The following is a 108,408-nucleotide window of genomic DNA, read 5'->3' as shown; positions in this document are numbered from 1 at the left end:
TTGGCCAAAAGCATTGGTTTGTGTGTGGAGAAGTTTGAATAAAAAGAAATGGCAGTATTGCATAACTGAGTCATGTTATGGTCTAAACTAATTCTTCCTTTGTGGGAGTAGAATATTTGTTTCAAAGTTTTTTTAGATTGTTATGTTAAGCAAAGTGCATCCAAACAAATGTGTTTAACAGCTTGCTAGAGAGTGGAAAAAGACGGTATTGGATTGACATCTGTATCAGCAGATGCTCAAGGTCGCTATATAGGTATCGGACATGAAAAAGTGTTAGCAAGCCATCCCTACTGAAAACACACAAACATGTCCCGCTGGTAGACAAATCTGGTTACTATCATAGATCGATTCAAGCATGATGTTACTGGGAGAAGAAATACGTACTCATGAATATGCTTAGCAGTTTTGCAGTGTTCATTTGTCAAATCTTTGCTATTGAAGTAAATGGATTCAATTTTAAATACGCCAAAGAGTAAGTGAAAACATGATGCCTTGAACATAAAATTACTGACTTGGTGAAATTAATAAAAAAATCTGAATTACTCAATAAACCTTCCAAGTGGAAATGTCTTTTGTTATTCCATCTTTGGACATTTTTAATAGTAAAATTATTTTTCTTTAACGCAGGGCGGGTTTCTGTTTCCCGTTACGCTGATTATGTTTGCGGTGCTGAAAAGATAAAAATGAATTTAGATGTTAATGCGTGTAATAAAAGAAACATGTTAGTCACTGGGCTGGAGAAGTGGACCGTTTGCATGGCCCGCAGCTTGACTACGAGGATGTTTGTTATTTGCCATTTTGCAAACATAACAGAACACAGCTGATCAGCTCCGTTTACAGCCGCAGTGAAACCGCTATTTCATTTGGAAGGAAATACAAAGGGAAATAGCATTGGGGTCGAGATGGAGGGGTGAACAGCGGTGACAGAGGAAGAAGACAACTTATTTTGTATGTTTACAGATCTGATTCGGCCATCTGGTCAAATTAGATTATCTGAGCAATGGAGAACAGAGAAACTGAACCAGCATCAGTTTATTTAGAGGCATTTCATTTCACTGGATACACCTTCACAGGACATAACAACACTCCTTGTGAGGCCATTTCCATCAGGACTTCAGTGACTGTATTTAAGAGTGCAGCCTGCCAAGTGCAAATCTTATTGTGATGTGTTGGAGCATGTAGTGGGAATGTGAGAGGGGACTGCCCATATTAGTTTTTGTTTACAGTGACGACAGGACGTGGCTTGAAAACTATGCTATGTTTGTTTAAATATCATAGTGAGTTACATATTATAAAGCCTACATGACTGTGTCAAAAAGGTCACTCTCACACTGCCGGGATTTTGCTCCCGCGCGATTTACAAAAATCTCCATTGGGCCAACAGTTCTGGTGTCAAGGTATAAATTATAAAGTGGAATCCGGGTTGTGGGCAGAAGTAGACACAAGTAGGTACTTCTCTTGTAAAACTATCAGTGTAATGTATGCAAAGGATTTCACTTTTTAAGAGCATTTGCCAGGAAAATATAGATAGTAAATGTCATTAGAATATAGGTCGTAATATCAAAAACATAAACTTTTAATCCCACTGTTTTGTATTTCCAGGCAGCAGGGCTGAACAAAAAAAACTAGAATTTTTGAAAGAAACAGACAATAAAAGCCACGAGCATTGGTGGCCAATGGTGGGCTACCACCGTGCTGATCTGTTGCTTGGTAATAGGTTTCCCATCTGAAATTCTACTTTTACAGTATCATGTGTTTATGATTGTATTTATTAATGAGGCTTTTCTTCTGATTACATGGCTTGTAATGAGCGTAAATCACAGGCTATCAAGTAATTCCTGTTACTGTAGGTTTAATTAGCAGACCACATCAGACTGTGGAGGTCAGACAGACGCGGTCCGTTAATGTTTTCCCAAAGCCTGTGTCGTAATTAATTTCAGATTTGCGTTTAAAGACATGTGTGTTACCGATACAAGTAGCTTTTGACATGTAGAATAGAGTTATTGTAGCAAAGTGGTCTGCTTTAGTTTGGGATGTGGGCCCTGTAAATGAAACTGAACCTTTTTATTTATGAAGGCCCAAACCCTAATATAGCCTCTTTTTAGGCCTGCTGTATATTACCACACACACACACACACACACACACACACACACACACACACACACACACACACACACACACACACACACACACACACACACATTGTGTGAGACAGCCTGTCGCCTATGGAGCGCTGCCAGCCAGAGGAGTCATGAGGTCTTGTGCAGATTAATGGGGAGGCACAAACTAAACATGTTTCTCATTGACTTTGTGGACGAACAGCATGTCTTTGCTTCTGCTGGTTACTCGGCAACACCGAGGCTGAAATATCTTGTTACTAATAGAAGAGCAATTACAGCGCTATTAGAGATGTACAAATTTGGCTTTTTCCACTTTTGTTGAGTAATGTTGGCATTAAGTTGCATATGTTAATGGACAAAAGTCCAACGGTGCAGTTTCCTGTATCCACAGGCTGAACATTCGAACAGTTAAGTTATTGTTAAAACTGAAATACTTTCTTTCACTTGGGAAACTTCAGTTGAACATTTAAGTTTGTTGCTTTTGTCAAACTATACCAGACCAAAAATACTTTCAGTCTGCATTCTGATGGCTCATCATCACTGGTAGCCTGATGCCTGAGCGACCTATTATTGTTCACCATTGATTGTTTGGCCAAATCCTCAATTGGTGTAAAACCCCAGCAGTGGTATAGTCCAACTACAGCCCATGTAGTTGAATGGACATGGTCTAGATTTAAATGTATGACAATTAGGCTGGGAAAGTCATTTTATACCAACTTCAAAAGCAGCTGGAGAATATTATTCATATTATATTAGGTTTTATTACAAAAGCGTAGAACATAAAGTGGTAAAACCCGCTCCTGTTTAAAGATGATTGTTTTTAGGAAATACCTGGTTTTCATTTGTTCAGTTATATTCCAAACATATGAAACACCTGCATGGACCCACATTAAGTGCAATCCATTTTAATAACCTGCACACAGTGCAGCACTACAATGCACCTGTGTTTGGCTTGTTGGTACTTCCAGGATTTTCTTTAGAGAAGGTCGCATGATAAAAGTGAGGTCAAGAATGCTTTCATTTTTTTCTGCTGGGGCCGCCTGTAGCTCATTGACTTGGTGCCTTGTTATGTTGGTATTCCTTAGCCTTTATCCGAGTGATATAAATCAACTAAAGAAATTCTTAGTCCACTAACACTCATACGATTTTGACAACTAATTGATCATATGATTTAATCGACAAACCTGTAAAACTGAGTTTCTCCTCAAAGAATCATGCAAAAGCACCACTTTAAATATTGTGTTCATCAGAGATGTGCTCATACATTTCTTGGAAATAAATCTTTTAGATTAAAAAAAAAGGATTTTAAGAAAAAAAACAATCGAATCAAGAAATCTTAGCAGACTAAAACGACCAATTAGTCGACTAATAGAGTAAGAGCGGGAAGACTTACAGAAATCTCTTCTTTGTGGAGAGACGCTGAAAAGCTGTTTTCACCAGTTTTATCCCCAGTAACTGTCAGAACATACAGTATGCCCAGACAGGCACAAAGATAATAAACTTTGCAAAACCACTTAAGTCTTCGTTTTGGAGCTTGTGCAGGGGAAAGCGCCCTGCTGACACGGTCTCCATTACCTGTTTGAGTGGAGGCAGCTGTATAAGAGGCTGTTAAGGATATGACTCCGCTCATCAATCTGCTTTGCACTTCTGGGATGAGGATGGAGGAGAAAGCCGGTGTTACCATTACCTCGAGGGTAATCTGACGAGAACTACCGCTCAGGTGTCCATATGATTTAAGATTCTCTTTTTTTTCTTGCAACCTATAGGCTATATGAGCATGTATGAGCACAGAAACACACCCGCACAGCTGAACACACACACCAGATGCTTTAAACACCACACAGCCATCCTGCTTTATCGTCAGTCCTCATGTTTCCCTGAGGGTTTATATAGCAGTAGGTAAAGCATCAGGGCCTATAACTCGATGTAAATGGAGAAGGTGTTTACAGCTACAGAGAGACAAAATAAAGGAGCTAGAGGAAACCTAAGCTGCACTGCTGGCAGCATTACACAGATTCTTTAAACAAAGGAATACGTTTTATTGTACAGTTTGTGTGTGTGATTGTCTTCCTGTGCGTCACATGATGCGGGTACAGACAATTTCTTTTTTTTTAGAATGAAAGCTGTTAAAGGACAATATTGTATTGATGTAATGTCATGGATCAAACTTAAATCAATACTATATATAACTTTTGCGGAGTAGTCGTACAACTCTGACTCCCAGAAAGTACATTTATATACTAATGAACTGACAACATGCAGCCTGTGTCCCACATGTGGTTAGGTTTGGGCCACAAAAAAACTTCTTAAGATTAGGAAAGCATTGTTTTTTTTGTCTGGTGAGTGATGCAAATCTACTATCCACTCGCACATTGTGCCAGCATACGGCTGGTAAATGGTGCCAATTTTGTGTCCTGACTGTGTGTAGTTCATTCTTGTGAACTTGGCTTGTTTGTTTCCAGAGTAATACGTTTTACATAATGTGCTGATTCAAAGGATGTGTAAATGATAATCTCACACTGTCTCTGTCTCTCTTCCTCTCTCACACAGTCTCAACCCCCCCCCCCCCCTCCCCACACACACACACACACACACACACACACACACACACACACACACACACACACACACACACACACCTACCCTCTGTCACGGAAACACACACTCTACTGTAATATAATGCTGTAGTTTGATCCAGACCTCCCATTCATTTGTTTAGCGAAAGGTTTATGAAGTTGATATGTGTTTACATATTTGTTCACCCCTACACTCTTTTCCAGTAACTATGGCCGCTGGCTTGGTGTGTGTGCGTGTGCGTGGCGTGTGCGTGTGCGTGTGCGTGTGCGTGTGCGTGTGCGTGTGTGTGTGAGTGTGTGCGCTATTGCTGAATTACACAACTCTTTCCACCCTGGGGCCTGAGAACTGGTCTTAGGTGACCTGATGATTTTATTGCAGCAACAGTCTCTCTCCGTCTCTCTCTCTCCCTCTCTCTCTCTCACATGCACACACTCACACACACTTACTTTCCCTGTCTATGTCTGTCTCTCACTTCCCCCTCTCAAATTTTTTTCTTCCTCCACATCTGTTAATCTGCTCTGGGAATAGCAGCAGACGCAGTTTTCCAAACCTCTGTGCATTTACGTGTCATGCAATTCATCATTGGTAAGTCTTGGAAGAGCACAAGTTCTGAGAAAGTCAGACTCCAACCCAGAAACGGACCCTGAACTCCAATCAGATTATGGCTGGCTCCTCCAGTAACCGGGAGCTGGAAATAGGTTTATTGGAGGTTTGGGGTTGAGGTGGTCAGCTTACACCCAGAAGGAGCAAACAATGTCCTTATCTGCATCTTCAAACCATCCTTGAGTGTCCTTCTGCTATGAATGAAAGCCCAGACTTAGCAGAAAGATTGATGCAATTGACAAAGAGAGGCAAGAGGGAAATAAAGTACTTGCTGACGTTCCTCCATTAACGTGGTGCAATTTTTAAGAATAATTGAACGACCACTCTTTTTTTGTCATGTTGCTCAGTTTGCCACCTTGATAGAACCAGATACTGAAGACAACCACTTTGTCTCCTATGTGATGAACAAGTCCCGTCACTGCAGCATAAGCTTTCCTGTCTGTCTCTCACTGTGAGCGTTTCACTGCCTGTGTGGTGTTTTGCTGAACAATGTGGCTAGCCGCTACTTGAGCCAAAATGACTCCTTGCACGAATAGAAAGCCATTGCTAACCCCTCAGCCTGCTATCATTACACTAACATGGGAAAAAATAGAATCCACTATGTTATTTTACTCTTACTGGGAGTCCACACAGTGAAACACAGTTTTGGTTGTGTTTACTGACTTGAAGAAGTAAACAGTGAAATGAAGTTGCAGAGCAGTTATGTGATACTAAACTTGAAAGAGCATTCCTGGATTTTTATTACTGAATATTTCTGGACTTAAATGTAAGTAAGTGCCATGACTTCTGCTTGCTTTTGCTGAAGGTTAAAAGTCAATCATGCATGAGGTTGCTCTTTACCAGTAATGTGTTTGTTAGTACAGGGCTGTCTGCAAAGCCATTAAAGCCCCGACCCCTGTTTTTAGACCTCGTCATGCCCTCTGGTCTTTGTGTTTTCATCATGGTTCATCTCTGATTGATTGTGACAGGGAACAATAACGGGCACACAGAGAAAGGGAATTCTGTCTGCCTACGTGTCAGTCCATATTAGATCAAACCAGCCCCCCCCCCCCTCCCCCTCCAATCTGTGTAACGGATTGCCAGTCCAGTAGAGAAGACTGACGTGAAAATGTGTGCTGCCAGTCACCCTTAATAAAGGCTTTATAAAGCTTTATAATGGTTAATAAAACATTTAGTAATGCTATATAGTAAGTAATAATAAAAACAACTTTTGGGTTAGAGTTAGGCAGGGCCAGACCGTTTTCCCCTTTCATTAATAAAGGTTAATGCATCGAACATACAAAGTTACAAATGTGAATTAAATCAGAAAGATTCATGAGTTTCTCACTCTTTGAAATAGATGAAAGTCTGCGTTATGTTAGTAATTTATGTTAGTATTTAATAAGTAAAACAAAATGCATGAATTTGGTCTGCAGCTCTTTTACAAAGGTCAAAGGGTTCATTGGAGTGGTGGCTTTCTGATTAATTAAAGGGTGTCATCAATATGGTACCAAATGTAAAATACGTTTGTCAGGTTTATGTTCGATTTATACTACTAACCATTTTATGAACAATAAGGAAAGCAAGAGATGTCTGCACATTAATATGCACTAAAAAATAAGAGTAATTGCTTTTGCCTGGGAAAGCAGTTAAGTAACAATCCCAGAGAAAGAGAAGTTGAAATTTATTGCCCTAGTAGAAAAAAGTCTCTGCATGCGCCTGCAGGAAACAGGTGGGACTGGTGAGATTCAAGTAGGAAGAATTATGTTTGTATGGAACCAGCACATTATGAGAAAATAGCATTTGAAATGGAATTTCAACATGGCAGACAGGACCAGTGGGTAAATTCATCATTTCCTAATTTGGAGTTAAATGTTTTTACAGATCTATTACATTTGATTATTTAATAAATGCAATTCAAAGCTAGACTTATTCCTGAGATTTAAAAAGTGCTCATACAGGTTTTGCATGTTGTGTTTTTAATAACAATCACGATCAACAAGTCAATCAATCAATATTACTGCCAAAAACGTCACCTATATGTCATCTAAAGCAAGATGACTCTTCCTGGGCGAATGACAAACAGTACAGGGATTCAGAATCGTTCTCCTGACTCTGAGAAAAATGAAGTCTAACTGTACATTCAGCCACTTTCATGTAATGACTTTTTCCCCTCCCTCTTCATTTTTTTGTTCCATTAGGGCTTTACACTGTAAAAGAGCACCAAAACAAACAGAGCCGGAGCAGAGGGAATGAAAGACTGCAGTGTTGCTGGTCCTGAGTACACATGCGATTCCTTGTCGGCTGACTGGAGTGACGGGTGACAGGTGAGTTGATAGTGTAGTATGATTTTAAAAGAAATAAACAGCTGCATGACATTTCCTATTATTGCTGGAGAGAAAAGAACGCCAATTTAACTCCTTAGGGATAGTCACCATTTGATACGATAAGACTTTAGTGGGACGTATACTGGATCACATACAACAGGTCAAACTAACTTGCACATGGACAAAAGTTGCATATTTCTTAATTACATGGAAATGTAACAGTACCCTTTGTTTAATATAAAAATGTTTCCACCAATGGAGATGCACGTCAATTTTTGTCCCAGTTAGTGAAACAATCACTATATGACAAGTTGCATAACAGACCAAAATCTGCTAATAATGTAAAATAAATCTCATAAAAACCTGTTGCGTAACGTGTTTTCCAGTATATTCTTTGATGTCCCATAAATAATTTGAACCTTTTTAGAGATGAGAACTTCCAGTGAATGGCAGTGTGCTCATGGCTTGATTCCATCCCAGTTCTTCTCTTCCATACAGGTCTCCTCTTCCTCCCCTTCTTCTTCTTCTTCTTCTTCTTCTTCTTCTTCTTCTTCTTCTTCTTCTTCTTCTTCTTCTTCTTCTTCTTCTTCTTCTTCCATCCATTCTAATAGATGCACCGCAAAAAAAAAAAAAAAAGGCCATTGCTGCTGGCTGGCCAAAAAAAGAAAAGCTTGGCTCAACTTCTTTGTTCATTCACTTTCCATTGCAAATCCAGCAGGCATTCTCTCAGCTCTCTTTTCCCTGACCACAGCTATGGCTTTGGATACAGCAGCAAGTCTGTCCTTTATCCTTTTGTGTTTGAAGGTAATGTCCACTGTTTGAAGGGAAGGGAACTTAAGGCAAAGTCAAGGTAGAATCCAGCCTGAAAGGACGTCTTCGACTGTTCAGTAGAGCACAATCTATATTTGTTAGTGTTAAAAATATCTTCCCAAGGCTAGAGACAGGAAAGCTGCTCTACTGACAATGTAGAAACTATAACTTTGTGCAATATTTAGAACTCTAAAGCAGAAAATATACCACAAAATAAGTCTCTTTCGTTCATTGTCCATGAAGCTGCTCCCACTTTGTCACAGATAGATTTGTACAGGGCTGGAGTTTTAGGAGTGTGTTGTTAATCTCGAATATTTTCATTTAGATAAATGTCTGTTAAGTCACTATCTATCGCCGAATGAGGTAACAGAATGGTGATGAAAGCTCTTGCATTTGCAGTATTACGAACTGGGTGTCTTTGGCAACATTCCCGGGAAAAATCACAAGTCGCAATTTTTGGGAAGTGAGTTTAAAAACATTAGCGCTTATCGCCATAGGTGCCGCCAAAGAGAAAGTAAAGAAGATCTTCGAGATTTTAACTTTAAAGATCATACTTTGATTGCAAGTTGACGTTTGGTTCAGACTTTTTAAGATGGAAATACCTACTTTCCACCCCCCCCCCCCAAAAAAACAAGAAAAAAAATGATGACCTCAAGTTTTTAAGAAAATCTGCATCCTTAAAAAAAATGTGTGACCTCCAGAGTGGTGTTCAGCTCTAAGCCATGAGGCCACAGGGTCAGTTTAAGCATTTGTCACAGCTAAGAGTCCAAAAGTCAACGAGCATGGGTTTTCGTCAGTACCTAGTAAAATCCTGCCGTACTACTTCGCCTTTCATTTCTTCTCAGCTACACTTGCAAGACTTGACGATCATGTTGGAGAGCTGCTCCACTTTAGGGGTCCGTCCGGAGTAGTAGAGTATAGTGAGGGGTTCCAGGTCTTGAGGGACACAGCAAGGGGAGGCTGATGCCTCTGGATTCAGAGTGTTGTACAGGCTCAGCAGCTATTGGAAAGCACACAGGAGAAATCGTATTATATTCAGTATCTGATAAGTGATGGAGTCTTAATAATATGCTGGCCAGTATAACTAGAGACGCATCTCTAAAAGATTCATCATGTAGACTTATTAATTCATTCTTATATTCTTAATTCTACTGCGGTACTATTTCATCAGTAGAAGGTAGTTCCCTAGTTTTGAAAAGTTTTGGTCCCGTGCAGACCTTCTATGTGGAGGCAGAACTGGGCAAATAAAACTAGAACTATTTGCAAGGCTATTTACCCCTATGATGTAAATAAATAAATTTCACTGTGGGAAGATTCTTGCTCTCACAAACTGTTCCGTATCCCTGATTGGTGCTTCTTACCGAGCTGTGTGTTGTATCTGAGCTCCTCAGGTAAGGACAGGGCCCGGAGCAATAGTTAGCATCGTAACCACTCGGCTCATGGATCCACTTCCAGTCCAAGTCACGCCGGAAATCGATGTAGAGCCGGCGAACACAGCAGCTCTCCTCCGTGTTCCTGTGATGAGGATGCACAACAACAGTGTAATTTGCTGTAATGGCGCTCCTAATATTCAACATCTTCTTGGCCAAATACAGCATATATTACAATACGTGTATAAATTGATGCATGTGATCTACCAAGTGTGACATCAATAAGCTCAAAAAAAACATTAGCACAAGCTTTTCACAATTTCACAATTAGGAAATGTGAAGGATTTGATGAACTGAACCAAAGACTAAGAATGCACACTGTTGCTAACAATAATGTATGTATCCCTTACGAGAAACAGTAGTTTGTGTCCAGCGCTCTCTTGCGTCGGCGTGTGGATTGAGTGTTCAGGCGGTGGGGTGGGATCATCATGAGGATAAGGTGAGGCAGGTACTGGTCCTTTTTCTTCTTCAGGTGATCCAGATCCCAGCGACTGTGCTCATCATCTCCATCCACGCCTTAATTATAGATATGATGCACTTAAAACAACTATGTACAGTAGTGGCTTTTTTTCTTTCGTAATTTCCCTCAATCTGAGTATATAATTTGCTAAATTATTGACTATAAAGCTGTCATTCTTTTACACAATGCAGACATTTAAACACTAAGAAAAAACTGCTGTTTTTAAAATATTTTCATGCAAGTTTATTCTTAGTCCTCTGAGGAGCAAGTTGAATCAGGCAACAATATAAAGACAATCATCAACATTACTACTAATTAAACCATATCGTACCAACATCCCCAAAGTGAGATTATTGACCAGAAAAAGGGTTTTTCTTTTTAAATAATAAAATCATAAATCTTGTAAATTGTAGGACTAAGGACCACATAACAATGCAACACTATCCATTGCTTGGTAAGGGATGGTAAGAGGGTAAGAAAGATGGCAAGAAGACCTTAACATGTGCAGACATTAGATCAAAAGAGAAACTAACACCTAGTATAAATAACTATATGACAAAATGTTGTATAAACTCACCTTTAAACTTCACCTCCAGCACCTCGTTTTCATTGTCAATGATGTCACCATTTGGGTTGAAGGTGTGGCAGGGACAGTGCACACTGATTTCCAAACCCAGATTACTTCCTGTTGGCACGAGGGAAAAGAGGATTTCTAAAAAAAGAAGTCTCCCTCTTTAAAACTCAACGCTTATAAGAGAATGTTAATCACATTTCAAAACATGGGATAACCATTAGGATTACTGATAGCTTTTAACATTCTCACCTCTGTTCGTCAACCATTCCCGCACTGTTTCTGTCACGTCGAAGGAGACCCACTCTGGACTACCTTTGGTCAGCACATTCTTCGCTGCAATGTAGCGTTGTTTCCTAATGTGTTCGTTCGGCCTCACAATCTGCAAAGCAATAATAATAACTCACTCTGAAAAGTTTTCTCTTGATACTGAATCAGCTTAAAGATGTAGAAAACAGGACATGACAACTGTACAAGACAAAAGCTGTCTTTTGTCAAACTCATGATTGTTGCTGTAATTATTACACATTTTGATCACTTGTAATAAATCATGCCATGTGCTGGGAGTGTAACGGCCGATTAGATGATGACTATTCAATATGATCGATGCAAAGAAAGTTATTTTAAGTTCTCATGAAACTTCTGTTTCACCAAGTTATCAAGTTATCAAGTTATCTCTTTCCTAAACATTATAACATGTTTAAACTTTAAAATTAGTGGCTTTATAGTGAACAACAGGAGGTGATTTGAACAAGACAAAGGTTTACAGCCATGCTAGCCACTTTGTGACTCTGTACTAGGGCAGTGCTTTGAGGTAAATGCTAATGCCAAAATAATGCTAACCACCTGAGAGACGTGCAGAGCCTTTAAATCTGCAGGTTTTATTTCCTCTTTTTTTCCTCTGGCTTTTGGACTAACGCCACAGCAAGCTGACAAGCAGCCTGACAAACATGTTAGCATGTTAGGAAACTACTGTCTATGTACACATCCAGCAGACATGGAGTGACATTAGCATTAAATTGGAGTCATGTTTGTGTCCACCTTATAAATGTAAGTCCAATATTCACTCTTCTTTTTTGCTCTGTTTTTCTCTCCTGAGAGACATATTTGGCTATTTAGCTTGGTAGCTACTTTCTTTACCAGCTAGCTAACTAGTTGCTAGCCATGCCTAGTGTCCTTAGTTTATCAAAGCTTGTTTGCTAAAAAAGTCGCTACAGTATTATTCAATTATACAGTAAATTGTTGTGCTGTAAGCAATATCTATATCTATCTATATAATATATACAATAATCTAAAAGAGATGCAGAGTTGGATGTACATTTTTTGTGGGTTTGAGACTGCAAACAATCCTGTTCACATTATAAACAATATCACATATTATGATGTGTCCAGTTTATAGCTTTTGGTTCAAAAGAAACGTGGTGGTTGTTCTGTGTTCAGTGGGAGCTCCTAACATATGAAAGTAGCGTTAAAGCTAACTTACAAGTCGAGCCCCCGACCTCTCGTGTCATTCTTGGTCTATAGATTAAAATGGTGTACATTTATGATTCCCATTTCCATTCAAATATGCAAATATGAATTTTCTTTTTCAGGACATCTCTTAAATCTGACCATTGTCGACTCTGTCCTGTATTATCCTCTGTGTTTGAAACCAGCAGTAAACATGTTGGGCATTGGTTGAATTAGAGCATTGACTCTGCACTGGCCACCAGAAGCCTGTTTGCAAATACAGTCTTGCTAGCTATTAACCAACCTTTAATGAAATGTGGTTTAGTTGTGTGCTTGGTCCAAATGTGGCTGTGAAGTTGAAGGTAATATTGCCTATAGTTTTATTCTGTGTTTGGTAATATTGTCCTTTTGGTTTAGTCATGACAGCCCCCCTGACCTGAGTATCAGTATGTGGTGGTATTTTCATTTCAGTAATTATCTTTGAATTGGATCCTTAATGCCAAGAACATTACAACCAAAGAACAGGGACCTGATGACGTTGACTATGTTTTACTGTAGAAGTGTGTTGCATCATTTCATCCCTCGGCAGACCTAAGCCCCTTTTTAACAGGTTAATAAACTTTGCATACTGTTTTGAGGACTAAATGTTAAAGACCTCTACCTAACCAAAATGAGGACTGTATTATATCTGGGCTGCAGCGATGCTCTGACATTACCCCTGTCCTGGTTCTACTAACATTCTGCAGGCTTGTTGAGCTTTTTGGCTTTTGGTCTGGCTGTTTCCCAATGCCTCGTTATCGTTGGCTCTCTTTCTTAATTAGGGCATGAAATCATGTGGTGGAGAACAACTAACCATCTTATGTAATATGTTCTTGACAGACTCAAATTCAACTATCTAGTAACAGAAAAAGACACTTTGAAGCTCCTTGTTGCCTCGACTGCGAGCTTGGCCTTGGCCTTGATCTTGGTAGAAGGACAAGAAAACGGTACCTTTACGCACCTGGTAGAGCTCAATCCGCTGTTCGTTCCTCTTGGAACTTGAGTTTGGCACCCGTAGAGCTCGAAACTCTGCTCTGAAGAGGTTGGTTGCGTTCCTTTCCATGGCAGAGACGTTGAAGCGGAAACCCTTAGAGGTGATGCCTTTTGGGCAGTAGAGCAGATCGTCTGAACAAAGAGAATAAAATAAAAGGTTTGAGAGAGAACAGGCTTGGACATTTTCATCAAGGCCTGATGCAATACAAACCGTTTATGTCCGAACAAAGACATCAAATGCAACACGACCTCTGGACAACATAATCCCAGATACTTGCATAATGAGTGTGATAGTTTAAATGAAAAGTTCTCAGATAGACCTTAATCAGAGTAGACATGTTGACTTGTACAGATGTTACTAATACTGTAACGATGGCTCTGTACTATTTAATTGTCCCAGTAAGGTGTGACAGTGAGCCAGCATGCCCCATACCAGGCCAATGTCAGCCATGTGTTTTACATGCATGTGTATGTTCTCCTTTGGTAACAAGCAATACAAAAATAACTTCTCCTTAGGAACAAAGTGTTGCCACCATAAGACAAACTAAATTATACCTCTACATTCATGTCTGCAGTTGATATTAGACAACATTTACAAAGTTAATAATAAAGCTGCGGCTCTGCCAATTATTTTCTTTATTAATCGACTAATCATTTTGTCTATTAATTGTCATTTCCTAAAGCCCAAGATGATTTCATCATTTGCTTGTTTTGTCTGACCAACACTCAGAAACCAAAGCATATTAATTTGACTAATTAAGAAGACACAGGAAATCAGCAAATCCTTACAATTTAGAAGCTGAAATTTAAAACGATCATTTGCTTATCGAAATAGCTGCCAATTTGTTTTAAACTGTCTCTATTCACAACACACATTTGTGGCTGAGTGAGGGCGGTGTGGGTTGGGGGAGGTGTTTCTTTGGATCAAACTTTTATCCGCTTGAAGCCAGCGTACTTCAGTTGTGCTCCAGAGAGGTACAGTACTTTGTTAACAGAGTTATATTATATGCACATGTAATAATTTCAAACTGTAGATGGCAATACAATAGGTGCTTTTTCTCATTTTTGACATCATCTTGCATCAGAAATAAAGTGATGCTATGAAAATAATCACATGGATTTACAGTAAATGTTATTTTTTTGATATGCTTGAAGACTTATAAAACCCATTCACACCTATAATATGAACCCGGGCCTCATGCTTCTTTAATGGCTGGCACTAACTTTATCAGCCCACAGTGAATGATTAGTGTGGTTGCCTGCCTTATCTAAATTCCTTCTCTAACACATGTTGTCTATATTTGGGGTAAATGAAAATGTTCTAATTACAATAGCAATATTATTGAGCTTAGTATGACTTCAGCTCCCTGGTATCTGCGTATCTAAAACTCCTGCTATCCTCGGTCACACTGACAACTTTTTGGCCCCAAACCCCTTGATGACTTCTCCACAACCCAACCTCAGTCATTGACATATGCCAGATTCTGTATGCGTACCATGCTATAAAAGGAAATTTCCGATGATTGCAGTCCAGCTTCTCAATGTAGTAATTTGCCAGTCTTCCAACAGCTTTCTGCTTCATTTGCACCTGTCATGGATTTGTGTTGGTTCACAGAGCTGCCTCAGATCCACCAAAGGTCAACAGTTTACTATGAAAAACCATCAAAAAGTGAGCATTTGCCCACATTAACCGAGGGAAAGAGACTGTTGTCACTGGCTAAATGTCAAACTGTATTCAGGTCCTGTTATACCACAAGGGACAACACAGAGTCTTCATAACACCCACAGTCAAATGTTTCAACCTGACCTTAAAGGAATAGTTCAACACTTCAAGATATGCACTTATTCACTTTCTTGCAGAGTTGGATGACAACATTTATCAGTCATGTCTATATGATAAATATAAAGCATTCATACAGCCATCAGCCGAGTACAAAGAAACAGTGATCAAATCAGCTGTGATTGTAAAAGTTTGGAAGACAAAATGTGTCGTCCTAGCGATCGGGGCGTCGAATCAGAAAATCCTCTGTGACGAATTGTATTTTGTCATTTGGAGGACTTGTTCTTCTGAAGAATACTATAGAGGGACTTCAGAAATTATATTTGAAGTGCACTAATTGTGGCGGAGCTGTTAATAAGTATAAGAGGACTGACGGCAGCACAAGAGACACTTCGACGTAAAAGAATATTTTCGGGGTTTTTGTGCCTTTTTTTAATGATGGCACAGTTTGAGATTAGGAAAATGGGAAAGAGAGGGGATGACATGCAGCAATGGGCCACAAATACACACCACTTTAAGTAAAACTCGTAAATGTTTTGAGTTTTGATCGGAAAGGTTAAACTTTTAGAACCTTAATTACTTCCTATGAAATTGCAAACGTGGTAAAGATGCAGAATATTTAGAAAGTCGTATGCTTTCTGTGTTGTGTCCTTACTATGTTGTGTTGATCTGCTGGTCACAGATGAAGTAAATCACCCCTACTAGAGTAGAAGAAGAGTTCAGCACAATAAATCTATACAATTGCTCCAGCATATGAACGTGACAGAGAGCAGGCTCAGAGAGCAGGCTCAGTGTATACATGTAGATATACAGGGTATTGACAAAATGCATATTTCCAAGTATGAGATCATATTGGACACATAAAAAAACACGCCAATACCACAGTTTAAGTATTGAGTAAGAATTGGAGAATATTATTAGCTGGTGGACATTTTAAGTATCTGAAAAATAGAGATGTTGACCAGAGCGGTTATATTGACTATATATTTGCCTTTTTTTCCATTTGTTTTTCTGCAAATCACATCCAACTCAGGGCATGAAGAACATACTCATTATGGGAAAAGCAACTATGATCTTCACCCAACTGTTAGGAAAAAGTAGATGTACGTATGTAAATATGTCTTGCACTATTAAGCCTATCTGGGGCTCTGAGTTCAGCAATGAAACCACCACATCAACTCAGGGCACCTACTGTCTGCCGTCTTTTTGTCAAAACAATTTTTGCGAGATTCAAAACAGAACATTGCTGAAGGAAAATAGTTCTTTTGAGAAACACCTGTTGATTTCAAAGGGACTGTGATGCAATGGTCTTGGCTTTGCTCTGGACCATGAGGCCTTCTTTGGCTTTTACACACGCACAGAATTTATTCTATTCTACTTTCTCCGTAATCCAAACTCAGTCGGTCCACATGCTGCATGAATCTCCTGCAAGTGCTGACACATGTCCCCCTCAGCACAGTTTTTTCCACTTCCAGTTCATGGCTTTTATTTCTATAGGAGGAAATAGTTGCGCCAAATAAAGTTTAGCACAAATCACAACAATGTGAGCTAAACATGCCTTTACTGATAATCTTAACAAATAGTAAACAAACAAAATAAATCTCATTAACCAAGCAGTGAAATCTAGCCTAGAGGCAATAAAATGACTGCACGGAATCGTTCAGGTTCGTAGGGGATGGATGCGGGCTTAGGTTCACACTCAATTTAGCAAAGTTAAACGTGAGCAATGCAGTAAGTGAACTTATGCTCATGGGCCACCCGTGTGGGTAATTCACTGGCCAAGACAGGAAGTGGGTTCACTTCAATCTCCATGTAAATGGGGAGGTGGGTGGTAGTGATGTGTCAGTGTATATGACCCCTCTCCTCCTGTACAGAGAGGGATGCCTCTCTCCAGACTAATGGGGAGGTCCTTCCATCATCTAATTTTTCCTGTCCACCTCTGTTAACTTTTCCTACTCCTTCTCCTAAAGGCATCCCCAATCCGCCTGGGCAAATGTCCCTCTCATATTTGGGCCTGACTGGAAAGGAAGTGGGAACATCTGGGGAGAAGGACAGAATCCATGGAGGGGGAAAAAACAAGAGGAGGAAGAGTGGAGTCAGGAGTAGGAGGAGAGCGACTTTCCAAAGACAGGGAGGAGTTAAAACAGGTTGGTGAGCACTGAAATAACAAAGCACATCCTCCTGGTGCACAGCATGTTCACCTTTTCAGTTTTAAAGTGAAAGTTAGTTTTACAAATATTCATATTAAACCCCTCTTTGCTCAGAAATATAGGTATATGTATGTGTATATATATATATATATATATATATATGTTTGAGCTTCACTGTGCAGAATGATGCATGTACAGAGTTTGACATGAAAAGACTTTTCACATTCATCAAGTCAGAGTTTACCTACAAGATGATTGTGTGACATCACAACTAGCCTGGGAAGGTCCAGTATGCCACTCAAATGAGTGTGAAGTGGACACTTGAAGCCCCAATGGACTTCACATTGAAGTAGGAAACATCTTGTGTCCAGCACATAAACTTTTGTTAAGACTATATGCACTTTATAGATTCTGGATTTTCTTTTCATATTATGTTTTTTTCTTTTCTTTTTTTATAAATAACTGAACTTTGTTGTGGAGAAACCATATCGGACACAAACAGTTGTTCAGATCAGTGTTGTCTGTGTCCTAATGAAGGGGTCTTTAATGTGCAGCAGACTAAATACTCAGTAATTTTAAAAAGAGTTCCCGAACAACAAGCTACAAATAGTACAGATATTTATGAATGACATAGGAACCTAGCTGAAGTTTTGAGATTGGTGCGTCTGGCTGGCACGAGCTTTCTTCGTGTGGTGCGTAATTACGCACTACGGACCCGTTAATTGTTGGCATTTAAACAAGAAAGCTACCTAAAGAATTGTAACACTTACTGCTTTCCGGCGGTCCGTAGATCATGTTGAATTTGTATATCTCTTTGGCATAGTACTCTGTCTCTGTGTTGTCCTGACCGCAACTTTGCTGCCGATCCCTCCTGAGCTCCTCCAGTAACTCCTTGGTGCTGTTATACAATGCTTGGATTTGATAAGGGATTTCACTCGGTCCGAGGGAGTTTGGAGGACTTGTCAGTCGGAGTTTGCTCAAAATCTGACCTCGTATCGCCTCGACCCTCTTCCTTTTCACATGGTCGATATCCACGGTGGCACAAGTTGACAGAGACGAGCTCAAAGTCGCGCAGTTGAGGAGGAGGACAAACAATAAAGCCTTACCCAAATGCATCTTTCTCTCTGCATTTGGTTCGCGCAGTAGTTGAAATGTGCAGATTCACAGGACTGCCCAGGTCAGTGTCAATTAGCCGTCAAGTCAAACTGATGAGCCCTGCTGATGTTTCTGTTAACTTTCTTGGGGACTAAGGATGAAAAACTCCTCACTTAAGTCGTTTTCTTGTGGCAGTCCCTTTTGTTATAAGCAGAAATCCAAGTGTGTGTTCGCCCATTAGACATTAGTCAATTCAAAGTCCCGAACAACAGAAACTATCCCGCATATATGAAATGTATCCGGCACAAATATATCTGTAGAAACAAACAGACTTTTCTTTTGCATTATTGTGCTCAATCCAGTCGATCTAAGTCGTCCCACACCTTGGCATATGTCTCCTCTTTTCTGTCTCATTAAAATCTAGAGCCGCTTTATTGTCTGTGCGGTGGAAGACCGCAGGCTGTCAGGTTAACGAGGTATATGCGACTTTGAGAGCTCTGTATGTGGCCTCACGTGTTTTATACCGCTAGTTTCTGACGTTTGATGGAGGAGGGACCGCAGGCAGCCGGGAGAGCCCACATCATAACAGCGCCCACTGCGATGCACCACACTTCTACTGTGACATAATAAACATGTGAAAAAGTTTTTCTGACCACGTCGTTCATCTGAGCAGTTATATGAAGTTACAAGGATTTGGCTCTAATATTCGCGACAGTTATTTCTTTATGAAGGCATCTGAAGTGGAGTAAATAGATGTGTCTTATTTGGCGTTTTTTTGTCTTTGTTTTATATCAATAAGGATCGATAGTAATCTTACAGAAATCTCACCTCAGTTGATGTTTCTTCTGGTTACTGCAGCCTGGGTTGTGCGCCCTCTAGTGGCAAAGTGTACTACTAGCAGTTGACTACTTTTTCTGACACTATCTGAGTTGAAGAAAATCTCCTTTTCCACTATTAAGTTCCTCTTAGTGTCTTATAATATTACATATTTATACATTTCAAACAATATTATGGTAACATATTTGTTGTTAAACATTAAAGTTCTATTTTTGCTTTTGATTTCCCTCCAACAGGATGATTCAAGGACAATTGTTTAAATTCAACTCGCTATACACAACAGTCAAATCTAAGTGGTTTTTTTTTTTATCTCAAAATTGTGAGTTAATCTGTTTTTTCTGTGGTGGCAAATATGAACATGACAAGAACTGTGTTTTACACATAAACATTCAATAAAGATCATTTCTGATAATCCAAAGTTGGGTCCTCTTTTTGTTTGTTCTTCTTTTGCTGGAGTCCTTACAAAGGCCCGAACAATATAGAACACACTCTCACATTTCAGAAATCCTTTTAGACACATTCTGGCATTACCATTCAAAAGAACAGTAAATCTGTCAGTGCAGATTTTCCCATGCCCTCTGCAAACCACACAGAATTCATTCGTATGCTCTGATGTTTGAAGGTTTATTTGAAGGCCCTTAAATTATTTTAGCTTTTTGATTTTTCCCCTCTCCCCAGTCTGTTTTATCTCTATTCATAGAGCATATCCACATTCTCAGACCTATGTTAGGTCAAAGCTCACTCAACCACTGGAGGCCCCGTACCCAAACATGGGGTCTGGTATTTCACTATGTTTCTCTTGCCCACCAGTTCGCATAGCGAGAATGATTTTGTACAATGTCCAAACTTGGCAAATATTTGGCTTTGAATCATATGCCCAGGTGCCGGTGTGTATTATGCAAACTTTCTTGATTTAGTTTTGCTTTTTTGCTGCCGGTTGAGATGAATATGGGGTTTATATTTACAATCCTTCATGCATTCTCATGCACCAAGTTATTTTCCTCTTCTTATAGTTGGATTTTATTGTGGAAAAGTGTGATGGGATTTATTTTAACTTGATTCAGCTCATTTTTTACCCCACATATTGTAAATATTAGTTGCATTGAAGCTCCATTGTGCTGTTTGAGCAGGCGGATCGTAAAAGCTGTAAGTTAATGATTGAGCTCCTCAGTATCTGTTGTCTTTAATACTGTAATACTTGGAACCGGTAACGTCGCTCCAAGCTCTGGCTGAAACGTCCTCATTCATAACTTTGGTAATATTTGTGTTTGGGCTTTTTACATGATTCTAGAATGAGCAGGGAATAAAATGCCTTCTTAGCCATTGTGAAAGTATTTTAAGGCAAGTACCCTGGTCTCCCTCAACCACTTTCCCACAGTCCTCCATGCCAACCTTGTTGCATTACGGTATATCTTATCTCGAAGTTAAGGAAAACTGTGATCCAACAGTCATTTAGGATTTCTTTTTCTCCTACCAAGTGTTTTGTCACTTCCATCTTTTGTTTTTGAGGATGGTCTTCTTTTAGCAAATAACTTCCCGGTGTGTGTGACACACCTCTGTAAATATACCTTTTACTTCATGTGTCTTGTTTAAGTTTATATTCCACTGTAACCTGAACATTTGGTTGTTCTGATGTCATTAAAGATGTTCCTTGTTCTGTATTTATGTTGTTGCCGCTTTCGTCTCATCCTTTGGCAATAACTGTAATGTTGGCAGTTCTCCATTATGCCAGCAGGTGATGCTGCATAACAAACAATGTCTGCCTGTCTGTGTCTGTATAGAGACACAAGAGCAGAGAAACTCAACATTTTATACATTTTTATGTTAAATAGGAATGTACTCTCAGTGGCCACATTGTAAGAGACACATGTGCAATCCAATACAACAGCTCAACCATACATTCTACCTTTACAAAGATACCTGTTCAGTGTTGATTGACACTGTTAGAGAGGTATTCATTCAACTGATATTGCAGTTGCAGCTTGCAGTAGTGTTGAACTGGATTGAAAGGTGTACCTATATATTTAATGCTCAATGAAAGTTTCCAGAAATTATACTACAACATTTGTAAGTGAACTACATTTGTTTGTGTAAAATGTCACATTTAGTTGAAATATTATTTCTCAAAAATTAATGAATGAAATTTCTGGGTTTAGCATCTATTTCCGTTTGCGTGGAGATCTTCTGTGATGGGTTGTCTTCACCAGGAGGCCGTACACACACCATCACATGGACTGGACTGGTGCACAGAAACTATGTCATCACACACACACACACACACACACACACACACACACACACACACACACACACACACACACACACACACACACACACACACACACACACACTGCACTATTCCACACTGTCTGGGGATTCCTAGACATGATCCTAGCCATCACCATCAAAGTTCACTTTTACTCCAAGCGTTTCTCAGTGATTACCTCACTGCTGGGTCAGGTTTTAGTGAGTCATTCTCCGGCAATCTCTCCGTCTCGCACAACACACCGGAAAGGAATGCAGCTACAGACCAGAGGATGAAAACAAAAACACATGCTGGTAGCAATACGGCGAGATATATCCTCTTTTTCCTGTAATGTGGGTTACATTCCTGCTGGCTTTACTTGTCAGAGTAGTAACTGCAACTGTAGTGCTTCACCTCTTCTAGCAGTGCAGCGATCGGGCGACTTGTGTTTACAAAACATAAAAGTTTAAAAGATTGTATTGTGGCTCTGTAGACAGAGTTCACCATCTGACCACATACACACACAGTCAGACTGCTTAAGTCCGGCTAGACGAGTGAGACAAACCCCAAATACTAAGCAACATCCTGCCAGAGTTCCCTACTACAGCACACTGACAAGCCAGCACAGTAAAGTCTGCTTCGTCTGGGGGTAACAAGCCTATGAGTCATACTTGGGGAGTCAGTTGGATAGGAATGCCAACAGGAGACCCCTTAAACCCACACCAGCGGAGACAATGATGTGTATATGTCATAGCTATACAACTCAAATGACTCATTTGATTCGTCCACCATCTGTTAGTCATCGGTTTTCTTAATACATGTACATAGGAAAGGAATACCACACCGGCTAGACGATGACTTAAGGTGAGATCACGTGGAGTCAGCGAAAGCTTGTCTGTTGTTGTTGTGCCTGAGGTTTATATCTTTATCTCGTTGCGGTCTTCCATTTAATACGTACCATGCTTAAATTAATTACAGGGCCGTCACCATTGACCGTTCACTACTCTGGCTCCTTGGTGCAGCAAGAATCTGGTGCTAGCACATAGGACCTCAAAGTTAACCTCAAACCCGACACTCCGGCATGACCATTGTGCTCCTCTGCCTCTGGACATTTTGCTGTCCCTTCAGTTTATGCACTAATCTTGTTCGTTGCTGGTCTCAGTCAAGGCTCCTCCTTTTTGCCGATCTTCTGCTGCTCAGGCACGTCAAACACTAAAGTAAGACTATGCATCTATTGAAAGAAGACATGACACAAATGTAAAGTTTCAATCAAAATCAATAAAACACACCACTACTCACGTCTTAACCAGCTTTACTTGGTCTTGTACGACCAGTAGCAAATGTTGGCAAACTTTAGCTTGATGTTGCTCTTTAACAAATATGGCTGAGCTATATGTTGACAGCATGGACCATTATCCTGTACTTGTGTAGCCACATTTCAACAAAAGTTACATATCTCACTTTAAGTCATCGCAATGCAGCACAGAAGCTCTCAAAAGATTTTATTATTATTCCTGAAGAAGTTTAATGCTTTGTAAGTCAATCTTGACAAAACCACCTGCCAAATGAACGTAATATAATTGCATTTACTTTACATAAATTACCAATTTTTTTTGACAAATCAATTTCAACGTTGTTTTTTAGCCACAAGGGGGCAGAAGTCCTTCATACCAGCCGAGAGAGGAACCTCCCTGACGGCTAACGTGTTAGCAAACAGGTGGCTCGCCTGCAGGAGACATGAAGGGACATCGACATCCAATCGGAGTCGAGTTACTGGCTACCCGATGAATGTAAGTCCAAAATTCACTTTTTATTTACATTTCTTTTGGTTTCCACCGACAGGGGAAATATCAAGGTCTAAGCATGCTAGTTGTTTGTTTACCTGTCTGCTGTTTGATGCTGCTTAATCAGAGGTTGTTTTGCTGGAAAAAAGCAAAAAAAAAGTAGGAAAAGGACAACAATAAACACCAAATGTGTTGGCTGTATAACAAAAATAATATGCTTTAATAAAGCTGTGTAGAGCTACAAGATAATTACCATCATCACATGAGACCCCTTCACTTTGTCATCAGTCATTTGATTATTATAAAATGATTAATAGAGTTTTAAAGAAAAATGCTGAAAACACATTTCGCCCCAAATACTTCCATTTAGTTGTTGCTGTTTCCTCCTAACAAAAGAAATCACACCTTTTGTCATTTGTTCTTCTTGGCTTTTTGGCTGCCGTGGTCATAGCCGGGGACTTTGGCAGGCGTCTGTGACGGCTTGCTCCCATAAGACGGCATGTTGTGGCGGCCTGATGTCACAGAGGTGAAGACTGTTCACTTTACATCTGGGTCTACAGGGGTGGTGATCTGCTGAGTTAAGGCCTTTTTAGAAAGCAGAGGACAAGGTGTCATTGGGCCTCTGCATGAATATGAAATAGCGACGCTCATGATGTTGATTCACACTCCAGACAAATACTGTCAAAGCTAAGGCTAAACACACTTAGCATTTTTTGATTAGCACTCAGTGTGAGTAAGAAGGCAGAAAGTTGCTGTGCTCAGTGGTGTTTGTTGTGATTACTAATGGCAGGGTTTGTGCAAATGATGGACGGCAAGAGGCTGTCAGCGATTCCGCCTATGATTCAGCTCAGTTTAATCGGGTTACAAAAGCGTGTGGGATTCTTTTTCAGTGACTTCACTTTTTTCCTCTTCAGTGTTGTGTATATGCTGTTTGGACTAAAGCATACAGCTTTCACTACCATATTTACTGTTGTTAAGCTGATCTGCTGTATTCATGAAGGACAGAATAAGGAAGGAAAATGAGAGCCTTTCGGTCCTTCTCATCCTTGCTCTTTGTATGGAATTTCAGAGGAAAACACATCAGGCCTTTTTCCATTTCTCTCCAACTTTAACCCTCCACACCCCCACCTTTCTTTTCCCGTAAGTGCTGCGAAGTTGGATAATGAGTAAATTGACTTTTGGAATCGCGGCAGCATTGGCACACATGGCAGAGAAAGTGTCAAAGTAGCAGAAAAACAAAAAGGAGCTTTACTGGAAACTCTCCAATTTTAAAAACAAGCATTGGACAGTAGATGTGGAAGGCCAGAGGTTAATGTTTGTTTTCTGGTTTGGACGAGTACAATGATGGTGTGCTACTACTCTCTCTCTAAGACATAATGTAGGTTTGTGCTTACACATAAATGAGTAGCGTGCACACAAACACAATGGTAATGTGCATGTATGCACTCACATATATACACACTCACACATATACACACTCACAGCACTGGCCAGGTTAGCGCTGGCCTCCTCATGCAGAGTCTAGACAGGAAGCTGATCCATGCCAGATTAGGGATTTTCTCCCTCACACCATTACACACACACACACACACACACACACACACACACACACACACACACACACACACACACACACACACACACACACACACGGTTAAACTGCTTACAGTCATCTTCTTTCAATATGTCTGTGTGTATTGTGTGCTTGGATGTGTGTCGGAGGGAAAAAAGAGGCAAAAAACAGAGACTTGGTGACAGAGCCCTGTGTGTATGTAGATGTGTGTGTTATGTGCTTGTCTGTCTTTGTTTGAAAAAGTCTCACACAAAATAAAAAACATCTCGGCCAGAAAGAAACAGATTCCGTGTCAAAAAGCTTCTTTTTTTTGCTCTTATTACTCATTTTTCCTCGACTTTCCACCCATTGAAATGATGAGTCTGAGGCGCAGTGTGAAAAGTTCAACTTGTCCTTCCCAGGTACAGGGGCGCCCTGCATCCTGTAGTGCTTAGCTAAATTAAACCGAGCCCCTACTGTTCTCATCTGCTCACCTGTAGTCCCTGCCAGGCCCGGCCGTGACCTTTGAACCCACACAGATGGGTCTGCATAATAAGACACGGGCACACACGGCTAAGTGCCATCTTGGACATGTTTGATGGGTAGCTATATAGAACCAGGAAAGTGTGAATACTGTACGTATTGGAATGCTAATGTATTGACCTTTCTGAACAGGTGAGGGCGTGCGTGTGTGTGTGTGTGTGTGTGTGCATGTGTGTGTTTGTGCGTGTGTGTTGTTCTGTATTTCTCTGTGTGGGTTTGACTGAGCTTTTATGTGTAAATACAGATACTAATAGAAGTGAGTGCTTACTATATGCAGTCTTTGTCTCTCTGTGCGTGGTTGGCCTGAGGCCAATGGCCCCTGTGCCCTGTGTATGGCAGGCTGGGCTGTACTTTTCACTCTGACTGTATGAATATGCATAGCCTCCTGGCTTGTTACACGCAGTATAGACATGGATTATAAAGAACTTTCTTAAAAATCTTACTTATGGTTTAGAGAGTTAGTTTTGAGAAAAATCTCCCTGGCCTCCACAATGTTTAAATTTGCCATCGTCACAGGAAGTAAACAATATTTGTCTTTTTTTTAAGGAACAGTTCAGTTTGGGGTGAATTTGACAGTTTTTGATAGAAATATTTTTATGAACTTGTTGAATTGTTTTTAAGAAGAGTTTGTGTTTCAACCCATAGACTTCTATGAATTCATATGAGCAAATTTACAAAGACATGGAAAAAGTTTCTGAAAGTTTGTTTGGTGTCAAAGAAACAAAACCGTAAAAAAAATCTACATTTTTCCAAAAAATAAAACCGCTTCTGTCTTTTATTCAGAAGATCCCTGCTGTGAAAAATGCTTAATATACTGTAATATATATATATATATATATATAGGATATATATTGCTGTATGTTTTTAATCCACCTTCATTCCACCTCAGTACATGAAATAATTTATGTTCACACAAAACAATCTAAATGCTTTTTTTCATTATTTAAGGTTCAAAGTGCTATTTTTAGAAGGTAGTCATCTCCAAGTCCTTCTGTTGGACACCACCTGAATATATGAGCATATTTACACCTTGTCTTAGAGAATATATGACATATGTGCACTGGCCACTGCTGCATTAACAGTATATTTCATCTCCTTCTTGGTTCCGTCTGTGAAATGGTCCTCTTCATTTCCCACATGAGTGGTTTTCTTATCATCCAGGCTCCCTCTCACCTGCCCCAAGGGCTGAGTTAAAGTCGATAAAACACCCAAATATTCTGTTAAACATGGGTGGCCTCTGCCATGTGGCCGCTACTTGCAATGCCTCCTGGGTAATTATGGTAATAACTCAGCCGTCGGAGGCGAGGCCAGAGGCCCTGGGATGACGAGGTCAGACCGGAGAGCCTGAGACGAGAGGAGTGGCGGCGGCGGAAGCGGGGCGGCGGGGTCAAGGTGAAATGTGCGGGGCACTCGCGCTGCTATCCCATAAACCCTTGCTGTCACATCAGAGGCCGCTGGATGTATGTGGACATTCCCTCTAATATGTCCTCCTCAACAATCAAGATACTGATGAGGGATGATGACAAGTGTTTGAGTAGCTCGGTTATTTGTGCGGCCTTGACTGACAGACGCCTGGTCGGGTGGTCGGTATAGGAAGGTCACAGTGCGCCTCTGTTTGGGTTGTTGAAATTGGAGATTACTAATTGTTGTGAGCCATTTTTACTTCAATGACAAATATTGATGTGGTTTTGAAAAGCAGTTTGGGCAGTCCACCATATTATTATGTATTTATTTTTTCTTTATTTGAAGACGGTCAGAAAATTGAGAAAGGCACAGGACAAAATGTTCTGGCAGAATCTGATCCATTATGGGTACATGTGCTCCCAGAGACGGAGGTGTACCATCACTTTCATAAATTACAATCGACTTCTTTGTATTCTCTGTATTGTCTGACCGCTCGCAGGCTGACGACAGTCTCTCGCATGATGAATAACTGAGAACGAAACGGAACGACTCGACTTTTGGACATTTTTTGCAGAAGATGGATTTGTGTCAATGGATTCATCTGTTCATGGTTTTTTATACACATATCTACATTTAATCTTTCAGAGTAATTTATATTTCATATACCTTTTATAGTTTATATACGGACACTGAACTCTTCACATCATTGAAGTGAAGGTGAATACTAAAGTAATGCAGTGTACTACTAAGTTGGTATTTCTCATACTTTTCTTTCTTGTCATTCAATTTGAACATCGATTACCAGCTAAATACTACTGCAATGGTTATTTCACCTCCATAATTATGCATTTTAAGAGCATTTCAAATGTATTAGAAATATCTGAAATTTTTGAAAGGTGGAAGGGTTAGAAATAGAAACATTATTACAAAGCAAAGACACACAGTGACTCACTCACTGTGTTTTGTGTGTGTTTCTGTGAATGTACGCCCGAGCCTCTCTTGCGTGACCTATATTTAGACTCAAAGTTATGCTCGACGAACAATGACAGAAACACAATATTCCCCACATATTCTGTCCAAACTCTGGTCGGGGAGACCACAGGAAAATGTTACCTTTCAAATCACCATTTTGGCTTCTTCAGCGTTTCTTCATTTCCTTGAACCTTAAAATGTTCCCTCCTTGTGCTACTCCTTCATCACCCAAGCCAAGGCTTTGTCTAGGTCATTCCAGTCTCTTTGCATAGAAATATCCTTTCTAAAGTATAAATTTGATAGGAAGTGGAGTGAAGTGACAAGTGTAATAATTTCCAGTGACACACATCTCCATTCAGACCGAGGTTTAATGTAAAAGTGATCAGCGCCAGGGCTATTATCACAGGCATCCAGATGTCAGGGAAAATGAGAAAGCTGCATTCAGGGAAAGTGTGAGTAAAAACCTAACACCACATTGCAATGAATAACCCCATAACGCACCAGGGAGCTCTCCACTTAAGTTATTTTGAAGCATAACTAGTATTAGTATTGATGGATATGGGCTCAGCCTTAATTTTGCTTCATAGATTATAATTCTTCTGTTTTAAGTATGAGCAAGTGCCAAGCCATAAATATCTCCCTTCAGTTTATTCCTGCCCTGCTGTATTGAGCCCTTATTCCTGCTTACATAGTTACATATTGTAGTTTATTCACTGCCATCCACCCTGCGGTTCATTGAGACCCCTGACCTGCAAACAACTATAAATATTTATTTGCGTCGGCTTGTCTAAAAATAACTGTATTACAATAGAGTGTCCTGGAAGAGGTCCAGGAGAGTTGTGCAGCGAGCAGTAGTCAGCATTCAGAGTCCGGCCTCCGTGTCCAGAGAGAGATAGGGCAGTGTCTAGAGGCAGACATATTGATAGCTTTGTGGTCAACAGGAAAAAAGTCACTTAGCGAGGGATCCTTTGGGTCCAAGGATGTATTTCTGGACCACGCAGACGGAAACAAGGAGCAGTTTGGAGTGATGCACAGTGGTTCTCCAGTGACATCTATAAACACTATCCCCATCCTTTTACAACATCACAGTGCTGCATTTTAAATGACATCAGCGATTCCAAGGTTGGAAATATTATACACTGAAACGGTACAAATGTGGACAAAATAGACTCGAGACATCCCTAAATTAATTAGAGCTGCAACGATTAGTCATCGACATGTTATCTACAGCTATTTTGATGATCGATTCATTGTTTGAGTAATCTTTCAGGCAAAAATGGCAGAAAATGCTGAAGCAGGATACAAGCTGATGGGAATTAATACTTTGTGGATATCGTTTCTGCACCAGCTTTATTGCCAAGAACACAATAATAAATATTAAATTGGATAAATACAAACAGGCCTAATTTATCAAGCTTCACTGTGAAGAAACTCTGAGCTCAGCTCCATTGTTTGCCTTTCAGATCAAAATAAAACAGGATGTCTAATCTTTGATTAATCCTTCTTCAGATGTCTTGTATTAACAGATATTGTAGGATCCAAAACTTGGTAGCAAGTGTGAACCTTGACATGGGTGTCAGCTCACAAAAAGGACACTTGTAGATGAAAGCAATCCATTGTATCTCATTACAAAAGTAAACTTGATAAAAAGAAAATATATATACCTAAAACAAATGTTGTCCCACTTTATACCTCTAAAAGTGATTGTTTAATGTTGAAAAATTGCCTCAAAGGGACATGCTTCATTTCTAAGTGCATTAACACACACAAGTAAACTATAATTATTATTCTTTAAATTGTTTTCATTATGATATATGGAGAATGGAAACAAATGTGGTGAAAATGTCAACATATGATACTAACCCTAACTATAAAAGATGAATTTGGCTCCTTCAGATTTAATGTCCAGTGAGTTGGAGGGTGCAGCTCAGGTCAGCTTGGACTTATGAGAAACAAAGCTGGAAACATTAACATGTGAAGAGCTTTCTGATCCCAGAGCAGCAGCTCAGACTGAAGCTCGGCTCAGAGACAAACGGATTCAAACTCTGCTCCCTGGCGGATAATTCTACTGTCTTTGTATTGTCTTCATACTTTGGGCCAACGCTGTATGCCAGTCAATATCAAACTGTCTGCCAGTCTGGCTCAGTATGAGACACAAGTCTCACTCCGCAACTTGTGCCTCCCCAATCCCTCCTTCACCCCCAGAATGCAATAAATGTCCGGCCATCATTTATTTTAATTCACTCCCCTCTTGCACAGATGAAATGGATTTGTAACCTTGTAGGACAAGGACGTGCATGCCGTCTGCCATCAGTTGCTGAGTTATTCTCTATTCTTCTAGCATAGAGAGAGAGAGAGAGAGAGAGAGAGAGAGAGAGGCGGAATGAGAGAGAGCGAGAAAGAGGCCCAATGATGAAGAGAAATAGTCTGGCATGCAAATTGCCGGCTGCCATGTCCAATGAGGAGTCCTGCCGGAGATTGTCACCGTAGAAACTCAGGACAGGGTTAACGAGGCTGAGGGAGAGACGGAGCTTACAAAGACAGCAGCGGTGGCGGAGCAAGGGAGGGACAATAGTCTGAAAAAACTCACTGTGATTTATTTGCCAAATCAAGGCACGATGAGTGGATTATGGCTAGCCTAATGGCAAAGAGTGTTTAGGAGAAAGCTAATTGGACGTGACCAAGGAGGAGAATGCTAAGAGCAGGCCATGGGGATTAGGTGGCGTGTGTCATTCAGCTGATGGTAGTTTAACTCGGTGTGGAAGTAAAACAGTGAGCAGTGGGAGAGCAGAAGAGTACAGCTGTGTAGGTGCATCCAATAAATATGTTCATTTTCGATTTAATCTGGGGATTTTATTTTTCCATTAATTGAAGAAGTCTATGAAAGGCTTAAAAGTAAAAAATAAAATAAATACCAGAGGCCACGGTAATGTTTTCAATTTCCTTGTTTTGACTTGTTGGATTCTGGGATTGTTTGGCATTTTGCCTTTTTAAAATGACTGAAACAATTATTCGATTATCAAAATAGTTGCCGAATAATTTTGTGCCGATCGACTAATAGATTAATCGACTCATTTTGGCAGCTCTGTAGATGTGTTGCAGGTCAGACCTGACGACAATGTCCTTTTGTATGGCGTGTATACATCTTTGAATAAACAGCTGATCAGCATCATTTGCTTGTGCGCGCGGACTATTGAGTGCATTCAGATTAGAGACCGACTCATACACCTCATAAAGCAATGATCTAATTTCTCTTTGTTCTGAATCATTTTATCTGGGATTAAGTTAAGAAGGAAGTCAAGAACAGAACTGTCTTCTCTCAGGTCATACAATGCAGCCTCTGCTTCCCCCGAGTTGGGTCATGACAAGACATCTAGCAACGTTGCAACACCCACTAGAGGGTAGTATTTAACTACAGGCAGCATTTAATATTTATTCATGCTTGTGCTATGCAAGCTGTTTCCATTGCTTGCAATTATATCTTTATGGTTTTGTTTGGTTTTATTTTGTGTCTCCGCAACTCACTTAAAGCGCTCACACCTGGATTTAAAGACGCATGATTTGTTTGAATAATTTGATAAAGAGAAGAACCTCAACTTATTTTCTTTATTTTCACGTCTAGTGTTTTGAGCGCAGTGGCATCTCAATGATGTGCCGTACACAAGGGGGGAGCAGAACGTATTTCTTGTGTTCCTCAAACCAGCACCTTCAGAGGGATGCGGATGTTTTCCTGTCATGAATGTGAGGATTCTTGTTTTTCTTCAGACCATGTTAATACATTAAAATCACAAAGTCATGTTTTCTTTTGGTAAACTCTCATACAGAAACTTGGAAGCTGTAAAATCTTGTGCTCATAAGTTTTAATAGATTGCTGCCATTTCAAATTAACTTGCTTGGATTTAGATAAATCTATTTAATTAGGAAGAGCAATTTATTTAAAGTATTTTAAGAAGCATGATACAACAATTAGTGTCACCACCTGCTGCTGTTACAGTTTAATTTTAAGATTTTTGGACATGATGTGGAATTATCTTTTAGAAAGATCCCACATTCTTGTTTCTTTTGTTAGTATTCTGTATGAAATCATACTTTGATCGATTTATTAGACTTTATTTCTGTCTTCTTACACCTAAATTAATCAAGCCTTTTTTTGAATTGTATTCAACATTTTATTCCCACATATATAGTTTATTAAATCAACCCCTCATTGCTCAACATTTAAAAGCACCCGTTTCTGTTCTATCGTTGAATGCAGATCCTCTTAGTGATGACATTTCCTTTGTGTGTCCACTGAAGTCCTTGGAAATGTTTGTGTTGCATCCATTTGATCGCCGCAGCATCTCTCTCATTTCATGAGTGCAGCGCCATGCACATTTGAAATGAGTTAGGACACAAATGGGATTAATGCTTCCAAGACATCTCCTGAAGCTTTTCCACCTGTAATGTTGTTTGCAGATGCACTAAATGAGATGTCTCAGCGCGAGCGAACGTCTCTTTACAGAGCTAACGGAGGGAGGCCTGCACCAGACTCCACTGTGACCCTCCTGATGCAGCTCCTACTTTCTGACTCCAATTTCCACAGGTCGTAGCATATAGGGAAAGAGACAACATGGGAAATGTGATTACACGGTTGCCTAATGTAAGGGAATCTCATTTGTTTTGTTGGCCGTTTCATTGTTCCTTTCTTCGCCGGCAAATTCAGGAAAATACAACACAGATATAGATGAGGGCGAGCAGTCACTGTTACCACCCAATCTGAGCAAGAGTGTTTTGACTTTGAAAATCTCGAAACTTATGTTGCCGTCAGACATGGGGGAGGAAAAACGATTTTAAATAACACTTTCGTAGATTTATACAGGATCTTTCTTGACAAGTACAAACGCACACATTTGTTTTTGTACAGTGCAAAAATACACCATTACGCTCTGAACATAACTAAAAATAAAAAACTGGTCTAAGAGAGCGCCGACTGTGGTCACAATGCAGGATTATGACGTAAGATGTCTATTAAAGGAAAAGACTTTCCTAACCAAGATGAATGAGTGATATCGAGCTCTGGCATGACAAACGATGGCTGAAGTGTCGCAAGTGTTTTATGACAGTCCCCGGGGTCCTTACCTCTCATAACCCCTCACCCCTCGACCTTTTAAACCACAAGGGTGATTACAAGTGGGCGCGCCAATGAAATGACTACTACACTACTGTTTCACACAACCTCTCACTGTGGTGGAGCCAGTAACTACTTCATGCCGAACGGTAGTTTAATTTGTTTTTTTTAAATCAACCGGATAAAAAAAATAAAATAGCAGAAAACAAACTAGTGCATCAAATCAATCCATTACGTAGATGAACAGTTTGGAGATAATGAAAAGACAAACTTGGTCATTATCCGCAGTCGCAATCCGCATTTTCCAACATAACAAGACATCATTTGTAATACCGGTGAGCCTGAGGTGTTTCTGCAGTAGAAGTAGCATGCATGTACTGTCTGCTGCCGTCTTAACCGGTCAGCAGAGTGATGAGCAGAGATCCCACTCGCTGCTCATCCGTCGCACCTGTCATGTCACAGACTATGATATCTGTTCCCCATGAGACGCATAACTGTGTGACTCTGGCATTTTTCACCACAGGCTCTGACGGCAACAGCAGCACTGACCATTAAAACCCCGGGGCTGGTAGCAGTTTATCGAACATTTATCGAACACCATTGAGGTGAAACAGCAGCTGAGGAAAGTAGAGCAGAGTTGAGTCCAGCCTCTTTATAATAAAAGAGTTGTGCACAGGTGGTAAAAGTGCAACCAGGTGTGACCTCATTGTAAAGGAGATGAATAAGTTGAGTTGACTTATGCCCTGCTGCAGAATTTGATTAGTTTGTTTACTGACAGGATGAATTTCGGGCGAGGACAGGTAATTGATGTACACATGTGCTCCCGCGGATGCGAGTGTGACTGGCTACTGGAGATGTACATCATTTTCCGTAACATTGCAGTCTGAGATTAGTGCGGGGTCCCAGGGGTCTCGCTCGTCACTCCATTTCCTAAATTGACAGCTGGAGAAACTCTATTCCACCGGACGTGATAAACGACACGGGGCGTCGGAGGAGTGCGTCGCAGAAGAGAGAAAGGAGTGATAAATGGGGGAGGTTGGGAGGAATCAGGGCAGATGAAAGTTGTTGGGCACTGAGAAATGACTGACAGCTCATTATGAAAATCCGAGGAAGGAGTCTAACTTGTTCAGCCGCACCGTCTGTATTTTCTTTTCTTTTTACCAATCTCGAATACACTGAATAGACACAACTGCCCACTAATATTGAGGCCTTTAATTGTCTGTGGGTGTGGGTTTTTTAGCTGTTGAGAGTAAGAGAATTGTTAATGCTAGAATTAAAAATAGAGCAGATTCAAGACAATAATAAAGAAAAGAAATGCAAATGATTATAAATAGACAGCAAATACTTGCTGATACTAAATACAGGGAGTCCGTTGAAGCTGTTTTCCCCATTTACTGCATGCACTGTATACTTGGTTTTCTGTATCATCTGCTTTTTATAAAAGCAACAGCACATTTGTTCCATATATCACTAAAGACTCTTTGGCTGAATTACTGATTTTCCATTTTATGGACATCTCACATTTTCTTAATTTTAGTAGGACACATAGAGCAGATAAGTTTCACAATTATTGTACATGGCACAGCTTTGTAATTGTATCTGTAATAGCTGTAGTTTGGTTTTGGGTTTGTGGGTTGTGTTTCAATGCCAGGAGCAACTTCAGGTTGCCGACTTCTTTCAAAAGATTTTCACTTCTAGCTTTGACCACAGGCACCTTTGCACTGGACATAGTTAATATTTTGGCATGGACACCTCCATTTCTGTTCTTTTTTTTGTTCTCTCCAGTATAACCTTTGTCATTTACATTTATAGCGTATACAAAGCTATAAGTCACCCATCAGGACATTAGAAAGCTCAAGGAAACCCTTGAGATTGCCAGTTGGCATTGCTTTATTGGGTATTTTCCCTCAGTAGTCTTACTAGCTTCTTGCAACCTCACTCAATTTAGTTGTTTTAGCCCCATATGGCCGTGTTGCTGATTTTGAATAAGTGCTCAGGGCACGAGGGGTCAGCTGCAATTTCAGCCGTAGCTAAACTGGTCTATTCTAATGTGAGATCTGAGGTGACTTTGACTTTTGATTAATGACAGTTCTCCAAAGGACATATCACCAGGAAAACTTTCCACAGCATAAAAATCACTTCCAGTAAAAGAAGAAAACATCTATATCTTTATGCATACAGAATTCGGCACCGACTGACTGCATTTAATGTGAAATAATACCCAGGTGTCGTTACAGGAGGCAAACACTGAAAGTGTTTGTTATTAAAATATTTGTACTTCTTGGGCCCCAAAGGCCCACTATGCCTTTTCTCACTTATGCATATTTCCATTATAGTGACATCAAGCAAACAGAGAAATGCTGCTGCTGCCTCTCTCCTGTTCTCTCTCCTTCTCTCTCGAGTGCTTCTCTCACAGGCTGTGAAAACAGCAGCCCCAGGGAGTATTCATATCCCATGAGCCCTTGGGGCAGAAGGCCCGAGGACATGCTATGGGGATGTATTGAGGGGTGTTGTGGGGTAGAGGAGAGCTGCACATCTCAATATGAATACTATTGATAAATGTAAAGCAGATCACAGTCGAAAAGAATTGGCCCATTTGGGACTTTAGCAAAGATTTTGAGATAATGAGAAAAAAAAAGAGCTAGTATAAATACACAAACACATGAGCTACTGTGAGAGTTTGACTAATGCAGACACATTTGAAAATGCTGTTTAAATGTTGTTTATCCACACTGAAAACAGCGTCAAAAAATAAAATGACTCTGGTTCTCAAACCACACGACTCCCACCATTATTTGCAAATCAGCAGAGTTGAATAGACTGTTTTACACATTACATGTTTGCTATGTGTCATATTCACCAGCAGTTTTCAACATATAACTGGCAAAACGTCATATGACGCAAGTTTTGTTGGTCACTAAAAATCAAAGGATAAACTGAAAAGGATTACATTTTGTTCTGCACGTATATTGTATACAGTACGAGGAGTGTTATCCATATATTCACATCAGTCAATGGCTTTTAAAAAGGATTTATAAAATCAAATGTATTGAGGGATGGGTCATGATTTTCACATTTTACGAATGGTCAATAAAAACAAATACTAAAAAAACTAATTTATCCAACTATCATCTCGTGTTAAAAAATATATATTTCCCCTTTTTTAAGCGGGACGGTAAAACGTGTGTAGCACGTTCAGTTCGGCTCTTTCTCTTCACCAAAACCTTCTTGGTTAGTCTTTGCACTGCTCAAACTATTTGTTTTGATATAAACCTGTGATTCACAGAGTTAAATGTGAAAGTGCGTCTGCTTTAAGTGCTGTGTTTCACCACTGTCTCTCTCTCGCTCCAAAGAGCTGCCTGCAGAGCAGCATGGACAGGTGGGCGATCTTCAAAGAATGATCGAATAGTTCCCAGTGATTATCGAATAGTATTTTTGCTTGAAAAGCCCATCCTAATGAATATACACATATTGTGTTTGCTGCAACGACAACAAATCATGAAAAATTAAGAGAAGGCAGCTTGGACATGAAACATGAAATTTAATATTCGTGAAATATATTGTAATTGTCAGGTTTTACCATATTTTGCTATTTCAAAAGAAAAACACTTAATCTCAAGGAAGTATCATATAAAATATGATGCAGCTTCACCAGAAGTAAGACTGTTGGATTGTGGGACAAAGGTCTCTGTGTCTGTACTCTCCTGTATGATCTTATTATCTGTCAGCCAATTTAACAGAGAGGCCTTTGGGGAGTGACAATGAGGATGTAGGGGAGGAGGAGGGGACATCCTCATATACACACACACACACACACACACACACACACACACACACACACACACACACACACACACACACACACACACACACCTCTGCTCTAATTCACACTGACCTCTGCGGCCTTTCCACAATGCCTGTTTTCGTATTTGATAGAAAAATCGATAGCCTTGCTGGCAGAGAACAACCTCCATGAAGAATTAAAACAAGGAAAGTGTTGGTAGCGGTCAATCATTTTTCTGTCCACTAACACTACACTTACTGATGCGACGATGAATAAATGCCGTCTGCCTTTCAGAAACTTGCTGTCATCGTGAAGCGTGACGAGAGATGAAACTCAAATGTACAGATGATGATGCAGGAAACATTTGGTTTATTGCTGAGATTCACTGCAAAAAAACAGTATTATTATACATTCTTTGTAAAGACCTTTGGCAGCAGAATGAAATCATTTTGGTTGTGGAATATGTTGTCATTTATTTTTTAAACTCTTCGTATTTGAAGCCTTACATTATCATTGTCAAACCTGGAAAAATGTGCTAAAATTAGATAAAGAAATACTTAGTTTCTCTGTTTTCAGAGTCATGTTGTTTCATATTACTACAGCATACGATTACAATAACATTACTTGTTATGCAGATGATGATCACCTGTACTCTCTGACATTGATGCTGGATGCCCCTCAGAAAGTAATACTTCTTCCTAAATGGAGATTTGGTTCTGATTTGGGCTTTAGTGCACGGTAGTTGAGACAGAAACACATCAAAAATGGAGTTGATGTCGACTAGATCTGGAAAAGGATGTCCATGCCTTAATCCCATAACTTTACTCAGTGATCAGTTGGCAAATTCTCTAAATTTGTCTTGTCCAGTTTAATGTACTTTGCATTTTTAACACTTTGAATTATCGCCCATCTGATGCAGGATTTATGAGGCCAATAGTGATGTATCGTTATTGGATTATTTTAATTCACAAATATGTAATTTCAGCTCATACACTTCACACTGCTCTGCTTTCTGGTCGATTAACTATGTTAGGGAGTCAGTTCTTCAATTAGTTTTAACTCTGTTTGGCATTTCTGTAGTTTCTCGTTACATATCAGCCAACACAACAATAAACACTGACGTAGTATATTTGCAATAAACTGATATCAGCCGATATGTCTGGCAGATTAATCGGAAAGGAAAAAAAATCATGTTTGTCAGATAGCAGTAACTACTGTAACATTTATTTTTCCAAATGTTGCCGTTGATCCAAGGTCAAGCAGTGTAGGCCGGTCTCTCTCATGCCAGTCTTGAGGCCATTCTGAACAGATGTTGGCACAGCCAGCTGGACATGGCGACCTTGAGTAAATCTCAAAGGGGTCTTCTTTGGCAGCATGGGCACCCAACTCTCCCCCCTGGCAATGGAGACCCAGTGCAGCAGCGTATAAGCAAGCGATATCTGTGTCTGCGTGTGTGTGTGTGTGTGTGTGTGTGTTTGTGTGTGTGTGTGCGAGCGTCTACAAACCAGCATTGTGTGTCATTCAAGCTTCAGTGAAAAGGTACCAGTGAATCAATCACATGCCCTGTGTAACACCGCACTAAATGAAATTCAATGGACTGATTGAGTGAGTGATGGATGATTCACATACATACAGCCAGAATTAAGTGATGGAGAAACACTCAGAAGGAGGGTGGAGGAGGTGAGGGTTGGTTAGACCTCTGAGAACTGTGTGTGTATTTGTGTGTGTGTGTGTGTGTGTGTGTGTGTGAGAGGGTAGAATAAAACTGTAGACGTAGAGTGTATAGACTCTGAAGGCTGAGCGCCCTGAGGAGAGGCTGTGTTCGTACCCCACATCTGCCATCCCAGGATGCAGCAGAATGTGTGTATGTATTTACTTGTGTGTGTTCAAGAGTGTGTGTGGTTACCATCTGGGCAGAACATCAGGGGCACGCCTGGACTGCACGGTGAGCCACTCCACTTTTAATCTGCCCAGCGCCCTCTCCCCACCAAGGAAGGTCAACGCCTCGGCAAGGACAGCACTGTCACCCCCGTAACACCAACAGTGGGGGTCGGCACTGGCTATCCATAATAGATGGCAGCTGGCTTTAGTGTACGTCTTCACTTTGCCTGGGGCAGCGGTGTTAGCCCATCTTTCATTCCCACTACTCCGCAGAGCTAATGTGCTGTGTTAATGCTTCTGTGAGTCAGGAGGAGTGCTCAGTCGTGTGTCTCCCCTGTAGCTACCGAGCGCTCATGTCATTGCCAAAATAGGACAGAAGGTGCTTCAACAAAGGAAACATTCATCTGGAGGTATCACAGCACGACAACAAAATCAACCTTCATACATTAAGAGTTCACAACACTAGTTAGTAAGAGAAATGGGATGCGATGAACTTTTACGGGACAACATGCAGGTTGAGTTTACAGAACTTTGAATTATTCTTTGTGCTAATTTGATGCTGTAATGATCTGAAAGTGTAGCATGTGCTTCATATGGAGAGACTTTGCTACAGGTTTACTAACGGAGATTAGAGTGGCACCTCGTGCACTTAAAAATATAATATACAAGATTTTATGCTTCAATATTGTTTTGTTGGAGAAAAGTTAAATGGAAGGAAAAACATTTCCTTGATTGTACATGGTATGATTTGCATCCGTCCTTAAATGAGATACACATACTAAAGAGAAACTACAAGTATCTCTTATGTAGAACGTTTTGGACTACGACATTTCACACAAAATGCATCACCCCCAATTTCACAGGCTTTTATGTTGAGTGGCTGTTCAGTCCGACTCGCCCATCAAGCATGATTTCCAAGAGCGTTTTTTTTTTTGCCAGAGAGACCAAAACCATTTTAAATGCAAATGACCTAAATAAGATTAGCGAGGTAGGCAGTCCGCTCCCTGTTAATTATCACACGCAGTAGTCAATTAACAACGCTAACGATGGGACACTTAGTGAGCGTTAACCCAATTTACCACAGCTAAGAGCCGGGTGGACACAGTTGCAAGGGGTAACTTAAGGTGGGATCTGGAGGAGGGGGGGGGGGGGGGGGGGGGTCACATCTTTATTGAGCTCCAACCCCGTTACAGAAGTGCAGAGTTTAGAGACGTCGACTAGAGCTCAGGAGGAGAGTTCAACACTGTAATATGACATTGACGAGAAATAATAACTGTTCAGTGATAGTGTGTGTGGTCCTGTCTTATTCTCCCACCATGATTCGGAGTTGGGCACCATGTGGGCAGAAGGAGAAGCGGGACTCATTCGGGGGTAATTAGACTTACCCAGGATGTGTTTGCCGAGATGCTGCTCTACAGTTAACAGCATTAGCCATGGCAGGGATGAAGGCGTACTCTGATTTAACAGTTGTCACTAGACCTTGGCTGTGAGAGGCATGGGTGACTGACAGGTCGAAACGAGGACCACATTTGTGTGTCTGTGTGTGTGTGTGTGTGCACATGTGATACGTGTTCACCTTTCGTGTATGTGCACAGGAATGTGCGTTGGGTGCACTGATCTGAGAAAAGGATAGTAAGTGTTGTTGGGAAATGTCCCTGCTGCTTCTGTCATTCTGTTACTTTAAGCTTGTAAAGCAGGAAACAAAGTGTTTTGTTGTAAGAGACAACATGTGACATACACTTGAATTGGTGTCATGCACTTGCTGTAGCGACACAATTAAAATCACTGCTGCAAAACATAGCTGAATTTCTTTTTTCTTTTTTTTTTATTGCAGAGCAGAAAAGTCACTCAGCGGCTTTAATGATATTCATAAAATGAAAGCGGAATGACAATTTGTTTTTGGAGCACAAGTTTGTTTTTAGCCACCGATGATCCTGTGAAACGTGTATGCTTATGGCTCATGACAACAAAAATGGATCAAGTTAAAAGGCAACTTATTTGAATCCACATCTATTTTTAAGAAGATAATTTGATATGGGTACTCAGTGAGTCTTAATTGCCTTTTGTTTGCGTTTGACAGATAATAATAAGACTCCTCAAGAGAAATATTGCTTGGTTTAGTTCAATTTCATCTTAAATCTTGTCCATTACAGCCACATGTTCACTTCTTTGACTCTTCAGTGGAGACATTCTATAACACAAGTTGTTTGGAATCTATAATGATAAAATATCGTCCTTGTTACTGCAGGGAAATGATCTATTGCCTTTTTCTTGGTTGCCCAGCCAGCTACTTTGATATTGATTTTGATCTTCTTTTTTTGTCATCTTCCCCTTTCAGTTACTGCATCCTCTTCACTGAGTGGGGTTTCTGTATAGAAGACATTTTGGCCTGCAAATAACTTAATTATGAAACATTTCATTGCCATTACGTGAGATGGACCAAACTAAGCCTTTAAAAATGTCTTCTTCTTCCTCTTTGTCAGATATTCAACTGGTGCCCAACTCTACACTAAAGTGATGAATTGTGTTGGATTTTGGATGACAAATGTCCAATATTTCATCTTTAAAGTAAACATTACTTTTACTTATGCGTCTGCACTGGAGTCTCTAAATGTTTTTTCCCCTTGTTCCTAACTGTTTACTTCTTTATAAAGAGTTTATTCCACATGCTGGAAGTCACGATTTGTACCAGTAGGTTTTATCATCTCCTGCAGACCGACACCCGTCCGTTGGTATGAACATTAAAAATACTCACTCACTGTCCAGGCGGTGACATTCAGGCATCTCTACCAGACAGTCTCTCTCCAAAATGAAACATCTGCCCCGCTCGCATAAATCATCATCACACTCTGGCCCCGCCCACCCATTTTCATCTGTGTAACCAGAGCTGAGCGTCAGCAGGAAGTGTATTGGTGAGAGCGGCCTATTGATCATTGATCTGGCGCCATCGATCCAAACCATGCCTCTTTCCCTCCCACCCTATCTCTCTCTCTCTCTCTCTCTCTCTCTCTCTCTCTCTCTCTCTCTCTCTCTCTCTCTCTCTCTCTCTCTCTCTCTCTCTCTCTCTCTCTCTCTCTCTCTTCTCTCTCTCTCTCTCTCTCTCTCTCTCTCTCTCTCTCTCTCTCTCTCGCTGTAGGAGCGTAATCTGTTCGGATTCACGGGGACACTCATCTTTTGACTTGTATCTCCCTACGGTATATACGCATAGGATTAGATAATGAGAATAAATGGTAGTTCTGACTGGTGTTTCTCTTCTTTGTGTTTTGATTTATCACCTTTTTAATCAATAGTGTTGCCTTCAGGAGCAGGAATCACCTTGTGATGCTGCAGAAAATGCACTTTGTTTGTCTCAGAATGGGATTTAAAGTTGGTAACCAATAATCAGTGGTACGAAGAAGCTTACATTTTCACTGATTAACTTTTTATCAGTTTATAATAATAATAAATAATTGTTTTCTGTAATATTTTCAGAAATGCTTCTCACAAGAACAATCTAAAGTGCCGTTAATAACTATCTACACAAGACACTAAAATGTTACTTTATATATATAGTGTATAAACATATTACCTGATCATATCTTGTGATATTGTCAGAAAATGGCTCAAGATTTATATTACAGAGTTCAATCCTGATCTCTTTATCAGTGGTACAAATGGCCGACAGTAAAAGCCACAACTGTATGATGAGCAGATCAATATACACGTAATTTACAAACTACAGGGCAGGTAATCAATGAGCATAAAAGTGTATGAAATATACATTACAGGAATCCTGCTTTAGTGCTGACCACAGACTTTGATAAATAGTCAAGCCATTTATTTTTGTCAGTATTGATTATTCAATCCAGAGAGTTCACCAGAATCGTCCGTCTTCTCTTCTCCTTTTCACTCGATCTTCTCCTGAAAGCTGATTTATGATCCATCGGGTCAGACGAGCAGCTGTTGGTTAAAACACCTCAGAGATGAATAAAAGGTGATTTGAAGTAGAGAGCCTTTTAATGTGATTTTAAAAAGTGGCTTGCATTGATTGAAATGTGGCTTCATCTGGATTATATATTTTAATTTAGCACTCAAAGAGATTGCTTTTGTGTAGAATAGTGTAACATTGTACTCCAGCATGGTACATGTGCCTTTGTCTGTCATCCTTTCCTTTTTTAGTTGTGTGTGCTAACACTTACAAAAGTAAAAAACTCTCTTAAACACCTCAAACACCTCGCAGAAATGTCTAAAATAACTAAGTATCAGTCTCTCAAGTAATTCCTCCTGAAGACCTTTTCTTGTTTTTACTTTTAGTCTTTTTTAGTTTAGTCCTCTCACAGTTCAGGATCTCCTGACTCCACACACCCTGGACGCGGCTATTGCTTGTCATTAGAATAACAAATGCACTGGGGCTCCTGATTTAGTGTGGCGCTCTGGCCCCTGATGTATATTAATACCACAACACTGCACCTCTTACCCAGGGTTCATCATTCATCCGGGTAAAAGAGGTGGAATTGAAAAGCAGTCCTTGTTTTTGCTGGAAGTTGGATCACAGTCATTTATTGTGTCATGAGACAGGGCGGCCCCTCTGCACGTCCTTCACCTCCACGTGCAGTGCCAGCTCCTGTTAGGTACTAAAGTGTGTCTGTGTGTTATTTTGTTTTACGCTGGGATGAAAAACTTTCCTTGTTGTTCTAATTTTGTGCGCTAGTGATTCCTTTCTTCTCAAATTGTGTCTGTTGTCCCACAATCCGATTTTAGAGCTCAATACTAAAGTAAAAAAGGTGAAGGATTTGCATTTCATTTCATTTTCATGCATATTTTTAATCATGTCTCTTTCTGGCTCTGCCCAGCGCTCCCATTTAAGTCTGGTGAGGTTCTCATTGAGTGAGTGGTGCAGCTCTGGGCTCAGTTAAGTGATGACTGCTGGTGACAGATTGTCCTCCACCACATTGCTAGCACTTCTCCCAGACAGACCGTCCGTCCCTCTTTCATCTCTTCCTGAGTGGACGTGAGGGCTCGCCCAGCAATACAAGACAAATAACACTTCTGCCAGGCCATCAGTCTTTCCAGCCACGAGGCAGCTTACCTTTCAGTTGACTGTAGTCCATGTAGTACCAGACTCAGCATCACCTCAGCTTCCTCTATCATTCCCTGACCGTCCCCGCTGGACTGCCATGAGTTTGGCTAGAATGTGCGAGGCTATCTGGTGTGTATCTGTGTTCTCTCAGTCCTTTGCATTGACGCAGTGCAGTTTTTATTTTGTTCACCACAACTATGATAAAAAATATTTGTTAACTTTCTATTTTTCAAGACTAAAACTGAATAAAGTGACTGAAAACGAGAACTATGACAAAAATGTATTATATTTATAACAAAAACCTGATTACTGTTTTAATGTAACATCTTATTCACACACTGCAGCTCCTGATAAGCAAAACAGTTTCCTCGAACGCTCGAAATATCTCTTGTTCAGGAGTCGATTTAGCTGCTTGACCTGTTGCACTTCTGTTAATAGGAAGCGTCTTGCATTCAGTAACGTGCTGTCTCTGAGGATTAAGAGAAACCTAGTTAATGGAGTTTTGATGGAGTAAATTGATTGCTTGGCCATACACTAAACATACTTTCCAAAAGGGCTTTTACAAGGTCTGTGACAAAGACACAGAGCGGGACGGCAGTGCGCAGAAATGAAAAGAAAGACAATTACTTATACTGTCGCAGAATCAAGACAAATTGCAAAATAAGTCTGACAAAAACAGAAACCAAAATAAATAAGTCTGTATGTACGGCTGAATGTTAGACTTATTGTAAAAATTCAGAATCCCTAAAAACTTGTCATCTTTATCTAATAAGCCACCCTTAAAACATTGGCTTTGCTTTTAAAAGTATTGTGAGAAGAAATCTGATCATTGCACGCACATGTGGGCTTCAGTGCACGTAAACGCCTCAACCTTATTTATATTTGTATGAATCTAATAGTGCTGGTCAGCTTGAATGTAAAATGACTAATGACTGAGCTCAACATTTTAAACCATTTAAAACTATCCTTGAACAAGGGGAAAGAGAAAATCTTTTTACAAAAAGGATCATTTCAGGGGGGGTGGGGGGGGGTGGGGGGGGTTCCGCCTGAACTGCAACAAGGAGTAAATGGGTTGTCTGTGTAACGGTGTGCGACTCTACCTGCCTAATACTCAGGAGGATGTTGGTGTGAATATGCTTGTATGAAAGAGGAGCTTCGGTTGAGTCTAGACTCATGATTCGTTAACTTCACAGGCGCTCTCGGGGAATCCTGAGGCCACACTACCCCTGCCACCGCCTTGGGCAATTATGCTCTTGAAATGCAAATGGGTGGCATGTACATGTGTTAGTGTGTGTGTGCGCGCACGTGTCACCATGTGGGTGTTTGGGTATACATGCGGGTTTGAGTGTGTCCCCACGCACGTCTGTGGGTGAGCGTGCGTGTCCCCGTAACTTATCTTAAAAGCACCTAAATCCACTGGCACCCCAGTGCAGCAGCAGTCAAATACAATAACATCTGAAAGCCCTGCTACCTTGTGCTCGCTCGGTCCATAGAAGGGACCCTCCAAAACGCAGAGCCGACAAAGAACATACCTTCAATTAGCCAAACGATTAACATTTTAGAGGAAGTCTGTGTTTGGGTCCCCTGGGCTCCCTGCACTCCCCACCAGTCTCTCTTTCATATTCAAATCCACAACATAAAAGTTAGCTATATCTAATCCTAAAAATGGGGCTTTTACTATTTTGTAAGGAGATAATGCCTGAAGTTTTTGCAGGCGGTATAATTGCCAGGTTATGGAAGAAGGTGTACTATTATGTTTAACAATCATCATGGGCAATAGGTGCTCCTCTGAGTCACAGCAGACAAAGCCGTTAGAAGCAGCACAAAGCCGTATGATATTGTCTTTTCTAATTTAGGAGGCGATTAGTCAATCACACTAACCTACATTCATTTAAAGAAGTGCCTCTCTGGGGGTTGCCTCAACGCTTGAGTGGATTTATGGTCATTATCATGTTGTGCTGTGGTTTGGTCTTCTCCATAAGCGACGCTACTATTGATTTGTCTGGCTGCTGTCACTTAACCATGGCATCTTGGGGTACGAAGGGGTTGCCCATCTGCCCGCCTCCATAACAGAGGGTGACAGGGTGGTATTGTGTGGAAGCTGTAAACTTTGCGTGAACTTACGGCACACTCCTGTGCCATAAGGACGAGATGAAATTCCCCTCAGACACTTAACCCGGGGTCAGGTGAAGTGAATTTCTCCAGAATATGCCACTCACAGGATGCACAGAGGTGTCTGCATAACCTTTTTTGTGAATTCAGAATCCAATTTTTCAGACTCAAAATTCATGGCGGTATGCTGTCAATTGTTATTAATGCTAGACCTCACATTCGGTGGATTCAAATTCCAACTGCATTTGCATTCATCCCCTTGAAGCTGTCTTAAATAACCCACAGGAGGTAAGAATTTGTAAATTATTATTTATTAACATTTTGTACAATATGAAATACAAAAGGAGATTGATTTTAAAAAAACAACTCACACCAGTAAATTGAGACATTGACTCAGTTGAAGGAAACCCTCTGAAATGCTGAAATTATGTATTGATTTTCCTCCCGTCTTTCGCCCCGATGCCTCTGGGTAATTGCCTCTTCGCTGCTCCTATTGCTGAACTGAACCACCGGGGTGCCTCGGCGTCTCTCGCCTGTTATGTAGACTCTTACATCACGTATCTCCACCACACTGTACGTTAACTTTGTTAGGATGAAGCGTTGGACACTGTGAAGGTTTTATTCTGTTTCAGTGGAATAAAAATGACTTTTCTTTCTTATTGATATCTGTTATAAGTGACTAACGTGGTCAAATGATCTCAACTCAGGGTCCACTTACAGAGTTGCCTCAGTGATGGAAGAACTATTCAGACCCTTTTACTTAAGTTAGGGCGTGTTCACACGCCATTGTCCTTTTGACTTGTCCGAATCAGAGTGAAATTGACTTTTGGTTTGTTTTCTATTTAGTCTGGTTCTGTTTCACAGTACTCAAATTAAAGGGGACCTGATAAGGGGTTGTGTATGAAGGAGCAGGGCTGGAAATGTGCTCTCAGAATACTTTCTTATTGGTCAGAAATTTGGCGTTTAAAATGCACTGATAAAACAAAAACATACAAACATCAAGTCGCTGTAGATTCGTTCTGTGTTTAACCAGACCAAGAACTTTCTCTAACCTTAAACCGCTGCAAGTGTCTAAACATAATCATCAAAGGGTTCAATAGTACTGGCGTCTCTATAAACGGATATAAGCGGATATTTTGGCAGAAAACAAATTAAATATATTGTCGGTGATATATATTTTACTGATGCGTTCAGTATCAACATTGTTGCGACTTGCCAGATAACAACAACTCACATAATGTCCTCATCATGTTAATAGAACACATTTTGTTTTATGTAAAACATATTAGTTGTTGTTGAATTACCATAAGTGTTGTGTTCCTTACAAGCTTTTACACGTTTTTACCAAGAATCTGGAGGTGAGGTCTTGTGATTGTTTACCGTGTCAAAGGCGAACTACCCCACTGCTCCTATTTGACAGCTTGGGTGCCACGGAGGACTTTAATAAGCACGACATTTGGCTTGAGAGTTGATACGATTGGCTCTCAAGTATTTCTACCTTTTTTGCGTGACAGTTTCTGAGGAAAGCTGTTGACAGCTGGAACATTAGTTCTGAACTTGGCAGAATAAATTATTATTTTCATACTGGAGGTCTCATCCCAGCACTGCACTTAAATTCTGTCAGGATGCTTGACTGCCTTCTGAAAATGGAGGACAATGAACACTCTGTATGAAATGTCTTTTTTTAGGACAATGAGCCTTGTGGGCTTTAGAGAGAGATGAAGACAAAGTGTTGATGACGGTCCCCTATTCCCAAGCTCTAGAATAAATGTTTTCCTCTTTCTTGGTCCAAAAAAGAACCCTATCCATCACGTTTTAAGGGCACGCTTTGTTTCCAGGTGTAATACATTTGGATGAAAGGCACCTCGATTAGGTTTTTTTATTTTTAAAGTTAAACTGTCATTTAATGTGTTTTGGAGAGTCCTATTTAAGGTTCATAAAGTGACACATGTCTGGCAGAATCAGCGAGCGGAGCAAACATCAGACACGAAAACGGGTAAAAATTGATTGAAATTCCTTTGATGCGGCATTGTCTCACTCACTTGAAAAATGGAATGAAGAAAGAGCTGTGGTAAATTGCTCTGTGAATGTGGCTGCTGAAACCAATACTGTTTTCTTTGCTTTGCTAATTATTAATTACCCATCTCCATGCATATGTGTTTATTCCTAATTGTATTTGATGGATGAGTGGCAGCTTTGACACCTCATTAGACCAGATTAATTGAACGACACAATATTTATGTCTCGGCAATGACCAGTTATCCTACCATCTATCATTGAGATGATCTCGCTGATTGAAAACCACTGGTCCGTGTAATCCTAATTATTTGGAATTAGAAAAGAATTTATAGCTTCTTGTGGCGTTTTTCTGTGATGACGGCAAATTGGAAACATTAAATGCATAACGAGGGAGAAAATGAGAGGAAGACACAATCATGGAATTAATGGGGGTGAATGTCGGAGAAGGGGGAAGGGCGCATAAAACAAACGAGGTGCATGCCTTATAGACCCTCAGTTTTTCACTGCACAGTCGTAGACACACAGTCATGTTTTCTCGATATTCTGGCATAACATTTGTCTCTTTCTCGTAATCCTGAAAGGGAATGCCCACAGGATGCCTATTTAGAAGAGGGGTTTCTTTTTTCACATTTAACTAAACCTGTATATTCTCCAACTCCCCATCCACTCACTTCCAAACATGCATCTGCAGAACATCTCGATCCATATTCTTGTCTTTTATTAAAAAGTTGGCTGAGTACTGGAAAAACATTTCCACTGAACTTCATATAACCCTCCTCCAACTTCTGCAAAGCTTTGCCCCTCATGGGAGGAGCACAAACTAAAATCCAGCATTTGAGCTCACAGAGAAGCAACAAGGCCCAGAAGAGTGAAGCTTTTACTATCATACAGTATAGGAAAGCCTTAAGGAACAGACTTCTTTCCCAGGTAGTGAGAACTTCCTCAAGCTTATTTTTTTTTCTAACTTTTCAAGTTTCTAACACCATTAGCTGGCTCCCTTGTGGTCTTGAAAGCGGCAGCGCTGATTGAATTAAGCTGTTTCCTTCTTTGAGACATTTTCCACATAAGTCAGTCACTGCTATAACAACACAGAGCCATACCAATATGCTCATACAGCATACACACACACACACACACACTAGCACACACACACACAACTCGTGTATATGTATACACACATAGTGTACACATTAAGGTGCACAAATACAAACTGCATCTGACAAACTATCTATTGAAATCTGCTGACCAGAATCACTGAACGGGATATAGACCAAAGACATTCTTAGAAGCCGCTCTATAATGCCATTTACACCATAGTATTTTAATCAATTTAACTGGCCTTTTCAGATTTACTTGGCTCAAAACGTTCTTTCTGGTTTTAAAAATAGGACAAATGGTCTTTTGGAATCAACTGGGGAGAAGTTTAATCTCATTGAATGGAGCCAAAGCCAGACGTTTAGCTCCACACAGTATAGAATACAAGATTATACCGGCCTGATATAGCCCTTCCACCACCCGTTTATTTTTATCCTCTATTAAGGCAGCGATATCCTTAAAGGCTGCCAAAATTATCCTGTAAAAATGCTGACTGGGAAATATGAAAGGTTCCAGGCGGTTCTAGTAAGCAATCTGCGCGCATGGTGGAGCAATGTGACTGCTGTGCTTGCTATACCAACAGGGGTGACCCCAGTTGGATGGAGAGGTGAGACTAAATGAAAGTCATCCCTGGATCTTAGGGGAGCCAAGTCTGAAATACCAAGCCTCTCTTCAAAATGAGATTTAGTGCCAACGGAGGCTGTTTTACATAAATGTTTGTCTTTAGTATTATATTCATCAGCACTGTGTAAACAGGATGCAACTCTCGCAGTTTAAAATCCACTGGACATTTTTTTTTCCACGTTCACTTTTCATATAAGACGACGCATGATGCTTTCAAGTGTGTGCATCTATAGTCAGTAGCTGTTTAAATTAGGCATTAAAATAATTTGATTTCTCAGCCGCTGAAATCCTGCTCAGATGATTATTGTTTCACAGGATACACCACTGACTCTCTTAAGTATTTTGACAATCCTCTCGGTGGAGGTAATTTATACAGAAAACCACCTCTTTTGTCGTGGGATTGGGACAAGCAAAGAGGATAATTTCCTTATCAAACACACTATAAGTCATTTGAAACAGAAAGTTTTGTACTTAAGTTAACCGTTCCTCAGAGTGAAGCCGGTAATTGAAGAGTTACTAGTGCCCTCTGGGTGTTCTGAGACGTTGAAGTCGGTATGAGCCCAACCGGCAGCTCCGTGACACGAATTCAATGAAACACACTATTTTTTTTCCTTCTCTCAGATATTTTTGATCTGACTTACTTATGCACAAGTTGTCACAACTGTCACAACAAATGTACGAGGAAAATCCTAAATGTGTTTTCTTTGCAGGCCTTTTCAAACACAAGCTAGCTGTTGCGTCCGTGTCAGAATAATGCTGCATTTAATATCAAGTCTTGTGTTTTGTTTAATCGGTCTGTTTATCCAGCAGACGTGTAAAGTTACCCACTTCTCGTGGCGCTAGCTGTTTTATCTGCATGGTCTAAACGCAGCAAGCTTGCTACGTACGCATAAGCGTCATAAAGCTGTAAAAAGCTGACACCACGAGGGCCGATTTTTGCCAGCTGCCTTATTGGAATGAACTTGAGAGGAAGGTATTGATCCTGTTTCTGGATGGCAATGACACAACCTGGCTTCGCTTTAGAGGTGACTCCATCCAGACCCTCTTGTGTTATGCAGGTGACGTAGACGAGTCGCCAAGGATTTCGACTGGTGTCAAGGAGCTATTTAAAATTAGAGCATGGCGGCGCAATTGATTTTGTTTATATTTAATGTGATTAAACACGGTGGAGACCATTTGCTGTTGCTGGAATCACAATCACGGCTTTCACTGGAGCGTAGATGCAACGCAGGTTAGAAAAATGTCCTCAGGATAATATATGCCATTTGGCGATTGCATTTAACCAAAGTGTCTTATCAAGATTGAAGACGTTTTAATAATGAATGGTGCAGTGAGAACAACTGTGTTGGTGCCACGATGCACAACAGCGGCAATGCAAGTGCAACAATTTAAGAGATTATTATAAAAACAGATTTTTCTTTAAAACCGTAATAAAAGTCAAATGTTGCACTCCTCATCTTTAATATAATTATTATGCATGAACACAAAATACAAACGGATGCAGTGCACGTGGAAACAGACGGTTCTGAAGCTTTGGACTTTTAAATTCCCGTAAAAATAAGCAAACAAGCTTAATTTCACATCACACTTTTAGACAAACTCTGCCTGTTGCTTACTATCAGTGATATCAAATCATACCCCGACTAAAATAAATGAATTGCCTGCATGGATATTTAATGAAGCAGTGTCTCAGCAAAAACGGGTCCACTCTCAATAATCCCAGCATACATTTCTGTCCTTCCTCATGTGAGTCCAGCTCTCTAAATCAAGATATGAGCCCTGCTACGAGTCCCTGATTAACACCACTGCTCGTGTAGTTTTGTTTTAACTGTCCCCAGTTAAATGAGAAATTAAGAGGCAAGAGATAGAGGCTAATAGCATTTATTAACCCAGCGTGAGCGGGCAGCGAGGCGAACGCGCTCCTCCACCACCACGGTCTAGTCCTGGTGGTTCAGTCAGCACAGCCTAGAGAGAGGAGTGGAACATAATAAAAACCAACAAATGCACCCAGCTGATTAATGCAGCCCTGTGGCTATAGTAATTATCCCTCTCCACACTCCTCCAGCAGACAAGCCAAACAAGTGTGTGGTAGCGAGAGGGAAATGTGCAAATGATGGATCTGTGGGATTCAGATTCTGTGTTAGGTGTTGGATAAAGAGACATTTTTGTTGATTTGGTGGAGGTGGAGTTGAAGCTTTTACACATATTTTAGAAGGTTAATCTCTACAGTGCTTTTTGGCCTGCGTTGCAATATATGCGTACAATATGTTTGCTTTTATGGTGAGGGTTCAAACAAGTTGTAGTAGATGAAAATATAATTTATCTTCAAATTGTGCTTTTTCATTGAAATGTTAAAGTAGGAACACTTTTTCCAACATGGTCTCAAGATGTTAATAAATTAAAGAAACATGAACAACGGCATCTTAAAAACAAAACTACATCAGTGCATAGTAAACCAAGTAAAAGAAAACACTTTGATATATCAAAATTGATTAATAGCACAAGTTTAATTTCAATGATAATGTCACCTTGACCTCTGACCAGTACCTCCTTATTTTTTGTCAGATGTATTTTATGTTGATATATTGCTATAGCTGCTCTATAATGAAATTACTTCCAAAAAAGTCCAATGCAGAAACATTATCAGGCTTGTAATACCATCTTTTTATTTCCCTTTTTAATTTAATTCTATGTTTCTACAATATGTCATTTTTTCCAATGGACATGGAGTTGTGCATCACTCGAGTTAGCTTCCTCAGTATAAATATAGTGTTAGTTAAATAACAGAAATAAACATGACTATCCCAAACGAATGATAATATTTCCGGGTCATATTTCGGTTTGTGGGCTTAGAGTTTAGAGACATAATAAATATGAATCTCCAGCTGTTTTTTTTTTCTGCACTAGTTATTCTACTAAATTGAGCAGAAAATGTTTAATTTCAACAGAAACAGTTTGTTCAGTCATCATTCTACCATTCAAATACAAGTCAAACAAAAGACATTTTTATTTTACTGATTACTTTATTTAACTGATAGTTCAAAAAAAAACCATCACTGACTAATTACATTTGAAAGATTATGACTTTTTGTATGTATATTTCCCATGTCATTGATTTTTCTTCAGTAATTCGATTAAAGCACGTGATGAGTTAAATAAAACCAGAGAAGTGCCAGCTATGAGCATACAGCTATACAGCTCCTCAATAATAATATTTTAAGGAAGCTACTTTAATAGTTTTCTTTTATTATTCTATTGTCTGGTAATACATTCAATTATTTCTTTCTCCATTGTTGTTAATAAATAAACTGTAAAATATATTGATGTAGAAACAGGTAACGAAAGTTGTCGTACAGCACAAGTCACACGTTCTATCCACAGCACACAGCGAGCTTCCTGCTGAGCAGTCGGCCGCACATGGTACAGAGTCTGTTCAGAGAGGTCAGAGGGTCAGACATAAAAGAGCAGTTTGCTCATGAATCAGGAATTTAATTACATGCAGCCAGTGTGACAGGGATATTGTCCCTCAACTCACCACGATATGTAATTACTATTTATTGACAGGCAACAATTAGTTCTCTTTCACTTTTCAGAAACAAGCTGCAGACGGTTAATTCTCAGCGTTTCTCATCTGTTTTTAGAAACGTTTCGTTTAGCTTTAATGTGTTTTTGTTCATGAGTGCACACAATTTCAATTGTGCAAGTCTACATTTCTCTGAAAAAATAAACCCAATTCCCCTTTTCTATCCATCTGTTCTCAGTTAAATTAAGGCTATATTCCAGCACTCCGAGGCACTGGAGACGGGGACTACATCACTGAGCATAAAAAAAACCGGCAAATGAGAGCAAAACTATTATAAAAACATAAACTGCTGCCTGAAAATGCTCGGTGATTGGATCCCGGACTGATCTGCTTTAAGAGACACACTCTTGGTCTCTGAAAAGAGCTGAAAATCTGTTTTGCTTAAATACAGACCTAATGATTGGATTACTGTTTCTTCGTTTGGCGATGGCGTGATAGTGGGATTACACACTGTGCGCTCAATAGATTTCCTGTCAGATGCCATGAAGCCCTGTGTCCCCTATCTGTGTAAACTGGCTGGCTGAGTAGGGAGGGAGGCAGATGAGCCTTAGACTTACAATATGGCCCACCTCCGAAAACTGGCAACACAAACATAAGAGTGGAGCTGCAAAAATTAAACGCAGCTGACATTTTTAATTAATAGACTGAAAAAGATGAGAATGTCAATTCTTTTTTTCTTCAGTTAAAATGTGTTTAATTAACCAAATCCGCAGCTTTACCTTTTATGAGATGTATAGCTGAGGTATGATCTCATGCACTCTCACTTGCATCTTTATATAAACATTTAGACATTTAGTTTTTTATTTAATCAACTTCTTCCCCAGTATTCAAACCTTAATGTAAAATCATACATGTCATCTAAACATTAGTGTCTCTCATTTTCTGTCTTCTCCCTCTTCCTCATTAAAAACATAAACATATCTCCTTTTATTGATTATGTCTGGATGTCTTAATCAGATCAGCGGGAATATCCTGGTTTTCCTCCGCAGAAAAGTACATTAAATGCCAAAATATTGATCAAAACTTTAATTGAGAATGCACAGCTTCTTTTATTAAAGCAATCAGCCTTCGCTCCAGTGACTTTGATATGTACTGACATGAAAAGAAAACGTTCAAATTTATAATTCCCTTTTATTTAAAAGACTGTTGGGAAACAGAGTCTGTCCCGAGGCTTCTGGCGACACAGCAACGCTGTGATCAATAAGAGTGTGTGATGGGTTTTGTATCGATCAGGAAAATGTGGGTTGATGAAGTGGGTTGGAGGGGAGGTGGGGGCTTTGGGTTTCCTCTGATGGCTGCCACATTACACAGACGTGGTAAAGATCCACTCAAAGTTGTCTGTCGTCGTCATCGTTATTATCATTCCTGCCGAGGTCATTATCACTCTCGGTTTCTTACATCCTGCCTCTTTCAGGATTGGTAGACCCCCTCTCTTCACAGTGTGATTGGTGAAATGCTGTGGGAAGCAGCTGCCATTACTTCAAAGGAGGGCAGGCTGTGGAAAGCCAGATCCATGGTGGAGAGGATAAAGGAGTAAAGGGAACAGTTTAGCTCTGTAAGCTGGCACTGAGCCTTTTAAAGCACAGTAAACAGACCTGTTTAAATCGCCTTGAGTGAACATGCTGCTACTTCTGCTGCTTGTCAATTACTGCTGTCCACTTCAGTTTACTTCTGCAGGAGAAACTCCTCATCTGTCTCCTTCTCTATATCTATTTATATTTACATCCACTGTGTATCTTTATCTATATCTATCTGGGGGGGGGGGGGGGTTCTGCCTGTCTCTCTGTGTTTTCCAGCGCTCCCTTGTGAATGACTGGACACTGACTGGTTGTTCTTTAGCCCGTCCCATCTCAGTAATCTGTCATCCTCATTGGCTGTTCTCTAGACAGCCCTCCTGAAACAGACCAATGGCAACTGCTCCATATGCACCAACCACTCCCTCCTGCTCTTAAAGAGCCCCCATGACTTCAATGGAGACTCAATCCCCTCGCTGACTTACTCAGCCTGAGTGCGCTCTCACCACTGCTGCTCTCCATCCATCTGTGTCTCTTTTACTCTCTCTTTCTCTCTCCATCACTCCGCTGATCTTTATTCTTTTCTCCTCTTCTCTGCACTTACTTCCCGTTTCCTCTCTTCATTAGGTTTTTCCTCCTCTCTCTGTATCCCCACCACTCTTCCTCTCTCCACGCGTTCTCCTGAGCCTGAGTGTGCAGCACCTGTGCAGACTGGAGTTTGTCGGGCCGAGGCAGAAGGTTTTTTTTTTTTGTGTGTGTGTGTGTGTGTGTTGAACAGGGGAGGGAGGGGAGACAACACCCAGGAACACCTGACAAACATTTCATCAAGATATGTGGAGACTTAGGAACTGATCTCCTCCTCCAGCTTTTCCCAAGCTGTTTGTTTCTCTGTTTTTTTTATTACAACACCTGGAATGCTTAACGTGGACTGATGGATGTTTCCGAACTGTGCATCCCTGACCGTCTCTGCTACCACAACCAGTAGGTGCATCTTTTGTTCACGTCTTTTTACCCTTCTCTGTTTATTATCATCTCTACTGTTGTTTCCATTGTAGGTGACAGAATTTTATTTACTTATTTGCCTCTATTATTAACAAAAAGGAGAGAAAAGCATAAGGAAGACCTGTGTTTGAATCACTTTTGAAACAAATCTCATGCATGAAGTAAACAATAAAAAAAAAGCAATACTATCTCAGCTCCCCATGTACGGGACAGCAGAGCTCAGTAGTGTCAGTGAGGCTGCGGTAGCGGAGCCCGCGGGGAGTCCAGGTCGGACGGTTGCCCTACAGCTGTCTTGCTCTGCATCAAGATCCAGGGTTTAACCTCAGCCACAGGGAAGAGCCAGAGGCAGATAAATGCGGGCGATATCCAGACGATACCCTCTGGCAGCAGCCGGTATCCGGCGGTGTCCCAGGGAAAGAAAACTGTGACTGTACTGTCGCCCAGTCTGAGTGAGAGTGTGTGTTCTTGAGAGACAGATAATAGTTTATTTGAGGAGGCAGAAAACTGTCTGTCTGTGTTCGGTTAAAGCTTTGATCACTTTTCTGTTTGTGCTTTTTGCACTTTACTTAATTGTGTCACTTAAGATTAATTCATGGGAGGGATTTGATCATCTCCAAAGTGCCAGTTTACGTATATTTGAAAAATGCAGCTAATTTGAATGAGCTTAAAGTGTATATACATATAGTCCTTGTGCATTTAGTTCATAAGTGCAGGGATCAAGCAGCTTGTTTTATAGTAGTCAAAGAAACTCAGATCACGAATGGAGCGGCAGTACTTTATGTCTCATTACTGTACTCTTTGCATGCCTGGAAAGATGCACTTCTTTTGAACAAATATGACGTTGTGAGACCCTTCAAACCCTCGGATCCTCTTAATGTTGAGCTCTAGATGGGATTGGAAAGGTTTAACCTGTTTAGTACTCTGTACAGGACTGTGATTAGGATTATTTCAAACTCTCCCCAAAGACTTTACAAATAAAAAAGGAAAAGTCTTCTGTAATGTTAAACAAAAATGTACAAAATCAGCCTGCATTTGTTTAGCTAGAGAAATGATAAAACCGCATTCAGAAGTAACTGCTTTATATGACGAATGATTAGTAACAATAATTTAAAAGTGGTTGTAGATTTTATGCACGTTGCAGTAATCTCATGCAACATTAAAAATGTACGTCTTGTTGATTTTTACATACATGTTTATGTTGTATTTTAGATTTGTACTGGCACAAGACAAATGGCAAGTAAAGAAATAAAGTGTAAGATTGACAAGATTGTTAATTCAAACTGTTTCGACAGTGAAGCTGTTTTTATGTGAGGTACATTACAGGGAGTACATACATTTAATTTAATTACTACAATCAAATTAATCGCACTAATTTCTCAGTGTAAATATACTTTGTATGTCTGTGTAATATTTAACCACAAGTGAATTTGTCAGTTGTTTTGATATCCCACTTAAAAGTAACAGATCTGGGTTTCATTTATTTTAAATGTGTTTAAATATATCGGTTTCATGTATTGTCTTTGTCTATTTGACATTCAATATTGTAATTCTTGTACAGATTGCAGTGCGGTTTAAAAAAGAACACAACCTTTGAGCTCTTCTTTTTCGCACAATCATCAATTTATAGAATCTGTAAAACTGCATTTCCTACACATTAAGTCAATTATAACAGTGGGATTTAAGTTATTATATTTTGTTTATTACATGTTGTAAACATTTTAAGTTGAATCTAAATCATAAAAAAGACAAAGCAATATGATGCTATAAACCTATAGTGACCCCGGCCCATGTCTTCTTGGTGTGTAGTACATTTTGTGTGTGTGTGTGTGTGTGTGTGTGTGTGTGTGTGTGTGTGTGTGTGTGTGTGTGTGTGTGTGTGTGTGTGTGTGTGTGTGTGTGTGTGCTGCTGTGTTTGTGTGAGTGTATGTCTGTGTGCATCTGCATATATGGACGCACACGATATATTCATGTGTGTGTTTTGGCAGGAGTCAGGAGCTGGTTACGTATGTGCATGTACTTGTACACGTTATGTGTGGATGAATGCATACTGTGTGAATGTGTAAATATTTTGAAGCTTTCAGATTGCCTCCTCTGATAACTGCAGGATAGTTGGGTCACATGTAATACTATTTTCTATGACACACTAGCATCACCATAAAACCCCATAAAGTCGTGTACGTTGTGCTGACGGTTTACAAACTCCCCACTCTACATAAACCGAGTTCTTCTTGGGATTAATGCTGCATTTTCTAAGGGAGTTAGTTTAATTACTCTGTTATGTTGATGTGTTTATTTAAGGAGAGCAAACCATGCTAAACCTTTTTAAATTAACTATACACTGTAGGAAACTTGCAATTTATAGTAGCAAAAGAGCATCGTAACAGAAGCTAAATAATTTAATATACAGTAACTGATTCTAAAAAGTGTCTTTCCCTTAAGTATTGATAACTATAGTGGCACTGTAATTGTTTGCTCATGTATTTGCATACAGTAAATCTGCTTTTAGTGTCGCATAAAGCTGTGCTTAGTAAGGTCTTCGGGCAATGCTATTAATAATCCCTTTTGGCTTGACGACCGACCTACTGGCCAGAGGTGAGAGGTCCAACGACTCTTGTGTCCAACTCTCACGACACGTCTCTGCTGAGGCAATATACATATATATATATATATATATATATATATGTATCTTTTAAAGAAAGTATTTTACTCTTTCAAGGATAACATTACAAAATTATTTTAAAAAAATGTTATTGTGCAAACATGTAAAAAAAACCATAATATGCTGAGAGGTTTCAGTGTTCGGAATTTATGATTTCATCTTAATAGAATATGAACATGAAGACCGTTTTGGTGTTTTTTGGAACAAATTTTTTAAATGTTAAGCGACTTTGTGTGTAGCTAAAAATCCAAATAACCTCCAGCTTTACGGTCAGTGAGCAGAGTCCATTCAGCTGAGTAAACTTCTATTAAAATCTGCCTACACTTTAGTTAGTCTACACCTTTTTTTAGATGACATGATTTGAAAATTCTGGGGAGAGAAAGAATTCCTCCTGCTATCTGCTTATAAATATTGTTTTCATGGTAAACGCTCCTTTTCAAACATACATCATAGAATAGTGTATCTTCATTTTGAATCATAAACACATTATTTTCCTATTGTTTAAATGTAAAACAAAATGTCAATTTTAAAATGATCAACTTTATTATGTCTCTGTGATAAGCCGTGGTTTTAGTAGGATTAGCCTTGGCAGTTTTGACAACTGCATCGTTCACACTTAAAGGTTTTATGTGCAGTTTAGTAATAAATCAGATCCATTTCTCTTTCGTTTCACCTGTTGTTCCCATAGTTGCCCTTCAAAAGCAAACCTACAGGAATGCATAAGCACAAGCGGTCAAATGTATGCGCACACACACACACACACACACACACACAACTGGACACTATCGTAGACACACGCACATACGGATGAGACCAAAGAATCCCACACTGACCTGGGATCTAATTTTAGCGGTGCTATATCATGGAAACACCTGACTGTGTCTGTTAAGAGAAACACATCTTATCATGCGTTGCATCTGCATTTATTATGCTAGTTATGCACATGGTCATATTGTGTTTATAATGTAATGTCTCCATTAGTCAGTGTCATTAATATAAATAATAATAATAATAATAATGAATAAGGTATAAAGTTCTTGGGCCAATCAATTGTCTTTTCAATAGTGTCACATTAAACTTTATTTTAAATATGTAGTATCAGAAAAGTTTATCTAAATTAAATTACAGCACAATATTTGAACTCTGTGTTTAGTGTTAGATTTCTAACTAGATAAAAACCTTGATATAAAACTTCCCCCTAAAAAAGATCTGAGATTTATGAAATGATATTTGATATGTTACTGATAGATGTGCGTCTTATTGCTGCTTCTATGTGTCGTTCAAAAGCCTTTAAGTGTACACGTCAGAAATAGTCAATTCCATTTTAAGTCTTGGTAACATTACAGGAAATGTTGTTTTGTTACTTGTGAGGGCCGGTGTATTACATTCTGCTTAATCACTCCAGTGAATGGACACATGTGGTTGCTGCCAGCACACTTCTCTGCACTGCATGGAAACATCTATCACTGTGCTTCAAATAACACGGTCACAGTTGGTCTTTGTACCAAAATGATTTAAACCAATCTTAAAGTTTGTTGGCTGAAGGGATCAGGGAGTCCACTGACGGATGGAGGGAGCAGGTGGTGCTGCTGAGTTTTGTTCACAATGTGGGAAAAAAAATACTGCTTCCCTCCAACTTTACTTTTTACCGCCATCTTTGAGTTTCCACGAAGAAGTTCAGGAAAAATGAAAAACAATTCAAAAGGGTTGTGTTTATTAATTAATGGCAATTGGCTGCTGCATACGAGGGTTCAGCCCAACTCTGTGTGACTGCATGAGAGGAGAAATAACTTCATTACATGTCATGACCCCCCTCTTGATATAGATATATCCTTTAGGCAGCCTGTCAAGGACTCTGAATTCATCAGGATGTAGATGGCCGCTTTTTTTGCAGCCGCTATTCAATCAAAACATGAATGTGGCTTTTATGTGCTCAGGCTAAATGCAAGCAGCAGAGAGGACTTCTTAGAGTGAGTTTGTTTTATTGATCAAATGAAATTAACACACACACACACACACTGAAGAAGAAGCAGTGCGTCTAATCATGGAGTGTGGGTCAGCCGGCATGTTTAATTTAATGGGCCTCATCGTAGCTTCACGAGGTCTCACATTGTGAACTTAATTCCTTTTCACCACGTTAATTTGCATTGTGTCAATTGACCGGAGCGCTTACTGTATCAGCTTGAGTCTCACTTGAAATTCAGCCCATGCCCTAATACCATTAGGCAAATGCAAAGTTGTGTCATTTACACATTTGAAAAAAAAAAAAAAAAAAAAAGAGGGAGAGAGAGAGAAAGCCAATTGCACCGACAAGACTCGCTTGTGATTATCTGTGGATGTTATTACTGTGGAGAAGCAGACGTTTGAAGGTTATGTTTCTGGGCAGTAATTGAAATGCAAAATAACATTAGGATCGATGGCCATCTCTGTTTATTTATGAAATCAATATCGTAACTGTCCCTCATGAGTCCCCCTCTGATTCCCAATGACGGCTTAAGTCTCTGCTCGTTTATTCTTTCTCCTCCACAACCTCCTTCTTCTGTCTCTTTTTAAAAGGCAGTTAGGGGTGTGTTTGACTTTGCAGGGAGAGCAATTTCCTGGAGGTGGTGGACGTGTATGTAGATGGGGGTTGATACTCCAGGTAAGGAGACATCATCCATGTGGGAAATCTATGCAATCTCTCCTCGTGGCAGTGACATTGAAGAGGCCATATGCTGGAAGGTGTGTGTGTGTGTGTGTGTGTGTGTGTGTGTGTGTGTGTGTGTGTGTGTGTGTGTGTGTGTGTGTGTGTGTGTGTGTGTGTGTGTGTGTGTGTGTGTGTGTGTGTGTGTGTGTGTGTGTGTGTGTGTGTGTGTGTTTGAGTGAGTGTGTTAGAGACACAGAGAAGCAGGAACTAAGTATATCTGCCTTGCAGTACAAACGTTGTACTGGAACTTAACAACTCTGTCAGGAGTGGTAACTTAAGTAAGTAAAGGTAAGTAATAATGTTTTCAAAACAAAATTTGTAAAGAGACACAAATCTTAACAAAGTAAATACATCCACTTACTTATTCTTATTCAACCATATCATGGCCTTCTTCAGCTATGGTACATGATCAGGTAGCTGAGTAAGTGCGTTTACAATAATCACCGCATAAAATCGACAAAGTCCTTCACGGTTAAAGCTCAAAACACACATTTTAGCATCAAGTCAGAGCTGAAACTATTAGAAAGTTAATCGCCAGCTTTTTTGATCATCAATTAAAGGATTTCTTTAATACAATGATGTCAAATGTTCACTTGTTCTAGCGTCTCAATTTTGAATATTTGGTGGTTTTCTTATTATTCTATAATAATGAATTAAATGTATCTTTATGTTTTGGACGGTGTGTAAGACCGGACCAGACGTATGAAGACGTCACCTTGGTCTCTCAGAACTTGTGATGAACATTTTTCACCATTTTCTATCAAGATGATCGTCAAATTAATAAATAATGAGGATAAGGATTGCAGCCCTAAACTTAATTTTGGCAGGTGAAATGTCATGCACTATTAAAATACATAAAATATATTATATAACTATAAAGGCACAAAAGAAATACAACAAGGAATAACATTTTTAAAAAGAGCAATTACCTCCGTCCAAAATAGCCAGGTGAATAAGTTGAGACGTCTTTTGTTCCACAGTTTAGCGCTAAAGACAACAAATGCATCGTCTCATTGAGCAGACAATGAGTAGCAGAACTACGAGAATTTAAGGAGTTATATAACAATTCAGACTTGATAGGTAGTAACCACAATTGTATATGTAATATTACATTTCTTGGCTGAGAGGCTGTGATTTAGACGTGTTAACTGAAGCTGCAAGGTTTGAGACGATGAAGACATGCACAGCTTGCAGATTTTAATAAACACGGTTGTTTCTATTGTAACAAATAACCCTAAATATATTTTGACGAATGTCTTTGCTCCATAAACCGACAATATATCGCAGCAGTGCATTAATGCATTAAAATTTTAGAACGCATACATTTTTTAATGACCTTCACTTGTGCCAACGCTATCATGCGCATGTTGTTGTTACTACTTAACACTTGGGCGACACACACTACCCCATTTTCCCCCTCGCATGACCATTCATTTCCCAGACACCCCGGCCGCGGACTAACAGTGTAATCTATGTGTCAGGCAGGAAGGGGCACTCAGTTTAAAGCTGATAGAGTTTGCCCCAAACAAGGACAGCCTATCATAGAAAGATTAATGAACTAATTTCATGCATGGCTCCTTGCCTCTGTCCTTCTACGCTTCCATGTTCGACTGTGTGTTCAGCGCCATGATTTACGCTGTGTTGCTTGCTACAAGCTTAACCCCAAGCTTAACAATAATATTTCCCCTCTGTGGGAAAATACATAGTAAAATATGGAGAGTCGGATTTTTAACCCTTCACTCGTCGAGCCGAGCATGAGGTCATTGTGGAGAATTTCTTTGAATATTATGCATTTGAGATTTTTCTTTTTTTGACTGCTTGTAAAAATGTATTGTGCAGGCTGGAAAACATAATTCATGGTTTAAAGAAGAGGTGGATGGATTCAGGATCTGGTAGGGGAGCAGAGGATCTGCAACACTGCCAGCATGAGAAGACATGCCAAAATACACATTCCCACGCACATATGCACACATACACATTTGAGATTTTAAGCTGCTCTGGTGGGACATTTTCACACCCATCACACTTTGATTACAAAATCTAAATAAATAAATAAACTGGTCACTGATGTGAGTTGTCGCGTCTAGACGCTCTTTTTCTTTCAATGTGGAGGACAGACTGAAACCTGTGTCTGCTGCTCCGAGGCGTCCATTGTGGGGCCGTCTGGGCCTCTTAGAACAGCAGAGCAGAGAAGGCAGGTGACCTTCACGTCTGTCCGATGAGTCTTGCTTGTCTGCTTGGTTTGTACAATTTTTCTGCGCGGCGGAGCAAACACTACCACATCAGATATTAGGTGCAATGCGTTTGTGCGTGTTTGAGTGGGCGTGTGTGTGTGTGTGTGTGTGTGTGTGTGTGTGTGTGTGTGTGTGTGTGTGTGTTGCCAAGGGAGCGGGGCGGGTTGAGGAGAGTCAGGCTGTGCTTAGAAAACTCTATGTCTCTCTTTATAATAAGGAAGAAACCAAATTATGAAACTATGAAGCTATTTCTGTCCGCACGGATTGGTGGTTCGTGCCATTATTTCATTTCGACAGATTTGAAAGGACCCATTAGAAATTTCCATTAAACCTAACAAAAAACATCTCCCCAGCGTTACTGTGTGCTAAGTGGGGAATGAACTACTTTTTACATATGCCACAATGTACTATTCCATAGGGAATCCCCCTATCTGCCTGCAATGATGTATTAACTGTTACCACGCCGCTCTCTCCAATTCCCTCAGATGGGAGAAAATATACCTTCCAATTGACTATAGGTGCATGCTGATTGCTAACAAGATTTAACGGGAGCCCTGTGAATCTTTTATAAACCGCAATAGACTCAGAATGAAGACTAACATAATGTTGTATTGCTCCATCTCGCACTATGTTAACAGTCCTGACTGATTAAAAATGCATAAGGAATGTCTGGGACCCGTAAGAGGAGGGTTTATTTTTTCATGCCTCATCTGGAACAGGAAGGAAGCAGAGGATCAATAGATCTGATCTGGGCCCAGGGGTGGAGGCGATCTCCGCCTCCTCCCTCCACCCGCTACCCTTTAGCAGTTAAAAGAGAGGTTTCATGTTGTTGGGGCCTGATGACTTCATGGCTTTATATAAACACTTGTGCAAAGAGGCAACAGAGGGGAAAATACATTCTTAACCACGACACCAAATTTGAAAAACAGGGCCGCTGCTGGCAGCAAAAAGGCAACAAGTTCAGAGGAATTTGGTGAGCATTAGCTTCTTGGGAGTTTCAGACATTCTTAACATCGCTTTCCAATGTTCTCACCCAATATTTACAACTCCCAAGCACGTAGGGCTCAAGTTGTGTAAAATCAGCACCAACTCTGACAGACGGAGCCAGCGGTTCTAAAACACATCCAGGCTTCATTTCATGTTTATTTTAGAGGCTGTTATTGAAGCTACTGCAGAAGCAATGGTGCTACAACAACATACAGAGGCTGTACGGCCTTGTAGAGAAATTATTGTCCCACAACAATAGCAGTAGTTGCTGTTATTTATTGTGTCATGCACAAATAAGTGGATTAATAAAACCATAGTTTTCAGAAAGAACATAACTTCTTACATGGCAAACTAGAAGGGCTCTGTGAGAGCGCAGAACTCCGCAAAAGCCTTGCCCTGTCACGCAATGTTAACGGAAGTGAAAAATGATTAATTAATAAACAATAATAAAAATATTTTTTCTATCAGCCCCATGATTCAGATCCGCTCCAACGTTTAATGACTTCTTCTTTGGCCCATGTTACACCTTATCACCAAGATTCACACAATTCGGGCGTGTAGTTTTTCCGTAATCCTGCTGACAGACGAACAAACAAAAACGAAAAACTGAATTTAATCCCAGGTCAGTGCCTCTTCCTCAGCCTCTCCAACCTCTCACTTAAATCCACCGTAACCCGGCACCGTCCTTTGGCAAACTAACCGGGACTATTGATTGGGTCATATATTACCCATGATCCTCCATATGCTGAGTGTAACACCTCTCTCTGTCCATTAACAGCCTCCTGAAGTTTCATTCATTCATTTACTTCTGGCAGCCGACCAATTGTGGGCATTGTTTTCAAGATGTATGTGGCATCTGTTGACATGATCATTAGTTACCATTTTGCCTGAGAGAAATAAAGCTGCTGTAGTATATCACTTGGCATTCCAACACATAAATGGTTGTGTCTGTAACATAATCTATCAAACTCAGACGGGCCGGCTCCATCACAGCTGATGAATCTCTCGCAGAATGATCAGGTGATGATGGAAGAAAGCAACGCTCAGTACATCTTGTCAGACTTGTTCGTGGTGATAATTTCACTGATACTGCAGTTTTCTGATGTTTATTTACTTGAATGTAAGGTTATTTGTGTCTCAGTTGTCAGTGTTTATTCAGGCCCCATTTCCATATCGCTGATGTTGTTTGAAAACCTTGTTCCTCCAGATTTAGTTTTTTTTACTTTAATTGAAAGATTATATGATCCTTGACTATTTAAGAATTAGGAAATGTCTCTGATTCACGTTGTCCTTACAGAATTAAAGATGATCTTTTCATCCAACAACTTCTTTTTTTGTCAATTCCTGATTTCAGTTGCTCCCCAATTTGCACTATATTTGATGTAAATACAGTTCCCAAAACTGACCACAGCTATCATCTTTGTGTGTGTTTCATCCAGGTTGCTAACCAGAATGCCCTCTGAGGACCGACATTTATCCTCCAGCTGTGGTTCTTACGTCAAAACCGAGCCTTCCAGTCCATCCTCCTCGCTAGTAGACACCGGCAGTCACCACAGTCCCAGCGGCAACTCTGACGCCAGCGGCGGCTACATTAACGGCAGCAGCAGACACTCACACGCCCTGGACTCCCCGCCAATGTTCAACCCAGGCATGCTCGGAGGCGGTGCCGCCTGCCTACGCCGCTACGAAGAGTGCTCCGGCGTTGTGGTGGACGACTCGCCGATCAAGTGCGAGTACATGCTCAATGCCATTCCCAAGAGGCTGTGCCTGGTGTGTGGTGACATTGCCTCAGGGTACCACTATGGGGTGGCCTCCTGTGAAGCCTGCAAAGCCTTTTTCAAAAGGACGATACAAGGTATTTCCCGCTTCTTCTTCTTCTTACAAACTTTCACTGGCTCCCTTGAGCTCATCTACAATGTTTTTACGCTGCCAGTGTAATGATATTTTTCTGTAATTTCCCAGGGGGTTGAATACTCTGCTAAGAAAGTGTTAACCCTTTAAACCAGGTGTACTATAACATATTTTTTCTAAATACTTTTTATGAGCTTTACCACAACAGTTGTGATTGCCAGGGAAACATATTGACCTGAATAAATCTGTTGTTATGTGTTCCATGAGTTCCATGAGTTCCATGAGTTCCATGAGTTCCATGTGTTCCATGAGTTCCATGAGTTCCATGAGTTCCATGTGTTCCATGAGTTCCATGTGTTCCATGAGTTCCATGTGTTCCATGTGTTCATGTGTTCCATGAGTTCCATGTGTTCCATGTGTTCCATGTGTTCCATGGTTCCATGTGTTCCATGAGTTCCATGTGTTCCATGTGTTCCATGAGTTCCATGTGTTCCATGAGTTCCATGAGTTCCATGTGTTCATGTGTTCCATGAGTTCCATGTGTTCCATGTGTTCCATGTGTTCCATGAGTTCCATGTGTTCCATGAGTTCCATGTGTTCCATGTGTTCCATGTGTTCCATGAGTTCCATGTGTTCCATATGTTCCATGAGTTCCATGTGTTCCATGTGTTCCATGAGTTCCATGTGTTCACGTGTTCCATATGTTCCATGTGTTCCATGAGTTCCATGTGTTCCATGAGTTCCATGTGTTCATGTGTTCCATGTTTTCCATGAGTTTATGTGTTCCATGAGTTCCATGTGTTCATGTGTTCATGTGTTCCATGTGTTCCATGTTTTCCATGAGTTCATGTGTTCCATGTGTTCCATGTGTTCCATGTGTTTCTCGATGCTGGTATCTAACCGTCTGCTCTTTATGGGACTAATACAACGTTGTGATTACGAGAGTCTACAGCAGGCATTAGCATTAGGCCTAGACTGTAAATCTGCTCTGGGTTGTGATTTCTTGATGTGTTTGCATGTGAATCCTGACATTGACTCTGCCATGTGTGGGATCTGTTCCAGAATGATCTGCAAACTGAGATGCAGATTTTTGAATTTCATCAGCAGGATTTGTTGTCTGTAGACATGGAGCTAGACAGCGGGGTAGTGAGGTCATGGCCACATTGAAGAGGTCGATTTAATCTGTGCAAAGCCTTCTGAATTACTAAAGCAATTCAAAACAGTTAAACATCTTGTTCATTAACCTTTTTGATTTTATTGGTTGCATTACTGCCAACAGTTAAGGAATGTGGCTGATTTAATAAACATAGCTGGTTACTGTTTCACTGTAGCCCAACACACTTTACAGGTTTTACTGTATATCTATAGCCACAATGGTTTTTACTTTTGCAGAAACAGAAATGAATGTCAGTGACAACAACATGATATGTGACCGGCTGTATTGACATACAAAATAAGCAATCACGAAGAAGTGGAGGCAATTAAAATGTGCCTTCATATTAACAATGCTGTCAGATGGACGTTTATGAAGGGGTTGACAAACAGACAGCATACAATAATGACAACATTTTCTTAAAGCCACTCACTTTTTTTCTTTTTTCTGGCTGATTTAAGCGACCTGATAACTGGCTGGAGTCGGTGTGTTGAAGGGATTCATTCAACATGTTCCAATGTAAAAAGTGTCCGCGTGTGCCTTTGTGTCTACCTGCAAAGATCCCCCCACTTTTTCTTCTTCTTCTTATTCTTCTTCTTCTTTTTTTTTCTTCTTCTTCTTCTTCTTCTTCTTCTTCTTCTTCTTCTTCTTCTTCTTCTTCTTCTTCTTCCTCTCACTCTCCTTCGTGGAGGACAGGCCCATAATGAACCTAATCTGTCCGCCATTCGTCCTGAGCCGCGGGAGTTTCAGTCAATAACAATCAGTGTTGGGTGACTGTAATTAAGAGCCAGGCATTTCATTGGGAGAAAGTCGAGAAAGGAGGGTGGGAGGATAGTGTGGATCTGTTCTTTGCCCCCGGGCCCCTCCAACCCACACCCAGAGGGGGGAGGAGATGGGGGCCAATTAGAAGCGCAGGCACGTGTTATCGGGGCAATAACAGAGGAAGAGGAGAGAGGAGAGAGACGCTGTTGAGGAGTCCTCCAAATAAAAGGCAGAGGGACAAGAGACAGGGGGACGTGGTCATTCACTGAAAGGAGAAGCCGCTTTAATGGAATGGTAATCAGGAAGGGGGGTCCCGGCCTCGGTAAAGGAGGAGGACAAGGAGAGGTCCAGCTTGAGTGGAGATGAGTGCGTGGATAATAGCATGGCATAATAATATATCAAAATTTAGAGGGAAAATAAGAGAGGTTAAGGAAGGATATGAGAGTGGCTGAAATGTCCTTTGAGAAATAAAGGTGGACACAAGACCTGATTAACTAAGAGGGTATGCCGACAGTGAGCTTTTAGAGGTAGGCAATTTAAGACTATTGTGGACGCCTAATGCACCCCCCCCCCCCTCCCCCTCCCCCTCACATACACACATGAACACACACAGAGGTTGTTTTTGATCCATTCAGGTATAAAATGTTTCCTTTAATAATGGACACTACTTTTTCTGTTCCATTGTGGAACATTTTGAGGCCACTAAATTGTAGATGCATTTCACACTCAGAATTCAAACAAATGGTGGACATTTGAGTGCATTATATATTCAATAGGGAGTGATGTACATTACTAAAATATAAAACATTTAAAAGTATTGAATCTTTAGAAAAACATTTGTTTCACTCTGAAGTTAGTTGGCATTGACAGACATTTTAAAGATTGATTAAATGCCGTCACTCAGCACACGTAAAAAATACAAAATACAGTAGTTATGCCCTAATTCCACTCGACATACTAATCGTATACAGTATGAACTTTAAAATGAATGTAATTTAACTGTTTTTGGAGTACATTAAATACATTTCTTGTAATGTAAACTAAATACTTTCCTGTCTTTTACAAAAAGGAAATCCAGTACATGTCAGTCAAACTGTGACTATGAAATGCCATTGCCAAAAACACTTTACCAAAAGAAAATGCTTTAAAAGAAGTTAATACACATTTCTTTTCGCCAACATATCTCCTGTGTGAACTACTTATGTGCATTGTATTATGGGACATCAGTGTAAATCGCTGTTTCATTGTTTCATACAATGACAATAAACTAGCGTTATTTTCTATAGAGTTTTAACTGCACAAGCAGTATAATGTGACAGTTAGTATAGAATACATGCTGTATGCAATTAGTTATTAGTTATTAGTATAGAATAGGTAGTCAGCACTGCACTCTTTACTGTATTTTCCCTCTGCTAACTCCTCACAGTTTAAAAGACTTGAAACCAGCAGCAGCCTCTGCCAACATCCTGGCATGGTGCCCCGGGCCCCTCACTGTGCATGTGACCCTGCTGGCACCATCGATGCCAGGGATCTTGACAAATGTTGGCACCTTCTCCTTGACCAACAGGGGATTGTGTGTGTGTGTGTGTGTGTGTGTGTGTGTGTGTGTGTGTGTGTGTGTGTGTGTGTGTGTGTGTGTGTGTGTGTGTGTGTGTGTGTGTGTGTGTGTGTGTGTGTGTGTGTGTGTGTGTGTGTGTGTATTGTAGAGGGCAGATCTGACAGAACTGCAGTAGATAACACCTGGTTTGCTGTTTTTAGGTACCATTAATACATCCGTGGACTTAGGGGACAATGTTTAAACACTCAATCAACGGATTTGGATACCTGGGAAACAGGATTTGTCATTAGATTCTTGGGGTCACGTACATGTTTGAAGTGGTCGTGTAATGATCCCAAAAAAATGTTAACTGGAATCTGGTGAGAAAAACAGGCAGCAGTTACATGGCAGCAGATTCAATATGTCTGCATTTCTGGGGGGTTTTTGACCCGAGTGATTAAATTGCATAGGAAATATTTCCATAGTGAGACAACAAACATCGAGACGGACTTGAATAATACATCAAGCTTTGCTACATGATATGGGAGCCTTAGATTGCTGAGTCTAACAGCAGCTCTTGGTCTTTACCGGAGAGCACTATGCAGAGCGCTCGGCTGTGCGTCCGTCTCTTAGCCCTTGTGTTGTTGAGGGAGGGCAGATTTCCCATCATCCTTTAGGTGAAGAGGGATGAGCTGCAAGGGGTCGTGGTGAGCGTTGCAGAGAGGACGCTCTGCATTAATGAAGCTAATTTATCTGAGAATCAAAATGGGGGTAGGACTCCGGGGCGGGGAGGTGCTTTTTACATGTCCCATCAAAATGCCACTAAACCCTCCTCTCCTTCAGGAGTGTCACACGAGGTCACCTTGGGACAGGTGTGTGTGTGTGTGTGTGTGTGTGTGTGTGTGTGTGTGTGTGTGTGTGTGTGTGTGTGTGTGTGTGTGTGTGTGTGTGTGTGTGTGTGTGTGTGTGTGGTCTTTACTGTCTTTCTGTGCCTGTTGTTAACCATCGGATTTGGTCTCCTTTTCTATGTAATAATTCTAAAACAAATTCCTCCTAATTACTGATGTGTACCTTTTGTGCTCACATTATTAATGACATGTTTTCTTTTTATCTTTTACAGGGAATATAGAATACAGCTGTCCGGCCACCAACGAATGTGAGATCACTAAAAGGAGACGCAAGTCGTGCCAGGCCTGCCGCTTCATGAAATGTCTTAAAGTTGGCATGTTGAAAGAAGGTGAGTGCTTAATTGTTTTCATATGACTTATTTCTACTTCAGATATCATTTAAGCGATATAGGGCTGAAACAGTTAGTTCAATATTTGATTCATCGATCAACAGAAATACGGTCCGCAACCTAAACGTTTAGACGGTTTTGCCGCCATCATGAACTTTAGGACTAACTATCAGCGTTTTGAACATACACGTGGTGCCAGTGAATCTAATACCGTCTCACCGTCTTACCGGGGACGAGATGAAGGGTCAGTGATCAGATATGAAAGATGGCTGTGGCCTCCGGGAGACACCAGTGACATCACCCACAAGCCTTACTTACCTCTCCTCACACCTCTCGTCACACGGCCGAGCTTCTACGTGTTTAACTCAGACGAGTGGAAAAAGCTGCTGTGTTGGATGTTCTTACCAAGACTGAGAAGTGTAACAGTACTCTTGAAAAGCACAGGCTGTTCCCCAAAGACTTCCCTCTCCCCTGGGCTCTGGGTGTCTCTCTTCCTCACCCTCTCTCTCTCTCTCCCTCTCTGTCCGTCTGTGTCCCTTCCCCTCTCTTGCCTGGCATATTGATCCGCTAAATGCTTTCTGAACATCCCACCTCACTTCCTGCATGTGTTGTTTCTCCTCCAGAGAGGGACCTCTGGGAGTACAGAGGGGAAATCTAGCCGATAGATTTTTCTTTGTTTTTTTCCAAGGAAAGAGGGTTTTTTTTTTGTCTTTTGTTTGTGTTTTGCATCTGTGTGTTTTAGCTAGAAGCATTATTCCACACTGATGCATAGAGTCTAGCTCTTAGGTATGCTTTTGTTGAGAGTATTATACTACCTAGTGCTGAATTGGGATGGTATACCTTTTTACCGCTGCTCGCAGTGGACGAAACGTACCAAAATTCACTATTTATTCATGTGCAACACTATATCCTTAGCAATATCATATATCATATGTGCAATCGTTTGAATTCAACGTACAGTATATATGTATACTGGTTGAAATGGTTAAGTAAATAAACAATAGGTTATTGTACTCAAATGCAGTTTTTCAATAAATTGGTATTTAATGTTTTTATATTTAGTTTTTTAACACCACAGACAGAACGGCAGTAATGCAGGATGTATCCAAAGCTTTATAAAAACAAAAACACTTTTCTGCTGCTTAAATCTATTATTTTTAAATCAAAGACACAATACCTTTCTATTCACCGTGTTGGATTGGTGCTCTGTTACAAGGCAACGTTAATATTATTGCACAAAAAGTATTTTTTTACAATACATGATTTGATATGTTGTTGTTGTGGCAGAATAAGCACTAGCGCAGGTGTCGAGTACAAGCAATGGAGTTTTATGTGTTATTTATTTGGTTTTTTTTTTGGTATACATTTCTTTCCTCGAGTTTCAGTTACTTTAGATGAGGTGTTCTCAAACTGTGAGGCGTGGAGGGAGATGTGTGAGGCAGAGATGCGTGTGCACCATGTGTGAGGTGAAAGGGACAGGTGAACGATAATAAAAATGATCGTTAGTTGCATCCCTAGAAAGTTGTCTCTACATCCATGGGTACATTGGGAAGCGGGGTCAAGTTCTGAAGTTCAGCCCACTGCCATCTGCACTGATGTATGAAATATATCCTAATATTAAAAAGGACCGTTTAAAGAATTTGTTTCTAAACTCAACTTCAACAGTCATAAATTTTCCTAAAATAAACCATGGTCATACAGTGTTGTTGTGTTCTGCCAGCACCAAACACAACTCATAATAGAAGCCAGCAGCAGTTAACATGGTAACACAAGATTATATGTCAGACTCTTGGTTCACTTCCACTAATACAGCTTCACTATGTACTGACGTAGCACTGTTTGTTCATCTCAGAATGAAGGGTCAGCCATTGTATTGCCATTACAACACTATTTATATATGCGCCCACTCTTGATGTCTTCATCCCGGCCCAAATATCTCACACTGAGGCTTTGACTCTCAGCCAGAAAAAACAACGTTGCTTCAGAAATAAAGCTGAAACTATTAGCGCATGCTTAGAGGAAAACCGGTGGGGTATTGTCTGTGGCAGGCCAAGCTAAGCCATTGATGTGGACAGTCGGTGTGTGTGTGTGTGTGTGTGTGTGTGTGTGTGTGTGTGTGTGTGTGTGTGTGTGTGTGTGTGTGTGTGTGTGTGTGTGTGTGTGTGTGTGTGTGTGTGTGTGTGTGTGTGTGTGAGGGGGATTCTGTAGCCTCCACCGCCTGCTGCTCATGAGACGCGGCATCACAGCCACCACGACATGTGGCACAGTAGGTGATTCTCTGAAAGTGATGGCATTCAATTAAAAGGAAAAAGGACATTTAATCGTGGCATAGTGCCGCGGCTTGGCCCCTTACTGACGTGGGGGGGCTTTGGTCATAGAATCAGTGGGGGACAGCGACTTGCCCTACTTCCTGTAATGAGATCACTATGTAACAAGTGGGCAAGGGCTGGTCATGGAAAAGGAATAATCACATAGTGTAATATGAATGCAGGTGTCATGTAAGAAGCAGAGATCTGCATTACACTGGCACCACGTGTTGCATTGTAAACCTCTTTTTCTATTTTAAAATCTTCTATTCTACAGCTAATAGAATTCTCATAGTCATAAAACAATTTATTGTCGTTACAGCGGCAGTATCATAAGAAACGCTTCGCACTGCAGAAGATGTTGAGAGAACTTATGTGATCAGTCGTTCTAAAAGTGTCTTAATATTTCCACCAGGAGCCTCTAAGCTCCGCTCTAAGCATGCCATCCTGAATTATAAAGTGCCAGCTGCCACAGTTGGTGGGCAGGGGAAGCCCCCCCCTCCCTGCAACACCTGCCGCTAATCAGCTGACTTTCGGTTCTCAAGCCCGGACTGGTGGCGTCAGGTGTGTTTGGAGTCCTTGGAGGTCCAAACAACTCGACGGTTCTGAAGTAGCAGCTCGACATACTTTAGTGAGGAGGTTTTCACAAACAAGCAATGTGCTTTGTTGTATTGGTGCGTAACATAAACATAGCAAGAGGAAATGAAATGACAAATAAAAGCCAAAAGTACAAAAATATAGAATACAAGAAAATTACAATAAAGAAGTGAAAAGAATATTATGTACAAAATTAAAATAAAACAGCTGTGCAGTTTGTTTTTAAGTCATTGTTTTGTGCAGAAATGTGTAAAATTGTCCATGAAAATGTTCCAAAGATTAAAATTCAAGATTAAAGGCTTTATTGTCATTTACACAAAAGCTACAGAGTAGTTGTTGGCAATGAAAATATTAAATCCCAGGCGTCTCCAACAATGAGTACAATACAGAATACGTAAGGCATAAAGAAGATATAAAGAACAAACACACTGTACAGAAAAAACACTGTACAGTGGAATTAAATACCGTATACTGTTATAGTATATACATATGTGGAAAAAATAGATGTATGTACAATAAACATGTAAGTAGTGACACTTCACCGAGTTTAGGTCACAGTATAAAGTATAAAATGAATATGCAATATACAGATATATATATATCTAGTCCCAATGGTGTGCGGTAATGTAACTCGTATATCCAGATGTGAAGACATTAATGTAGCAGGTCTGCTCGACAGTCATGCATGTTTGCTGTGTGTGCACAGTACGCGCGTTGCGTCAGAATGTGAGTGACCAATCTTTGTGACGAGAAACATTTTTATATCTCGTATCTGAGAGGAAAATCAAAGAGACTTTTTGAAAAGCATATTACGGACTTCTCTCCAGATCCGGATCCGGCTTTACTGCTGTCAGCAGAGTGCCTGGATGAGCGGGGTGGAAGGAAGGTCTGTTTGAGGAAACGAGCAGCCTCGCTCAGTGACCCCTGAAATGTCCAGCTGAGGCTGATAAAAGGTCACAGGTCCAATGGAAAAATTCTCACGTAATTACAACTCGCGGAAGGTATGGTGTCAGTCACTTCTGCCAGGAGTCAGTGCCTGCAGCTAATAGCAGCGCTAATAACCCCATAGCATTACTGTGTGGTGCTAAATGATGCAGGAATTCTCTGGATTAAATTAGCCATTTTTGAACTGATATTAAGATGCTTTTTTGTAGGTTTAGTACTGTAACAGTTCCGCGTAGGTCTTTTTTATCAAGTAATCACATCATCACGTCAGCAAGTGCACAACCCCTGTAGGCCTACTGACTTTCTGTCATGAATGAATGTTTTTATCAATTTCAATATAAAAGACACTTCAGAAGTCGATGCTTGCCAGTCTTACTGTTAGCTCAGTTTGTGGTGTGTTCTTTGCTTGTGGGGATTTTCTGACACCGCTGTAACGTGGCAGAAAAATACAAGCTGCCAGACTATTTTGGCAACCTACACCGCTGTCTCGTCCTCGCCCGACCACAGATAGGGATCAGCAGTCTTTCCTGAGCGAACGTGGCTACCGGGGTAACGTTACAGCCTTATTTTCCTCCAGCCACATACACAAAAGATTAGTAAAGTCATATCCAATATCACAGACTGTCAGGTCCCTTTACAATCAATAGGATTGGATCAGAAACCAATCTATACATTAAGATTATATCATCAAACTAAAGATATAGCAAAAGTCTATCCTGTATGGCATACGACTTCAAAGCCAGATTCAGTTTTGACGGTATTGCTCTACGTCTGTGTATTCAAGGCAGTTAAACTGACCGACAGAATGCCCTTTGACCCGTTTCCACTTGATTTTTCTTGTTCCGCAAACTTGTCTATCTAATAGCACATGTATGGAGCCTTGTTTGCTTTTTAGGGTGTCAAACTTCAGCTGAGTGCCCACCCAAAGGCTTTGCACCGGCCTGTCTTCACTGTCTGGCGGGTGATAGATCAGACACGGAGGCTAACACGTGTTCCTCTGAAGAAGGGGATTTAGTGAAGTGCTGACCTCTTTACATCTCTCCGATATGCACACTCTACTCCCAGCACACATTCATGTACGCACATGCCAAATGTATATCACCCCTGACAAGTGACGTGGGATCAGACCTTGAGGTCCATGTTTCCTGCTGGCACCCTTCTCCTTCTATGTCTTTTTTTCTCTTTAACCCACTCCAACACACAAGAATCTCTGCAAACACCACAAACCGGGGATCCTGAATCGACCCGGCCATCTCCAGCCGCGCAGATGTTTTCGATTACAGGCGCATTTGTGGTCAGCGTGGCTCTGTAACACTCAATAATACCTCTTGTGGACACGCCGGCACAGATTTATGAAAAGTGTAAAACATGATAAAGAGAGCGATGCCAGTGTTCGCGGTTATGGGAGAACAACTCCTGCTTTGTCTTGTCAGCCCGTTGGGGGTTAGAGCAGGTGGGACGCCATCCTTGTACACCCCCCCCCCCCCTCCTCTCCTTGTCCCATACCCATTTTCCTTTACCCTCCCTCTCTCTCGACTATCAAACAAAAGCTGTCCGATGTCTTTAGCTCTTTACAGGCTCAGCCCTCCGAAGTAGCTCTGGAAGGGCAAGGTCCCTGTGCCTTGTAAAGGGTGAGCGACTGTAGGAGGGGGCGCACGCTGCATCCCTCTGATTTTTCCCAGCTAAAATAGGGAGCTCCTAATCTCCCTTTGGCAGCGTTAGCCAGCCAGCCAATTCTGACACATTCTCTAGAAAGAAGCGCCTCTGACAGGTGAGCGGCTGAAAATAGTTTTGTGAGATACATACACACGTGTTCTTAGTAACACACAAGCTTGATACACACTGTATGAGCCACATGCACATTTGTGTGACACAATCTGTTCTCTTTCGAGATTCTACTGCATAGTATGAATGAATCCCACATAGATATTTTGTTTGGGAATAAATATTTGTATTCTTGTTATATTTTGCACTGGACAGCAGCATTTTTTTCTTATCTCTTAATTTAGTTAATTAATGTTTTATTGGACATTTCTTTAGTATTCAGGCCAGTAGACATTGAGACTTTTTTTAATTTAAATGAAAATTCACACATTGTGGATATTTTATAGGGATATACCAGATTACTTAGACTCATAACAACCAGAAGATAAATAAAAGATTCATTATTTCCTCACCAGAATGTTGTTCCTGGTGCACTGAAACAATGTTGGGTCTTTTTATGAGATTAACAGAAAATGTAATTACAGTTAACAGAATAAATATAAAATTATGAGTCCGAGTAAGTGACTTTTTCTCCGTGACATTATTTTTGCTGTTGGGAATTAATTTAACCTAAAATCCTGGCTACAAACCTGGCTGTATGTTTATTTTTTTATGTGGACATAAATGAATAACTGGCAACTACTTTCTTGAAGTGAATAGGGATCCAAATAAAGAATGCATAATAAACCCAATAAAATAGCTAAATAAATCCACATGACACATACTTACACACAGCGGCTGCCACATAAAGGAATACACGGCCGCTTCAGTCGGGGATGTGCTTTAAGGTTGCACGAGTCAATAAAGATATTGAATGTGAAAGGGAAGCCCGGGGTCAGGTGGCCGTAAAGATTGATCCTATGCAAACATGCTTCATCGTCTTTCCATACACATGTGTACACACATACACACACACACACACATACACACACACACACACACACTCACTCACAGAAACACACACACACACACACACACACACACACGCACACACACACACACACACACACACACACACACACACACACGCACACACACACACACGCAGAGTAAGGATGGACTGTCAGCCAGTATCTTTGTGTCTCAGGCCATTTAAGTTATGAGCATACTGCACTGTATGAACATTCAGCACACACACTTCTACCAGCCTCTCCTCTGCATCCATACTTCAAGTAGCAACCGTAAAAATGGATCTGGACGCTTTTAAGATGATCTGTGGCCCCCATGTCACATGCACTATCGAGACACAAGCTCTGGACCCGATTGCCTTTAAGCATGGAGGCTGCTGCGGTTTTGGGCCTGAGGTGTAGAATGTACTGCTGACGATGACACAACCTCCCCCCCCACCCCCACCCACTCTCCCCCTCCCCTCAACAAGGGGCCTCATCCAGCTGTCTTGTTGTGGTCAGATTCTCAGTACTGTGCCGTATCACATGGGGAGGAGATAATCCCGCACTGGTCGGATCAAGCGCTGGCTGGGACAGGCAGGGCTGTCAGGGACGGAGATGTACACCCGATGCTAAAAGGGACAGTGAAAAAAGAGACAGACAGAAGGGAGAGTGGGAGAAAAACAAACTCAGATCTTGCAGAAAACTGTTACATTCAGCCAAAAACAGCAGCTTGTTCTGTCTTATTCCCCTCCCCTCCCATTCCTCAACATTATCTAACCCGCTTTCTTTTTTCTCTCTGTCATTCTCTCTGCCCTCCTGCCTTGGGTCTCTGCCGTTTGCAGCGCCGCTAAGCTGTAAACTGAAACTGGTTAGCGCTGAGCTCTTAATTCTTGTCAGCGTCTATTAATTATGGGCCAGTTGGATGTTCCAGTTCAAACAGCCCCCGCGGATCTTGGAATTCTAACTCCGGCTGTTTGGTCACTTGTCGCTTGTTGCAGCCACATGACCCTGCAGCCTGCAGCAGGGAAACAGTGTGTGTATGTGTGTGGGTGTGGGTGAGGGTGGTGGTAGATGTCAGGGACAAAAGCAGCAACAATTTGCTGTCACTTAGTCTGACAGGTCGACATGAATTTAGGGTACACACCTGCTCAATAAGGTTTTGCATAACACAAGCTGTTGTGAAAGCCTTTACTAACTGCATATCCCTTTTTATTTTTAGGCCTATGTGTGTCATTAAATAGAGAGAAGCTATTGAATTTTTATATCTAGAGTACATGCGCACGGTTTCCTGAAGCACAATTTATAATTTTAAATTCACTTTAACCAAGAGTAATGGTAGAAACAACGTCTAAAGCTCCATCTATCGCAAACCCAGTTCCTTGCTGCCTAACTGACTAATTAAAACTACATCCACATGTGTTCAAAGAACAAGAAGTCTATTTGCAAGCCTTATTGATTACTTTAAGGTGTACAAATGGAAAGCTGTGTTAGGAGAGGGGCTCTCGATTTAGCTTCAATCTGCCAGGCATAAAATGATCTCACTGTGTTTGCTGGGAAGAATGAGCTCCCTCTGGGTACGGTGGGTAATTAGGTTAGTGGATAGTCGGTGTCAGGAAATTGAAAGACCATCCTAATCGGATTCTTTTGTTTCCAGGGGAATCAAAGGAATTTATACGAGTCACTGGGAAATCTCACACGACTCAATTCCACTTGACCATGTAAAATCTGTTTGCTCTCCTTCAATGCTCAAACAACTTTTAATACAAGGGCGTAAATCCAGCACATAAGGTGCAGTTGATGTCCTCTGAGATGGCTTTCAAGATAATCCCCGATATGTCAACTTGGATACTAACTAGATTCTTATACACATCCATCTGCAACACAAAGGTGTTAAACTCTTTCAGTTTAAAGGTCAAATATAAAGGAAAAAACCCTCAGTAGTCCCAATTATGGTATATGCATATATAATTACTTATACAGGAATAAATTGCTACATTAGGCTTCCTTAATGTGCTTGGTATTCCAGGTAGGAATATGTAAGTGATCAGATGTATATAATACTCTCTCCCTGTTTCTCTCTATCAATTAAAGGCAAAACAAAAAAAATGTTCAGGAGGACAACAGGTTGTGTGAATAATGCGAATAAGGAGAAGTTGATAATGAATCACATTTTCTTCTGCATTGCCCTTATTATGAGGAGTTAAGAATATCTATAGTGAATGAAATGTCCGTTCAAAATCCCAAAATGCTTCGGTGCACTGACGATGACAGAGCGGTCTTTCTAGTCTCGTCTATTTTTTTAAATAATAGTTGTGCTGAGCATACTATTTATACGTGACACAATAAATATACAAATCAATGATGAAAAATAATAAAAACATTAAAATCCTTGAGAGGGGGTTATGACTCAGCAGAATATATGCAAGTAGTCTATCATCATTCAAAGTAGTTGTAGCTATAGTAGCACATGTAATTGCATAAAATTGACTTCAAAGTTTGCTTGGTTTAGCTGCCATTTATACATGTATGATGTTTTTTTGCAGGCGTACGTCTGGACCGGGTGAGAGGGGGGAGACAGAAGTACAAACGGAGGTTGGACGCAGAGAACAGCGCCTACCTCGGCCTCAGCATCCCCCCTCCAGCCAAAAAGCCATGTGAGTCACACAGTTTGTTCTTTTTTTGGTTTTCCTATCTCTCTCCGCTGAATGTTGCAGACTCGGGTTCACTTTAGCATCACAGAAAGGTTTCATTTTACTTTTATATCAAAGCAGCAATTTCACAACTTGGGACATTTATAGAAAGGTTGGGACTTGGAGAACTGCAATTACAAATGTATTCATCTTACAATGCACAGGGAAAAATAAATGTGTTCAGTTATGCTGGACTACATTTTGAATAAGCACTTTGCAAATGTATTATTTATTTATTTGTTGTAATGTATGTGCCCCAGTATAATCTAGCCTACATTGTCTTTATTTTATTTCTTCTTCTTTTCTTTAAACGTATATGCTAAAGTTGTCTCACATCTCTCTCCATCTCTACATCTGTCCTCCTCTCTATCAGTGACAAAGATCGTTTCCCATCTGTTGGTGGTGGAGCCGGAGAAGATTTATGCCATGCCTGACCCCACCATGCCCGACGGAGACATCAAGGCCCTGACCACGCTGTGCGACTTGGCTGACCGCGAACTGGTGGTCATCATCGGCTGGGCAAAACATATCCCAGGTAGAGAGAAATTACTGCTAATGAATGAATCTGGGGTATAGTTTACAGATTCCATTAATGTTTTAATTTCAACAATGTGAAGCTTTTTTTTTCCTGTGCTTTGACAAAAATAATAATAATGTTTTCAATTGATAGTCAAATAACTCTATGACATAAGAGATAGGATTATCTTACCTGTTGTTTTGGTTCATGACATATTCTAATTTGTAATGTTTGATGGTTTCATGAAAGGCAAATGCATCTGTGATATACTGTTGGTAAAGCAAGTAATCCCACATTTGTACTTTAATTTGTTGGAATGATACAGTGTGCGATTGCTGAAGTAGTTCAGGGACTTTTGCACACACATAAACACAACCCCCCCTCCACACACACACACACACACACACACACACACACACACACACACACACACACACACACACACACACACACAGGCAAACACAGGATAATTAACATCTGCTACTCATCTGCACCTAAGGGAGAAGCTAGTCCCATATTCTAAAATCTAATCAATAAAGAGCAGCTGAAACCTTTGATTTGACTGGGTAGGGTGGGAGAGTCTGGGGGGGTGGGGGTCCGCCCCTATGTCAATGTATTCCATTTCAATCCCAGACTTAAAGAAACCAATCCTCTTACTTACTTAAGGAGACTACACAGTAAAATTGATTTATTTAGGGAAATACTGATGGATTTCCTCGGCCCTTGTTGACAAATTCTTAAATAAGACTTGTTATGCAAATGTTCTGAGATCTTCTTTTCTTTTTATCTCTCTCAGTTGAAACAGACACTTTGAGCCCCGGTGTGTTTAAAGGGAGCACAGGTTGGACTCAAAGTAGATACATCTCATTGATCCAATCGACTATCGTATGTATAGAATTGCACATGTGGCCAATTCAACATTTTTGAATGCAGTGTAGTGCTGCAGCAGACAAGTTTCATTATCAATTAACTGCCAATTATTTTCTCAATTAAATGTCCATCACAATTTCTCAATGCACAATGTCATATATTCAAATGCCTTGTTTTGTCCCAACTGAAAGTACAAAACACAAAGATTTCTCATAATGTTTATAATGATATAAAACAAAGACAAATATTGTACTTGATTGCTTGAAAAACTAAACAATTATAATGCAATGTCCCATAGTGAATTATTCTCTCCACAACATCTAGACAACTAAACTTAGCAACTGCAATTTATTTAATTTTTCCTACTCGGCTGGCGCAACACTAACCAGCTGCTTCGCTCTCTGGTCTGTCCACGGTTAGCCCTCATCACTGATTCTTCATCCGATTTACGTTTAAAGAATGCAATTTGGAGTGCATAAAGGTGTGTTGATACCAAACCTGCCTGGGAACCTCAGAGGATTGTCTTTACAAAGACACAGGGGAGCTGTGTGGTCTGATAAGGAGATTTCGCTTTGGAGGGACGCTGGGGTCCGAGGCAAGGGTGCTGTATCACCAGTGGGAAGATGCTTTAACGAGAGACAAAGGGAGGTTTTTTCTCTGACCTCTATTACAACAAACGTCTTGAATACAAATATTTTTTTAAATCGAAATTCAAGTTACTTTCCAGAGAGAGATCCACAATCAAATTATTCAATTTAATTTATATCTGCAGGGGTGCAGAAAAGATTTACCATGATATTTTTGAACCTCATTCTCAGTTGCATGTTCAATGTATAACTATTGATCGTATATGCTATGTAGATCTAAATGCAGACCTGACAGAGTTATTAAAGGGGCATGTGACACTCTGGGGACATTTTACCCGGGGCCACCGGGTCAGAGTGTCACCAAGTAACGATTAAGACAAAAGGGGTCCCTACAGTTTAACAGTCCACTCCTACCATTACACTCATAGCCCACTGCGCAAATGGCCTTAACGATGAGGTAATAAGAGTCATTACTGCAGATCGCTCCATTAATGTAAAAGTCCTTCAACATCCAGATGTGGAAACCTGGGAGGAAACATGCAACGTTAAAAGGTTTTCTGTTCAATGTTGTCATTTTCAAGGCTGAAATAAATGTGGTGATTGGCCGCCAGGCTCACAGCAACTTACTTTAATGTGCATAAGTTAACTTTAAAATAAGAAAGTGCCAAAGGTAGATTAGAAACTTACAAAAATAATACGAATAAAACACATTTTGCCTTCAAGAACCAAACTGTTAGGAGGCGTGGTTTCCCTGTGTGTTTGAAGCAGAAGTTGATAAATGTTGGAGAAGAAAGGTCTAACTCATCACGAGGCAGCCATTGATTGGATGTTACTCACACTGTCATGACAATGGAAACAGAGTCGCAGCACAGTTGTCAGGAGGTCAGAGGTGGCTACTAATTTGTGCAGCTGTTAAAACACACACACCGTCTCCGACATGTAAGTGTGCACAACATGTGTAGATTTATATTCCAAGCAACAGCATTCAGCGCCCTCTGGTATTTAATGTTCTCTCAGTTCAGTATCGCTTTCTTCCTCTTTCCTCTCTTTTTCTCTGCCACTGTCTAACACACATAGACTCTCTCTGCCATCATATCTTTCACACACTCTCTCTGGCTTCCTTGTTCTCTCGTTCCCCTGGCTCTCCCCCTCCTACTCCTCCGGCTCATATAGGGCCCTCTAGTCTCATTATTACCTCTGTCTTTTTATTAGGCCCATTAGGGCTCTTAGGAGGCCTGTAATGATACTAAATGAATAGAGAGTGAACTGCTGTCTGTTTTAGACCTAGCTCTCAATGACAGCTTCAAGCTTCACTGCCAGCCACTCAGTCTCTTCATTGTACTGAATAGGGATTCAATTACTTATCTGATTTGTACCTGTACTGTACTGTTGCATAGCCAGAGCGCTTTTTTTCTGCAAACAATCACTAACATCCCACGCTATGCTGGGGATTGATATATTGTTAAAATCATATGGTACAGTGGGTCAGTGTGACTTGTAACATCATTGGGTGTTACGTGCAGATTTACAGTCCAGTAAATGGAAATGAATCCCAAATTCGATTCACCATCATTTAATCCAGCGTTACAAAATGGATTTAGAAACTGGAGAGCAGAGTTTGCATCCTGAGTCCCTCATGTGGTTCGGTTAAGGCAAAGAAAACACTCAAGGTTGGGGGAAGATGGTAATTTTGATCAAATGTTAATGAAGTAAATACATCGTAGTAGTAGTAATAATAATAATAGTAATAATAATAAAGTTTTATCATGCATTACTTGCAAGTTATGACTTTTACGAACGTACGTTAACAACATTTACTCATTAGATTGCAATAAAAATTAAATAAAAAACAACATCTCCATCAGCCAACTAGCCAGCTAAAGCAAGTTAGCTTTGTGCTAGCTGCTGAGATAATAACAGCTATCTTTAGCTAAAGCTACATTTACTTCCCCTACTCCATCTTTATCTGAAAATTATTGTTTTGAACCAATATTTTAGTCATTCAGTTTTGTATCCAACATAATAAGGCCGTAGCTACAGCTAACCTAAGCTAGTTTGACTAAAAGGGAACTAGCATAGCTTGGCAGAATGTTTAAGTTTAAGACACATGTTTAAGTGTGTTAAACTGTGGATTGAGTTTTAATTCCATGTGGTTAGAAGTCAGAGTGCAATATCTGCATGTTTAGGTATCCTGTATAGTGACAGTGATTTAATTAGGTATAATAATTAGCCTTTAAAGATGTAAAGTAAAGGCCTTACAACCTTTTTATATGCAGTTTACCTGCCAGCTTGTTAGCTTTAAACTATGTTTCCTTAATTTCCTCTTTATTGCGCTCTAATTTACTATTGGATAATAATTCCTTTTCTTGAAGTGCAGTGGAAACCTGTGGTATCCCTTGTCTCAGTTCATGCTTTTTGTCATCACAAGGGGAGAAAACTGCAGAGACGGAGACATAGACATTCCCCAGTTTGCTCAATATTGTGTCATGTTTGGTCAAACGGCAGTAAATCAGTGGGGTGAAATATTGATATTTCATCAGGGGGAATCACCCTCCACAGCGACACTTAACTCAGCCACCTCCAGGCGACACACCTGAGGCTCCGGGGCGACCCCCAGGGAGCAAGGAAGTCACTCCATCGCTTCAGTAAATTGAGTGGAAAGAAGAAGAAAAAAAACACAGGCTGGGGAAAAGAAAGGAATGATGAAGGAAAGGAGGAGACAGTTGAAGACGCTATACTTTCACAAAATGTGTAAAGTAATATAGAAGGAGAAAGCTGAGTGCATAAAAAAAGAAATGGTCCCCCAAAGGGGCAAAACAGATCTATAGTTGTTTTTTTTGTTGAACCAAACGAGAGGTTTGATATATTAAACACTCGTAAAAAGCATTTCTACGTCAGTTTACATGAGTTATTCTAACTCACTTTGTCCACACATGTTATAGTCATTGATCCTCCCTCATTATTCTAAATACACCTTATGGGATTGAAGCCATTATTTTTCTTGGATGGAGAGCAAATTGATGAATTCCTGATGCAGCCTACAGTATCTCCATTCAGTGATTTCGTAGTCCTTCCATCCCCCCACTAAACGTGTACCGGATGTCCTCCATCAACTGTCTGTTTGTCAGATCTGAGGCTTGGATCGATCCCCCTTTCGCATTTGGTGGACTGATTACAATCTACTAATCAATGACACCCCCAGCACTCTTTTCTCTCTCCCTCATTCTCTCTCTCTCCCGTCGTTTCTTTATTTGCTTGATAAGAACCATCGGGAGGAATTCCTTTTAAGTCAACCTGCCCCATTCCCATCCATACAACCTCAGATTTAAGTAAGCAGAGTGCTGGGTTCAAGGCCCTGGTCAATACCCCCAATCACCTTCCTATTCACTATAGAGAAGTGAAAGGTATTGTGGCGCTTGAGGTCCTTTCAGATGTCCATCTGTTTGATGTGGTGTGTGTGAATGTTAGAGAAGAGAGTTGATGGGTCGACCTCGAGATCTGGGATGGATTGTTAGCTCGAGTGCAGAAGGTTGAGCACGAGAGACAAAAGGATCAAGAAGGTGTCTGTCTGATGGAATATGTTTTTGTTTTGTCTCACCTTTGCTGGATTGAACATCTTTCCCATCATAATGCTATTATGTCACACTGTGATAATAATAATAATAATAATAATAATAATAATAATAATAATAATAATAATAATAAAGCAATTTGTTTAAAGAGAGTTCCAGCAATAATGTTTATGACTGACATAAAGGTTTTAACCAACCAGCTCTAATTCTGAGAGCGAACACACAAGATGCAGATCAGTGTGGACTTCAGACCAAACACAACTCTTCTTAAGTACACTGTGCTTCATTCCGCCATCTTGCCTTTATCCGGGTGTATCTGAGGTTTCTTTGTTTATAGTTCATTAATTAATCATGTGACGAAACAAGAGAAATGGAAATGACCACAAAGAGAAGATATACGTAACATTACAAACCAATACATCGTTCAAGGCAACTGAACAAACAAAAAAATATATATTGAAGTTGAGGTTTACCTTTTTGTCGAATTACAACCAACAATTTATTTAAAAAGAAATATATATAATATAAATATAATATTAATATAAATATATATATATATATATATATATATATATATATATATATATATATATTCTTTTTTTGGTGCAAAATACAGTATTAAATTAACTTCACAATGGATAACAAATATGATCCTCTACAGAAATGACTTCAATTTTGGTTCCTTGTTTAATCCTTTCAGGTTTAAAAAGTCTTCTAATAAATCCAAAACTCCTTGTAAATGAATTTAAAAATATATCCAATATATATGAATACATGATCGAAACAAAAATGTTTAAGAAATGAAACCAGCTATAGTGTAGAACAGTTTGCAACTTATTTGATGGATAACTTCATATTATGACAGAAGGTGACAACAACATTTCAGACCATTAATTGAATCCATTTTAAAATCCAGAATTAATTGTTTTGTTGTGAAGAATAATTTATTTTGTATTCTTTCTTCTGTACCATGACGAGAATAAGACGTGGTTAGGTTTAGGAGTGGTTTTGTCCTCACTAAGCCGTGTGTCATGTGCTTATGTTGTAGAGTGCAGAGGGCTGACTGTCGACGGTTGATGGTCGAAGCAGCCCTGGCTCATGTTTCAAAGGCCTCCATACTTGACTGATTTATGTTCTTCCCTTAAGCCACCACATACAGTCATCGGCCTCTGTTTCAAGTTGGACTTCTCCGGGGATTATACAGGGTTGTATACACAGCCCATAAAACACATTGAGGACTAGAGTCGAACGATTACAGTGCAGTGAGGTTAATGGGTTGATCTCATGATTTGTCATGCGGGTATGTGTGAGTGCAGCAATACATCTCCGAAAAATAACACATTTTTCTTTTAAATTCTGCAGGTTTTTCCACTCTCTCGCTGGCAGACCAGATGAGTCTACTGCAGAGTGCCTGGATGGAGATCCTGGTGCTGAGCATCGTGTTTCGCTCGCTGCCCTGCGAGGACGAGATCGTGTACGCAGAAGACTACGTGGTGGATGAGGAGCAGGCGAGGATCTCAGGCCTGCTGGACCTGCACGTCGCCATCCTGCCGCTGGTCCGGCGCTACAAGAAGCTGCGCATAGAGAAGGAAGAATTTGTCACGCTCAAAGCCATCGCCCTCGCCAACTCAGGTATAGTTAACCTCCTCAATCGCACTGGTCACCATTGACTGATGTAGTGCAGCCACACATTGGTTCAAACCCACATAACTTTATTTAACATTCAAGTGGAGACACCAAATATTCCAAATATTTTTTGGATGAAATTTTGGGAAATGTGGCAAGACATCAAGAACGTACAATAGAAGATATTTCAGAGCTTATATTACTTTTACAAAAGAAAAAAGTCTGTACAATTGGTTACATTTCATTAAGGCACTTATATATATTTTGGTAAGTGTATTTGTATTGTAAATTTAGCCAAATACCCTTTTATTTTCTTCTTATGTCCTTCTTATTATGCTTTACAAACATGAAGGCATCATGCGCTTGACAGGAAGGTACATCTCTATGTTAAATCTTAAATAAATCTAGATAGTTGGCATTTAATTAAAGCAAACAAAGAAATAAAACCAAAAAATGTCAAGTGATTGTCTATATCTGGTGAGCCGATCACCTCCACGCTGAAGGGTACCTGATAAGAGGGGACAAAAAGGTCAGGAGCATGGTAGTTTAATGCAATACTCCCTTAGTGTGTGAGAGTGTGTGTGCATTCATATTTTAATTTGTGTGCACATATGTGTGTGTGTGTAGAGAGAGGGAGAGACTGTCACATTGCGCTCTCATTCTCTCCATCTCCATAACAGTGGCTGCCAGTGCGCCACAGCCGAGGGAGATATATTTAGCATTTCATTAGGAAAACAGGGGCTGTCAATAAAATGTGTTAAGTGGAGTGGAATGAGCGTTGGGGAGCGACGGGCCTCGTTTGTTCCAATGTGAAGATGCTGCGCCCGTATCGACAGTTTGCTTTTCATGAGGCCGGGCCTGTCCCCCACTAATCAATGCCTGTTAGGAGTCTTTTCTCCTGCCTGACTGAAAAATGAAAAATGCTGAGCCCGGAGCTTTAGTCTTCTGTTGACAAACTCTCCATGGGAGAGTGGAGAGAGGGGAGGATATATGGGAGGTGAGAGCTGGAGGGAAAGGGTGGAGGGGGGGGGGGTATATGGAAAGAGAGGGATGTAAAGGTAAGGGAGAAGTGTGAGAGAGGAAGGCAGGGGTTGAGAGGGAGGCTCAGGGAGGGCGAGAGGGCAGCTTCGGCTCGTTTGAACACAGTTCTCGGAGAGCTTCGGCTCCAGGGGTCCTGTGGGTGTGACAGCTGTGGAAATTCATGGCCATTGATTTTGTAATTAGCGGAGTATCGACGGGATTGACGCCAGGCTGCTGACGGATTACATGGAAATTGTTTCTTCAAAGTTAGTTTTGCATTCCGCCCCTAACCTCCTTCAACACACACACATGTGAAAACGCTCTCTCCTGTGCATTTACACACACTGACACACATTTGAAAACATATTCTCTCTTTCCCTCGCCCCTCCTCTCTCTGCTTCACACACACACACACACACACACACACACACACACACACACACACACACACACACACACACACACACACACACACACACACACACACACACACACATATGCTCGCACAGCCAAACGAGGATCAGATCAGTATTAACATGAAGGTTTCAAATGAATGAGAGCTGGAACACATGTGCGGTCCACATAGCCTAGTTAATTTCCCAAGATAGAAATGCAATTTACACAGAAGGCGACTGGTAAAAGAGACTTAATCAGTCAGTTAGGAACATAATTAGCCTTGTACTTTCCTTTTTTCTGCCTCATTTACATGTTTATACACGGTCTTACTTCACTCCACAACTTTCATGACACATAGCAGAGCCGATCCAATTCACTCACACACTTAAATCAGCAGCCACGTTTGGTTTAACTTCAGTAATACAGTGTGTTTAGGAAGAGACGAGCCGCTCTTATTCTGTTAGATATACCAAGATGAGTTGTTTCGACTCAATTATAATACTAAATTGAATTCCCATTTTGTTGTGTACAATTGTATCTATCAGTTAATGAATTGTGGATATGATACATACAGATTAGACCCGACACTGTAAGTCTGCAGTGAAATTGGCTGAAAGCAAACCACTGCTTGTCCATTTAAAACGCTCTCTGTCAGTTTGTCCTTTGGAGGACGAGCCTGCTTTTTTTTTCTCCCTCTGACTTGTAGACTTATACATGGAGAGCAGTTTTTAATAAGTCTCAACTGGTTTTATTTTAGAGCCTATACATAAGGGGGCCAACTGCTCTTTCTTATGGAAATGAAGGCCATCTGCCGCCATCATTCAGCTGAACGATATCCTAGTAATGCAGCCATCTGAATTCATTAGCAGGGGGGATGTATGTGGTCCATGATAGCAAAAGAAATGAATCTTTCTCCTGTCCCACCGTATATTTATACGGACCTACAGTACCTCTGTCTCCCTAGAGTCCTTGCCACGCATAGGCATTTATTTAAGGAGCGTCATTAACTACTACCAAGAGAAAACCTCTCTCCAAAATTGCATGTTTGCAAAGACGAGCTGCACCTCTGCTGCAAAACACCAGGTTGTTGTTGCATTCGTCATACTGGAGATCAATAGAAAATGTTTGCTTTTCATGTATTTTGTGTTTTAATACGTAGCTTTAAAATATGAATAATAATTATCTTTCTTTTCTCCTTCCTTCCACCCGTCCCCACAACCCTCCAGACTCCATGCACATAGAGAACATCGAGGCCGTCCAAAGGCTCCAGGATTCTCTCCACGAGGCTCTGCAGGACTTTGAGGGCCAGCATCCAGAGGACCCTCGACGGGCGGGCAAGCTGCTAATGACCCTGCCTCTGCTCCGTCAGACCGCCACCAAGGCCGTTCAGCACTTCTACAGCATCAAAATGCAGGGCAAAGTCCCCATGCACAAACTATTCCTCGAGATGTTGGAGGCCAAGGCTTGACACCCGGGCCAGATGTTTGACAGACAGCTGCATCATCCAATGGGAGGCGAGGGACAGCCCATAAAAAATAAAGGTGGTGTGCCAATTGACAGTGAAAGGATGAAGCTTGGACTACTGAGTAATTTTAACACTTTTAAATGGTAGTAAACATAAAAGAAAAAGGGGACTTGAAATGGTTTTAAAAAGGGTGAATATCAACCTGATTGACATGGGATCATGATGATGTATATAAAGATGTTGTGTACAGAAATCAGGCAACCGAGGTCTTGTTATAACCAGAGACCCATTGCTCTATATCACCTGAAGCTTCTGTGAATTTATTTCTTAACTTATTTTCATCTCAAAATGGAAGTGTGTTAATATAAATGTCCTAAAGAACTGTACGGCTACGTAGCCACATTAAGTGTTTCTTTCTTTCATATTTTCTAATCTCAGTTGTTAAAGCAATAGTCTCTAACTGGTCTACATATAATACGTGTACTGTATATTGTGTGGAATTGCACTGGGCAGGGGGGGAGAATTATTAGACATATTCTTATATTCGTCATCAAAGAGAGCGGTGCCCACCTTGGGTCTGTGGGATTCTCCATTTCCTCGTAATATATTTACCTCGTAGTAGCTTCATCGACTCAGCGGTTATAGTCAACTTGGTGCTTACAGAAGGACAATGGTTGGCTGGTGATCGTAGTTGACAAAGAGTTTGCACTAAGCAACAATGAATAACGTGGCAATAATGGGTATTGTACTAGCGGGCTCCGAGGCTCAGTCAGTGTTTTTGCTTATAGACACTAACCTCCCTCCTCACGTCTGTGTTCAGTGTCATACACACATATTGGAAATTAAGCATACTGTGAAAAATACACATAAGCTATATTCTGCGCTGAGAACTTTTAAACTATATGGCTTGTTTAAAAAAAAAAAAAAGTTTATTTTATTTAAATACAGTTACAATAGAAGCAACGTCTATGCAATTTAATGCAATCTAACACGCTCTGTAATGCAACCTGATAGCCCTGCAATAAACACTACCTTTGTGAAGTTTATATAATGTTCACTTTGTGTCACATAGGTGCTGGTTCAACTCACTGCTCATTTTTGAGTCCATAGTTTGCGTAGCTAGTGCTGTATTAGATTGCATTATATTGTATAGGTTTAGTTTTTTCCCCTTGGTTTAAGTTGTATGCTCAAACAACAAGTGTCACTATATTGTAAGCATTAGTTTGTTTTTGGTCGAAGTTGTGTGTGATACCAAAGTCTGCATGCTAGCTTCATCTGAACTTTAAACATGTTTTATGATCCTGTATTTTTGGTATACTACAGGTTAAATAGTGTGGCTCTTAGAGAGGAAACTTAGAAATATGACTCTAAAAGAATATTTTACATAACGACTAGGGTAACTACAGGGCATAATCTTTCCCCTTGTATGACAATTGCCAAATTTGAAGTTTTTAAAACTATATCAAAGAGTCCAAAACTCGCCCAAACATAAGCATGTATTAGAGATGTTTTTACATAGTTTAAGCTTTACAGAAAATCTATCTTTTGTTATTGTAAGATATCTAAATTTCAGGATGGCAAGAAAGTCCCTTTGTCTCCTTGATTGTTAAAATCTAAGATGGCAGCTTGTTTAACAATATAATGACACTTGTGCTTCTGAGAATAACTTCAATTCATCTCTGAATTTAAACTCAACAACAGAAAGTGATGTATAATATATCAGCCCTCAGATTACGGCTCACTGATGTTCTGTATCTACGGCATTGTTTTGTTGCTCTTTCAAACTGGCACTTTATTTTAATTTCTACAAACTCTGACACTAAGGTGCACAAACTAAGTTAATAAATCTCTATAAGTGATAGTAAACTTTTAGAGGGTAATATCTATCAATTGTAAACCAGTTGCCAAATTATTAAAAGAAAGCAATCAGAGTAATGTGATAGTTATAAACATGTTATCATAAGATCAAAAATAATACAATAATCAGCTGCTCTTAGGATTTTAGTGAGACAGATATTGTCCCTTATGAACACGATAAAGCAGTTGTGTCTTTGCGATGTTTTAAAGTGCCATTAGCTTCTGCCCAAACAAGAAGAAAACATAAAGCCAAGAGACCAGTAACTACAGATGTAGGCCACTTTCTACACTTGAAATGATCCCCACAAGAACAGATGCTATTGATACACTGTAATGTAATGCATAGATTAATATAACCCAACACAGTAGAGAATACAATTCCCATGATGCACTCCCCCAATGTGTAACCAGCTAATCTTTCCCCAATTGAAATGAGGGATGTGTCACCGCTGTACGGTAGCAAACCAAAGCGCAAATACTTAAAAGTGAAAAACTGATAAGACTGCATTTTGAGCCAGCCAGTGACCACGGATGTTATTTACAGTATATTATTAATGGTTGTACCTTCATTCTGCTAATCATCCAGTTGTGCGGCTGTTCATTTTTAGCATCTTCTAAACCTACGATGTTGATGATAACCACCAAACAAGATGAAAACCTTTTATCTTTTTTGTTCAGTCGATGTATGCATTGATTAAACATCAGTCTCTTTGTCGATATGAGACGCTGTGTGAAGAACTAAGAGATGAAACTACCATAAAGAAGTGAGTTTTTTAGCATTACCGATGTTAAAGGAGACAAAACTCGACCAAAACATGCAAACAGACCTTCTCTTCTTCACGTAATTCCTCTGTGGAAACTAGCAGCAGATAATTGTTTCCTAACTTTCCCTTCTTCTCAAATGAATATAAGAAAATAAAAGAAAAATGCTTAATTTATTTTCAGAGTTCTAAAACTGTTCTACTACATCCAATTAATTCTAATTGTCTCCTAAGCTGAAATTCTCAATAGAAATGGAGCAATTAAATTTCTGCGTTGGCTCTACCTTGGGGACGAGAGACGTTTTATTTCGGTTGACGGCGGGGAGGGTTTGTCTAAACCTTTACAAAGGCGATTTCACGGGTGTCTGTAATAGTTTCATAACAGAGCGATCACTGGGCTATGCAAGGCAAATACGGCCACCTAAGTTCCTTTGTGTTGTGGAGCATCAGACTGACATTTAACTGTGCTTTGTTTACAACGTGGGCATACTGTACAGTGCTGTACGCCGCAAATGTATTGTGCATATTTCACCATACTATACTGTAACTGCTGTGCATTGATATAACTATGATCGTTTGTTTAATTTGCCGTTTAATGAATTTCTCATGATGTATCAGCAACTTCAACACACATTTAGAGCCCACCTGAATAGCTGTGTAATATAAATCACTGTATTGAGTCACGTTAGTCCATTATATTTGGTCTAAGGTGGGCAACAATTTTTATTTTCTGTGTCTTGGGGTCTGTCAATGCTGAAACAAACACTTGTCGGTTTTGATTATCAGCACAGCAGGACGTATAGCGAGTGATGTAGTCTAGACCCTATACCTCAATTCATATTTTGAAAATTACACTGGGTTTGGAAGCGGGCCATGGGTTCCTCCTGGGAATCAGTGGCACAGAAATAAAGTGACATCACTGACTGGGTATTAAAAAAATGTAGATGAACCCGCTGCAATTGGGGAACACATTCCTCGGAGGAGAAAGCTGCTTATTCGCTGTTCCATTTGCGGACTTATCTTATCTCCATGCACTCTGAGATGACGAGATTTACATAAAACATGGAGGAACCTCCCTGGCCGTTCTGGTCCGCGGTGTATAAAGGACCCTGCTAGGTGTATGTACCGTAGACATGTGATTACCCAAGAGGTTTACTCCCCTCAAAAGCAATATGTTAGCAATTGTGATATATGAATCAAGTTAAAAGGGAGCTTTGGTTTATTTTAATTATAAACTTACCCTATGCTGGGAAAAAGGACAGGGTAACTATGCACACACAGTCCTGGGGAGACAGTCCTGGGGAGACGAAAAAATGTGAAAATGTTGGGATGAAGAAGCAAAAAGCCAACCACAGCTGAGTTTCACTGGACAGTATTGTGTGGCATTTTCTTGTGTTTTGTTTGTTGTGTTCATGCCTAATGTACCCATGTGTAAATATATGCTTTTTTTGGAGTGAGTCAGATCTAACAGTGCACTGAATGTACAGTGAGTGACAATAAAATCACATGGTTTATGTAATCACTGCAAATTATTTCTTATAATGGGAAGAAATCAATCTTTAAAAACATCAAGTTTGTATCATATGGATTAAGAAGGTTCACTTAATATCGCAATTTTTTCAAGATTATAACGTCCTATATGGAGACCAAAAAAGAGAAGCAAAAACAAACTCACTGCTATCTTGTTTATTCTGCTTGAACGCGACAATATTTCGACCTCGACGGGCTTCTCTTTAGCCCCAACCCCTTTAGACCTGAGGAAGAACATTGTGATCTAAATGTTGCGTGGGTAAAAAACGATTTGCTTTTTTCTGCAGCTTGTCAACTAGCACCTACTTAGATGTTGGGATGCATGTAACTCTTGATTGATTGCCTCCATGGATGCACCTCAATAATACTGTATCCTTGAGTTTTTATAGAATTTAAGAGTTTATCAAACGGATGATTGTGAAGATGTATACGGAACAATTATGCTGGTTTGACCTCATAACAACTCGCTAAAATTGCAAGATACAATCTTTTCTCCCCTACATTGACATACCGACACTATACAATGTAAAATAATATACTTTTTAATGCCATTTTCCCCTCAAATATAAAAACATATGCAGAGCTTTAACATTACCAACAGTAGATGAAAGACAAAATTACATTTGCAGTTAGACACACACATATAAAAACAAAATAGTTTGTCAGGTTAGTTTTAAAATTAAATACATTTCTATATACTGTAAAGGTTTCATAAACACGCGAAGGTCTTATATTTCCATTCATTAGTAATTCGCTGCAAAGCAGAACAGGCTGTTAGTTCCTTTGTCCATCTGTATGTAATCTAAAGTAACTTGAAATGATCTGCTGTAATATGCTGTTGCTTGTAGCTACTCCAGATTTTTTTAATAGATATCAACAAAATAATAGTGAATATTAAAATCATGCTTTCATTAGACACAACTATATCCAGTGTTACAGTACAGCCTCGTCCTGATCTCTGCGTATGAAATGTACAGTCAAACGGTGCCTAGCAGGACCAATCATGTATGTGCGCATCCGTCTGTGTGCACTTATACGTTTAGCAAGACGGTGCCTTGGGGTGTAATGGCATCCTCCTGCCCCAACTGTCAGTTGGTTAGCTGTCTACACAATGTCCCGTTTGACCTTGCGTAGGCTACAACACTGGCTGAATGCATATCTGACACACTCCCTTCCTTTGTGGTGCAATCCTGTGGAAGTCATTTCATTTACTGGGCTTTCAACTTCAGCCAATATGGGGGATGGGGGAGTAAGTCTGTGTTTAATCAGCCTGCCACAAACCATTCCCTTAAACAAAATCAGCTATGATGTTCAGCGAAAAGATCTCTCAACAGAAGATTGAATTAAACAAATAAATGGGCTTGTCACTTTTTCATTTTTTATTTATTCTCTTGCCGCGGCTACGCCCGCCACTCCGTATTATTGCTGGAAATAACAGCTGTGTATTAACTTGTGGATTGTTCTGCACAATACGTCAGCAATACCAGTATGTTAGTGTGGCGATAAGTGTCATCCATTGACACTTAGGGACTGCTGAGAAATAACTGAAGAAAAAAAAAAACCTAAACGAAGAAAACACTTGATCGCTGGTCTCATGAACTTCTCATCATTGCACCACTTCCCTCGTAGGATTACAAGTATTTCTTTTCAGTCTTGCAGAAGGGAATTAGGGCATGGCCCACTGTCCTCAGAGTGACTTTCCATCTTGTAAACCATGTTTTATTCTCCCTAAATCGTCACCAGTCGCCGGGCCTGCCTGTGCTTCAGAAGGGGCATTGACACTGTCACATTGTGGTCTGTTAATCAGCCAACCTTGTTGCCTTCCTCTTTCAGAAAATCTATGATCACACTGTTAATGCAACCTTGTACTGTCACCACCACCGTACACTCACACTCCTTAGTTTTGCCTCATGTGAGGATTATTCAGTGGCGGAGGTGAGAGTCCACTGAGAATAGGCTGTAAAGTGTCAGTCATGGTTACCCAGAGTGGTGTTGTCTTAGACAATGTAACTAGGTGAAAGTGAGTGAAGGAGATAGGAAACCATCAATATGCTCCCTGTGTAAATTGAAGAAGGTCATGATTTATGGCTCCCGGCTACAGCGGTACATGCTGAATCTATTCTTTTTTTTTTTCCTCTGTCGCCTGGCTCAAGGACAGGTAAGGGTGCCTTTCTCCGCAGCTCATCCCCAACACCGTGCAGTCTGTGGCACTTTGTGATGGACAGCCCTGAGAAAGGGCCAGTGTTTTTCAAAATGAGTTGAGCGCCATCTATAGGCCACGGTGACTGAGTGACTGTACTCTGGTGTTCAGAGAGAGCAGGAAATAAATATGCATTAAAATGGTGCACTTAAATACCTGTGATACTCCTCATCCACCTGCCTCTTTGGGTTTTTCATCACCTCATCAGTCACGTCCGTCTTTCAGTCTCTTTTCACTTGGGGACTCAGACAGAGAGGGGACAGCTGTGGGTTTTCTAAGGCCTCGCAACAGCTGCAAAACCCCACATGGCATTGCATCTGTTCAAGTCTTGCAGCATTATGGCTTGTATCTCAACTAAAGCAAGTTACATTACAGTTCATAGTTGGGTTCTCTCTGGTCTTACCCTATTAACCAGTGAGCAGATGGAAATTATATGGTAGGGTGTTGCGCCTAAAAATGGACTTGCAAGCATCTTGCTGTCTCAAGCACGCAGCTTTAAATGGGACAAATTAAATAGGGCCACACGAGAAAAATCAGGACTTTGTTGTAAATTCATGCGAGGTGGCACAATGAATACCATGAAGTCTTCTCTGAATCTTAAAGTTTATTATTTATTGGGATGATTTATTATGTCTGGGCGCCTCTGACGTTGTTACTTTGCCTTTGGAGGGAGCCAGACGTAACAAATGGAGCGCTCATTAGCATTTGACCTCCACATTATGCTTTGTTTACCTGCCTCTCTTCACCTCTATATCTCCTCAGACAAAATCAGGGCTTTCACAGAAGGCAGCGAGTGTGACACAGTTTTGTTACCGGGCGGTAAAGGTAAGTACCACATTTGCATTGCAAGATTTCTCAAACAACTTGAGCATGCAGAAACAAGGGAGGAAAGAAAAAAGATGCTCTGCTCCTCTGGGACGTAGCCACTCCCAGACGCTGCCATCTAGGCTCTGGAGTCCTGACAGCTGCTGAAATCCCCAGAGATGATTGAAAGAAGTATGAACAAAAGTTACAGTGAAGAGTCACAGGAACATCCTTTTGTGTTTGCATAGTGCGTTTTTCATCGCTAATTGCTTATGGCAAGAAATGTCATGAATGCCTTATACAACATGGATTTTAGGTGTGAGAATGAGCAGTGCTTTTTCTCATCTATGACAGTGATCACACTTTATGCTGAAAAAAAGAAGAAGCATTCAGCAGTTCTAGGTTTACATAAGTGGTTCAAAAATAAAAGATAAAAATTGCATTATGGGCATGTATTTAAATATTTGTCATGTTCAATGTTCATTCATACATTCGTACAACCACACCAGAAAAAGAGAAAACACTTTATATAAACTACAAGTTATATCTAATCAAATGGAAAAAAAAAGAAATAAATGTTGCTGAAAAACTTCTCTATGAAAGATAAAGAAAAACATCATTACAATTGCAATTATATGCTCCGTGCAATATTAACATTTCCACGTTTCATGGGCAAGCAGGTCATGCATACAGTATGTGTAAAGAGAATCATAAGCAACAAGTAATGACAAATTGGCAAACATCCATGAAAATACACACACACACACACACATTGTATTAGCAGACCGCGGGGTGTGGCAGGTAGCTGAGTGTGCTGTAGTTAATTGCGCAACGAGAAACTGTTCTCTAATTTATTTCTTGCCTGTCCATACAAGAGTGATCATGAAAACCCATTCATTTCACAGAACACAATTTTCATATTTAATGAGCATGACTCCAATACAATTACAGTAATTAGTCAAATCGCACTCACGGCCAATGGAGCTCGCCACCATTATTAGTGGATCTTATTAATGATGTTGCACATGTGGTGCTCATAGGGTAATTGAGGGCATGTGTGGGTATGCGAACAGGGGTACTGGGGATTGGAAAGCAGCGGTGGTGTCTGTCTGTTTTCTGTCTATACCGGGCCTTGTGTTAAATGGAGGTCTGCTTGATATTAACTCTGAGATGTTAAAACATGGTGGCAGGCAGTACTATTGTCAACATGGTGGTGGATTTTGCTTTAGTCTTAAATAGGACAACTTGAATTTTACATAAATTAAATTCATCACCTCATCAGTCGACCTCAAAGTTTGTATTTTACAAGCTGCTATAAATGATTGCATATCAGTTCACAGCATCCCCGCCGTGCACCGGACCCAGGAGGATCACAACGAAAAAGACAAAAGGGAGACGCTGGAAAAAAGAAGCCCATTTACTGTGAGTGATGATACTGCAGTGTCTGACATTTTGGAGGTTTGTAGAGCTTCTCTTTCCAGACTGACCCTTATTAAACCTATAGAGCTGTGTTGTATCTGCAACCAGAGTATGCAGCAGCAAATGACACATTTCCTCCTGATATGGAAGAAGTCATTGTGTGCACATTTTTCTTTTTGTTGGTATGTGCAGCTGTGATAACATTATTTTCTAATATGGATTTAAAACTGCGATATTACATTTTGAAATTTGATAGATTTACATTTTGAAAACATCTTTCAGAAAAGTAAGAAGCAACATACAGCACTTTGTATACACACCATGGTGAAAGCTACTGCATGTCTTATGTTGTTTCATGTGCTTTGAACTAGTTATTGTCTAAAGGAAGCAACACTTTTAATCAAAGAAAAGTGACTTAATGGCCTCTTATCCAATTAAGGACAGTGTCACCGCTGAGTTAATGAGTGTGACGCTGTAACAGAAAAACCTCTATTAACACAACATAATTAGTGGAACATAGTGGAATTAGACAGCAGCAATGACAGTGCTTTGGTCTTTTTATAATTAAACACGGGGAAAAGACAACAATTAAGCCAGATCTTAAAACCCCCGTCTCATTCAAGCTGGGGAGGACATGCATTGTTTTTGGGAAAGCTCTTGAGACAAAGCTACTGTTGTGTGAAGTTTGAATTACAGTTCAAAGACAAGAGCTGAAAGTGAGGGAGGTCATGACAACAATATGACGGAGGCCGCAAGATTCACACACAGCTACTGGGTGCCATGTTTAGTTATGGAGAACTGAATGACATCTATTGTAACTTTCACAACAGGATTTCAGGAGAAAACATGAGGGCTTGGATCTTATGACTTTACTTGGAACAAATTTTCAGCACAGATTAGTGTTCAAAAACTGCATCTATTCTTGTTTACCAAAAAATAAATTATAGAATAAGATAGGCCTACGTTTGTATGTTTTTGATGAGGAGAATAATATGGTGTTGGTCCTCTTGGTTTATGAGCAAATATGCTACCTGCAAAACTCCCATCAGCCTCTGCTGTACTTTGTGTAAGTGCTAATTAGAAATGTTAGCATGCTAACAAATTAAACTAATGCTGAAAATGGTGAACCGACTCGGCACTATACAGGAGACAGATAAAGATAGCAATTAGCTGGTGAACATAGTGGAGCATTTAGCAGCTAAAGGGACAGAGCTTAAAGACAGTTGAATATTGGACTTTCATCATGTGGCCAGACACACGCAAATCATAGAATGAATAAAAGATATTAACGTAGTCATCGTGACGTCAGCCATTGGTTTGTGCACTACCCTACTGTACAGCCTCGTGTTTAGCATTTTGGCCGTCGCCATCTTGCTTTTTTGGATAGGCCTACAGAAGTGACCATTTTTGGACAAGAGGTTGGATCTGTAGAGAAGCAGACTCTGGAGGGGGCAGGTACATTTAGAATAACAAATGCTAAGTGACCAGCTAACGCTAGCGCTAGCTTGGTAAAACCTGAGCAGCCGACTCCCTAGAGTGTCTTCTAGTGCAACCAAACGCTGAAAAATAGTATTTTTACGTGAACCAAAATGTAACAATTGACTTGAGATTAACTGAAATCACACTGTGAAAAGGTTCAAATTCTAAGATGAAAACATAGACAACATCCAAAAATAAGTTAATCTATTTAGGCTACTGAGGTAATAAATCAAGTGAGAAGTAGGGTCCTTTTCTCGAAGACTTCTATACAATCAGACTTCTTTTCCCAACCAGTGGAGTCACTCCTGCTGGCCATTGGAAACATTGGTTACAATGGCTTCACCTTTCAAACCTGGAGGTTGTCCCTTCGTGCAAATTAATGTTAATGTTGCTAACACATTCGCCGTAGGCCTAACAGCTTGTTGTACTGCCCCCTAGAGAGCAAAAAAAATCATGTATTACAGGTTTTAATTATATTTTAAAAAGAAATCGACTATCGTCTTTACATTCCATGTGACTGATCAGTTCACCTGAAAGTGTTTCATGTGTTTGTGAAATGACTTCTCCTATCACAGCCTTGCTCAGTACTCCCTACCAGCGCTAACTGTGACGGGTTGTTGGGATGTATCTCAGTCTGAACCAACCGATTATTCTCGCCGCAGCATACTGGAGGGCAGGCCTTATTAGTGATGTGCTAATGTGACATTAATTGCTTTTACTTTTTCACTCCATTAAGAGGCTGCTATCTGTTTCAGGAGCCTGGCCAGATGGTTTATCGGCTCTCTCTGGCAGCGGTGTTGCTAATGGACTGGAGTGCGGCGGAGCTGTAAAATAACGACAGCAACAGGCGACCACAAGAAATGCCCATAATTGAACGTGTGGAGGTACAGAGCACCTGTCACATTGTTAAAAGCAGGATATCGTTGTATTCGATATTTCTTCTTTAGTCTTTCACTCAAATATTTACCTGACTACAATCGAGAAAAAGAATTTGGAGGGGAATGAAATTAAACCTTTGACCTCAAATACATCAAGTCTGTTTGTTTAGAGTATTGTTAAGCTTTTGTTGAAGAGCAGTGACAGGTATTCATTCAAAATATTGGCAGCCATTGACTATGTGCTGAAAGTAAGGCGGCCGCATTGAGCAGTAAAGCCAATAGCAGGGTCAAATGCTAAATAAGAAAAAACTGGCACTGGAGACACCCAGGGGAAACCTCCTCTGTGTCCTTAATTTCCTCCTTCTCTGTCCTTACTCTCCCATCCACCACCCCTCCACCGCTCCCCTACCTCGATGCCAAACCTCCATGACCTAGGCCAAGATCAATAGCACAGTTTAAAGAGGATGGACTGTGTAAACAGAGACGATAGATCCTTCCGATGAGGATGCCTTGACCACTGATGGCCTCTGACTGGTGCGGTAGTATTTGATCAAGTCTAACATTGATGGCTGTCAATATATCTGGCAACAGAGAAGTTTGGACCCTGTCAGCGGGACATCAGAGTTGTGAAATGTATAGGGGTTGGGTCCAAAGATGAGTGGTTAGTCGAGGATGAACTGGGGCCACTAGGGATCTGGAGTTGCAGGCAGGTATTGGCAAATGGGCATCCAATAACAGCATCCCGTGGGTGTCCAGTGTGCAGATTCACCTTGTCCAGTTCAAAACAACTGAAGCACACATGCATCCTGTAAATATGCTTCTTAATAATGTGTTAACTTTAATCACAACTAGAACTGCAACAAATTAGTTGATTATTAATTACTTGATCTATAGAAAATGACTTAATCATTTTTAAAAGCAAAATCAAGTTTCTCAATTCTAAGGATTTGTTGCTTTTTTATGTTTCATATCATTATAAATCGAATAGCTTTGGGTTTTAGACATTTGAAAACGTCACTTTTGGCTTTGAAAAAATTGCATTTATTGTAGAAAAAGAAGGGAATTAAGAAACAATTAATCCTATAATTTGACATGGCATTAAATAAAATAATAATTGATGAGAAGTATTATTGGTCCTTCATGTTAAACTAAGGCCAGCATAACAGAAAATTATCCATTCCAGTTTCAGTGCAGATTATGAGTTTTAAAAATGTTATGGGTTTATTTTGTATTAATATTGGTATCAAATATTTTTCACATTCGAGCAATATGAGAAATCGGTCTGTAATGTGTGTGTCGTGGAGACTAAATTAGCTATTTCCATTTTTCACAATAATATTATGCATCAGGTTGGATTTCCCCAAATAAAACCCGGGGAAGCTTTCAAAAGTGATTTATTATAAATAAAACATTTTACTGCATCTTTGAAGACTTGCATTACCATACCTCAGGCATCAGCTTTTTCGTGCAACATTGCTCTTTGCAGCAGTTTTAATGGACCATGTGTATGATTGTTTATATAGTTAACAGTTGCTCGCCCCATTCCCTGGAAAACAGCCTTTAACCTTCAGGTGCATTTGTAAATTAAAACTCGGAGGTCCAAAACTGGACTTTTTTAATAGAAACATTTTGGAGTTTCGCAGGTTGGTTAAGAACTGTCCCCCATTCTGCTATTTTAACTTTAGCAGAAGGTGCAGCAGGGCATTTTATTTATTTCATGTCATGCTAAACAGCAGCCAAATAACAGTAAATTCATCTGACTCATATTTTAAAAAAACATTATAAAACTTGAAACAGTTTTTATTATTTTTACGTAAGACTTGTCAAACTCTCAAACATGATGTGATAAGTGTGCTAAGTGTTATTTTAGACTGAAAGAAGCGGTTAAGATTCTAACACTGTTGAATAATAGACACTTTTAAAGATTAAAGGTATTCAAAATCGCAGCAGAGCAGAACCAGATATGTGGACTTTGTGTAATTCACACATGTTACCCACAATGCATCTTTTTCGGTGTGTTATGCTAGTAGCTGCTAATGTAGCCTTGAGCAGCTAGCCTCAAACAGAGATGAGGAGCGGCGTACAGAGATCTAATAAGCTCACTTCTTGACGGTTCAAGTTCTTCCTCTGAGTAACAAACAACTCTGTTGCACATATTCAGTAGTAATCTCCAACACTTGTAAACAGATTTCATGTGTGTAATCAATAGTTACCTTTTTGTTTCACTGGTAAGAATGCCTTGCATATGAAGGAATAGGCTGGATATAAGATGCTTGTGTAAAAACAAATGCTGACCCAATAAATTGATTGAATGGGTGAAGCATAGTGTAATCCATTCCTGCAGCATATCATCACGATTTATATGTTTTTTGAATGTGGAAACCAACCTATTTTACACTTTTGTATAGACCACATGAGCAGATAGCATCTCGCCACCTAAGTGAATATTTCTTCAGCGAAAACAAAAACATTACTCACCTACATTTACACAGCATGCATATCAAACCTTATACTTTGTAAATGCACAATGGTGTTAGTCATAATTCTGCTTATCTGACGTGTGTGACAGATCACATTTTAGTATATAAACCAGCCCATTACCGCCAATGTTAGTTATATGCAACAACACATTCTGTTGAACTTGGAGCCGGCCAGCTGCTCTCATTAATCAAACAGCCCACTTCCCTTTATGACACAAAGCAAATAGTCATAAATGCTCTTATCTGCCTTTCTAATAGTGTGGACGTTACAATCAGATTCATGGTGGCATAAACTATTACATTTCATCTGTATCATATCGAACAATCACTTCTTTCTCATAACCATCGTTTATTACCACCGGACAGCTTGTTGCGTAATGAAATTCAAAGCAGTCTATCTCTAGGGATCTCAAGCTCTGTTTACTTATATTTACATATATTTATGTGGATTTTGTTGTTCCACAACAGGCAAACAGGCATGATGAATGTATGGCTGCGGTCCCGCTGGGACATGTGGCTCCCTGCAGAACTGATCTGTGGTCAGGCAACATCCAGCTTTACTGTGAAGTCTGGAGAGCCTCAGTCTGTTTTTATTACAGTGGAGCCTCTTCATCATGTCAACATGTTGTACTGACAAATACAGACTCAATGTTTTGTTCACGGTAATGTAAGAATGATATTATTGCACCAATGTCTTTGCAAAATAAAGTCATATGTTACAAAGACACTGTATTAAATCACAATATACTGAAAAAAAATGATGTGGATTTGATTTTAATATAAACAGCAGAAACTTCCAACACATATTTCACAAATATTGCAGTCAACAACGAAATGTAAGGTAGATAATCAGATGTCAGTAAACAGTTTATTGTTTATCAATCAGGTACATTTGCATCCTGTGAAACACTGCAGCACATCAAATGTGAGAGAAATGTTCAGACCTCTGCTTTGTATACTCCCCCCTTTAATTTGAAGCACTTTGATTAATCAATTAATATTCCTTTCTCAAGGTCTTTTTATGAACCTCGTCATTAATAAAAGCAGACATTCAATTAGCAGCCAAATCTTGATTGCCAATTTTGTCATAACAGTCTCCTTTTCTATGCTTTTTTCTTTTTTTTTGTGTGGTTTGTTATAGTTGGGAGTATGGTGTGGGTTGGAAGAATTAACTAATTTCATTAATCTAATTGTCATCGCTTTCAACCATCCCACTAATAAGTACAAATTAATATGATTAATCAATTTGACGACATAAACTCATTCAATTACAGTTTTTCAAAGGCAAGTGGGTGTGTTGGGGTGATAGGGAGGTGCAGCGAGTGAAGGGGAGGTGGGCAGCCGAGCAGCTTGCTGTGTGAGGAGCCCAGCCCACAGAATTGAAGTCAAGTCAGGTAATTAGTCATTGTGAATGATAAATAAATGGTGATGAATTATGTCGGACAGATAACTGCGGTCTTATTTGATTCAGTGAAATGTGATACTTTTTATGTAGAAAAATAACAAGTTTATATAGATTTTTGGCTTTTCCTTTCACTCCCAAAACTGATCTGCATTCATTATCATGAATTCATGATTCATGGCGGTACAAAATAATGTAGTTTTTAGATTTTAATGCAGAAATGTCTAACAATACTTGCACATATAACAATTCAGAAACTTTTACTTGATTACGTTTTTCATTTTCTTCCTTTATTTGCTGAGACACGATTGAAGTTAAGTCAAGAACTTCTCACGAAGAGACACGGGCTGCATGATATACAGTGAACACGATTGTCATGCTGCATTTGAAGGTCTATTTGTCTTTCCTCTTGGAGTGGAGATTACTGCTACACATATACATATATGTTCTGCCTGTTGTGAATTATATTGCTATTGTTTTAATTGGAGTCCAGGTAGGAAAGTTGTTAAAGGTTAGTACTAATGGTCAGCTGCATGTGTTTCCATATTTTATGCATAAAGCTAAAAAGATGTGTTACTTTGAATTAGAAGTTGGCGATATAGATATTATCTTCTATCCCATAATGCAATTTTATATTGTGATATCATATATATCTTCATAAAGTAGTTTTTTTATACAAACAAATACAAACAGTTTATAGGTAAAATAACCAGACAGGAATGTCTGTTTCTATCTAATCCAGTAAATGTAATACCTGACAAATAAAGATATCGCAACACTCAAAAGAATCATATAAATATTCTAAAAGTATATATTAAATATTATATATATATATATATATATATATTGTGCTCATTGCAACATTTTCCCACAATGTCCAAATGCAACCAGAATAAAAGAAAAGAGGAGGAAAGGAAAGATATCACAGCATAAGAAGTATGGAAAAATCTTCTACAAATTCAAAATGTCTCACACAATACCGGATATTGGATATTGTCAAATCCCACTTTTAATGTAATAGGCCTTTTTCACAGCAGACATTTTGACTTACCATTGTAGAAAATATGTTGCTTATAACATTAACAATGGCTGTGTTCTATTCAAGTGTCCCGGTAAGCCATGACAGTGTGACCGTGAGCCGGCACGTACAACACCAGGACCCTGAAGCTGAAGCAGCCAAATGGAATTCAGCCTTCATTTAATTTATTATTTAAACCTGTGCTTTTTTTTTCATTCTGACATATCAATATGTCTTCTGTGAAGAGGACCCATTATAAAGAGGACTGCTGATTATGTTCCAGGCAACAATGTTACACAGAAAAACAAACAACACATTTAAATACCAAATTTGAGAAATACATGTTTGACATAACAAACACAACCATTGTTTTCAAGGTCATTGATTTAGATTTTCTCTTTGTGTTCCTCGCTGTAGTTTCCTAATTCATGTTAGCCTCATAAGATTCAAAAAGTATGAACAGCTTTATATTAAGGAGTGTAGATTTACTTGGAGCATCTGCTTGGATTTGATTTGTATATTTCAGATCTAGTGTGCCGAGAGGAAGATGTGCTGGCGCAGCGCTTTGGGGTGATGCCCTTTGATGCGCTCTATCTTATCAGCCCAGCATCACTCCCTATTCAAACCAGTGTCTGATTGAGAAGTGTGATTTTGTTTGGGTCTTACATTGGAAATAGTTTATAGAGGCACCATCTCTAATTTGTGAAGTGAGGTATTATAGAAGAGACAATTAGACCGAGGTTCGATTGGCGTATAGAGGCTTGGATGCTGACAGTCAAGAGAAGGCTTTCAAATGTCATACCAATTAATCTATCCAGCCATCAAACAATATTCTGGAAACAAAGTCAGGGGGGGCGATCAATCCGCATCACTTTTCTCCTCACCGGGTTATGGGAAAATTGATTTGTCAAACAAAGCATTTTGGAAGCAGTGCATGGACTTGTTCGGGATCCATTAGCCTCCATTGAGCATTTTGTTTAACATAGGATTTTCATCACAGAGAAAATGCAGTGTCCTCAATACTGTGAGCTACAACTTTACGATTTCTGATTTCTTTGTTCTTGCTTAGAAAGCTTCAGAAAGTGCTGATGAGGATTGAAAAGGGCTAACTTCTAATGCATTCAAGATAAACTTCAAATTGTATTGTTATTAATACACTACACACATGAACAGTATAACAATCGGTCCCCTCCCCTCCAAAAAGCGCCAGGCATTAGTCCCCAGTATCAGTATTATTGTGCATTGTGGGGCTATCCTGCCATCCTATACAGCGTGGCTGCTATAAGCTGTATCATGAATTCCCTGTGCAGTGTATTGTTCTAAGACAGAACTGTATCACATTGTGCCCGTCATGCTGTTTTAGAGGGGAGAGAGCTTCCTCTATGGGATTTCTCCCAGCCCCATCCCCTGATAATGTATCTCTCCCTAAAGGCTAGGCCTCCGTGACCTTGTCTTATTCATCGAGGGCGTCTTAAGCGAAAGAACTGAATCCTGAATGGGCCATTTCCCCTCTTTTAACACCCCTTTAATGTCATCAGTGAAATATGAAGTCATTAGGCGATATTAAAACACTGCTGACAAACTAATTAACGGGAGACATTAAACAGGACGGGCTTGATTAATCCGCTTTAACGATTCTTTTTAAGTGGTTCTGGTCAAAATTAATACAGATTTACTGGTGATCTTAAGAAAAAAATACTCTTATGTGTATCAGACCTCAAGGGCAACCTAAAGTCACTGGTCTTTTACCTCCCACTGCTCTACCCCCCAACCCCCCCTCTCTCTCTGTTGCTAAACACAGTCTGAACTCACACAGTTGGTCTCTGACAACAAACTACTGTACATCCAAAATTAATGGACATGCCAAAAAAAATGTTTAGGCTATTTAACTTATTGTTTCATAAGGAATATTGTAATCAGAGTAGTTGTATTGTTGTTTATTTAAATTATGTTATGTTGCTTCAATCAGCAGTCTGACAAATGTCTATGTCCATGAAATATTGTTCAACAGAAGCTGAAAATGAATTGGAATGAAAAACGTTGATTGTTATTATTGTTATTACTTTTTATGTTGTTTTATATGGAGCATAGACTGTTACTGATTTTTTTTTTTTAACAGTTCCTTGCTGAGTAGAAATGTCTTTGGCAATATCTCCATCTTGTGGTAAAAATGGGGATCCAGGATCTGCTGGGCATCATATATTTACCTTGGGCAGCCATGAAAACCGTACTCAGAAATGACCTCTTAGCACGTTTTGAAAAAAACTGTAATTAATCATAATAAGGTTTTGTTTTTTTAAAAGCCCTTTTGTGTTGAATTTTTCTTTTCCAATTTTCTTTTTTTATCTGTCTATAATTGTATGCATGCATTTGGTTAGTTTAGTACAAACACATTTATAGGCACAATAAACCTTTCTTTTTAAATGATTTATTGGCAATGAATTTACAAAAGACTGCGTCAACAGGTAAGATTAATCTTTAGCATTATGTATAAATTATGCTATTACTACTACTGATAAGCTGATGCTGATAATAATAATAATAATAATAATAATAATAATAATAATAATAATAATAATAATAATAATAATAATCATATTGTTATTATTATTATTATTAATAATAATAATAACACTTTGCTAATCAAAATAACCAGAATTGTTGTGTTCAACAATGTAAATAGGGAACGGGTGTGTATGATTTGTTTTTAGGTATGATCTGTGACTTT

At 40.0% G+C, this 108,408-nt stretch overlaps 2 protein-coding genes across 6 annotated transcripts; one reads left to right on the top strand and one right to left on the bottom strand.

The window, feature by feature from the left end:
• Positions 1-7,261: 7,261 nt before the first annotated feature.
• On the bottom strand, positions 7,262-18,852 carry LOC115003471 (transforming growth factor beta-3 proprotein-like). Its single transcript, XM_029425264.1, has 7 exons — positions 18,060-18,852; positions 13,328-13,491; positions 11,131-11,260; positions 10,885-10,992; positions 10,198-10,363; positions 9,779-9,932; positions 7,262-9,417 (listed from the first exon to the last, which is right to left on the bottom strand). Exons 1-7 carry the CDS (start codon positions 18,403-18,405, stop codon positions 9,259-9,261), a joined length of 1,227 nt encoding a protein of 408 aa, XP_029281124.1. The 5' UTR covers positions 18,406-18,852; the 3' UTR covers positions 7,262-9,258.
• A 2,879-nt stretch (positions 18,853-21,731) lies between these two features.
• esrrgb (estrogen-related receptor gamma b) lies at positions 21,732-93,705 on the top strand. 5 transcript variants are annotated; one of them, XM_029425735.1, is made up of 9 exons: positions 21,732-21,780; positions 22,295-22,330; positions 23,111-23,256; positions 65,507-65,922; positions 70,491-70,607; positions 79,653-79,763; positions 80,173-80,334; positions 86,708-86,977; positions 89,614-93,705. In XM_029425735.1, coding segments are annotated over exons 3-9 (1,320 nt in total). In that variant the 5' UTR covers positions 21,732-21,780; positions 22,295-22,330; positions 23,111-23,254; the 3' UTR covers positions 89,856-93,705. The 5 variants fall into 5 exon arrangements, with proteins under 5 accessions (XP_029281595.1, XP_029281594.1, XP_029281593.1 ...); XM_029425734.1 differs by lacking the exon at positions 21,732-21,780 and having other exon boundaries at positions 22,102-22,330; XM_029425733.1 differs by lacking the exon at positions 21,732-21,780 and having other exon boundaries at positions 22,325-22,683.
• Positions 93,706-108,408: the final 14,703 nt, after the last annotated feature.

Source organism: Cottoperca gobio, chromosome 24 (genome assembly GCF_900634415.1).
Source record: "Cottoperca gobio chromosome 24, fCotGob3.1, whole genome shotgun sequence".
Taxonomy (NCBI): Eukaryota; Metazoa; Chordata; class Actinopteri; order Perciformes; family Bovichtidae; genus Cottoperca; species Cottoperca gobio.
This window is presented reverse-complemented; position numbering and strand designations above follow the sequence as displayed.

Bases quoted from the DNA above. Each gene is read 5' to 3' on its own strand.
- LOC115003471 (XM_029425264.1), bottom strand. From the start codon at position 18,405: ATGCATTTGGGTAAGGCTTTATTGTTTGTCCTCCTCCTCAACTGCGCG. The intron at 13,492-18,059 runs GTAAGTGTTACA...CTCTTTGTTCAG, and splicing joins CTACGGACCGCCGGAAAGCA to ACGATCTGCTCTACTGCCCA. The intron at 10,993-11,130 runs GTGAGAATGTTA...TCGTGCCAACAG, and splicing joins GGAATGGTTGACGAACAGAG to GAAGTAATCTGGGTTTGGAA.
- esrrgb (XM_029425732.1), top strand. From the start codon at position 55,431: ATGGATGTTTCCGAACTGTGCATCCCTGACCGTCTCTGCTACCACAAC. The intron at 79,764-80,172 runs GTGAGTCACACA...CCTCTCTATCAG, and splicing joins CCCTCCAGCCAAAAAGCCAT to TGACAAAGATCGTTTCCCAT. The intron at 86,978-89,613 runs GTATAGTTAACC...ACAACCCTCCAG, and splicing joins CATCGCCCTCGCCAACTCAG to ACTCCATGCACATAGAGAAC.